The following is a 144,179-nucleotide window of genomic DNA, read 5'->3' on the forward strand; positions in this document are numbered from 1 at the left end:
GTTATCAGTTTAGGATTGTGAACATTAAATGAGATTATTCAATTAAGTTGTTGAGCATGTTATCATTTTCCTATCTTCACCGCCATTCGTATTGCTTTTTATAGTATACAAAGTGATGTCACGGCTCTTATCGCAGGGATTAACACTATTTTTGTCAAGTAAACATTCCTGCCCTGACTAGGCAAGTCACCACTGTATGTTAGGTAGAAGAATTTACCCAGACAGCCGTTCTTGACTGTAGTTTCACCATAAAGGTGTGCTCCTTGCTTACTTGTTCGGGTCTGATTGCCACATTTACCCCTAAAATCATTTTTCAGTTTATAAATCTGATAGGGTCCGCAGTGATACAAAACATTAAAATTGTGTAAGAAAGAAGGCTAAATGTGAAAACGTAAAATGACTCATGCATTTGCATTGCATTGCTCCATTGTTGTTAATGATCTGAATATCGAAGGAATGAGGTTCAGTAACTTTGAAAAACAGTTTTAAGGACTTTATGCGGTAAAATTTTTTATGGTGTATGTTTTGTTGTGCTTGGTCCTTTAGAGCAATTGTCAACTTGGAGATCCCACTTGTGGCATGGGTGATGACGTTTGTATACTGCTTTACTAGGCACATAGAGCCCACGCCATCTAGCACATTTTTCTTTTAAGACTGAGATAATTGAAGAGCCGAGAGCACTGGCTCCCAAACGTCAGCATGCCTGAGAGATGGGGCGGGGCAGGGGGGAGACAGAGATTGTTAAAACCCAAATTGCTAGGTCTCTTCTCTCCAGACCCAGTTACATTCCCAACAAGTTACCAAGCGGAGTCAGTGCTGTGGTCTGGGGACCACACTTTGAGAACACTGGTCTAGAGGTGCAGTGACTTGTCCACGCTTACCTAGAGTTCAGGTGATCTCACTTCACATGTCCTGCTCTGCCCAACACAATATGCTGTATTAGTGCTATTTGCATTCCTAGCTCTTGTAAATTTTCAGTTTTATTTCCACTTCTCACAGAAAAATAATATTTAAATGATATTTCAGTTTGACTCAGAAGGGCCATTTGGCTTTTTATTGAGGATTGTAACGTTTGTTAGAGCAAGTTCTCTCCAAATAGAATACATTGCCCTAAAGTAACACACCTTCTTTAAAGTTTTAGTAGAGCAGGTTGTAAACATAGAATAAGTGTAAGTGAATATACGGTGCTCTTTTCTAATGGGCATGTTGAAGACACCTTAAATTTCCAAATTACGCTTGCATGTTAAGATTTATAATTTGCCTTCTTTCTTGCAGTTGGTTGTAATACTGGAAGAGTGAAGTCAAATGTTGTATTAAATATATGACAGCATTTGGAAATACCACTACTTTGAGATTAGAAAATCTAGTTCTCTGACCTGTTGGGGGAACAAATATATGAAAACTGGTGGAAAGCTTTATGGGGGGAGGAGACCTACATGCTATTGTTGATGAGTGGCAGCTGCTATATAACCTTTGTGTACTTATATCTGTGCCTGTAGGTTTTGTATTTACTGATCTTTGGTGCCTTAACTCCTGTAGATGCAATTCAAGAGAGACAGTTCTGTAAGGGAAGAAACATGAGATTTAGTCAGAAGACTTGTTCTGTTATCAGCTATGTGCCCATGAGCAGATTACATAACCTCTCTGAACTCCTATTTCCTTATTGTAAAAGAGGGACAGTTCTTATCAAACAACCTTGTTAAAGGAGATTGAGTAAAAACTGTCCAGTGTATTAAATATGAAACAAATAATGGCCATTTACTATTTAGCACAGTGCCTGGAAGACTTCAGTTCTAGTTTTTAAAACAGTTTATGTAACCAGTACTTACTTGTTTAGAGCTTACTATGTGCCAGGTAGTATGTGACTTACAAAAATTAATTTATTCCTCTTAAGAACCCCGAGAAGTAGGAGCATTAGCATCCCTGTTTTACAGATGAGGAAACCTAGGCACTAAGCATCAGTTAGCTTTCCAAGGTTAAATAGCTAATAAGTGGGAGAGCTGACCTCTGAACCCATGTAATCTGTCTCTAGAGTTTATGCTCTTAACAACTCACTGTCCTACCTTGCAAATGGTAAATGAACATGGACGGTCCATCATGGAGGAACTTGCCAGTAGCATAAACCTGATCAGAGAGGGAGGAATAGTTAGTTCATTTATTGCAGCTTTCCACTTGAACGGGGAGAATCTGATAGAATATTAGGAAGTTGTAACTTTAAGCCAAAAATTGAGAGGGTGGGAGAATTTTAACTTTGACTCCTGATAACTTTTGGCATTCTGATAACATTTCTGTAAGTAGAAAATCCTGTTTCTCTACCATCAAGTTGTAAAACAAGACTCAAGTGACACAGTTTATAAAACTTAAAGTGACAAGTTTACATACCTCTTTGATATATCTATTTTAACTTGTATATGCCTTTCTTTCTAGGTATCTTTTTCTGAACAAAAGCTGCGTCATCGTATGTTTCAAGGATGGCTCTTCCTATCATTGTAAAATGGGGTGGACAGGAATATTCAGTGACCACACTTTCAGAAGATGATACTGTGCTAGATCTCAAACAGTTTCTCAAGACCCTTACGGGAGTGCTACCAGAACGCCAGAAGTTACTTGGACTCAAAGTTAAAGGTAATTTTCTCCCTTCTTCAAATTTATTGCATTGATATATTTATGAATCTTTATATTAGCTATTATCTGTTCACTTTAATAAGTCTTTCCCCTTGGAGATTTCTTTGATAGGGATATCCCTAAAATTTTTTTTATGGTACAAGTAAGAATATTTAAGGATACCTGAAAATACCACCACTATTAAGATTACTTTTGATTTCCTCTGACAGTTGATGTTTGCTTGTTAAACCTGTGACACGGAAGTCCCAGGTAAACAGTGTAATTTCTTTCTTTTTTTCTTAAGATTTATGTATCTATCTATTTATTTATTTAATTTTTTTTTTGGCTGTGCCGGGGTCGGGTCTTAGTTGCGGCACTCGGGATCTTCGTTGAGGCATGCGGGATCTTTCTTTGTGGTGTGTGGGCTTCTTTCTAGTTTTGGTGTGCGGGTTCTCTTTAGTTGTGGTGCGCAGGCTCCAGAGTGCATGGGCTCTGTAGTTTGTAGCATGCGGGCTCTAGTTGAGACGCACGAGCTCAGTCGTTGTGGCGCGTGGGCTTAGTTGCCCCGCGGCATGTGGTATCTTAGTTCCCTGACCAGGGATCGAACCCGCGTCCCCTGCATGGTAAGGCGGATTCTTTACCACTGGACCACCAGGGAAGTCCCCAGTGTAATTTCTTGTATCTGTCTTCTAGCACAGCCTTTTCATTACAGTTTGGGCCTTTTACTCTCCCCAAATTATCTTTTCTGTTTCGAAAGTAATAATGATTTGTAAATTATAGGCAGTGTTCACATTCAGTTAAAAGGCACTTTCAAGGTGTTTGTCTTATCATTGAACGGTGAGTTCTGAGTCGCAGTGAATGTACGGTTATCTCAGGCACTCAATTTTCAGGACTTTCTGGAAAACAGTCATCTTCATCTTGAACAACAGAATAAAACATGAATTTATTTTGTTTAGTTAGTTGAATTAAAGGTGTTCCTGTAAGAGTTGGGGAAAAATTCCAACCTTGTGTTAATTACTACTTCTTAGTGTGTTAGAAATTGCTAATTCAGCAGTAACAGTTTGTTAATTTAAGGAAAAAAAACTTGCTGTGGAATCTGTACCAAACCTTTTAATGTTAGGGTTTTGTGTAATGGGATAGTGAAACCAGCACCTGAACTATAGTGAGAAAACAGTCATTTGCTTGTATTGTAGGCAAACCTGCAGAAAATGATGTTAAGCTTGGAGCTCTCAAACTGAAACCAAATACTAAAATCATGATGATGGGAACTCGTGAGGAGAGCTTGGTAAATGTTTACTTTTGTTACCATTTGTCCCTTTGAAGATATTGTGGTTTATATCACACGGTTGTATCATAGTTTTAATTGTGGTAAAATTGTCAGTTTAGCAGTCAAGGAAACGTAAAAGCTGCACGATGAATGTGTTATTGACTCAGCAGGCAGCAAATACTGGGAAATTGGTTAGTGTACAGCTAGCTGTAAGTGTAGTAGCAGTGCAAAGTTAACACGGTAAATCTGCCCAGTGAACATATGTAACAAAGTATAAAATGTGGAAGTTGTCCTGGAGTGTGTGCTCGCAAGACTCTTGGACTCAAGTCGTACCTCTTATTCGTGTTTTATGCTATGAATGTTTTTGTTATGTTAATGGCAGTGTGGTCAAACAAGACTATTTTTCATCTTAATAGGAAGATGTCTTAGGTCCACCTCCTGACAATGATGATGTTATAAACGACTTTGATATTGAAGATGAAGTAGTTGAAGTAGAAAATAGGTGAGTACTTTGCATCATCAAAGGAAATTGGTTGTGATTTGAGAAAAGGTGACTATTTCATCTGATTTTATTTTTTGTTAGGGAGGAAAACCTACTGAAAATTTCCCGCAGAGTAAAAGAGTACAAAGTGGAAGTTTTGAATCCTCCCAGGGAAGGGAAAAAACTTTTGGTACTAGATGTTGATTATACGTTATTTGGTAAGTCAGCTAAAACTGTGCTCCATCTTCTGTTACCCACAGTGGCATTTTCCCCTTTCATTTGTTTGTTTTTCCCTTGCAATATGAAGTATTTGAAAGCTTTTCTTGTTATTTAAAAAGTAAATCATTTTATTGTAAGGGAAAAAAGAAGTCATCTGTAATTCCAAGATCCAAAGACGACCACTCATATTTTTATGTGCATCTTCCAGGGTGTTTGTATGTATGTCCTTTTTATGTTTACTTAATGATATATTGAACATCACAGTCATTTAACATTCATTGTGAGTTGAATATATGTATTTTTTGGTCAGGCGCTTTTCTAGTTTATGAATGTGTGATAATTTAATCAAGTGATTCCCTATTGATTAACACTTAACATTTTATGATTATTTAAAAATAATTTTTGATATTTTATTCCTGGTTTTCTGTTTAATTATGTTCAAGGCAGATTTTTTTTTTTTTTTTGAGGTACGCGAGCCTCTCACTGTTCTGGCCTCTCCCGTTGTGGAGCACAGGCTCAGTGTCCATGGCTCATGGGCCTAGCCGCTCCGCAGCATGTGGGATCCTCCCGGACCGGGGCACGAACCCGTGTCCCCTGCATTGGCAGGCGGACTCTCAACCACTGCACCACCAGGGAAGCCCCAAGGCAGATTCTTGAATTTAAAATTTCATGTCAACAAAAAAAGAAATTTGTTCTTTCATCCTCTAATATTGCCAGAAATGATTAGTTAACTCCTGATGTTAGAATGAATTTATTTACCTCTAATTCTTAACTTTAAGTACATGTCGTAAGTTGGTGTAAATTTTTTTAAATTTGATTATTAAGTTAAACCTGTTATTTTGGTGAAATATGATTATATTTGGTAGGTAAACGGCTAAAAAGTGAGTATATGTGGCCCTAGTTTGTTTTTCATATCCTAAAATAACATCTACATTTTAGAGATTAGATGAGAAAAAAATTTACTGTTTCTTATATAAGCCTGAATTCTGGATATTGGTCTTTGCAAATTGAACAGAATAGATCAATTAAAATTGGATTGCAAGAATATTGAATTGTGTGCTTTGAAGACATCCCTTTGTCAGCTGATGTAAGTTAGTCTGAAGTAGTTTGTATTTGAGTGTTTATATTACATTTCAGAAGTTTAATTGATATTAGGTACTTGTCCATGATAATAAACTAATCATCATCTCTAACTGATTTTCTTTTAGACCATAGGTCTTGTGCAGAGACTGGGGTAGAATTAATGCGGCCATATCTTCATGAATTCCTAACATCTGCATATGAGGATTATGACATTGTTATTTGGTGTAAGCTATATTTCTTGTTTAGATTTCCATGAAAATAAGGTGGTTCCTTATATTACTCTGCTTTATAAAATGTGACTTAAATTTTATATTTTGCAAATTCCTGATGAAGCATGTTTGACTTTCTTGCATCACAATATAAACTTATGTGTATTTGCCAAATACCACTGAAATAATTAAATATAGGAAGAGAGTAGATTATGGTGTGAAAAAAAAATGGCCTTATTTTCACAAGACCCCACCTTGATTAGGATCTTTTCTTTCTGATCTTTGCTATAGAATCTTTGATGCTTTAGTATATTGTTGTTTTCTCCTTTCTTCATCACTCTAGTCTCAAAACACTTGGAGAAAGATATGTATTTAAAAAAATTTTACAGTGATGTAGTTCAGAAATAAAGGCAATATGAATTTACTCAAGGAAAATTAATAAATGGGCTAAAGCAGTGTTGTGGTCAACTTGTGGTCTGCCATTCCAGGAACTTACAGGTCTGTGGTAACAGTGAGTTTGCTCCAAAAAGTAAATTTACTACATTACTGAGCACACTGTTCAGGTGACAATCTTTTTGTGGTACGACCTTCTGAAAAGGGAAGGGGAGTGTATTGATTTACATCTCACCTTCCCACAGACATTTAAAGTTACGTCTTGGCAATGTCATAAGCAGAAAAGAGCTATCCTAATTGTGAATTAAGTAAAATCCGTTAAGATGGTAATCGTACTAGGTTTTTGATGAGAGGCCACATAGTTGTTCCGCAGTTTGTAAATTTCCTTTGTATTTCCTTTTATAATCAGAGTATCTCAATAGTTTAGTGTTACTATGAGTATATAGCCATTACAATTCAATACGTAGTTAAATACATAATTTTCTGGTTTTTAAGATACAGAGAAGAAAGCTTTCTGGGAAGCAGTTTTTTGTTTAGCAACTCTGACATCTGAGATGACATTTGAGAAAAAAGTTTATCCTCTAAATGTTATTAGAGTAGACTTAGGGACTTAGAGAACTTTTTACAATCATATGTTTAAAATAAATTTAAAAAAAAATAAATTTCATGGTAGTACGTTGAAAAGGGCACCTCATTTTGGAGCTAAATAGACTAGGGTTTTAATCCTGGCTCTGACCTTACTTTGTGACACTAGGCAGGTCAGTTAATTGCTCTGAGCCTTAGCTTCCTCATCTGAGAAATGAAGATAAATAAATCTATATTACAGGGTAGTTGTAAGAATAAAATATTGGTATAGCAACTAGTAACATGTCTGACATGTAATAGTTTCTTAATAATTAGAAACTCTTTTTATTAGCTGTAAATCTTTCTGTTTTTCATCTGGGGATTATAGTCCCAAAATATATACTGAATGAAAAAAATTGTTTTTCCCTATCGCCTGATTGTTGTCATTGTAGATACATCACTCTCTAAAATTTTAGTTCAACTGACCAGTTTTGCATGTAAGGTGATTTTGGTTCTTGTATGTGTGCTAAAGATTTTTATTTTGAGGACTCAGCTACCTCTTTGCCCTTAAAATAATATAGACACACTCATATACACACTTTAAATAATTGAACTCCTTTTTCCATTTTTAAACATTTTACTTTGTAACACCTATATAGTTTAGTCCAATAACTTGAGCTGAGTAGGGCACATAAAACTGATGTTTGAATTTTTATCACTGATCTCAGAAATGGTTGGTGTCTGACAATGAGCAGGCACGTGACATAGATAGGGTTTGTGAATTTAGTTGCCTCAGACTTCTTGTTAAAAGCTGCTGGACTCAATGAGCACTAAGTTTGCTGAGCCTGGCAAAATGCTAACTTTCATTAGCATTTTTCGACAGTCTTCAGCCTAGCAGTCTTCAACATAACTTTTGCCACATAACATTAATCTGCTTATATTGACATATATACCTGTGTGTTGCCTGGCAGTAGGAACGCAGAAGAAAATGGAGATCCAGGCACCCTAAGTTCAAGTTTAGAACTGATAGAGAACAGTATTAGGGCTGTTTTTAAAAGGGTGGTTAGGTCTTGATTTATGAATTTCCTAGGTTCAGAGTTCTTTTGAGCATTGGTTACCTTATCTTTTAGATAAAAGTTGTTTAAATGTTATTGTCTTGAAGACACACTAAAATAAATTATTTTTATAAATAGTTAAAAGGAAGTTACCATAAATATGCTAGGGATTATTTGTGATGTATTTGAACTTTTAGTCTTGCTTAGAAAACTTAACTAATTTGTACAGAAGAAAGATTTTTTAAATGAAATTCAAGCTTTTCATACATATTGTGTTATCATTCCTCATGTTTTAGCTGCAACAAATATGAAGTGGATTGAAGCTAAAATGAAAGTAAGTGTTAGAAAACAATCCATTTAAGAACGTTTTGAAACTGCATTTGTCTTTTTAGAAAGTTCCGAATTGAATTAATTTCATTGTCATTGGAGGGCATTTAGTAGCAAAACAAATGCCAGTATCAGGAGTTAGAGGTGTGTTTAAAGTCTGCTTAATGGTGGTTTGCATTGATTACTTATGTCTTTTTCAAGAAAAAGTACAGCAAAGCTTCCTCTCCTCTTCCATTTTACGCTAATACTTTCTTTTCCTTCTTTTCTCTGGTGTGTGATACTTAAAGGAGTGATGCTCTTCTAAAACATTAAATTGGGAAGTAACCTGTTTCTGGTAGTACATTGAAAAGGGCCCCTCATTTTAGAGCTAAATAGACTAGGGTTCTTTGGACTACCATTTATCGATTTCGCTTCGTGAAACTAAAATGCTTGCTAGTTGTTGAGGAAGGTGTGGTAGCCAGGGGAGTAGAAAGTTGGCATTATGGGAAATTATAGCTGGACTTTACATAAAGCCTGGGATTTTCCACATTATTATATTTTAACCACATGAATATTTGTATTTATAGGAGCTGGGAGTGAGCACAAATGCAAATTACAAGATTACCTTCATGTTGGACAGTGCTGCTATGATAACAGTGCATACTCCAAGGAGAGGATTAATAGATGTAAGAAGTCATTTTACTTTTTATTTAAAGACTTGTTTGTTTTCTGGTGTACTTTTATATTTATATTGGTGGAATAAACTACACAGAGTTTAGAAATACATCTGAGTGGATAGTAAAGTATCGGTTGAGTTTTGACATAAGAAGATGTATTTCAGGTTAACAGATTTGAATTTTAGTGACAAAGTTAAGGATCTTGAGGAAGGACTGTCAAGAAAGGTCATGGTTAATTGTCCCGTGATGATAACAGCACAGTGTTGCTAAAGACAGCGTAGGTGTGAAAAAATAATGTTGTCAAGGAAGATACTAGAAACAGACCAGGACACACTTGCCCTGCCCTCTATGAAACTGATAAATAAAAGCAGATGTATTATGATGCATGTACTTTGGGGTGATGTACGTGAAGCCCTAGAGAAAGCAATAAGAACCATCAGGAAAGAGTTGGGCTAAAAAGATTAAGGTTCTTCACTTTGTTTACTTGTCAAGTAACTAGTCATATTATGAACTTCTGCGATCTGCAAGGCCCTGTAATGGGCACTGTTGGGAATAAAGAGATGAGGAGACATGGTCCATACCTTTTGGAAACCCAGACTAATAGGAATTGGGGAGAACTTAGCAAACTAGGAAAGCTTAGGGGAGACAGTATTAAAATTGTCAAAGTCATAAAAGTCATAAATAGAATTGTTTATGTGTGTGTGGAGTTTTCAATAAAGGAAATACTGCGTACATCAAGGAAAAATATAATTTATTACCTACTAAAGTGGTACATGTACAAAGTCTAATCAGTAAAAAGTTTAGGAAGTGTTAAACAGGAGTGTTTATAATAATGAAAAATTAAAGGAACAAAAAGAAATCCTCAATAACAAATCCCTACAACAGTAGGGAGTTGGTTGTACACATTTTTGTTCGTCCATTTAATGGAATGCAGCTAATTATTATTTTTTTTTATTTTTAAATTTATTTATTTATTTATTTATTTATTTATTTATAGCTGTGTTGGGTCTTCGTTTCTGTGCTGGGGCTTCCTCTAGTTGCAGCGAGCGGCGGCCACTCTTCATTGCGGTGCGCGGGCCTCTCACTATCGCGGCCTCTCTTGTTGCAGAGCAACAGACGCGCAGGCTCAGTAGTTGTGGCTCATGGGCCCAGTTGCTCCGCGGCATGTGGGATCTTCCCAGACCAGGGCTTGAACCCGTGTCCCCTGCATTGGCAGGCAGATTCTCAACCACTGCGCCACCAGGGAAGCCCCCCAGCTAATTATTTGATGCAGTATTTAGTGCTTCAGAAATTTTTCATGATACATTATTAAAGTGAAAGAAATATTTTAGCAGTATTTGCAAACTGTTAGAAAATAGTTTTTAACCGTTGTTTGGTTCAGCGGTTCCCTTAGCTTTACAAAAGATCTGTGAACTCTTTGAGGTTGCTTCTGTTTATCAGAAAGACTGGAGAAATATATCAGAATATCTAGTTGCATTCTTTGGTACTAACTGGATTATAGGTAATTAAATATTTTCCTTTGTGCTTTTTTGTGTTTTCAGATTTTTTTCTACAGTCAGCAATATTACTTCTCTAATTGAAAACAAGGTAGCTCATGTTTTGGAGAACATATGGTGCTTGACCTAATTGCAAAATGACAGCACTATTTAAGAAGATGTAGGATTTCTAACCCTGGGTGTCATAAAGCTCTTATATTTTTTGAGTCTTTATGTTGGCTAAGAAAACCAAGAATCTGGTTTATTGTGTCAGTTTCTGTATATTTGGCTTCAAGTATTTGGGGGGTTTGTTTCAGTAGTAAACAAATAGTGCAAACAAATACAGCAAATAAAATTTTAGTGAAATTAAAATATTTGAATAACATTTTTTGCAATAATGAGTTCACTAAGAAAAAAAAAGCCTTTCTCCATATTAAAAGAAATTATAGAGGAGAAAAAACATTTTAAAATTAATGACAACGCTTGTCACCATTTATTTACTACCATTTAATCTCATATAATTATTATTATCATCATATAATCTCACATTACCATCAATGAGACTACTGCCTTCAGCAAAAAGTACTTTTTCTTCTAAAAGTTAATGTATTTAAAATATTTTTGTGAGTGTGTAAAATATATTCACATGATTCACAAATAAAGTGTATAGTGAAAAGTATTCCTCCTGGACCCTCCAGCCACTTAACTTTCCTTTCTTCAAGCAATCACTATTATTTCTTGTGTGATCTTACAGAGAATTTATGCAAGTATCAATAGATATGAATAACTGAGGAATTACCTTTTTGAAGGCTCATTTTAAGAATTCAGAAATAAAAGCAAGAATTTACAAATTACGGTGTTTTGAAGTTAAATAATCAGATGCCCTAGAAATTGTGCACCTATACCACTGAACTAAGGAGAAAGTCCATTTTTCCTTTACAAAATATTTAAATATTATAATAAAAGAACCAGGTACATTGTCATTAAGGTTTTCTAGTTTTGAAAACAGACCCCATGTGAAACCTCAAGCCCTGAGGGGACATGTGAATGCTCAGCAGACATCTAAACAAATACTAGATTTTTAAAAAATTAAATACTTTTTTTGATCCCGAATCTTCGTATTAAAATTATAGGAAGTCTTATAATGGGCTTAGTTCCATCAGACATGAACAGACCTTTCAGAAGTTGACACAGAGATATATTGTGCCTTACAGTGTGTTGCATCTTGGTTCTGTTCTGTTCACACAGCCAGCCATCACTGCCTCATGGTAAAGGAACGCTCTGGCATAGTTCTGCAGGGCATTTTGCAGTATTTTTGCTTTTAAGAAAGGATGAACTATTCATGAAATTTGAGTTAAATCTAAACTTTTATTCTAAGGTAAAGCCTCTTGGTGTTATATGGGGAAAGTTTTCGGAGTTTTACAGCAAAAAAAACACCATCATGTTTGATGACATAGGAAGAAATTTTCTAATGAACCCACAGAATGGACTAAAGGTAAGACAATTTTACTTGCTATTCTCACATATGCTGGATTATGTAGTAGAACGTTAGCACTATTGAATTTCATAAATTTTTGGAAGTAGTGTATTATCCTGTCAAGAAAAGCTTAAGTGTTTAGAAAAATTCATATAAAATTGAGCATTCTCTCTTTTTGCTTGGTATCTCCTTAGTTAACCAACTCATCCAGATGGTTTGTTTTGTTTTGTTTTTCTAATGTTTTTTTTTACATAAATTTATTTTTTTAATTTATTTTTGGCTGCGTTGGGTGTTTGTTGCTGCGTGTGGGCTTTCTCTAGTTGTGGCAAGCGGGGGCTTCTCTTGTTGTGGAGCACCGGCTCTAGGTGCACAGGCTTCAGTAGTTGTGGCGTGTGGGCTCCATAGTTGTGGCTCGTGGGCTCTAGAGCTCAGGCTTAGTAGTTGTGGCACACGGGCTTTGTTGCTCCGTGGCATGCGGGATCTTCCCAGACCAGGGCTCGAACCCGTGTACCCTGCATTGGCAGGCAGATTCTTAACCACTGCGCTACCAGGGAAGCCCCCATCCAGATGTTTTATTTTCAGTTAGCTCTGTGGAGCAACATGAACTTACTGACATTGACTTTTAGCATCAAAAGTGAAAGCATCAGACATTCTATTAGGGATACGAATCTTGAATTTCTGATGTTCTGGTTAGCTGGAAAGCTGGCAATAAGGGTATTTTTCCTTTTTAAACTGAAACTAATAAAAGGTGTTTGAAAATTCATATAGTGTAAGTGGAGAGCTTAGAATTATGAAATGCTGGAGCTAGAAGGAACCTCAGTCATCTTTTATAGAAACAGTCTGAGGATCATCAGAAAGTTCATGACTTGCCCAAGGTCATGTATGTAACTGGTTAATGATAGAATTTGAGTTAGCACCCAAGTAACTTGGTTTCTAGGCCAGTGATGATCTTAGCATTAAGTCACATGCAATCTTATATAGGCATCATAGTGATATTTAACCCTGGTAGCAGCATGAAGTTGGTAAGAGAGAAATTTGAAACTTAAAATTTCTGGTACCTGTGGCTGCCTATGTGTAAATACAATATGAAAATGGAAAAGAGAGCTCTATATTGTGGTACAGTGCAAATGGAGTCTCCACTTGAAGTGTAAATCCTGATACTAAGACACTTTTAATCTCAGTCCTGAACTTTTCCACCAGCTGAATTCTTTTTTTTAATGTTTTTTTTAAAAATTAATTAATTTATTTATTTTGGCTGCGTTGGGTCTTCGTTGCTGAGCGCGGGCTTTCTCTAGTTGCAGTGAGCAGGGGCTACTCTTTGTTGCGGTGCGCGGGCTTCTCATTGCAGAACACGGGCTCTAGGTGCGTGGGCGTCAGTAGTTGTGGCACGTGGGCTCAGTAGCTGTGACTCACAGGCCTAGTTGCTCTGCAGCATGTGGGATCTTCCCGGACCAGGGCACGAACCCGTGTCCCCTGCATTGGCAGGCGGATTCTTAACCACTCTGCCACGGGGAAGTCCCCACCAGCTGAATTCTTGATGACTTTAAAAGACAAGAGAAAAACTTGAAGGTAGATTTTTGAAGCTCTCTGTACAGACTGTTGATGTCGTCTTTAGTGTACAATGAGGATAGTTTAGGGACTGAATATTAATCTAGGTAGTGAATTGCCACAAATATAAAAGCTGTTGACTTGGAAGAAAAGTACTTGGGGTAGACTGGTGGTTACGCTGTCCTTTAAAAATGATTTCTGTTTGAGGCTTTAGGAGAAGTGCTCTTCCTGTGTGTAGTTTACGAGGTATAAGGTACAAAAGTATGTTCTTCAGTCTTGAGGAAAGATTCAATTGATCTAAGCCAAATTTAGTCTGAAACTAATGGTGTCTGTACTGGAAAGGAGGTAAAGTCATGGTATTTAAGGAATGATTAAATTTTTTTAACTGAGGTATAATATTTAGTTTCAGGTATACAACATAATTTATGATTTGATATTTGTTTATATTGTGAAGTGATCACCACAGTAAGTCTAGTTAACTAACATCTGTCACCATACATACGTACAGAATTTTTTCTTCTGATGAGAACGTTTAAGATCTGCTCTCTTAGCCACTTTCAAATATGCAATATGGTATTGTTGACTGTAGTTGCTGTGCTATACCTTACATCCCCATGATTTATTTATTTTATAACTGGAGGTATGTACCTTTTGACTCCCTTTACCCATTTCTCCCACCCACCCATCTCTGGCAACCACCAGTATGTTCTTTCTGTTCTCTGTATGTATGAGCTTGGCTTTAGGTATGTGTTTTGTTCTTGTTTTTGTTTTCTTTTTTTAGATTCTACAAATAAGTGAGACAGGGAATGATTTTTGAGAAGAGCTTTAACTTAAAAAAAAATTATTAGTTTCATATGTATTTTTAGAAGAAACATTATTTTCCCAGCCAACATTTGGGCCCTCCTCATCTCTGGATGCAGAGAGATGATGATATAAACTTCTAGTTCTTCATGTTACTTTAGAGCAAGTTGTTTGTTTGTTTGTTTGTTTTTTAGCAGAGTACTCAGTAGAATCATTGAAGGAATTCCTAAAAATGTGTAAGTTTCTGCCTCCAAAAATTCTAATTCAGGAGAAGTATTTTTAAGCATTCTACAGGTAATCTCTCGCATGTCTCCTTTTGAAAGCCTCTTTTAAGAAGGTAGTAATTAATGATCTGCCCACATTGACATAGAAATGGTTTTGAAATTGTGAAATATTCTATATTCTGTTTTGTTATCACAGTTCCACGATGTTTCTGGTAGAAATCTCAGAGATTTCACAGAGATCTTAAAGACTGCTTATTTTTAAAGTAGTTAACTTCTAATATAAGCTTGCTAATCATAAGGTTTGAAATATATAGCATAGGAGGCTTTGTCAATTATGAATATAGTACTGAACTAAAGGAACTTGAATTTTGGTCATGGATGAATCAGTAGTTAGTCTGAACTTCACTTTTATTATCTATATAAGGAAATGGTGATTTAAGAGAATGCAGATAATCTAAACATTCTTAATTTCCTAAAAATGTTTTTTGATGTGAGACAGCGGTGGTAGTATATGTTGCCTGCCCTTCTAGTGATCACTTAGATCATTCTTGAAGAATGGAACCGTGATTATACTGACACAATTGAAGTCAGTTAGGTGAATTTTTTCCACTTAACTAGTTTAACTTTTAGATCCAGAATCTTTGGGGTATTTTAGTTTTGTTATTATTATTAGCGCTTAAGACCAAATGTTTAGAAAGTAAAAGTGACTTAGCAGGGCCTTGGATTGAAAATCTTATTTACCAGCCACTGACTCTGTACTTTCTCTTTCAGTCTAACCCCTTCCTGCTTCTATAGTTGGAATCGCTTTGGTACATTGTATATTAATAGTTTAGAAGTCAGTGTGTTGCCTTTACAATCTTTTTAAATGAGGGAGTACTTCAGAACATTACAGTACTGCCCAGGATTATGCTGAAGCTCATTTCACTACATTCTGATATCATGCCTGTTTACACCTAGCTGTAGGGCTTAAGCAGGTCCCTGCAGAGAACTTTCTTGATCCGCAGTCACTGCCGCTGCTGTGAAGCAGCACTGCCCGCACTGCCTGTTTGGAACCAGGATCTCCTACGAGGGTTTGCTTCTGTGCAGACTCTTGACAGCTCTTATTGGTGCCCTTCAGCCAGAGCCCAGCTGACCAACAGCTGTGGAGGTCATTGGCCCTAAACTGTTCTGATGTGAATAGAACCTGGAACGTATGGGAAAACGTTCTTCTGTCCGTTTCCAGCTGGTGGTGTGTTTTTCCAATGACAGAGAAGTAAATAAAAAAATATTTAAAACCTCTACTCTTGATAGATATGGTAACGACTCCTATGGGCTCATTGTTCTCAACAGGTGACAATGATTAAATGTCAACTGTTTTTAAATGTCACTATGTAAAATTGACCGGCTTGCATTTTCTCCCAGTCACAGTAAGGATATATTAATGCTTTACTAAAATGATTTATTCAGTCCTTGCAGGCGTATGTGTGATTTTTAAAAGATATTTTTTTTATACTGGAGAAGTTCAAACATAAAAAGAACTACATTGAATTGTATAAACTAACCCCCATGTTTGCATTATCCTGTTTAAACAACTTGTTAATTCATGGATGTTTGCTCTATACCTTACCTACTTCCCTCTCTTTGATATTTTGAAGCAAATCCCAGATACATTATTTCATCTAAAATTAGTTTAAAGGTTTTGAAATGCTGTCTTGAGTGCTATATAGATGATCTGGTGTCTTTAAAAAAGTAGAACTCTTTATTGGAAGTGTAACATAAAGAAAAGTGCGTAAAATGTGCAGTTTAACAAATTGTTTTACAGAGAACATATGTAACTACCATTCAAGTCAAGATGTAAAATCCCTTACTAATTATAGTCTTCAACCCTGTCCACCATCTTGACTTTTACGCTCTTTTTTTTAAATTTTATTTTTATTTATTTATTTTTGCTGTGTTGGGTCTTCGTTTCTGTGCGAGGGCTTTCTCTAGTTGTGGCAAGCGGGGACCACTCTTCATCCCGGTGCGCGGGCCTCTCACTATCGCGGCCTCTCTTGTTGCGGAGCACAGGCTCCAGACGCGCAGGCTCAGTAGTTGTGGCTCACGGGCCTAGTTGCTCTGCGGCATGTGGGATCTTCCCAGACCAGGGCTCGAACCCGTGTCCCCTGCATTGGCAGGCAGATTCTCAACCACTGCGCCACCAGGGAAGCACCCTTTTATGCTTTTGAAATGAATACTTTTTATCATAACATATATTGAACTTAAAAGTTTAGAAAATATGGCTGATTTTTATGGGAAAACTCATATAATTAAAAATATTGTAATGGAGACTTTACTGATAAAAATTCTTATGATAAAATGTAAGTGAAAATAGGTTATACAAATGTGTAATATTTTAGCTATATAAAATTTTCATAGAAAATGCTGATGTGAAAATCATCTGTTAAAATTTATCTCACTCCCCTGTAGATCAAGCATGTATTGGGTACCTTTTTATGAATGAAGTGACGTGAATGAGATTATTTAATTAGTAAGAAGCAACTGGATTGATAGAAGGGGGAAAAGTCTAAGCAGTTTTGCAAAGTAGAGGAGCCACATAAGGTTCAAGTGCTATAAGACAGCTGGTGGTGTGAGGTTCAGACTGAAAAGATAACAGAAGGTAAATTAAGTAGAAGAACTTCTACTATAAACATACCATGACTGTCAGTGAGGTAGTGTACAAGTAATTCTTAGTATTGACAGCCTTGGTGATATTTTAATCTCATTAACTGTAATTTAAGTGATAGAATAGTGTAGATTTGTACTAGTTTTCTTACTACAATGTGAAGTGTTGGATAATGTTTGTTTTCTAATAGATAAGACCTTTTATGAAAGCACACCTAAATCGAGATAAAGACAAAGAACTTTTAAAATTAACCCAGTACCTCAAGGAAATAGCAAAGTTAGATGACTTTTTGGACCTAAATCACAAATATTGGGAAAGGTAAGTGCTAATTGCTTATTCATTTCTTCTTTACATTAATGAATGAAAAAATTTTCTGGCAGCTCTGGTATACACGTAACTCTTATTTTTTGTTTAAAATGGGTGAATTCTAAAGCTCTTTTCTAATCCAGTGACATCTCCCCTGGAAGTATTTTTCCCTTTCTCTTAACCTCTAACTTGTTCATAAACCCACATCTCTTAAGATCTTTAATACTTCTCTAGTAGAGAGGATTTGAGAGACTAGTACATGTTTGTGATGCTACCTGTTAATTATTTTGTGACATTAAATGGGTCACTCTTTTATGAATCTGTTCTCATACTGTAAAATAGTGTCAGGATAAAATAAAATATACTAAAAAGTTTTCTGTTAAAAATTACAAGTAACCTCTGTGTAGCAGAAAAATTAGAAAATTTATTCCTTTAGGGAAACAGTTACTTGTGATTATGAAAGATAACTACTGTTACCAGCTTGGTGTCTAGTCTTCTAGTCTTTTTTTCTGAGCACAAACATAAGTACAAATCTACATATGGACCGCATATAAACGTCAAGATTTTGAGGCAGGAAAAACCTCTGGAGAAGTGAACAGGATTATCATGTACTGCAAGTACTTTTTTGGAAGTAGATCTTTGAAGAGCTGATTTCACCAATACAGCAACAAAAGAAACTTCATGTAATATAACACTTCGGCTTTTCAAATTATACTTTCGGCTTTTCAGATCACTCATATACTTATGTACTTACATACCTACATAATACTTATTTATATACTTCTTATTAGAGTCTCATAATCCTATTAGGGGGGTAAGGCTGGCATTTTTATCCACATTTCCTGTAGATGGTGTAACTAAGTCATAGAGATAGTAAATGCCACAGTTTGAGCAAGTTTTACCATCAGAACTTGTCCAGGTCTCCTGATTTTAAGAACTCTTTCCCTACCCCCATAGCTCTGAGTATAGTAATTCATAAATGTGAGAAATAGAGATGTAAAAATTTTAATTTGTTGGTAGACTCCTATAAAATAATATGAAGAAAAATTTGCTTGGTGAATTAACATCTTTGCATCTTTACAATCTTGATCAGAGTTCTTTAGCAGCTTTGCCTCACTACCTTTATGCAAGAAGATCTTCAAATGGACTTTGAGTTTTGGGGGGAAATTATAATACTGATTAATATATTTCTTTCACATTTGGAAGTAAGGCAGTGTGGAGTGATGGTGTGTAGCCTCCAGAGCCTTGTTTTCAATCTGAACTCTGCCACTTTCTTGCTGTATGAACTTGGGCAAATTGCTTAACCTCTTTGTGACTGTAAAATAGAAATAAGTTCTCACTGAACACTCATAGAACTGTTGTGAGGACTAAATGAATTAATGCATGTACTTAGAACAGTGCTTGGCACATAAACAACACGTGTTAGCATTATTAACAGTTATTACTTATCTTGAAAAGTTTTGTTATTAAAATAAACAACTTTCTTTGGGGAGGAGAGTTAGATTGTTAACTTAAATTTAATGTGATACAGCTTAGACATCTTATTTTATTTCTTGCAGGTATCTCTCAAAGAAGCAAGGACAGTAGTTACAAGCTATACTGGCAGTTATTGAAGATACTTGAGATCCATGAACTTCTTTTTGCTTTTATGCTAAAGATCATTATGATAGTGCTGGACACTGCAGCAAATATAAGACTGCTTATACTTGGTCTTCCAGTTTTTTGTAAATTTAATTTTATATTTTTTGAAGATCATAGCAATACGCCAAAAAAAAAAAAAAAAAAAAAAAAAAACCCACCTTTTTCCCCCTGTACGAATTTACTGTAACTCTTGAAAACTATTTTCTCCAACATAGAGTACTGAGTTTTATTCCCCACACACACACAAAAAGTGGACAAAAATGTATGCTTAACAGTGTCCTTTTGTGACTTTGGAAATAAGTATGTCTTGTGTGTTTGTCTCACTGTGTTGTTGTCTAAGCCCAAACCCACCTTGAAACTACTGTTTTTAAAACCAAAAAAAGAAAAGTTTTTAGTAAGGAACCTAGTTTAGTATGCTTAAAACCACCGAGAGTTTTTCTTATTCCTTTGTCATAAACACAATTTCTCTTTTATTACTCCACTACTTACATCTCTAAATTCTGAGCTGTCTCAGTTTGGTGTGTATGTGTGTCAGTGTTCTTTGAGTAAAACTGGAAAATGTCTGCTCTGATACAGATATGTCATAGTGTGACAAATAGAAAACATGAGACTGAGGAATGAAACTAAGGAACAAGAGTGTGTTTCTTTGTGGTGGCCAAGTAGAAGCACTCCTGCCTAAAACCGTTGTCCTAAAAGCAGTTAAAGGCAGTACATTTTAAAATGGGACGTGTCACTGGTTCAGTCCTAAAAAGCATGAACAAAAAGTTTTTGTTCTGTTCCAGCTCTGTCTTCTCTAAGTGCAAACACTGTGTTGCAGTGAAAATATCTAGCCATAAGATTAAAGAAATTTATTTGCAATGCTTATGCCTGCAGATGTGTAATGTGACCACTGTTTTGTGTTGACAGTATTGCTTTATACAGTTCTTCTATTTGAAAGGAATCTGGTTCTTTCAAATAAACATGGTATGTATTGTTCTTATGGGGGACTATTTCAGTGGTGTAAATAATAAATTCCTTTTCTTAAAACATCGGTTATCTGCTCTGTATTATCCCAAATATTTTGCCTCTTTGTTGAATCATGAAACAAACACTAGGTTCAGGCAGGCATCTCTTGAAAAAAATGTGTATGGTTTTAAAAGTTTGGGAACCCCTAATTAAGATGATTCAATGAAAACGTCTTAATTATGAGGCTCAATTTAAATATTTAAGGATCGAATAGAATTTTTTAAAGCATTTCATTGGCACATTTTCCCAGTGTGAAAAGTAGTTTATTATTCCAAGGTAAGGCTTTATCCTTTTTAAAAAACTGAACACTTAAAACTATTTATATAGGTTGATAAAGAGTAAACATTTTCTAAATCAGTATAAACTGAACTGCAAAAATTAGCAAGCCTCGGGAAGCAAAGCAAAGTAGGTTCTAAAAAAAGATATTTTCTGCCATTAGGTGGTGCCCAAACCAAAGTTTATTAGCAGGTATGCTAAATTAAGCAGTCCTAGGAGAACATTATCAGCTTACTGAAATCACATGTCCTTGTGTGGTTAATACATTCATGGAGTGTGAGAGTTTTAGTGTGTCTTGTGCGTCTCATAATTTATTGAACAGATCTATCTCTGTATTTCTATGTATGTGGTGTACACAGCAGAACCAGGAGATGACTTAATTCAGATGCATGTTCTAGTGAAATAGCATATTAGTTTTATGATATGTATGTTCCAGACTTTCAAACACTTAGTGCCTAATAAAGTATATTTAATCTAAAAACTGCAGAACATCATTAAAACTTTGATTTAGAAGGCAGTTTGAGATCTGGTAGCCCCTCAGGTCCTTTATGAAAATCAAGTTACTGGATTAATGATACCTGTAGGACTTACTGAGTTTTAAAGTTAAAGAATAGATAAGCAGGTCATTACAGTAAGGAATTGCAACATGATCTTCATTCATAGAAAAGAAAACGGTTGTCTTCTGGGGGGAGGAGGTGGAGCTGTGTGGGAATAGGGGTTGGTAAAGAAGGATATGCAAAACAATAACAACACATGGGAAAATGCAAATTATATAGGGTATTTCTTGGTTTTTAAATGACAGTTGCCAAGAATAGTAATAAAATATGTGAATAGTGAATAAACTGGTTGAGGATTTTTCTTATCCAAGGAGTCAACAGAACTCTCCCAAGGAACAGATTGTTAGTTTTCCCTAAAGTATTGATACATCACAATTTATTAATCTGGGTTTCCCTGGTGGCACAGTGGTTAAGAATCTGCCTGCCAATGCAGGGGACACGGGTTTGAGCCCTGGTCCAGGAAGATCCCACATGCCGCGGAGCAAATAAGCCCGTGCGCCACAGCTACTGAGCCCGTGTTCCACAACTACTGAAGCCCATGCACCTAGAGCCCATGCTCTGCAACAAGAGAAGCCACCACAGTTAGAAGCCCGTGCACAGCAACTAGAGAAAGCCCGCGTGCAGCAACAAAGACCCAATGCAGCCCCAAATAAAACTTTAAAAAAAAGTTATTAATCTTATTAGCTGGAATAGCAGCCCAAGTGGTGTCTCTAGAGATTAAGTGCTTAGATATTTATGTAAGGATATGCTGGTTTTAATTTTATTTTTGGCTGCGTTGGGTCTTCGTTGCTACGCTCAGGCTTTCTCTAGTTGCAGAGAGCAGAGGCTACTCTTGTGGTGCGCGGGCTTCTCATTGCGGTGGCTTCTCTTGCTGAGGAACATGGGCTCTAGGCGCACGGGCTTCTGTAGTTGTGGCACACGGGCTCAGTAGTTGTGGTGCATGGGCTTAGTTGCTCCGTGGCATGTGGGATCTTGCCGGACCAGGGCTCAAACTCGTGTCCCCTGCATTGGCAGGTGGATTCTTAACCACTGCGCCACCAGGGAAGCCCGATATACTGGTTTTTAGAATTGCCTTGGAAAAGCTGTGTGGGTCTGTGTGGGAATGCTAAGTATATAGAGCTTAAGGAGAAATCCTTGAAGATTAGTTGGATAGATTTATCAAAGACTTCTGAGAAACTAATCCATCTTAACAATTGAAACAGAAATCAGTATCAGGCATCCCGTATGTTTAGAAAAGGGTGTCAATCATTTAATGTCAGCGAGGTTCCATGTAGAACGTAAAATCTTAAAAACCTCCCACGCCAATGATTTTTTAAAACTCTGGATGTAAGCAAGCACTTCTTAAATGCTAGTATAAGGATATTTCCTGATACACAGTGTTACTTATTAAAACACTGATTTCCTTCTGAAAAGCTTTAAAAGTTGAACCTGTAGTTTGTATTGATAAAAACTATGGGAAACCAGTCTTTAAAAATACCAAAAACAAAGATATTTCCATAAGTCAATATTGCCACAACAAGCACAGATTAGACTGTGTATAATTTATGATGCTAAAGGCCAAATTGATGACTTTTAAGGAATATATAGATTATCAAAATGAAGTAATTTTTGATTGAATGCCAATCACTTAATTCTATTTACAGTTCTTTTTTTCTTTCACTCATTATAATTAATGCCTTTGAGATTTTTTTTTTGAAGTAGAGTTGCTGAATAATATTTTATGAGTTACAGGTATACAATATAGTGATTCACAGTTTTTAAAGGTTATACCCCATTTATAGTTATGAAATATTGGCTATATTCCCTGTGTTGTATCATATATCCTTGTAGCTTATTTTATACCTAATTGTTTGTAACTCTTACTCCCCTACCCTTATATTGCCCTCCCCCCTTCCCTCTCCCTACTGGTAACCACTAGTTTGTTCTCTGTATCTCTGAGTCTGCTTTTTTTGTTGTTATATTTACTAGTTTGTTGTATTTCTTAGATTACACATATAAGTGATATAAACTATTTGTCTTTTTCTGTCTGACTTGTTTCACTTAGCATAATGCCCTCCAAGCCCATCCATGTCGATGCAAATGGCAAAATTTCCTTCTTTTTAATGACTGAGTAGTATTGCATTGTATATCCATTCATCATTCATTGTATATTCCATCTTTATCCATTCATCTGTCGATGGACACTTAGGTTGCTTCGAAAAGATATGCACACCCCAGTGTTCATAGTTGCATTATTTACTATTCCCAGTTCTTAATTCCCTGGAGTACTTTAGGTTGCTATCACTTCTTGTTGTATAATTTGTAAGGAGAACAGTGATGATTTCCCAGATGAGGCCTTAAGAAGAAAGGGCAAGTGATTTGTCAGAAAAACACTTGGGGAGAATCCCTCCTTACGAGTGGTGGTACCTTGGGCAAGTGTCTCTAACTCTTTGAACTTTTCCTTCTTCACAAAAGTGCTAATGATATAACCCGTAGGCTGTTGCAAAGGTCAAATGAGACAATGTTTAAGCACTTTGAAGCAGCAAAGGCTTGTGTGAGTTAGATGTTATTAAAAGTAGTTCAGAGCACGTGGCTATGATTGAACTATATCATTGAAATTCTAATTAACAGGAGTGTAGTATTAAAAGGAAAACTTTTCTTAAGTATATTTTTTACAAATATTACCTTGGCTTTCTAAGAGTTCTAAACAATCAAGGAAAGTAGAATGAGGAAACTCTTCTTATGATCTAGGTGTTTTTGTAAATATCCAAATGCTTTTAAGTCTGCAAATGCCACTTAATAATGGTCTGGATGGAAGATCTGCTACCACCACCCCCCCATAGGGGTGTATATGCTTGAAAATTCCACAGTGTTATAATACGTCTTGTATAGTGGAATATTAACATTATTTTAATCTGTTCACTGAAATTAGAAGCTTGCTAATTTTGCCATGCCATGTAAAAAATAACAAATCATTCCAAAGCAATGAATTTTTTAAAACATCTTTTTTTCTTAGAAAGATACACTAAGGTAGATACTAGTTTTTTCCCCCAACAGCCTTGGCAGAATAAACTGTCTATGCAGGAACCAGGCAATCAACATTTAACTTGTATTTGTTAGTACCTACTGTGTGTTTCAGGCATGTTCTTCAGAGGTAAGCAACAAGATTCTCTACTCTCAAAGAGTGTATATTCCAGTAAGGAAAACAATTAAAAATTTTTTTTTCAAAGAGTGAGAAGTGCTATAAATAGTAATATGATAGGAAGTGTGTGGGGTGGTGGAATTGTAGAGTGGTGATTGACAGTAGCGTGGGCTAACGTGGGACAACCTGAACGGTAAGAGGCATCACTCAGAATATGATGAAGAAGAGTATTGGACAAAGCTAAGAGCAAGTGCGAGACCTTAAGGCAGGAACAAGATGGGCAGATTCAGGGACTAGTGGGAGGCAAGCGGTGATGAGAGCTGAGAATGGAGAGGGAGGCAGAGCCCATGGGATAGGTAGGGTTCTGTAGGTCATTGTAAGTAACCTGGTGAATTCTGAGTGACGAAGTGAAACGGGAACAAGTGAAAGGTTTTAAGGGAATGACAATTTTTAAACAATCTTACAGATGTAATTTACATACTCTTAAGATTCACCCGTTTGAATTCAATGTGCAATTCAGTGGTTTCTAACATTTATGGAGTTGTGCAACAATCACCACGGTCTAATTTTAGAACCTGATTTGTTGTTTAAAAGATCATCCTGGCTCTTGTGTGGAGAATGGATTATAGAGGAGTGAAAGTATAAAGGCCAAGATCAGGAGGCTACTGATGTTACCCAGGTGAGAGATTTTCAAAGCGACCGAAGGAAAGTTGGCATTTTTTCACTCCTTCATTGCCTCACTTCCCAACTACCTATTGAGCCCCTGTTTTGTGCTGAGCCCTATGCAAGGAACCACGTCTCCAGTGATGAAGATGATGTTAGCTGTGATCCCTCCCACCCTGTGGAGCACGCAGCAGTGCATGGACTGTGTGTCTCCTCGCAGGTTTGATGAGGCTGCTTATCTTACCACACTTGCAGGGAGAGTCTCTGAGTGCAGCCTGCTAAAACAGACTTGTCTTACGTGACATGAGGTAATCACGGCAGTGACACGCCACCACGTTTGCCATGTTCTTGTTAGAGTCAAGTAACAGGTCCCTCCCACACTCGGGAGGATATTACACAAATGTGTGAACACCAGGAGGAGGAATCATTGAGTTATTTTATGGTCTCTCTGCCACAGTCCCTGAGCCTAATCTGTAAAGTTGGTATAAAAATAACCTTATTTCACAGGGTGGTTATGTGGATTCAAAATGAGGTGTATAGCAAACTCAGCCCTTTGGGCTTCACCACTTGCTAAGAGATTTCATTTGAAGAATAGAGAACTCACATATCAAAGTCAACATATAAGGAGCCTTTCTCACTTCACCCGCCACCCACAGTGAAAAAGCCCTCTGTGCTGTCCAGAAGTGGACCCAGGATGGAGTGTCCAGCGTGAGTGTGAGTGCCCTGTGACAGTGTCGGGAGAGTGCTCAGGAAGATAGAGGCCCCGCCCCTTCTGTTTCTCTGGGGAGTCGCAGTGAGAATATCCCCTTCTAGCCATTTCATACACAGGCAGCCAAGAAAATCACAGAGTATTTTGCTTTCATGCTCAATATACTGCCACTTCTTCCCAGTATCTAATGGGGTTACAGTGTGTGCCCTAAATCTGTGGCTGACTTCTGCCAGATATTTCCTTAACTCCCAATCCCTTGAACCCCTTTCTCCAGCCGTCTGGGGGCTCATCTCCTACAAACTGATCCAAAGGTGCTGCGTTACAATCAAATCTTTCAGAACATGCACTTCTATAAAGTTTTTGAAGTTTTAGTCAAAGCAAAAACAAAAAATAAGCCTGAACTTATTCCCCTCTACTGAGGGGATTAATGAAGGAACACTTAAGCACTATTGTATATATCACTCAACTTTAAAAGACATTTTTTTTGGTCTGCTTTTTTGTTTTATTTTTTTGTTTTTTTTCCCCTTGGCAGTGAGAGTGCTAAGTCCTAACCACTGGACCTCCAGGGAATTCCCAAGACATTTTTTTTTTTAAAAAGGATATGAGACTGTTAATATTCTTTCTTTTCCCCTAAATGGTTCTTTGCTCAGAGAGGAATAGATATGCATCATTGTTTTGGAGGATTTGTTTAGTTAACGTTAGACCTAGTGGTTAATTTTTTTGTTTTTGTTTTTGGCCTCGAGGCTTGTCGGATCTTAGTTCCCGGACCAGGGATTGAACCACGGCAGTGAAAGCACTGAGTCCTAACCACTGGACCACCAGGGAATTCCCTAGACCTAGTGGTTTAAAAGATCTTTAATAGCTATGCATGATTATTTTTATTTTTAAGGGCTATTTTATTTAGGAAATGTAATTTTTAAAGATTACATAAAATCTCACCACCTAAAGATAGCCACGATTAACATTGTGATGTACTTCCAAGCTTTTCTCTATGTTCATGTGTACTGGTGAAATACATGTAAAAGAATGGCAAGATATGCCTCGGTGGCTCTCTGTGCTTGAATTAGCCCATGTGGTTGTTTTCAGATCCATATAGTTAGAAAGCCTCTGGAAGCAGAGACCATATTTCTTTTTCTTTTGAATTCTTTCCAGGTACCATAGTAGGCCTCTGAACTTGGTGGATATATGACAAATGTGAGTTAAACTAATGAATGTGTAAACAAACAAGCCATAAACTATGCACTTACATAATATCATTATTTTAAACATTTGCTTCTTTAAATGCTTCCAACTGTAACAAGACTCATGACAATACAAGATATGTATTATTTCCCTTTTCTTTTTGCATCCCTGCGTATTGATTTTTTCCATCTACCTTTATAAGAGGATATATTGAAATAAGGAAAATATTTTCATGAAAACTTATTGTAAAGAAGAAATTTGTAAGTTCTAGTTACTGATGTGATGCTGGATGGTTGAACTATAGTTTTATGGCTCATGATATACGAGAGAGTTTCATTTGTTTCTTAGGTACATTGTTTAGTGTAGTAGTAAACTGATTCATGTAGTTTACAAATGCTTTCACCAGACAATAATAGAAGTGCACAGTACCACATCTAAATGCCATAAGCCTTTCTCATAAAGTGATATTCTTAGGGAATTCTGGGAGCTCAAGACTAGGTGATTGTTCTGATTAACAGGACACTGATAGGTGTCATACTAATGCCACTGAGCAGCAAATCATCAAAAGCAAAGTGCTGCAATATGCCTGCTGCCGTCCAGTTCACAGAGTAACTAACTAAGCATCCCCACAACCAGCCCCACTGTGGGGCCAAGGGAATATGTGTGGGAGCCCATGTCTCTAGGAAGTCCTTCCAGGGCCACTAATCACTGACACTTACCAAACAGGGCCCAAGATGGGCCCATATTATCATTGCTCCATCACGCAGCTGTAGCCTGCATGAGAAGGTAGTGAGGTCTGCTAGGTGATCCAAGACAGGGAAGGTCCTTTGGTCTGAGTGATTAGAGGAACTCAGCTGAGTCATGTTTTGGAGTGCAGGCTTGGATCTGAAACAATCTTTTTTTTCCCCCTTGTTGGTTATCTATTTTATTTATTTATTTTTAAAAAATATTACATTTTTTTTTCTCATGGAAGACAAAGGTGACCTTTATTCAAATGGTGAAGAAGAATGACTTCTAGATGATGTCCAAAGGTGATACAACTTTTTTTTTTTAACATCTTTATTGGAGTGTAATTGCTTTACAATGTTGTGTTAGTTTCTGCTGTATAACAAAGTGAATCAGCTATACGTATACATATATCTCCATATCCCCTCCCTCTGGCATCTCCCTCCCACCCTCCCTATCCCACCCCTCTAGGTGGTCAGAAAGCACTGAGCTGATCTCCCTGTGCTATGTGTCTGCTTCCCACTAGCTAGCTATTTTACATTTGGTAGTGTATATATGTCCATGCCACTCTCTCACTTCATCCCAGCTTACCCTTCCCCCTCCCCGTGTCTTCAAGTCCATTCTCTTCGTCTGCATCTTTATTCCTGTCCTGCCCCTAGGTTCTTCAGAACCTTTTTTTTTTTAATTCCATATATATGTGTTAGCATACGGTATTTATTTTTCTCTTTCTGATTTCACTCTGTATGACAGACTCTAGGTCCATCCACCTTACTACAAATAACTCAATTTCGTTTCTTTTTATGGCTGAGTAATATTCCATTGTATATATGTGCCACATCTTCTTTATCCATTCATCTGTCGTTGGACACTTAGGTTGCTTCCATGTCCGGGCTATTGTAAATAGAGCTGCAATGAACATTATGGTATGTATGACTCTTTTTGATTATGGTTTTCTCAGGGTATATGCCCAGTTGTGGGGTTGCTGGGTCATATGTATGGTAGTTCTATTTGTAGTTTTTTAAGGAACCTCCATACTGTTCTCCATAGTGGCTGTATCAATTTACATTCCCACCAACAGTGCAAGAGGGTTCCCTTTTCTCCACACCCTCTCTAGCATTTGTTGTTTGTAGATTTTCTGATGATCCCCATTCTTGGATCTGAAACAATCTTGAAAGCACCACATAGATGCAGTGGGGCAGGGCTTGGCCCTGACAAACATGGGAGTCGACAGACCCAGGTAGGATATCCAGTCCCACAACTTATGTGGGGTCTAAGGTAAGAAACTTAACCTCTCTGTATTTATTTCCTATTGCTGCATAACAAATTACCGCAAACTTAGTGGCTTAAAACCACATACGTTTAGTCCCTCATGATGTTAGGAGTCTGAGCATGGCTTATTTGGATCCTCTCTGTTCAGGGTCTCACGAAGCTGCCACAAGGTATCTGCCAGGCTGGATTTTATTTGGAAGCTGTACTGGGGAAGAATCTGCTTCCAAATTCATTCGGGTTGTTGTCAGAATTCATTTCCTTGAGGCTCTATGACTGAATATATGACCGAAGTCCCCCACTTCTTGGTGCTTGTCAGCTGCTCTCAGGTTCTAGAGGCTTTCCGAAATTCTTTGCCACGTGAGCTTCTCCCATATGGCTGCTTAACTCATCAAACCTGCAGGGAGAGTCTCTTGAGTCCAGCCTGCTAAAACAGACTTGTCTTATGTGACATGAGGTAATCACGGCAGTGACACCCCACCACATTTGCCATGTTCTGTTAGAGCCAAGTGACAGGTCCCTCCCACACTCAGGGGAGGAGATTACACAAATGTGTGAACACCAAGAGGTAGAATCATTGAGTTATTTTATGGTCTCTCTGTCACAGTCCCTGAGCCTAATCTGTAAAGTTGGTATAAAAATAAGGGTGGTTATGTGGATTCAAATTGAGATAACATATAGCAAGTGTTTGCATGGGTGCCTGACACATAGTAAACATTCAGTAAATGTCAGCGATGATGATGGTGACAATCATTGGTGATAACCAATGGCTATCCTGATAAATGCTTATAATCTTCCTAAATCATGGGGACCCTTGTAAGAACTCATGAGAGTATACAGAATTTCAACTTATGAACTTGTGTTTTTCAAAGGAGAGCATCAAGTCAGTTGTCTATGTGATATGGGGAGGAAGGTGATGGCATTGATTATCTAAGGCAGTACAAAATTCAGGAATAATATCTAACTTGACTTTGAAATAAATTTTAAGTTTTTTTTTCTTTCTGATTATTTTTGCTTAGGCAGATTATTCCATATTACAGAGGAACTCTAATTACTCTAATTTACTTAACTCCTTCCCTATTGATGGACATTTAGTTTGAATCTATATTATTACCAACAGTGCTGCAATCAACAGCCTTCTATGTATATTCTGTACATTTGTGTGTTCCTTAGGAAAAAGTTATTCAACCATTAATTGACAGCTTATTATGTATCATATCAGACATTGTGCTAAGTGCTGAGTAAATAAGACAGATATGCTACCTTCCCTCATGGTCCTTAGAGTCAATTAAAGATTAAAGGCATTAAACAAATAATGTTCCCCTCCTGGGCTCATTTTTCCTCATACACTCCCTCTTCCTCAATTCCAAAGAACCTAACCTTCTTGGAAGGAAGCTTTGATCTAATTCATCACCTATGTTCCCAAATTTGTTGCATGGCTTTTGAGATTCAAAAGCCCAAAGCCAATTACTTTGTTCTCTGCTCTTCTCTGAGGTATCCATTCCCCAAGGCAATGAATGCCTGAATGAGGGAGAAGAGCAAGAAGTGCAAAGAAATACAGGGGAAAAACTGTTTAATATTTCAAATTTATCAATCCATCATAAACGGTATGTTGCATCTGGTAGCCATGCGATAAGTATCTGGGTGTTTGAATCTGTTAAAGGATCAAACAGTTTTCGGAGGGACTTTCTTGATGCCTTTAAATCAGGCTGTTAGGGAATGTTTTCCTTGGGAAAAGATGATTTATGAGTGGCAATCACGGATAAAGCAAATATTGTTTTATACTCACTTTCCTTGGATGCATCCAAGCCCTAAAGCAAGAATTACTTAAGTTTAAAATTAGGGACATGAATATTCATAGCAGCATTACTCATAAATAGCCAAAAAGTGGAAACAACCCAAATGTCCATCAGCTGATGAATAGATAAATATAGTGTGGCATATGAATGCAATGCAATAAAAAGAATCCATACTGATACATGCTATAACATGTTTGAACCTTGAAAACATTATGCTAAGGAAAAGAAGGAAGTCGCAAAAACTGCTTATCATAGAATTCCATTTATATGAAATGGAATAAGCAAACCCACAGAGGCAGAAAGTAGGTTAGTAGTAGCCTAGGGCTGCTAGGGGAGGAGAGAAATGTTGGGATTGGGGCTGATGGCTAAGCGGTGCTGGGTTTCTTTTTGGAGTATTGGAAATATTCTAAAATTGATTATGGTGATGGATGCATAACTCTGAATATACTAAAAGCCATTGAATTTGTATGCTTTAAGTGGTCAGTTACATAGTGTGTAAATTATACTCAGTATAGCTTTTAACAGTGTACCCAAAAAACCATCTTACTGGGGTCTGGATGCCCGTTTCTTTTATAGAACAGAGAGGGGGAGGAGGTGAGGAAGTAAAGTAAAAAGGCCATTTATCTTGCAAAATATCTCTTCACTTGGCCCTCATTGGGGAGGGGATGTATTAATTTCTTCCTTTCTGCAGCCATTCACAGGTGGGCAGGGTCAGAATGTCTCTCTGTGAGCTGAACAAAGACCTTTTAGTTTAACAGTCAGGCAGAGGGGCAGGGTTCCCTGTGGCAGGCCATTATGTATGCTTATGGCTATAGACAGTGGTTATAATAACAAAAGCAATGAAAAGCAAAGGTTAAAGTAAACGAAGCAGAACCAACACGGAGTCAGAATTTGCTCTTCCCTGTTACAAAAGGTTTATCGCAGGGCCAAGCAAGGGGAACCAGTGGTTCACACTCAAAAAACCCGAACTCCCCAGTGCTTTTCAGGGAGATTTTATAGGCAAACGTTGGGGCGAGGGCTGGAGGGTGTGTAACTGTTTTCTGATTGGTTGGTGGTGAGGCAATAGTGGGTGTTCCAGGACTGTCAATCATCAGCTTTCTGGTTTCAACCAGTCTGGAGTCTCAGCATGTATAGTTACCATCTTGCACCTGGGTGGAGGCCTTAGTTCCTGCAGAAGAATTCAAAGATACTGTTATGTATATCCCTTGAGGAGGAAGCAGGACCCTGCTTTATTTTATTTATTTATTTTTTTTGCGGTGCGCGGGCCTCCCACTGCTGTGGCCTCTCCCGCTGCGGAGCTGTGGCCTCTCCCGCTGCGGAGCAGAGGCTCCGGACGCGCAGGCTCAGCGGCCATGGCTCACGGGCCCAGCCGCTCCGCGGCACGCGGGATCCCCCCAGACCGGGGCACGAACCCGCGTCCCCCGCATCGGCAGGCGGACCCCCAACCACTGCGCCACCAGGGAAGCCCCCAGGACCCTGCTTTAATAACTGCACTACTGTTTCTTGATTGCTCCTCCTTTGTTTCTGCATTCCCTCACTTTCCAGATTAGCAACTGTTTGAATCTGCTCTTTGGAACTAAGGGAAAGTCTAGGAGGCTGAATGAAGCCTATTTCCTACAAAGGAGAAATGGAGGACACACAAAGGATTTGTACCTGGGAGGGTTCCACAGGGTCCTGCTCGGTTTCAGTTTCAAAATTTACAAAATTGGGGCTTCCCTGGTAGCGCTGTGGTGAAGAATCCACCTGCCAATGCAGGGAACACAGGTTCAAGCCCTGGTCCGGGAAGATCCCACATACTGCGGAGCAACTAAGCCCGTGTGCTACAACTACTGAGGCTGCACTTTAGAGTTGCGAACCACAACTACTGAAGCCCGCGCGCCTAGAGGCCATGCTCCACAACAAGAGAAGCCACCGCAACGAAGAGTAGCCCCCGCTCACCGCAACTAGAGAAAGCCCGCGTGCAGCGATGAAGACCCAACACAGCCAAAAATAATAAACAAATAAAACAAATAAATTTATTTTTAAAAAATTTACAAAATTGAAATTACTCAGATTTAATGTTCAGAATTTATTTATGTACAGAAAATATACAAACCAAAAGCATTTGAAGGCAATAGTGAATTTTTCTGACAAGTGATACAACATTTGTAGTTTTCATGTCATGATCCAGTTAAATCCATCTTGTTTTATTACTGAACCAAATCTAGGTCTGCTTGCCTGCTCAGTAAAGCCAATCTACTGACACCAGGTTGTGTGAAGGAAATGCTGTGTTTATTGCAGGGTGCCAAGCAAGGAGTCCAAGGCAGCTAGTGATCTAAACTCCTCGATGGGTTTCAGCAAAGCATGTTTAAAGGTAGGGTGAAGGAGGGGTGTCCTAGGGTATGTGATCAGCTTGTACACAATTCTCTGACTAGTTGATGGTGAGGTAACAGGGTGGTGTCACAGGGGTTAACATTATCAATCCTTAGGCTCCAGTAGGTCTGGGGGCTACATGGTCATCAAGTAGTTAATTTCTTTCATTTGGTGGGGTTTTAACATCTATAAAACAACTCAGTGAATATGATAGGGACAGAGTAAAGGGACAAAGTAGGTGATTAAATAGTTAATCCCACTAAGGGATTGTAATTAAAGAAAAAAGTATGGGAGACCCCTGTAAATTAATGATTACTGAAGAAAGCTTAACCACAAAACCAAGCAGTCTTGCTTAGCAACAAAACCATGCAACAGAAGCATGAGACATGCCCCCAAAGAATACAACAATGGTGGCATGAGACCCACATCCTGCCCAGTGAGCTAGTAGGTTAACGATTCCTAGGACATGCTCCTGTGCGCACACCAAAAAAAATAGAAGGAAAAGGTAACAGTATACTAAAACCTGAGATGACTTGCCATTCTTAACGTATGTTGTTGCCTTTTTGCTTATTTCAATTGTGCCATGACAGTCCCAGCTTGACCATGTAAGGACAAGAAAACTCCCCTGCCTGACGTGGAGGAGGAGCTGATGATGGAAGTGTGACATCTACTCAAGAATGAGGAAGAAGGTGGCCTTCTCCCTACTTTTCCTTTGATTATAAAACTGTAGCCCACTAAGTTCTCAGGGCATGGCACCCTCTCACCCTCCCACTTGTAAAAGGCGTCCTATTCTATTTATTTATTTTTTTGGCTGAGTTGGGTTTTCGTTGCTGCGCGCGGGCTTTCTCTAGTTGTGGCAAGCAGAGGCTACTCTTTGTTGCGGTGCGTGGGCTTCTCATTGCAGTGGCTTCTCTTGTTGCAGACCATGGGCTCTAAGTGTGCGGGCTTCAGTAGTTGTGGCACACGGGCTTAGTTCTGCGGCATGTGGGATCTCTCCGGACCAAGGCTCGAACCTGTGTCCCCTGCATTGGCAGGCGGATTCTTAACCACTGCATCACCAGGGGAGCCCAAAAGCGTCCTATTCTAATAAATCACTTCTTATCTATCACTTTGCCTCTCACTGAATTCTTTCTGCACTGAGACATAAAGGACCGGAGCTTCTTTGAGCCCCCTAAATGCTACCTAGCGATTTCAAATGTGCATTAGATACTGTTATCTAAGTACTTCAGAGAGGAGCTAAAGCAGAGGTTATGGGGGAAGGCCCCATAGGGTCCTGCTTGGTTACACTTTTTTCCCCTGCTCCATTTTCTCTTATTATCCATTCTTCTGGTAGAAAGAGCAGGCTGTCTAAGTACAAGTGGCTGAGGTGAGAGTTGGTAGCAATATAATTCAGTTGCTGGGCCAGGCAAGCATGTTTTGAAGTCTGACCTCTTCAATACAATAACATTTTTGCATGATTAAGTCTGCACTGTTTGTTCCAAAACATTACCTTGCAAAGCAGGATGGTCTGTGCCTAGACAGCATCCCAAGCTTGGTCCTCGTGGTTTGTGAACAAGGATCTGAATACTGAAGGCTTGTATGGAGTTGACCATGGACTGGATCAAGCACAAATGGCCACACCAGGGATGCGCACAGGGAAGTGGGACAGCCATGCCTCACATTTCCTATGATAGCAGCGCATTAGCGCTAGCAGGTTCTGCCTCTAAGGACCCAGGGCTTATAGGCCAGGGCACATCAATGCATTTGCAGACTCTAGAATCACCATTAGAAAGTCATGTCCTCCAAGGCTTACGGAGAGGCTGCCTTTCCCTCACAGAGATTGTGTGGACAGAGGATGGACTTCAGTTTTAGATTATGGCTGATTGGAAAATATTTTTACTTTCTGGGCTTTTTGAGCAGGGCAATCACTCCTTCTCCAAGCCCCTAAGTGGCCCCCTCTAACTCCACTGATAACAACTGCATGGAAGTGTCTTTTAATTTTTAAATACATGTTCGAAAAATACAGAGAAGTCGAAAGAAGGATATTTAAAAAAAAAACAAACTAAGATATACCCACTGTTATCATTTTAGTATATATTAGTGCTGTCCAACAAAAAGAGAAGATGAACTACAAATATGAGCTGTGCTTGTAATTTTAAAATCTCTAGTACCACATTAAAAAAGGTTAAAAGAAACAGGTGAAATGAATTTAAATAGTACTTTAACTTAATATATACAAAATATCATATCAACAGATGATCAACATTAAAATTATTAATGGGATATTTTACATTCTTTAATACCATATTTGAAGCCTAGTGCGTATTTTGCATGTATAGTACGTCTCACCACATTCCAAGTGCTCAGTAGCCACGTGTGGTCAGTGCCTGTAATATTGAACAGTTCAAGATTCTGTGTGTGTGTGTGTGTGTGTGTGCGCGTGCGCGCACTCACACGTGCACACTGTGAACCTTGACTCAAATTTGGTTCCAATGTTGTACCAAAGGAGGGAGCACTCAGGCTCTCTTACCAGCTTGCCCAGGTGTGCATGTGGGGCAGAGGTAAGAGGGAGAGGCGAGGCTTAAAAGCTGTTAGTTGTCAATCAACAAAAAAAGGACCTCTGTGTGTGTGTGTGTGTATATATATATATATATATATATATATATATAAATATATATATATATATATATATATATAAATATCTATCTGCCTATCTATCTATCTAGTTATATAAAGTATTCTTCCAGATGAGGAAAGATATTCAAAACTACATGTTAAAAAAATTAAGTGGGGGGTAAATTGGATGGCACAAAAAGCTTAAGACTTAGCAGAAGAAGACTGTTTTGTATATAACAAAAATGGACCAGTTTGGGGATGGACACACAACAACCACTCCCACTAGCAAATGTGGCCCAATCATGGCTCCTAAGACAGAACTGAGACCTGGGGCACTTGCTGCTCCTTTTCCTGGAATGTTCTCCATCCCCCCAGCCCCCCACCCCAGGCCTCTCCCTCACTTCTTTCAGTCTCTGTCAAGTCTTACCTCCTCTACCTCATCTGAGAGGTCATCCTGTTCGTTGACACCATCTGAATAGAGGTTCCCTTGCCCCTGTTATTCTCTCTTCCCGCTTGGCTTCATGTTTCTTTGAAGCAGCTACCACTTACAGGATTTGTTATTTTGTTTGTAGTTGATCTCCCCCATGAAACTGGAAGCTCTGTAGGGCAGGGGTTCAGGTCTTTTTATTCACCACTTTGGTCCCAGCACTTAGAGAAGAGGCTGGCACATAGTAGGTTCTCAGTGTATGGTTGTTGAATGAATGCCTGATTGCTTAGGAGAAGGAAAGGAGGTGGGTACTTGGAAAGAGGAGCCAGCAGGCCCCACCATTGGTGCTAATAAATGTTTTCATAAAAGACAAAGTCATGATTTTTCTTTTTTTAAGAAAAGCAATTTTGTTTTCAAGTACCTAGAATGATATTAGGCTAACTAAGGATTTCCGGAATGCTTTGGGATTTCTTTTAATGAATAGATGAAAATTATATCTAAATAGCATTCATTTTTATGTGTAAATGGGTACATCCAAATTGTATGAAAGCAGTTCTCTTGAATAATTTAAACATCCTCTTCACCCTACAAAGCATTTAGCACACTCTTCCCTCAAAGATTTTATTAATGGGAACTGAAATCATGAGGTTGAAATGCAAAATAAAAGAGATTTTTTTCTTTATGCAGGCACGCAAGTGAATACCTCAGAAATGGGTAGACCCAAGAATCAGATTCTAAGGATCCTGGGAAGTTAACTCAATGGCCTCTGATAACCTCAGATTTATTAAAAAATATATATATAGGAAGAAGGGAAAGCCTTCTTTGTGGTAGAATTCAAATGAATGTATAAGGAATGGTGGAAATAGAAAATCACCATTAGGCAAAACTGTTGCTGCAGGCAGATGTCATCACTGTATGCTCAAATTAGTGGGCGAAAGTATGATGAGAAAGAGGATATTAACACAGCCTCAGAGTATCTCTCCACAAGATAGCTATATTAATTCTCAAGGGAAAAACAGAACCTTCACAGTGGAGAAGCATGGGAGACACCACCTACACCAGGTGATCGAAGTTAACATCACCAGCCCTGAGGATCCGTACGTCAACTCTGAGGACCGCCTGATGTGATTCACTGAGAAGGCCCAACCAATATCACTGTGTGGGGTCCTTGGCAAAAATGCAGAATCCACATTTTTTTTTTTTTTTTTTGGCCATGCCCCACAACATGTGGGAGCTTAGTTCCCCAAGCAGGAATTGTACCCATGACTTCTGCATTGGAAGCGTGGAGTCTTAACCACTGGACTTCCAGGGAAGTCCAAGAATCCACATTTAATCATGAGGAAATATCAGGCAAACCCAAACTGAGAGACATTTTACAAAATAACTGGTAGCTGCTCTTCAAAAATGTACTGATAACGAATGATGAAGGAAGACCAAGGAATTCGGATTTGAGGTGATGATGGGGACATGAAATTACATGCCATGTTGGATCCTGGTTTAGATCCTGGGCCAAAAAAAGGACATCGGTGGGACAATTAGCAAAATTTGCATAACATCGATGGATTAGTTAATAGTCTTGTATCAACAGTAATCTCCTGGTTTAAATACTTGTACTAAGATTATGGATGATGCTAACGTTAGGAGAAGCTGGGTCATAGTTATAAGGCAATTCATACTATTTTTGCAATTTTTTTCTATGTCTGAAATGAATTCAAAATAAAAACTCAAAGAAAGATAGGTGTATTTTACTTGGTAACCTGAACTGAGCATAGTAATAATGTTAACAGTAGTAATATTAGCTGTTATGGGCTGCAGTTTGTCCCTCACTCCAATTCACAGGTTGAAGTTCTAGTACTCTCAGGAATGTCACCTTATTTAGAAATAGGGTCACTGCAGATGTAATTAAGTTAAGGTGAGGTCATACTGGAGTCTGGTGTCCCCCTAATCCAAGATGTCCTTACAAAAAAGGGGAAATTTGGACACAGGCGGGAACACAGGGAGAACACCATGTGGAGATTAAGGCAGAGATTGGGGTGATGTAGCAGAAGTCAAGGAACGCCAAACATTGCCAGCAAACCACCAAAAGCTAGGAGAGAGGCATGGAGCAGATTCTCCCTTGCAGCCCCTAGAAGAAATCCATCTTGCCGACAGCTTCATCTTGGACTTCGAGCCTCTAGAACTGGGAGCCAGTAAATTTCTGTTGTTTAAGCCACCTGGTTTGTGGTACTTTGTTACATCAGCCCTAACAAACTAATACACTAGTTAGCATTTATTGAGAACTTAGAACGTTGAGCTCTTCACATGCATTATCTCATTTTATCTTCACCCCATCCCTTTGCAGAAGGCGTTATTATTGCTTCCAATTTATAGCTGAGAGGATTGATGCATAGAGTGGGTAAGTAACTTGCCCTGGGTCACACAGCTAGCAAATGGCGGGGTGGGTTAAAACCTCTGTAGTCTGACACCAGCATATTCCTATCCACTGCACACACTTCTGGATTCCAATGACAAACATTTCTTATGGGATGTGAAATGGTTACCTTTGATTAATTTCTCTCTATACATCATATATAAATTCCAGAGATGAAAAATAGTCAAGTGCACACGTGGGTACACTATCCTGTTTCCTTACCACCCATTCCTCCACAACCACCCCAGCCTGGTGGAATCAAATGTCTGCCTCCTTGGAAACACTGATCTTCCTATGTCTTAGTTCTCCCAAGAAAGGAGTGTTAGTCATTAAGGAGAGATTCCATTTTGAAAGTGAGCAACTAATTTAAGCGAATATTTGGGATTAAACTCAGTCATTCAGATACATGGGAGACTGCACTCTGGGGCAGTGAAGCTACTTTAAAAAAAGGGGAGAGCAAACATTTCCTCTATTTTAAAGCAAAGAATCTGAGGGAGAATTGCCCACTGGGTTTCATTTGTTTGCCTTTTTGAGTCATTCCTTCATTCAATTAACCTTTATTGAGCACCCCTGGGCTTCTTGGCGCCAGGCTCAGCCGGCATAAATTGACGAAGAAGACAGTCCTAGCTTTCAGTTAGTCTCTCATTCAGGGTTGGTCCCAAGGCAAAAAACCTGGAGGTGAAAGCTTTTGAAAGCAAATCTCCGTTTCTCAATTCGTAACCCATCTCCTCATAGGTATTGTTTTCTGAACGACTGAAGCTAATTTTCTTCTATTATATGCTGGTGATCCCCAGCACCCTACCTCCAGTCCAAATTTCACTTACAGGCTCCAGATCCATATATCCAAAGTTCATTGGATGCTCCAATTTGTTGTCCCATATATATGTCCACAGATGGAACGTGGAACTCATTTTTATTCCCTCATCTTTGTTCCTTCCCCACTCAATCCTCCTCCTTTCCTCTCAGTGAATGGTACCACCAGTGACCAAATTGATCAAGTCAGAAACCTCTCAGTTCCATGTAAGTAAGGACTGTTTGTTTATGCTGAGGCAACATTCTGTGTCTAGCTCAGTCTTGGACCATGTACTGTGGAAGGTACTAATAATGACCTGATGAGCGAATGAATGAGTGGGCTTCATTCTTGCATCCTTGATTCTTCTCTCTCTTAGCACTCATGTCCAGCCCATAGGCCCTGTCAGTTCTCTCCATCATTTCTTTCAAAGTAGTCCTCTCATCTCCATCCCTTACCAGCATTTTCCCAGTCCAAACTGTCACAATCTCTCACCCCGACCACTGCTCTGACCTTTACCTAGTCCTCTTGGCTTCTCTCTTGCCACCTCCCAATCTGTTCTCCATGTAGCAACTTGAGTGAACTGGTAGAAACAGAAATCTGACCCCATCACTTCTCTGCCTAAAACCCTTCAATGACTTTCTGTTGTCATCGTGATGAAGCCCAGGCTTGATATTTGAGGACCCACTTAATTTAGTTCCTACTTATCTCCCTATCCTTATTTTTCATCTTTCTCCTTTCCTTCTCCTCCTCCCCTACTTTGCTTCAGCTAAAATGAGTTTTCTCCTGGTTTCCAAACATGTCTTTCCCTCTTCCAGACTTGTGCTCATGTTAGTTGCTTCACCTGGCAATTCCTCTTAATTCTTTTTTTTTTTTTTTTTTTTTTTGCGGTACGCGGGCCTCTCACTGTTGTGGCCTCTCCCATTGTGGAGCACAGGCTCCGGATGTGCAGGCTCAGTAGCCATGGCTCACGGGCCCAGCCGCTCTGCAGCATGTGGGATCCTCCCGGACCAGGGCACGAACCCATGTCCCCTTGCATCGGCAGGCGGACTCTCAACCACTGCGCCACCAGGGAGGCCCCCCTCTAATTTTTAAAGCCACAGCCTGGGTACTTTGGGATCTTGTTTTAGTTTCTATTGCTGCTGCAACAAATGGCCTATATTTAGCTGCTTGCAGTAATACCCATTTATTATCTTGCAGATCTGAAGGTCACAGGTCTAGGTAGCTTTGGTTGGGTTCTCTGCTTAGTGTCTCACAAGGCAGGGCTGCATTCCTTTGTGGAAGCTCTGGGGAGCAATCTGCTTCCAAACTCATTCAGGTTTTTGGCAGAATTTAGTTCCTTGTGGTTGTAGGAGTGAGGTTCCCATTTCCTGGAAATGTGGCCCCTCCATATTTAAGCCAGCAATGGCAGGTCAAACCCTTCTCATTCTTCAAAAGTCTGTGACTTCTCCCTCTAGTGCCATCTTTTTGACTTTTAAGGGCTCATGTGATTACACTTGTTCCACCTGGATAATTTGGGATAATCTCATCATAGCCACAGGTGCTAAGGACTAGGGCATGGACATCTTTGGGGGGGCATTATATCGCCTATCACAGATGCCCACCTTCAAATCTAGGTTCTGTGTCCCTCCCTTTTGCTCCAGTGGCAGGCACTGCTGGTTGCCTCACGAATAACTATTTCCCACTCTCAGCTACTTTCCTGCTATCAGAGCCTGCCTCTCACTTTAGAGGGTGAAAATGCCAGGTTTTTGCTTTCCCAGCCTCTCTTTTAGGTAGGGCATGGGCACATCTGCCAGAGAACTCTGGGAAAGATGTCTTCTCTGATTAAAAAAGAAACTTAGAGGAAAACAGCCTTTCTGATCTTCATGCGTGGTGCTATGAGGACATGATGTTGGCGGCTGCAGAAGCCATTTCGAGGGGCACACGTGAGGACAAAAGCCAGCACACTGGAGCTAGTGGAGAAGAGAGTTGAGAGGAGTCTGAGTTCTTGATGACCTCATTGAATTACTGAGTTACATCCCACCACAACTTACCTCCAGGCTTTTTCTTAGGTTGCCCTAATTGCTTGTTATTGCTCAAGCCACTTTTTAGTGGCTCAAGCCACTTTTTAGTCGACCTGCCCACTTTGCTCATGTACTCTCTCCTGCACCTGTGTACCTGGCACAGTAAACACCTAGCAATTACTGGCTGAATGAATGAATGAGTGAAAGCTCTCCCTCTCCTTCAATTTCCTCTACTCCAAGTACTCTCACTATGACAAGGGCTGCCATGTATGGTTGGGCAGGCTGTGTCCTGCACAAGGGTCCCTGGTCTAGGGAGCAAATAAGGGCTGAAATCCAGCCTGTTCTCCACTTGGTAAGCCAGCATCCTGGCATGGGGCCGTGCCTGCCCAGGGGAAAGGACACGTTTTTTTCTTATTAGCAGTAAGGTACTCGAGGCTAGTAGCAGTCCTGTGGCAGCCTAAATTCTGACTTTTCTTTTCTGATAGGGTGCATGCCCTTGCCGTTTGTTTTCCAGTCTCCCAAGCAGAGGATCCTCTTTGGGTCCTGGACACCATGCTTCAAGGAGCACAGTGACTATTTTGAGAAACTGATTAGTACTAAAGTGCTTGTGGAGCTCATAGGTTTTAATGTGCAGCCCTTCGCTGGCAATAGGCTGGTCATTTTAATACCAGTCTTCTGGAAATTATAACTTAATATAACAGGAACTGCCAAAATGGGAGTCAGGAGACCCAAATTCAAGCGTGAGCTCTGGCATTAATCAGGCTCTGTGTGCTTGGGTAAGGCAGCAACATTCTCTGGCCTTCAGTTTCCTTACCTATAAAACTAGAGGTTCTCAAACTGTGTCCTGCAGAGTTTAGGGATGTTGAGGTGGCACCCCAGGGCTCTCAATGGTGAATAGGGAGGTGGGACTGAGTGGGTGGGAAGCTTCAGTCAGGGCAGTTCTGCTTTTGTTTGCTTTACATGTAGGACTTTATAAAAAATTCATTTTTAATTATGCAGGACATCTACTAATATATCCTTCTGGTAAGGAATTAGAACATTGTAGACACAATTAAAGCCCCTTTGGTACCCATCCTCCCCAGCCCCCTTGTATGTTGGAAATTCATTTAAGATTTCCATTTGAACAAGGGGATCCTGGCTCAAACAAGTTAGAGAACCCCTGGTCTGGTTAGCCTCTAAGGACCCCAAAAGTGCAAAGAAGAGGGATTTCAGAGAACAGGGCACGCCACTGCTGGAGAATGTTCCACAGGGTTGCGTGGAAGCCCATGCAGTGGTTCGCTGAAACGCAGTGTTGCTCTGGGTGCTGTAATTTGGAGGCAGTGTCACCGCTGTGTACTGGCAGTGTACCCAGGAGAGGGCTGGTGGGTGGGAGGACATGGATTTATGAGTTAGAATGGAAAGGCTTGTGTACATGTCCCAAACCCGCCCTCATTTCCATGGGGAGGGAAGATGAGGTGGCATTAGGACTGCTTCTTTTTGGCCTGACTTTAGAAAAACAGCAAAAGCAACTAACGTCTGTTGTATACTTGCTGGGTGCTGGGTGCTCCGAGCCTGGTCTTGGGTAGCCCTCCCAGCATCCCTGGGAGGTGATGGCACTGCCAGCAAACTTGTTTTAGAGGTGGGGAAACTGAGGCAGAAGGAGATTAAGGAATCGCCTAGGGGCACATCACTGGTTAGTAGGGTGTGGGGATTTGAGCCCAGGGCCAGATGCACCCCCCCCCCCACTCTGCGCTACGTCCAGGCACTGCCTGCTGCCATCTTAACTCCATCCCACCTGTTTGAGTGCTGGGTGTGGGAAGCACAGAGCTGACTGGACACTGTGGTTTGTCTAAGATTTGTCCCCCTGACTTTCCCTCTCCCTCAAACTCCAGGGCCATGGGCAGAATGCTCAGTTCCCTGGAGCCCCCCTTGCTCAGGTTAGCAAGCAGCCAGGGAAGACGCCAGGTGGCCTGGAGTAAAGGGCAGGGAAAAGCCGGTTTGTGCTCCTTATGAAAGGAGATGGGAGATGAGCGAGCAGCTGCAGAGCCCTGCGGCCCATCCTGCACGGGCATCCACCAGGTGAGAGGATGAGCACGACCGCAGGCCCCGGGACCCAGCCCTGCGTGGAGGAAAGTGCAAATCAATTCTGCTTCCTGCAGAAGGAGGCTTTTCAGTATGCGCACCTGGTCTCCTCCCCCTTTGGCCCAAATGCTGATTTTATTTTTGCATTTTATGAGCTTGAGAGAGGTAATTCATTTTCTTGGTATAATATGAGCCTCTGGAGTAATCTTGTCCAAATACATTTTGCTCACAGATTCTGTCCTGGAAGAGGGGCCGTACTGAAATGAAATGGAAAGAGATGATTAAGACCTGATTTATAGGTAAGGTGAATTGGTAGGTTTACGCCAAATTATTGCATCCAGGAAGGTGAAAGGGAATGACAGCCTCTTCCTAGGAGCTGGAAACCTTTATAAAAAGAAGTATTTAGGGTGCACGTGCTCTTATGCCAGCGAGGCTATATTTTAATATATTCCACCATGTTTGTCCCCTTTTTCTCTCTAGACTGTACAATCCCCGAAGGCAAGACCTGGGTTCATTGCATCTTGGGCAATTATATTTATAAGAAAGGGATTCTACACTGCAGAGGCTTTTTAATCTCAAGGGACTGAGCCGTCTCTTTCTTCCCCCTTGGCTGATTAATACTGCCTCGGTCCCAACCTACTTCTTAGAGACATCGGGGCCTCCTAACAATGATTCCTCCATCTCCCCACCCCCCAAAAGTACAGGGTCTAGAGTTATGCTTCTTTCAGGTGATAAGTAGTATGGTAAGAATATTAACACCAAGCTTTTATTGAGTACTTCTATGGATCAAGTTTTTTTTTTTTTTTTTTTTTTTTTTTTTTTTGAGGTACGCGGGCCTCTCACTGCTGCAGCCTCTCCCGTTGCGGAGCACAGGCTCCGGACGCGCAGGCTCAGCGGCCATGGCTCACGGGCCCAGCCGCTCCACGGCATGTGGGATCCTCCCGGACTGGGCACGAACCCGCGTCCCCTGCATCGGCAGGTGGACTCTCAACCACTGCGTCACCAGGGAAGACCTGGATCAGGTATTTTTAAAAAACTAATTAATTTATTTGTTTTTATTTTTGGCTCTGTAGGGTCTTTGTTGCTGTGCTCAGGCTCTCTCTAGTTGCGGCGAGCAGGGGCTACTCTTCCTTGCGGTGTGCAAGCTTCTCATTGCGGTGGCTTCTCTTGTCGTGGAGCACGGGCTCTAGGCGCGCGGGCTTCAGTAGCTGTGGCACACAGGCTCTAGAGCGCAGGCTCAGTAGTTGTGGCACACAGGCTTAGTTGCTCCACGGCATGTGGGATCTTCCAGGACCAGGGCTGGAACCTGTGTCCCCTGCATTGGTAGGTGGATTCTTAACCACTGTGCCACCAGGGAAGCCCTGGATCAGGTATTTTTCTAAGCATTTTCTAAGTGTTATTTCATTTAATCCTCACAACTGCCCTGTGAGATAGGGACTGTTATTATCCCATTTTACACATGAGGAAACTGGGGCTTGGGTTGCTCAAAATCACAGAGCTAGTCAGTGGAAATAGCTACCATTTTCTGGGTACTTACTGTGGACCAGGAATTGTGCCAATCACATTAAACCGGTGATCTCATTTCATGGTGCTCTTAACCCTCAGGAAGTGACCTCCAGTGCTTAGAATTTAAAGCTTAAGCCTTTGGAAACCATGTGAGGCCAACGTCTTTTTCACCCCTGTATCCAGAAAGTAGAGGATGGTGCCAGGGGCAGAGTGATAAACAAAGTTTGTGGAGTGAATGAAGGAACAGCAAAGGTGTCTGTCCTATGAGAGCTACTTGCCCAGACCACCCCCCAACACACACATACCAACACATGTGAATCCTCCTGACACTCACGCTGCCCTTGCAGCAGGCTTCCTGACCATGGCTACCTCTCTGCAGGCAGGTAGGGTATCACCAGGATCCAACCTGGCATCGTTGGAAATCAAGTACTCCAGGCCTTCCCCAGGGTCGTGCCAGCTGTAAGGGGCAGAACCAGATTTTCTGATGTCAGTTCCTTCCTGTACTGGCCTGGCTCCTTTTTCTGACTTGGCCAACAGCCTCTCATAGATGAGGATCTGAATGTTTAGGAGAATGTCTTTATTCAATTTTCAGTTTATTCATTTTGTATTTTAAAAACAGAGAGTTGGGCTTCCCTGGTGGTGCAGTGGTTGAGAGTCTGCCTGCCGATGCAGGGGACACGGGTTTGTGCCCCGGTCCAGGAAGATCCCACATGCTGCAGAGCGGCTAGGCCCGTGAGCCATGGCCGCTGAGCCTGCGCGTCCGGAGCCTGTGCTCCGCAACGGGAGAGACCACAACAGTGAGAGACCCGCGTACCGCAAAAAAAACAAACAGAGAGTTGTTGTTTAATGGGTACAGAGTCTGGGAAGAAGAGTAAGTTCTGGAGATGGATGGTGGTGATGGTTGTACAACAATGTACTTAATATCACTGAGCTCTACACCTAAAAATGGTTAAAATGGTAAATTTTATGTTGTGTGTATTTTACCACAATTAAAAAAACACAAATATGGGTCTGCTTTTCTAACACAACAAGACATCTGGGGTAGGTACTTACAGGAGTTGGTTCAGTTCCTTGATGATATCACGAGGGTCCCAGAGTCTTTTTGTCTTTCCTGTCTTAGCATGATGGCTTCTATCCTGGGTGCAAGGCATCCTCTGAGACTTCTTAAATTTTATCTGCTGAAGAGAGGAAGAAGGAGGGGAAGGGAGATGTAAGCCATAGCTCTGTCTCTTAACAGAGAAACCCCCAGAAGAATTTTCTTACATCTCATGAGCCAGAACTGGGTCTCATGACCTTGCTGGGCAGCAAGAGCAACTGGAAAAGTGATTACTTAGCTTCCCAACCTTTGAGCTGAGGAGGGACATCAGGGGAGAAGGCAGTTGGGAGTGAGAACTGATTGTGTCCAGTGCCCTGCCGAAGGTTAGATGGTCACATAGCAGGGCTGGGTAGGCCCAGGGCCCAGGCTCCTGGTGCCCCATCCTGAGCTCTTTTTTTTCTTTTTCTTTTTTTTTTTTTTGCGGTATGCGGGCCTCTCACTGTTGTGGCCCCTCCCGTTGCGGAGCACAGGCTCCGGACGTGCAGGCTCAGCGGCCATGGCTCACGGGCCCAGCCACTCCGCGGCATGTGGGATCTTCCCAGACCGGGGCACGAACTCGCGTCCCCTGCATCGGCAGGCGGACTCTCAACCACTGCGCCACCAGGGAAGCCCCCTGAGCTCTTTTGCTAAGACATTTGATGCATTTGTAGTGGCTAGTTTCCCAATAGAAAGGACTTTCCTGGAGAATATTTTTCAAAAACAAAAACTCTCCATTGCTTACATGTAACTGAAATTAACCAACTGCTAAGAGGCTCTGTTAGGAAAGCACTGGGCATTGGTGGAGCCAGGGCACCTGAGCGGTGCCCCAGGCTTGCCGGAAGTTTTGGGAAATGTCCCCAGGTCTCTGTGCTTATGAAATGTGATTATGTTTTTCTTGGTTAGTGTTGTTCATTAAGTGGCCAGTAAGCGTTTTGGTATCTCTAGATGAAAGGCCCTTAGAAGAATGCATAGTTGTTATTAACCAGCCATGTGCTATCAGGTGTGGGTTTATTAACACAAGATGGTATGTTTCAAATGTTGGATTAGGATGATAGAAATTTTACACTATCCCTCCAGGCCAGGAGTAGAGTGCAGTAAGGGGTCCAGGTGACACTTAAAATAAGGAATGTAAACAAACATCCCTATTATAATTACCTTGCTGTTGCAAGGAAGCCAGATGTGTGCACTTGGCTTTTGACGATAGCAGAGAATGGACACCATTCTCTCTGATCCCACCACTTGTTCTTTCCATGGCCAGGGCCTGCCAGTTCCGAGGAACTGGCAGGCCCTGGCCATCCTCTGAGCCCAGAGTGGGCACCTCCCCTTCTCTATCGAGTCTTCCTGTGTGACTCCAGGTTATACTGATCCTTCTTCATTCTTACCCCAGGGCACCATATACACCATGTACACTGAATATTTTCACATTTAGTGGTACTGAAGTTAACTTTTCATCCCAGTCTTATAGGCTTTGCCAGGAGTGGGCACTGTTTTGGGGTGGCAAACCCAAGGTGTTTTGGAACTCCTCAACCCCAGGGCCTAGCAGTTGGCCAGACAGATGGCAAACCCTCCATAAACACTGGAGCTGGACCTATGGGATGGGCTGCCCATGGCTCTACCAGGTGGGAAATTTGTTTCATGATGCTTTGGAAACCAGTAGAGTTGTTTCCAGGTTAGAAGGTGACAGAAGCAAGAGTATCCAACCCCTGAAGGGGCATAATGCAGTTTAGTGCCCTTGCAGAGTCCCCCATGGTCAGATCACAGGGACATTTCCTGAGCTTGGCAAGACACTGACTTTCCTGTAAAGGGAAAGGGCCCATTGTGCAAAACCAGAAATGAAATTGCTTCACGGTGGGGCAATCCTTCGATGGTAAGGGAAAAATAACACAGCCCTGGTAAGTGTGGGAACAGGATACCCAGTCAACTGAGAAAGCCCAAAATATTATTGCAAAGAAGAGTTATATTTTTATTACTTCACCATCAGAATATAAAAATAAATAAGTAAACAGAAAATAAATGGAATCATTTTACAAAAAGCACATTCATTACTTAAAAGTAGCATTTTAATGGCTCGGCACTTTCTAGTCATATCCACTTGTCATGTTCCCTCATGCTGACAATTAAGAGATTCATGGCTGTTTTCTCCGCATCTGTCTGCTTCTTTGTGTGGCTATTAAGGAACAACTGGCAATTCTGACAATTTTGTCCTTAGCCATAACTACACTTGTCTTCTCTCTTGAATCATAAGATCTTTTTACTTTCCAGACACTTAAGATATCTCCGTGTCATTCTCCTTCGTCTTACAGATAGAAGGGGGCAGGGGCTGCCAGGAAGGGTGAAGATGAATTTCAATTCCAATCATCATTTTTAGCTCTTTCTAATTTCAGGCATCCAAAGACTAAACTTGCTTACAGGTGCAAGCAGCTCTGAATTATCACCACTAATTCAAGGAAGTCTTCATGGACACGGGAACTAATATCTGCTCTCCAGGGCCTCCTCAAAGAGTTTGTGTCTCCATGTCTATTTAACTATCTCTTGTGTTCTTATCCATCACAAATATATTATGGCACTGGCATCAGAACACTGTGTTCTTACTGGTTGCCATAAAACTGATGCACTGGCAGCCTCGACTGAAAAGTTGTCAGTATAAATAACACATAAATTCACATTTTGCATAATAGGGCCCATTCCTTATAAATCAGGTCATGAGTATATGAAACATATATCTTGGCACACAAATGTTAAATAACAGTAATAAATTAATAAATACATAAATTACTTAAATAGGTAAATAACATAAAAGTCAGCTGTGACCTGCTAGCTGGAAACTGTATAAATAAATTTGCTGATTGTTTCGGTGGGCATTTAGCATTTAAATATAAAAATACAGCAAAGACATCTTTATAATCCTAAAAAAAAAAAAAAGCAAATTGGTAGAAAATATCTTTAGGGGGAGGGTCCTGTTCCATTGCATCTTTTAAAAATTTAGCATAATGTCTTCCACTTTTCTTCCAAAGTTCCATCCTGAGATTAGAACCTGAAAAAGAATGGCGAGTGTCTATGTGGATTTGAAATTCAGTAGCAAACCCTTATTTCACACAACACATTATCTGGGGCAGTTGGATTTTGGGGGTTCCTTGTCAGAAGGGTCCAGCCCTTTCTTATGTGGCCTAGGATTTTGCTGATACCATGCTTACCAGAGGCTATCTTGAGAGTTTTCTTTTCTTTCTTTTTTTTTTGGCCGTGCCTTGAGACATGTGGGATCTTAGTTCCCCAACCAGGGATTGAACCCGTACCCCCTGCATTGGGAGCATGGGGTCTTAACCGTTGTACCACCAGGGAAGTCTCGAGAGTTTTCTTAAAAGAATATCTGATCATGTCATTTCCTTGCTTAAAGCCCTTCAGTGGCCCCCAGTGGTCTCCAGATAAGATTCTAATTCCTGGAAACAGCTTGCAGGACACCTGTGCTCTGACTCTTGGCTACTTCTCTTTCCCACTGCCTACCCTTCTGGAAGGGCAGGACCTGCGCCTGCTTTCTTTACTGCAGTGTCCCTGTGCCCAGCATACTGCTTGGAATACTATGGGCATCAGTAAGTATCTGTTAATGAACAAATGTATGTTTCTGCCTCTGGTGACTGCGTGTTGGGCATCCCACCCCCTCTTTCCTGTCCCACACAGCCCCCACCATTGTCCTGCACCTGGGTACAACTGAGTGTGCAGGTCTGGGCTGGGCTTCGCAGGCTTGCTCACCTAACTGCAGGATACAGATGCCCATTCGCTCCAGGATGAGCTGTAGTAGCGGTCCCGGGCTTGCACGCGGACGTTGGCATCTTTGTGGCACATAACCTTGGCTGAGGTTTTGTCCGTGAAGAGTTTATCTTTCTGCAAAGGAGAGGGAAATTTTTGGCAACGCAATCACAAGGTGGGCTGGGCATATTTTGGCAAAGTACAATCTCCCCAAACAGCCACATCTTGGTCTCAGGGCACCACACTCGCAATTCATAGGGGTGTGTGTAGAACTTGTGCCACCTACTGACAGAAGCTCTCAACACAGACTCAGCTTTTCTCCTTTATAAGTCCAAAGCCCTGAGGGAGAAATTCTTTGGTCCAGTTTTCATCTTTCTAGCACAGTTGCCTTGCATGAAGGCCCCATGTGCACTCACCACAGTACTAGGTCAGTGGTGGGACTGAGACAGATTTGCTCTAGCTGTCCCCTGGATATTCTGAAATTCCATATCCTGATCCTTTTATCAGAATAAAATCTGTGTTCAAGCCCAGGCATTGCTATTTATTAGCTATGTGGACACAGGAGAATATCTTAGACTCTCTGTTTCTCAATTCCTCATTTGTAAGAGAGGGATAATAATACTTACTCCCTCATGGAGTTGTAAAAGTTAAAGTAGCAAGTATTTAACTACGTAGAAAGTGCTCTATAAATACTACCTATTAATAATATAGATTTTATATTGGGAAGTACATATCAAGATTTTAAATAATTTTTACGTAAAATCTACTCCAGAATAGCCCTTCCCTTCCACAAAAAAATTCTCAGGGAGTACCTGAATCACTGAATTTCTACCACGTGCTAAACACTATGCCGAATAAGGCCTTTGTTTAGTGATTTCTAAAACTGGCGTCCAAGGAGTCTCAGGCTCTATAAGAGGACCTCTAGAACCTTGGGATTATGATGCTCAGGCAAGAAAGTTTGAAAGCCATTGTCTTAGCCAACATTCTGTTCAATAAGATAATTTCACAATATATGGAACAGCCGGGAATTATCTATTTTGGGTGAGACACAGCATGAATGTTCTATCACCCATTATATTTGTCAATTTGAAACATTTTTAGGCTCCTAGAGCCCAGATTTCCTATATCAGGACCAATTCTGAGAGCAAGATAATGTTCAACCATACTGGTGGCAGTAGGGTGTTAGGTGCATGGCCTTTGTGTCCTGGTTCTGACACTTTCTAGCTGGGTGACCTTGGGCAAGTCACTTAACTTCTCTGAGCTTCAAAATCTTTACTAGTGAAGCGGTACGAGTAACACTGCCTGCCTTTCTAGGGTTACTGTGAGAATTAAGTGAGATACGCAGGGAAAACCCTTGGCACAGTTTCAGGCCCATAGAAAGTGCCAAATGAACATTCGCTGTTATTATCATCATTAATCTCCTTGATGTGGGCCTACATAAACCTGACTACAGAATAGACGGCACCTGAATCACATCTTACCCTTTCTCTCTTGTTCTTGCCCTGGACCTGAACACAAAATGTCAGGGAGAAGTAGGAATGTGGGGTGCTCCAGGTGTCAGGGTACTCCCAGCTGACCTCCACATGCCGGGAATTCTTTAATGGCTTCAGCTGCAGGTTCTTGGGTGGGTCTGGTTTGACTGTGGAAGAGAAACACCCTTTATTTTGCTAATGGGGCTTTGGGGTAAGGTAGTTCTGGCTTCTGGTCCCACTTTCACCTTTGACCAGCTCTGAGTCCATACCATAGTTACTTAACTTCTCTGAGCGCCTGGTTGGCAGACGTGAGGCACCCCTGCAGCTGGCGCTCACGCTGGTGCCTGTACGAGGCAGCCCTCTCCCACGGCGCTGCCTCCTCTACGGCTGAACCCGAGAGAGGCTCAGAATCCTTCTCATCCCTGCGCAGTCACAGGGGCCCTGGTGGTAGAACCACCTCTGCGTGGTGCTCAGAGGAAAGTTCTTAGAGACAACAAGACGCTCACGTCTGGGCTTGCAGTGAAGGACCACCCTCTCTGTAATCAATCCCCCTCTGCACCAAACTCGGAACTGGGCTGAGCCTCTTGCTGGGGACCAGATGAGAGATTTTCCACTTAGTGCTCTTTCTTTAGCCCTTTCGTGGAATCTGACACTGACTTGTCCTGTGGCAGTTACAGCCAAATTGTCTCTATGCTCGGTCACTCATTCATTCAATAAAAAGCCCCCATTATGTGCCAGCCACTGGACTGTGCGTGGGAAGCACTACAGTGAGTGTCAGAAAGACTCTGTCCTCAAGTAGTGTGCCTTTTTCTAGGAAGGGAGGGGGAGGGGAGAGAGTCCATGGAATGGGCTTGAGCTCTCTGGATCTAGCACCTCTCCACACAAAGACCAAGGCTCCTAGCAGATGCTCCACAAATACCCTTTCCTCTTCTCAACACAATGGCATTTTCTTTCCTTTAGGACTCAGCTAAATGCCACCTCCTCATAGAGGCCTTCCCTGGTACCCTATGTGAACAAGACCCCACCCTCTCCTTTCCACCAAAGGCAATCTCCCCACAAATGCTAGAGCAGGTTCTGTGATTCTATCACTTTTTATTTCATGATGCATGTTCACTGGATAAATGGTAAAGGAAATGACAAATGGCAAAAATCTCCATCTTCCAACTGAAAAAAACAGACATCCATTTTGGAGGGGTTTATATTCCAATAAAGAAATTTGAAAATTTCTTTTTCAAATGCTAGAGAAAGATTGGTTGGGAATAATTGCAGTTAGTAGGGGAAGCTCTGGTTCTGCATATGAATGTTATGCTTGAGGGGCTGCTCTTGAATTCATCATGGAAGGTGCCTGAGCAGCAGAATAGAAGTGTAGCCAAGAGCCTGCTTTTTCTAGTGGGGCAGATCCAGGTCTGAATTGCTAAGTGTGAGATCTGGGGCAAGTTGTTTAACCTAGCTAGGACTCAATTTTCCTCTTCCTTAAAATGCAGACAATTGTATCTACATTATAATTATTTTTCGGGGTGGGGTGCAGAATAAAAGAGATAATGCATATAAACCCCTAACCCCAGTGCATGGGGCATTGTAACATGTGATGAATGGCATCTATCCTTATTAAGCACATATAATCAAGCAAACTCACTGATGTCCCTGATGAAGAAGCTGCTGGTGTAGTTTTCATACTTGAGCTTATGAACAGCTTCCACCACGACCTCAATGGGCAGGCTCTCCTCGGCAGCTGGGCAGGCGCTGCCCTCCTGACACCCCACTGTGTACTTCTTATACTCCCTGTGGTCCACTCTGACCCTCTCTGCTGATAGTGTCGCTGCTCCACACGTCACCCCTCGGGGGTCAGAGGAGCTGAAATCAAAGACAGATATTATCCTGTGTCGCATGATTGCAGGCACGTCCCTAGCTGTTGTAACCAGACAGCTGTCTGAGGACACAATTTCCCCAACTGGTTTGATTTCTCTCAAGGGGGTAAGAAGCTGCCCTCCCCATGAGGACAAGCTTTGCTTTGAGAGGTAATAATTGGTTTGGCCAAAAAGTTCGTTCAGGTTTTTCCATAAGATCTTACGGAAAAACCCTAATGAACTTTTTGGCCAACCCAATACAAATGTTTGCCTCTGGCCCAAATGAATCTGAAAACTTTTAGATCCAAAGCTCCTGGTTAAATCTCCTTATTAAAATCTTTAACTCATTTTCTGGATTTTAATGACAAAATCAATACATACCAATTTTAAAAAATTAAAAAGATAAAGATGCTGTATAAATGAAATGTGTATGTCTCTTTTAACCCTAATCCCCTTTTTAACCCTAATGTCACTCCCTAGATATAAATACTATTCCTGGCTTGTTGTATCCCTCCAGACATTATTCTGTGAATATTCAAAGCAATCATATAGCCACATGTATCAATATATATGCATACACACATATTTATCTATATATACACACAGAGATTTTATTTTTATGAAATAATATCAAATTATATATATATATAAAATTTGGTATACATAATTCTGCAACCATCTTTCCCCCTTCTGAACATATTATGGGGAGTGCTCCATGACAGACCACATGGAGTGGGTTATTCATTTTGAGGACTGCACATTAAGCTGGGGTATAACGTAGCACACTTTACTTAACATTCGCCCTGCTGATCACCAAGAACACCACAATGAACTCTTGCATCTATGTCTCTGTGCACTTGTATAAGCATTTCTTTAGTAAGCATTTTCATGTTAAAGATGGAATAGTAAGACCCGAAAGGTTAATTTACTCAGTTAAATAGTGGCCAGGTCAGGATGATCACCTAGGCTTTACTCTGTTATCCTACACTGTTTGGGAACTTTGATGAGAGGGAAGGAAGTCACACAGAGGGTTAATGTAGGTTCTGTACCAAGGGAATTGGTTTCTCTGGGTAAGCCCAGCTGCATAGGACAAACGGTGAACTTCAGATTGGTGGTGTCAGCAGAAGAAAAAGGAATTGAAGTGGCCCTGGGAAAATTTCTAGAGGCCTCACAGAGTTTTGGAGTCAGCCTCAGCGCTTGCAAGATCTATGCCCTAGAGCTCTTGTTTCTATTTTCGACTGGAGGTGCAATTTCGGCAAGTCCTTCACAGCTTCAATTTCCCCTTTTATCACCACCCCACCCCCACTGCGGTGGTGCTATGAACCTTAATGAGACATTGCCAGGCAATTTGGATGAGTGGGTTCAAACATAGCAGAGGCTCTTCTCAGGCCCCAGTAATATCCTGTTCTAATGCATACATTTGTTCAAGCAATTAGCTTAAATCTCCTTGTTCTTTCCCTGATTTAGGCAAGGGTGTGTGTGTGTGGATGGGGGGTTAAAAATATAGGATTGGCTTTATTTTCTCCCTTAGCATTAACTGATAGGCCATTGCTAGGTTGCCTTTCTTTTTTTTTTTTTTTTTTCCGGTACGCGGGTCTCTCACCGTTGTGGCCCCTCCCGTTGCGTAGCACAGGCTCCGGACGCGCAGGCTCAGCGGCCATGGCTCACGGGCCCAGCCGCTCCGCAGCACGTGGGATCTTCCCGGACCGGGGCAGGAACCCGTGTCCCCTGCATCGGCAGGCGGACTCTCAACCACTGCACCACCAGGGAAGCCCTGCCCTTATCTTCTTAATGAGAAAGTTCTAGCAAAATGCTGAGAAACCCGAGTGGTTTCACTTACCCTGTGCTGCTTTGGACACTGAATTTCAAATCAGTACTGATTGCTGTCAGCCACGAGCAGGTGAAATGTCCGGAATAATTCTTTGCCTCACATTTTAGAAAGCTCTTATTTTTGGGCTCTGGATTTGAAAAGAACAAGAATTCAATATTTAGGGGTTTTCTTTCTTTTAAAATTGCAAAGATTTTTTATTGCGATGAATCACAGGCCACCAAATGGTACAAGAGTGAAGATCTTCCATTTATTTCCTTGGAAAATCTGCTTTTCCCCAGGCAGACAGTCAGCAAGGACTGGGAATGTCCCAAAAGGATGCTGATTCTGTATGTCACACACCCAACATATCGGAGGGAGGTATTAATATTTTTCAAGGCTATCAGCCCAGTGCTGAGTTACGCACTATGCACATTAACTAACCCCCATTAGCCATCCAATAATATCACTGTTATTTAAAAAGAACCTCAGGACTAGACTTCCCATGAAACTCTCTCAACAGGAGATTTTGATGGTTGATAACCCAAAGTGTACGGCAAAGGAAAAACAAAGGAAAATGTAGGTTTCGGGTGGTTTCAGTAAGGGACTTGGTATTACTTCATTAACTATACTAACCATGTCTTGCCTTTTAAATTTTTAATTTTTTTATCTCATATGGAGCAAAAGAGAAAATTGATGCTACCCAAGGGAATGGAATTACCTTTCTGGTCCTTTAAGATATCAGTGGACCAGATTCCGTCTTCCTTTTTGTGAAGCAGCAGGAGCGAATGGCTCAGAACCTCATCCCCTTTGTGACAGGTGTACTGCCCAGCATCTCCAAACTCTTTGACTTGGATGGTCAAGGTTTTGCCAGAACCCAAGACCTCATTGCTCTGGTCTGAGGTCCAGGTGATGCCGTCTTCTTCAGGGGTATCGCAGGTGAGGACCACCATTTCTCCAGGGGCGTCAGGATACCAATCCAATTCTACAACATAAACTGGAGAGCACAGGGGTTGGAGAACCAGACTGTGTTTTTTGTATCACCCGGTATCTGGATGGCTAAAGCAGCACAACCTTGCTCATAACAGCAAATGCTTGCTAAGATGATCTCAGGTTTTTGGACACCACTTGAGTTCAAGGTTGTGGAAGAGAGAAGCAAAGAGTTTAATAGCTGCCGTAGACTCATTAACTGCCAGGCTGCCGTGAACAATGAATCTCTGATTAGCTGGCAGATGAGGAAAACCTTGATATACTGAAAAATGCAAACAGCACAGTATTCTTTCCCAAAGGCCTGGTGGATGTAAGAAACCTCCAGCACAGTTTACATTCATAGAGAATAAGTGTTGAGAAAGACTGACCAGGACTGAGATCCTGTCCCCAATAGCTGGCTGGGGAATTTGGAGAAAGATACTTAATTACGATGAGCCTCAGTTTCCTTGTCTGTAAAATGACAATAATAATAGTATCTGCCTTGTAGGTTTGGCTGTGAGAATTAAATGAAAAAAGCGTGTAAAACACTTAGCACAGAACCTATCACTCAGCATTGGTTGTTATTGTTATGCACACACCAAAGGTCAGACAACTGCATGAGAAACTGCCTTCCAATTTCCCACGGGGATTGAAGGATTTATTTCCGACTGCGTGAAACTCACCAATGGAGATGTTCATTTCTCTCTCTGTTTTTAAAAGCTATTTTACCTTCTTAGGAGGCAGTTCAGTAGATCTTAATCTTTCCATTTCATAGAGAAGGGTACTGAGACCAAGAGGTTATGCAAGGTTACATCAAGTGAGAAGCACAAGAGTTCTATCTCAGAACATCTGTCTCTGCAGCTTTGCATTGGATCTTTTTTTTTGGCTGCACCGCGCAGCATGCAGGATCTTAGTTCCCTCTCCAGCGATCGAACCCGGGCCCTTGCTAGTGAGCGTGCAGAGTCCTAACCACTGGACCACCAGGGAATTCCCTGCATTGAACCTTTAATACCAGTATCTAAACTGGCACTTGAGGAATGGCCTAATACAGTATTTCAAAGAGTATTTCACGTCAAATCTCCATTCATTCATGCATGCATCAATTATTAATTCAATAGAATTGTTTACTGCAGTACTTCTCGAAGCATGGCCATCCAGCTACTACCAGCAGCACGTGAGACTCCGCTAGCATTGCAGATTCTCCGTCGCTGGATCAAGAACTTTGAGACGGGCCCAGTCACCTCTTTTTAACCTCTCCAGATGATTCTGAAACCCACTCTAGTTTGAGAGCCACAGCGGGGAAAAGCCTGGATGTTGGAATCACACAGGTCTGACTTAGGATTCAACTCTGTCTCTTACGCTGGCCTGTGGCCTTGGGCAAGGCATTCAATTACTCTAAGCTTCAGGGTCATCGTCTTTAAAATAAGCAACATATTAGTACTTGATCCAGAAGGTGGAGATGTGGATCACATAAGCTAATTCATATAAGAGCTTGACACTGCCTTTAAATGAGCTGTAAGTGCTGGCTCTTGTGATTGGCATCCAAATGTAAAGCTGTTGTGGAATATAAAGTTCCCACTTGACATCAAAGGGATTTAAAACTACTGAATGGGTAACAGAGACAAGAGGTAAAAAGCATCTGGGCCCCAACTCTTGGAAAATGGTCATCTGTGCTGACATAAAACCATGTGGCACCTTTGGCTTTCTCTGGTTTCTCTCTGTCCCACGGGTGACTGACTAGCAAGGCTATTTTCCTGTCACAACTAAGATTCGGAAGCCGAAGACCCTTGCTCGAGGGCAGGGGAAACAGCTGCAGGCGGCAGCCTGATGAGGCACATTTAGAACCTAATGCTTAGCTGCATCTCATCTTGTCTCCAAAGCTGCATGCCCTCTCAGTGTTTCTCACATTGACTTTCTGGAATTTCTGTGGTTTACTAAATCAGAAGTAACTAAGGGTGTACTATGAAAGGGCCAAAGCTCCTGAGCTCACTAAAAATCCCAGGGTTGGAAGGAATCTGGCATAATCATCTGGCTCAGGGCTTTGTCTTTATTCAAAGGAGGGTCTAAAACACTCAGAACCTCGTGGGGCAGAGCAGGGATGGCTGGACTGTCATCTTCCAGAAATTCTTAAGAATGGAGGAAGAGCCCCAGATTTCTTTCAGGGACCCATTTTAGCGTTGTATTCTCCTCACTATTGAAAGATCATTTCTCATCATCAGCTGCAATGTCTTCATGTTAAATGTATGCCTATTTCCTCTTGCTCAGCTGTCCAAGGACAGAGGAAACAATTGCTCATGTCATTCTGGTAAAACCTTCAAATACTTAAGTTCATAAGCGCTGAAGGGAGACAGCATTGGGATCCAGTTCCTGTTCCACCCTTACCAGGTATGTGAAATTGGGTAAGTTAGTTAATCTCTGTACCCTCTATTTTTAATATCTGTAAAATGGGGTACACACAGTCCCTGTCTCTTATGGTTGTGGTGAGAATTATATGAGATGCTGGCCTCAATAAATATCAACTATTATTATTTTATTATTAAAGACAGTAATTGCCAACATTATTATGTTGGCTTCAATGAGAAATATCTGAGCGTCTTTCAGGAACAACTAACAATCTGTTAATACATACTTACCGTGTGTGAGATGCTAGAAGGATAGAGGGAACCCCTTATTATAATAATACCTATCTATTATTGTACTAATAATTTTTATTGATCACTGGGAAAATAAACAGGTTCTCTTGAATCACCAGAGACATTATTTTAAATAACCAAAACAATAATACTAGCTAACATTTACCGTCACTTCATCAGCTGTTGAGTTGTCTTCTGCATTCACTAGTACATTTAATAATCTATGTAGTAGATATCACTTTGTAATCCTCAGTTTACAGTCGAGGGAACTCAGGCTCAGAGGTGACCCAGCTCAAGGTCACATAACCAATAAGTGGCAGAATCAGCCTTGAACCCAAGTCAGTGTGGGTCTAAATTCCATGCTTTCCCCCAAGTGCTTGGTCAGAGGTAAGTCATCTCGGTGCCAACTGAGGGGGTAATATTGCATGGTGGAGTGGAAGATGTTAGAACATAGTTCTTATACTTTTCTAATCTTTCACTTTGGAATCTTAATCATATGATACAGCTGGTTTTTAGTAATACTGGCAAAATCCATATCTCTTTTCCCACCATAGTCCATAAAAAGCTTCTTCTCTGGCATCTAACGTGAAAGCCAAACAGTATAGATACCCTCAAGCCATACAATAATAGATACCCTCAAAGGTGGAACAAGGACACAGGGCCCGTGTTATCCCAGAGTGATGGCTTTCACTAGGAAGACCCAAGGCCAGCCCATTTCAGTCTGATTTCCCAGCAGGGGCTGCCTGACAGGCCTGTCTTAGATCCTGGGGCCTTCATAGAGAATCAGGAAAGGCTGGTTACCATTTTTCTCCAGTTCCCATATAGCCATGATGGGAGATGCCAGCAAAACCAGGGAAAACCAGGAGACAACCAACGGCTGAGGGTGCATCTGCAGGAGGGGGAGAAACAGAGGAGGAGACGGAGGAAAAGAGAAAGAAGAGGAGGGATAAGAGAAGAGAGAATGTCAGTAGTTATGCGATCACCTTTGGAAACCATATTCACATTCTATGTACATTGTCTTTAATCTTTATCTTCCTCTTTCTTCTCTACTGTCAGGTTAATACTCAGTGAATTCCAGGAGCCCTCTGCCAGTCTCTGGGTAAGAACATCTCCAAACAGAGAACCGCAGACGATCTGCAGCTGAAAGATCCTCATGGCCAGCTATCTGATATGATCCTCTTATTTTTAAGATGAGAAACCTGAGGCTCAGAGAAGGAATGTGACTTGTCTAGATCAACATTCAGTCATTATTTACTTGGTACTTCCTGTGTAAAGGGCACTGAGCTAGAGCAGCTGAGAGTGAAAAATGATTTTTACCTGGACCCCGACTTCTAGGAGCAAATACTTTCATTCAACAAATATTTCTTAAGTCAGTGTGTTAAATGCCTACCCTCCAGTTGGGGAGATAAGCTACATACCCGTATTACAGCAGCACAAGGCAGTATGTGCGGTGACACCCAGGGCTAAAGGTCTTGGGTTGGGGGGCAGAGGGAGTAATACTGAAGTGATCTTTCAAGTTCTGGCAATGAGTCCAGCCCTTGTTGGTGAGGTTTCCTTTCTCTCCCTGCTTAAGACTGTAACTGTTCCAAACACAAAGATTACTTCCTCCCACATAAGGTAACCAGTAGTTCTCAAACTTGAGCATATGTCAGAATAACCTGGAAGCCTTGCTAAAGCACAGATTGCTGGCCCCCATTCCCACCCTGATCCTAGAATGTCTGATTCAGCAGGTCTGGCGGGGCCCGAGAGTCTGCATTCCTGTACGTTTCCAGGGGAAGCTGATACTGCTGGTCTGAGGACTACTCTTTGAGATCCATTGGTTTAATCCATGTTCAGGGTTCAGAGCCCCTGCAAATCAAGATGTCCTTTGGGAGAAGACCATAGAATATTGATATATTCAACATGAAAATGAAATGCATACTTTTGTGCTAAATCAGTTTCACTTATAATGAAACTCAGTCTAGATTAGTATCCAGGGTTTATGAAAATCTTCAGACTGACAATTACACCCCACCTGTGAATTAGGTGGAGATGATTATTATTTATTTTCAGTCTGATACACCTCCATCCATCTTGGAGAGCACCAATGTTCTGTAGGAACATGGTTTCAGAAACCACTGGGCTATATGAAGAACAAGAATCAAAGTTTTCTGTGAAATACCTTAAAAATAAGCACTCCTTGGTTGGGGTAACAGAATATTGACAAATCACGGCTTTGTCAGAACTGCTGCTAACCCTAGGGGAACTTTGCCATGTATTTTATTCCCTCATATCATAAAGGTTGCGAGTGGCAGCGTCAGGAGCAGAAGTCAGGCCTTCCCGTACACTGTCAGCACTCTTGTCACTGCAGCAGGCAACTTTCAAGGGCACATCTATCAATTTAGTCCAAGTTATGACTGTAGCAAAGTTCTAGTTGCCATGGAGCACCAGTTAGTACATTTATACGCTTGGAGTCCAGCAGCATGGACTTGAATTCTGGTTGCACCACTCATTAGTTGTGTGAGATCGGCCAAATTACTCTCTGAGCCTCAGTCTCCTCATCTACAAAATGGGTATAATACCCATCTCAAAGGGTTGTTGGGAGAATGCAATGAGATGACATATTATAGAAGCCAACCAAATGTGTTAGCTTGTACCCAGAAGAAGAGATAAAGGAACAATTTGATTTCTCTCTGGGTTGTCTGTGATGGATAAACAAAAAAGCCATGCCTGGCTGTAGGGAAATGCCCACAGAGGTACTGCAATTACACAGGCCTATAAAACTCAGATGTCAGCACTCTGGGAATGGAAATGGTAGAGATTCCTGGCACCTCCTGGTGAATCCTTTATGCTCTCTGAACACTGGGATTTTCCCTTTGGCTAAGTGCCCAGCACTTCCCTTCTGGGTCTCAGATGCATCTGAGAATTTCAGGTGAACAACACTTCAGGGTCAAGGGAGCCCTGGTGATGGTTCTAAGAAACAGCTCCCATTTTTGTATCACCTACATTTTAAACCACAGGACACTGGCAGAAGGTAGAGATGGTGGTGGGTCACTTTCTTAATCAAACCCAGGGAAAACCAAAAAGGGGCAGCATGCAGTTACCCTGTTGTTCTCTAGATCATCTGATACCAAGGGCTTGGATTCTGGTTTGACCACTCACTAATCATATGATAATGGCCAAATTACTTTCTAAGCCTCAGTCTCCTCAGCTGTAAAATGGACATAATACCCATCCCAAAGGGTTGTTTGGTTGTTTGGTTGTATCCCACAGATCACATTTTCTCGGCCTGCTAAATTTGAGAGTTTTAAGGTTAAACATTTTAAAATGTAATTTCATAGGTTTTCTAAACTCTTGAAACCCTTGTATGAGGGACACAGGGACCCCAGGTCCTGTGGTATGTTAAGGCTCCCTAACTGTGGTGCCAACATGGGCATGCCAGTGACACTTGACTAGGCATCTCTTTTTCAAGTTTTATTTTGTTCATTTCTTTTTAATTAGAAAAGAGAATTATTATTTAAAAATAAAAAGACATAGTCACAGAAGGCTTGTGTAACACATGCAAAGGGTCCCAGTTCTAGAGACAGGCAGCGCTGTGTTGGCATCCCTGCCACTTGTTAGATGTGTGACTCTGGACGAGTCACTTGATGTCTCTGAGCCTCATACTCTTAATCTGTAAAATGGGAACCCTGCTGTGATGAAGAGGTAATGAAATAATTCACATAAAGTATCCAGCATGGTGCCCTGATGAGGTCAGGACTCCTGGCTGTTTCCTCGCAAAGCCCCATTCCTCCTTTGACAGCGCTTATATAACACAATTGCAATCATATAGTTACTTCTTTCATGTTTGTCTTCCCCACCACACTGAGCCCTCTGATGGCAGTGATCATGTCTGTCTTATTCCACACTATGTCCCTGGAGTCTAGCAGGGAGAGTCTAGCTCAGAGGGATTTCATTAATTATTAGAAGAATGAATGAATGGACAGAAATAGTAAAATTTCAGACCCCAGTAAAATGAACTCTAAGAGGCTGCCCAAATTCTTTCTAATACCTTGAAATTTCTTATTTGAAAAAAGTGGGCCATCAGCTCAGGTTTAGTAATCTCTTTGTTAAAATGATATTTTAAACTGATCATTATTTTTTTAACCTGAAAATTATTGCACACGATTTACCTAGGCAACTATAAGACACAGTAAAGATTATCTTTTTTTTTTCCTTCTCACAGATTTTAAACTTCAGAAAGTAGTTTTAAACATTGGTGTTGCTTTCCATTTTTTAAGTGATTAGTTAATCCAAAAGATCTGGATAAGTTAACTGTCAATCTAGTTGACTGTCACAAGCCCACAACAAATATGGGACCAACTATGCTTATAACATTCAATTATGAGGTATAAGAATGAATTCAATTACTTATTGGATTCATTATTACTTACTGAATAAAAGGCTTTTAAAAAGTTTACAATAATAAGGGAAGCACCACTCACTTTATACAATCCTTTAACTAATGAGCATTAATATTGAGGAACACACTTTTATATACATACCACTTTAAAACAAGACAAACCTTTCTATAAAATGTGCATTTGTTCACAGACTTTAATATACAATTATTATTAGTTGACTTTTAAAATGAATACTTTGTATATTAATCCCCAAAGCACTGACTTTTCACTAGTGTCCCAGTAGGTAAGTCACCAGGAATGCTTCCAGGAATTCACCCCCTCCACGATGCCTGGCACAGGGGTAGCACATGAATGGTGTCTACCCTTGGACAGCCTGTCGGCCTGTGGAAGGGGTGGCAGGGCCTAGGCACGTACTTACCTTGCTTCTGGTCAGGCTGCAGTGTTCCTGGGTCTGAAACCCTTTGTTTCTTCTGCTGCTGCTGCTACCATTGGAGCTTATATACCCTACTCCTACCAAGCTTTCTGATGGAAACGTAAACTAGAAACTGACTTGTTCCAAGTTGCAACACTGAAAACAACTCTCACAACCTTCTGGGGAATTTCAAGAAGTTCCTTTTTTTTTCCTCTGTGTGTATCAATAAGGCAAACGTAACACAGGCATCAAAATCCCAGGTAATGAACTAAGAGGAAATGACTTTTGGGTGGAGAAAAAGGAAGGAGATGGGATGGTCACTTCTTTGGGTTGACATCATGGCCAAGGTGCTTAGAGAGAGTAACAGGCAGCCTCCCTGGGCTCCACAGACTAGAGGAGAAGGAAGGCCAAGGAGAGGTCACGCAGGAGGATGAGTTCAGGTCAGGATCCAGCAGTTGTATTCTAGAGGGTCCAAAAGCAAAATCTATGGTTCTCCTGAGAGTAAAGAGGATGAGAAGAAGCGCAAACGATTTAGTATGTCCGGAGCATCCTCCCCCAGCATTACTCCTTTAACATCTGGATTTCAGAAACACACTTTTACCACCCCTTGTGCTTCATGCGCCACTCACACGCACACGCACACTCACACAGACACAGCCCTTGGAAGATGATAAATGTGTGTATTACTAATAACATTCAAATCTGTACGAATACTGCCTATGCTCATAGGTACTCACTCATAGATGGATGGAAGCAGAAAGTGAAATATCCACAGGCATATATACAACTGATGCCACACTCAAGGCACACCACTTTGGGCACCCAGACTATATCTTCACACTCATTTTCACACAAATCTATGTCCCTAGGAGCTCTACACAGATGCACAGAGTTAGCAGAACTATCTAGAAATTTCCAGCGGAATTTCACATTGCTAAGAGGAGTGCAAAGGCGTACACCGGCGTTAGACAACCCGACACCAATCTGCACACGAACAGGAACACTTAACACGATCACCTACACCAAGTACTACAGGCAGAAAGATGCGGGCCGTACTCAAATACGTACGCTGCCGACAGAGGGCGCTGCAGCGACGCGGTCCCCGCGCGGCGACGCGGGCCCGGGAGCGCACCCTCTGGTGACTTCTCCATCCCGGCCTCTGGTCCCAGAGGCGGGGGAAGTTCCTGGGACCGGCCGGGTTTAAGGTGGGTGCAGATTTCCGCGCTAACTTTCCTCTCAGTCTCAGTCGGGGAAAACGGGGAACCCGGGCGAGAGCGGCGGAGCTTCCCAGCTGCACACTTCCTCCCTCCCGCCATTTGTCCGGGCCGTGGGAGGGCGGGGGCCCGCTTAGCTGGCAGTCCCACTGGTTATCCGGCCTTGAGCTCTGGCTTGGGCGGAGACGTTACCTCCAGGTCAGAGGGCCTCCTCCTGTCTCCTCTGCCCTCTAGGCTTGAAGGGGGAACGGAAGTTCTTCTCAAGTTAAACAACAAAGCAAATGTCATATATCTAAGATATATGGTTATGTGAACAAAGTAGGTTGCATTGCATCTTGGTGGTATGATCCTGTGTGTGTGTGTGTGGGGGGGGGGGAGAGAGAGAGAGAGAGAGCGAGAGCGCGAGAGCGCATGCGCTTTTTACAGTGGGCGTCCTTGAGGAGTATAGCTAGGAGGTGATGGGACCTTTTCACAGTTTGACTTTTTGTTGTTGCTGTTGTTCTTATATGATACACAGACGTATTAAATATGTATTAAAATATGTACCAAGTTGGGGGGGCTTCTTCCTGTAAAAAGGCCTTCATTTCCCCCTGCAAATCATCAACGGTTAATGAACAGAACATTTAAAATGAATTTGACATGAAATAGTCCACTAATTCATTTACAATGGCAGTACCAGTACAGATGAGGCCTTTTGTGACCCTCCGTACATATATACATATGTAAAATAAGACAAAGCATTAAAAAGTGTGCTCATAAAAGCATCTTCAAAATGTTAAAAAATTGATCTGAAACATAAAATCTAAGTAAAAGTAGCGTCCTAGTTATGCAAAAAAAACTTCAAGGTCAGCCTTGGCCCCCCTTTTCTGCTGAGATTGCAGCCCCGGGGTGAGTCTTATATGAAAAGTGTGGGACCACCATTGTTCACCAATGCCAAGGGCAAGTAGTAGGTGTTTAAGAACATAGGCTTTGGAATTAGGGACCTGGATTCCAGCACCTGCTCTAAAAATTACCTAACTTCTCTAAGCCTCAGTTCCCACACCTGTAAAGTGTGATTAATAATAGTACCTGGTCTTAGGTTTGTTGTGAAGATTAAATGGGGTACGATGCAATGCACTTAGCACAGCATTCGGCTGAGCGCTTCATAAACCACTGCTCTTACTCATTTATTCATTTATTCACTGGCGGGAGGACAGTGATCTGATTCCAGTGGTTTCTGAGAATGATGCGTCCAGATCTGAGGGTTGGGTGGGGAGAGACTGGGGCAGAAGGCTCGGGAAAGAGAGTGCCCAGCAATCCAGTGTGAATGGATGAGGACGGCCTCATGCTTCCTCCCCCTGCCAGGAGGGGAGCCACGTGACGTATCTGCTCTGTGATGGTGGCAAGAGGAATGAAAGAAGTCAGGGAATTAATGTGAGGAACCAGGATTAGGGCTCCTAATCGTCCTCATGCCGTGAAACCACATGACTACAGTTGGGCCATTACTTTGGCCCTGAGCATCCAGGTAGCCAGGATGAGAAAGAAGAACCTGTACTTGGGCCACCTCTGCCCCAGAGGACTGACTACCTATTCTGATGAGGCCACTTCACCCACTGAGGAAAGTAGTTCTCATACTTTATCTACAGATAAGAAAAAAGTTCAGGTTTGGGGGACCCACCCTCGGAGATGGTGACTCAGTAGATCGGGAGTGGGGTGCAGGAATTTGCATTTTAACAAGTTTGCAGGTGATTCTGACATGGGGACTGTGGTCCACACTTTGAGACATGTTACACAACCCTTGTGCTGTGGTGCCTGGAGATACATCCCATGCCTTACTCATCTCTGGATACCCTACAAGGCCAGCCAGCACTCTGGTGATGTTAGCCAAATGCCCATGTCCTGATTTCACAGAAGAGGTTTATCACCCTGTCCCACTTCACCATTCAGACACTGACCCCAGGCAAACTGAACCAAAAGCTCATGATCTCCCTGTGGCTTTTCCTGTGGGAAAGGAAGCTCTGCTAACAAACAGCAGGAGTGCTGAGCTGTAAGATAGAGAGGATCCCCCTAGAAACTGAAAATAACTTGAAGAATTTTTTTACCACAAACCTTTTTTTTTCCTAGAAGAATGCTCCGAACTTCTAAAGTTTTAAATAAAGGGGAAGCCACATATGCTCTTTAAAATTGAAATATTTTTAGAAAATTACACAAGCAATACATGTATGTATGCTATTGTAAAACCTTCAAACCATGCAAATAAAGATAGAATAAAAAGTTGAGGCCCTGATTCACATGGCTCCCAGAGGTCACCAGTGCCAACACTTTGATGTATATTACTCCAGAGTCTACTCTTGGCTCTTTTCAATGCCTTTCTTTCCTCTTCCTCCCTCCCTCCCTCCCTTCCTTCCTTCCTTCCTTATCTAAATGGGATCATACTGTACATATTCTTCTGCAAATTGCTCTTTCCTTATGATAGTCTGTTTTGTGTCCGGCAGCCTCCTATGTCTTCCTACAGGTCATCTAGAATATTCTATCACTTCAGGCTTTGTTCCCCAGCCAGCTTCTCTCAGGCTCCTAAAATGGCTCTTCAATTCCAGGCATTAATCCACACAGGACATCATCTGGGATAATAAAAGACTGTCTTTTCTGGTGTGTCTCTCTTAGGAGCAAAGAATTTGTCCCAGAAGCTCCCATGGCCTTCTCCTTGTCTGCTTGGTCCCCTTGAGTCAATCATTGAGAAAGAGGATGGGCATACAATGAAAGTGTTAGACAAGTCAGGTTTGCCCCTGAGCTGTTAGAGGATCAAGATCCCACAGGAGTGGATACTCCAATGAGGTGGAAATGGCAGTGCAGCAAAGAGTCAAATGTGTCTCATAGGTGAGCCCCACTGGTTAGTGTTGCCAATGAAGTGAAGAAATATGGCCATTTTGTGGCTCATGAGGACCAAGTCTTCTTCCCCCAAATGGTCAGCTGCTTTTGAAGGGACACTTGGAGTTTAAAGGCATTGGCAGTAATTCCCACCTGCCATCTCAGAAATGTGTGCTCTCGCAGAAAAACGACTGGAAGATTTTATAGACAAAAATTTAACCGTATATTGATATATCTGAGTGGTAACCAGTGTACGTGATTTTTGTCTTCTTTGTGATTTCCTAAATATGCCAATATGTCCACAATGAACTTGTATTACTTTTCTAATTGGAAAAATGTCATTGAGAAAAGAGATGAATGAAATATACAAAAAAGGCAGAATGTTTAGTGGTTAGGAAGTTGCCTTCTACAGCCAGACAGACCTGGGTTAGAACATGATCCGTATGTCAAATATAATTGAATGTGCTCCTGGATTATAACCTTCTCCTGGGATGAAAGTTGCCAAGTCACTGTGAAGTGCTATGCTTTATGGGTAGTGATGGAGAGGCGTTTGTCCTAGGTATGATGTTTCCTAGAGGCAGAAGACTGCCTGAAGTAATCTCATTCAATTATTTCAAGTGTCCTTCAAATGCCTGTTTTTTGTTTTAGTGCTTTGTAAAAGATCGCTAAAGTCAGCTTCATTTTTACAGAGACTAAGATGTCTTCACCAGCCACCTCCCCTTCAGCAATGACTCTGATCACGTTTCTATAGTGTCATCCTTCTCTCCCTGGCCTGTGCTTTGAAGGCAGCAGGTGTCAGATGTAGTCACTTCTGAAGTTCATCATCCAAGTGGGCATCTTTGACCTGCTCTACTGGACTGACTGCAAAGTAAGTCAAATATTCCACTCTGAAATTGATTTTTCAATTTGAATATGGAAATCTTTTTCTCTTCCTCTCTAAGTGCAATTTTATGTCAATCCCAGTGAAAGGAATGGGTGTGTGGACAACTGGAAGGAAGTGGGTGTGTCCTGGGCTGTAGAATTGCTGAGGTGTTTAAATGCTTATGCTAAAAAGGTGTGGGAACAGTTGGTCTGGTCTTGCAGTTATCAGAGACAGGTAGAACAAGGCAAAGTGGGACAAAGGTGGAGAGGGCAGGCATCTGGGACAAAGCCCTACCATCTACTGTCTGATGGTCCCTTTCTACATCAACTCAAACCAAAAGACAATTATTGCATATCAGCTGGCCACCCCTGCATTTGTAGGATGAATTGTTAAACCACCATTTAATAAAGCACATTCCTGTTGCTACTCATCCTGGTGCACATAGAATCCTCTAACCAAGAAGTAACATGACCAAAAATCAGGGCCTGTGATTTGGTGTATCTTCCATTGTGACTGTTAATTTGGAACTCCCATTCGAGGCTACATTCATTTCTCTATTCGTAGGAATTTATATTCTTCTAGGCTGTTATTATATCTTGCTCTGGAAGCCTGCTCAGGAAGATAACTATTGACCCTAGTCTCTTGCCCTGTCATTTTCTCGCCAATGTTTGGGTTTAAAAATCCTGTCTATTTATCTATCTTTATTTTTGATGGTGCTTTAAAAAAATAACTCATGCTTCTGGTTTAAAAAAATCAAATAGTACGAAGGTTATTAAATGTGTTTACTTTCTTGAGGTGCCTCCTGGACTCCCCAGTGTGAAATCGTTTATACCACAGCCAAGTGAGGCTGTGCTAAACTTACCCTTCACATTTGGGGATAATCTCTTAGTCATTGTACCTGAATATGTAACAAACAAATAGACAGAAACTTTACTTTATTTATGTTTTTTTACCAGGTGAAACACGTTCTTTTAGGCCTTGGGAGATAGAATTGTAAGACTTGGGCACTGCCACCAACAGGTTATGCTCATGTTGGGTAGACTTGATAAAGCATGAAGGTTATATGATGCCAAGACACAAATGTGGCAAGGCACTGAGTGGGTGACTAGTAACCAAATGAGTTTATGCAGAAGGCATTAGCATGTTTGTGGTGTAAAAGCACCAGTGGTGATGAAACACCACTCTGTGGGCATTGAGAGGCCAGAGAAATTTAGCAAAAAGGAAAAACGGCATCCTCAAGTATAGCAAGAAGCAGCACAGCGAACAGACCCTGGAGTTGAACAGTCTTGGGTTTTGGCCTCAGCTCTGTTCTACTAGCTGGATGATCTTGGGCAAATTCCTTCGACTCTCTGAGCCTCCGTGTCCTCATCTGAGGAAGATGGCACTGCTCATAGTACCTACCTCAGAGGAGCTATCAGGATCGAATTACGTTTTGCATACAAGATGGACCAATAGATGGTAACTCTTATTAAAATTAAATAATATAGGGAATTCGCTGGTGGTCCAGTGGTTAGGATTCTGTGGTTCCACTGCAGGGTACATGGGTTCGATCCCTGGTCGGGGAACTAAGATCCTACATGCCACAGGGCGAGGCCAAAAAACAAAACAAAGCAAAGCAAAACAAAACAAAACAAAATTAAAGAATATAAAAAAGGAATGTGGTTGGTTGTCAGACAAGCCTCTGGTCTTACAATGGAGTGATCATTAGGTCAGATGACACAGCAAAGTTTTAACAATTATTTTCTCTTTATTTGGTTGTTTATTTAATTCATTACTTTTTATTTGGCCACACTTTTACTGGGTACCTACTTTGTGCCAGGTGCTATGTCAGTGCAGGAGGAACACTATCCCCGCTAGTGATGTGTCATAGGACCTTAGCGGGCAGCCAAAAAGCCAAGAGGCAAGGACACTGCAGTGTAACACATCTTACTATGGTGATCGGGGCAGGGTGATTTAGAAGCACACGCGTTTTGGGGATGGTGGTTGGGGAAGGCTTCCCAGGAGACGTGATATCTAAGCTGAGGACTGAAGAATGAGGAGTTTGTAAGAGAAACAATAACAGCTAACTTTTTGAGTGCACTCCTGTCTACTAAGTATGGGGCTGGGTGTCTCACTTGTGTTTTCTTATCTAGTACTCAGAACAAAACTATGAGGTAGGTACTATCCTGCCCACTTTACAGATGAGGAAGCAGAAGCTCATAGATGTAATAGTTCGCTTGCCATAGAAAGTGTAGGTAGTGGGACTTCCCTGGTGGCGCACTGGTTAAGAATCTGCCTGCCAATGCAGGGGACACAGGTTCGATCCCTGGTCCGGGAAGATCCCACATGCCGTGGAGCAACTAAGCCCGTGCGCCACAACTACTGAGCCTGTGTTCTAGAGCCCGCGAGCCACAGCTACTGAAGCCCGCACGCCTAGAGCCCGTGCTCTGCAACAAGAGAAGCCACTGCAGTGAGAAGCCTGCGCACTGCAAGGAAGAGTAGCCCCCACTCGCCACAACTAGAGAAAGCCCGTGTGCAGCAACAATGACCCACCGCAGCCAAAAATAAATAAATAAATTTATATTAAAAAAATGTAGCTAGTAAGTGGAGAAACTGGGATCAAAACACATCATGTGTTTGAGTTCATTGGTCTCACCTGTCACGAAAGGCCACCCTATGTTATGTTTGTACAGTGAGGGCAATTCAGGTTAGCAGGAAAGGCATCATCCTCACCTAAACCATACATATATGGTAGGCCAAAGGGGTAAGTGGTCTTCTGAGAGGTGGATACATGTGAAATAGGAGGTGCAGAGAGCCTTGAGGAGGACAGTGATCTGATTCCACTGGTTTCTGAGAATGATGCGTCCAGATCTGAGGGTTGGGTGGGGAGAGACTGGGGCAGGAGGCTCAGGAAAGAGAGTGCCCAGCAATCCAGTGTGAATGGATGAAGATGGCCTCATGCTTCCTCCCCCTGCCAGGAGGGGGGCCACGTGACATATCTGCTCTGTGATGGTGGGCTCCACAGGTACCGCTGGGCAGACACTGCGGTACACTGGGCTTACTTTTAAGCCTAGAACATGAAGAGGGCTGCTTAAGAGGGAGGAAGCAAAGGGTTGGGAGGATCAAGCAAACACACTCAGTGCTTGGGGCCACAGCTCAGGCCACGTCTAGACAAATGAGCAATAACCCAGCTGCTACTTTCCATTTCTGTCATCCAAGTGGATAATCAAAGTTTCATACGAGTTCTTTTTGGTTCCAATCATGAGCAGAGCCAGGAGCACGGATGGGTCTAGGAATTAACTGCTTGCTTGCTTATGTATCACTTTTTGCACTGATCTATATATTCTAAAACGAGCAAGAGTCACTTGGACCCATCAGTTTCTGAGGCAGAAACATACTCTCAGAATGATACGTGGGGCTCCATGGGGAGTCCTTGAATGCTGTCCTCGTAATGGCAGCAAACTTTTATTGAGAGCACTTGCTTCTTGCCAGACATCAATTCAGAGCTTTGCAGTTAGTCCTCATAACAGCCCTTTTACAAGGAAAGTCACTGCGGGTAGCGAGAGAGAATGAGTAACTTGCCCAGTGTCTGCCAGCAAGGGGGCGGTGGAGCTGGGATTCATGATCTCAAACACTGCCCTGGACCGCCTCTGCCCAGGGATGGTGATACCGTTGGCCCTCATTTTTATTTGAAGGACTGTTTGCCAGAAAAGCCTCCTGAACGCTTTGGGCTTGACAGGGCCATAGTCAAAATCCTGGCATTTGTTTACTTCACAGCGATTTCTTGAATGACAGTTAACGTGCTAAGTCACTGTGCTAAGTTCAGTGGACACAGCCGTGAGCAGATAGACTCTGTCCCCACAGAGGTAAACATGTATGTGCAGAGGATAAAATCATATGAGGGAAATGAATGGTGGGTGAGACAGGATAACAGGGAGACCTCACTGTAATAGGTCAGGGGAGGCTTGTGGTCCAGTGTTTAAGACTCCGCACTTCACATCTTGGGGGCACGAGTTCAATCCCGTATTAGGGACCTAGGATCCCACTTGCCACACAGTGTGGCCAAAAAAAAAAAAAAAAAAAAGGTCAGGGGAAGCCTTTCTAATGAGGTGGAATTTAAGATGGGACCTGAGAGTAAACCAGGATAAGAGACAGCAAGATGTGCCAGCAAGACATCTCCATCATGGGAAAGGGCTTGCTGTGTGTGAGGAACTGAAAGGAGGTCAGTGTGAGCAGAGCATGGAGAACAGAGAGGAGGGACGCCCAGCAAGGCTGAGACAGGCCTGGGCTAGATGCTGTATCACAAAGACCTTGTGTACTGGCACCTTGAGCACCAAAAGGTAGAAAAGCCACTGAGCTGAAGCAGCCCCAACATCCAAACCAAGATCAGGTACAAATGAGGTCCCTGAGAGCTGCAAAGCATTATTGACTGGACCAGAGGTTTCCAAACCGTCTCAGTTTATGGAGCCCTTAGTACCCCAGTGATTTTTTTCATGGTGCCCTTAGGCCAAAAGAAATACATAATGGTTCCATTTATTAAGTAGATAGGTCCAAACAATGTAATGTCTTTATGTCCTAACAACTTTTTAGCAGTCATTTGAAAGAATGATACTCATAAATTGAAAGAAAATAATCCTATTTTTATTGCATTGTTAAATCACCTGGTTACTAATGGGATGCACATGCCTGTTGGGCACTGGACAACAACTCAAACTTTGGAATCAGATTGGACGCTGCCACCTTCATTTCCTGTTCCACAGATTTCCTTATGGGACTTTTTTTTTTTTATCACAGTTACTGCAGAAAACATGATTTTGCAAAGATATGCCATCATTGAAAGGAATGCAGCATGATCTAATGTTGACATTGAACAACCCTAAATTGGTGCAGTGTTCAACAGATGCTGAGTATTTCACGTTTCCCTTAGGGATTTCAAGTATCTCCCAGCACTTCCGTGAATCTATATGGTGCCTTGGGGTGACTTGGTATACAGTTGGGGGACCACAGAAATAGACATATTACTTTCAGAGTATGGAACGAAGATATTCCTTTGCCGCTAAATCCTTTCTCAAATCCGTATTTGAGCACATAGTAACATTGTGTGTGAGAATTCCAGGAAGGAAAATCGCCGCCTTTCTGGAAATTGTGTCCTATTTGCGCATAAATCAATAGGGGTCGCCCCAGAGTGCTAAGCCAGCCTGGCTGCTTTGGATAGAGGAGAGGAGGGAAAAGGTGAGAAGTGAGTACAGATCTTCAGCAACAGCATGAAAGCATGTGCTGTTGAACAGAGGAAATGAGTATGCAATGTGCAATAGAGATGAAGCAATGAATGCCAGGATTCTGAAGGGTTGGTTGTTGTCAGAACCCGCAGTTAGGCTGGCTAAGCCTCGGGGCGTTGCCCCTCGTAATCAGGAACATCCGGCCAGAAGACCATTCTAGAACATGCAGAAAAGGAATTCAACACCCAGCTCTACCAACACATTCCTTTGGTTGCTCTCATCTGTTTCTTTAGCTGGATGCCATTCTTGATGACTGAGAGAAAGTGTGAGGATTAGTGAGCAGGTGAGCAGACCTGTCTTTGGAATGCCCCAGAACCTTGATGCAGTATAAGCGCCGTGTTGTTTCAATGAATGAACAGTAGCCAGTAGAACCAGTTGACTTTAAGGCAGTTTAACTTTCTCTTTCTGCATGACATCATATATGCAAATTTTCCAGGCTGGTTGAGACACTGATGAAACCAGTTTGCATGGAGATAACCTTATGTCATCCTTGTGATGGCTGGACCCAGGAAGTCAGCTGGAGAATCCACTGTGTCACTCAGAGGTGCAATGTGTCCTCACTGGTCAACACTTTAGGCATGAGAAAATCCACTCTGAATGAGGAAGCGCTCTTAGGTTGGCTTAGGCCATCTCCTTCTATCTGGTAGATGATCAGAGAGAGAGAGAGAGAGAGAGAGAGAGAGAGAGAGAGAGAGAGAGAGAGAGACTTCCCTGGGGGAAATCCCTAGCCTTGGAAATTTTGCACTTGTTGGCATATTGAAGGGTCCAAATTCTCTTTGCAAGGTGTAGTCATCTGAGTTCTCTCCTGGATCCACTGACTTGTCACGGTTTGCCACATGGAGAGTGGTTCCAGTGGTCAATTAACAAAATTAAAAAAGCATGTGTTTATTGGGGACTGGGAGTGGGGATGGAAAATAGCGATGTATCCCTTTGAACATGGATGACCTGGACTGGAGCCACCTTTCCTCACTACATATTACATTTAAAGTAAACTCGTGCTACCTTTTGAGGTGGAATATAGGGCATAGTTAAACGTAATGGTCTCTAAGAGCCCGGATGCTTAAACACCGACTACCATTTATTGTTTATATGGCGTTGGGAAGGGTACTCGATCTTCCTGTGCTGTACTTTCCTCGTGTTACAATGGGGATGGTTTTTCTAGTACCTACCACAGAGGGCTGCTGTGAAGATTGAAGGAGATACTGCACAAAGAGGATTCATGTGCTCTATGAACAGGACCTGGCTTACAACAGACATTCAGCACTTGTTTTTTTTTCTTTTTGTTTTTGAGACTCCTGTCATCCAGGACTAGATAAATAGATTATAAGGTTCTTTGAGCCAAGATGCCTATTTTCTCTTTCTCTTGTAAGTCTTTCAATCTTTAGAACAATGTTGAGCACAAAATTGGTGCTGTTGATTAATAACTTATAAAAATATTTCCCAGTGAATACTCAGGCACTCCTGAAAGTTGCAAGAGGTCTCAGGGTACTTGGTCATAAAACTAACAAACACACCAAGATAGTCCTTGATTACAGTTCCAGATGCTTATATCTCATTTTCTTCAATATCCACTTGAATATTGTATTTATTTATTTTAAAATATTTATTTATTTTTTGGCTGAGTCAGGTCTTAGTTGCCCCACGTGAGATCTTTCGTTGCGGTGCGTGGGCTCTTCATTGTGGTGTGTGGGCTTCTCTCTAGTTGTGGCACATGGGCTCCAGAGTGCGCGGGCTCAGTAGTTGTAGTGCGCAGGCTTAGTTGCTCTGTGGCATGTGGGATCTTATTTCCCAGACCAGGGATCGAACCGGCATCCCCTGAATTGCAAGACCGATTCTTAACCATTGGACCACCAGGGAAGTCCTGAATATTGTATTCTCTCTTTGTTGAGATGATCTCATTGTTCTATTGGAACTTTTTGGAGCTAACGCTTGAAGTAAAGACCCCTTATTAGCCTAAACTTGCAGGATGACAAAATCTAGGGCTTTTAGGAGCCAGGTAGAAAAGGTAAACAGGGTTTCCCTGGTGGCGCAGTGGTTGAGAGTCTGCCTGCCCATGCAGGGGACGCGGGTTCGTGCCCCGGTCTGGGAAGATCCCACATGCCGCAGAGCGGCTAGGCCCGTGAGCCATGGCCACTGAGCCTGCACGTCCGGATCCTGTGCTCCGCAACGGGAGAGGCCACAGCAGTGAGAGGCCCGCGTACCGCAAAAAAAAAAAAAAAAAAAAAGTAAACAAGCGAAGGGTGCCGTGATGGTTCTGGATAGTCCTGGAGACATCAGAATACTAAGACAGTCATGTCCCATCTAAATGCATTCAAATTCAATTTTTCAAAATTTAGACTTTATTTTTAATATCAGTTTAAGGTTTACAGCAAAATTGAGGGGAAAGTACAGAGATTTCTCATAAACCCCCTGCCCCCCACACATGCACAGCCTCCCCCATTATCAACATCCCCATCAGAGTGGTACCTTTGTTAAAACTGATGAACCTACGTTGATATGTCATTATCATTCAGAGCCCATAATTTACATTAGAGTTCACTCTTGGCATTGTACATTCTGTGGGTTTAGACAAATCCGTAAAGACATGTATCCATCATTGTGGTATCGTGTGGAGTATTTTCACTGTCCTAAAAATCCTCTGCACTCTAACTATTCATCCCTCCCCTCCTCAGCTCCTGGCAGCCACTGATCTCTTTTTTTTTTCACGGTATGCGGACCTCTCACTGTTGTGGCCTCTCCCATTGCGGAGCACAGGCTCCGGACGTGCAGGCTCAGCGGCCATGGCTCACGGGCCCAGCCGCTCTGCGGCATGTGGGATCTTCCCGGACCGGGGCACGAACCCACGTCCCCTGCATAGGCAGGCGGACTCTCAACCACTGCGCCACCAGGGAAGCCCACAGCCACTGATCTTTTTACTGTCTTCATAATTTTGCTTTTACCAGAATGTTATGTAGTTGAAATCATATAGTACGTAGCCTTTACAGGCTGGCTTCTTTCACTCTTTAAATATGCATTTAAGGTTCCTTTGTGTCTTTTCATGATTTGATAGTTCATTGCTTTTTAGTGCTGAATAGTATTCCATTGTCTGGATATACCATAGTTTATCTATTAATCTACTGAAAGACATCTTTGGCAACTATGAATAAAGCTGCTATAAACTTTATAAAAACCATGTGCAGGTTTTTGTGTGGACATAAGTTTTCAACTCCTTTGGGTAGATACCAAGGAGCATGATTGCTGGCTTGTATAGTAAGAGTATGTTTAGTTTTATGAGAATCTGTCAAACTGTCTTCCAAAGTGGTTATACCTCAATTCAGTTTTAAAAACAATATTGTGATCACTACAACAAACATGTCTATGGGTGGATTTTGACTGTACTGACTGATTGTAACCTCTGGAAAGAGTGCATAAAACTTGCTGAGGTGTAGTACAGCTCAGAATTCTACACTAGGAATCATAGTGAATATAACTTCTCTTGATATCTCCTTGGTCAACATGAAAAAATACGATGAATGAACAGTTATCTCCTCTTCAAAATGCTCAGGACAAAAGTGTTTTCTATGCAATGCAGGTACCAAACACATCCAGGAAGCTAGGGATCCTCTCCAAGAAAACATGAAAACAAGTGCATTTATTTATGTATTTATTTATTCAGCCATTCCTTCATCTATCACACTTTTATTGAATTCCTAGTGTATTGTTTGGTTGAGAGTGAATCCCTTTTCTTTTTCTTTAAAAAAATATTTATTTATTTATTTGGTTGTGCTGGGTCTTAGTTACGGCAGGTGGGCTCCTTAGTTGCGGCTAACTGGTTCCTTAGTTGTGGCATGTGAACTCTTAGTTGTGGCATGCATGTGAGATCTAGTTCCCTGACCAGGGATCGAACCCTGGCCGGCCCCCTGCATTGGGATCACGGAGTCTTAACCACTGCACCACCAGGGAAGTCCCTAATCCTTTTTCATAAGGAGTTTACAGTTTAGCGGTGGAAATAAGCCAAGGGCTCAGATGTCTATTAAACAGGACAGGATGAGAGAAGGCTCAAAGTCCAAATGAACCGCTAGGGGAACAGAAGGGGTGGAGAGACCACTCCCACTTGGGAGGTTGAAGGCAAGATTACATGAAAGAGGAGGAGTCACAGTAGATTTGAAGGAGAGGCTGTCCTGTTACGAGGAGAAGAAAGAGGGTCAGTCGGGGAGGGCTAGGAAAATGCAGGGGTCCAGTGTCCAGGAGACACCCGTTTGTTCTACCCTGGAGTTTAGTGTCCACAGGAGGAAAAGTGAAACAGTGAAGCTGGAAAGATGACAGCAGACAGATGTGCAAATAATTGACAAGAACAGTTGAGCACTATGAGCAAAGCCCAATTTAGGACGAGGGAGAGAAGTAAAATTCTTGCTCTTCCCTGAACGTGGGCTGTTTACCCTAAACTCTCTGTGCCTTGCTTTCCTCACCTGTAAAATGAGGATAATACTAACGCATTATTATTTACTTCTTGTAATGTTCTTACAAGAGCTAATGCTACTTACTGAGTAAAAACCATGTGTCATGCTTTATGTGCATTAATTTATTTTATTGTTACAACAACCTTATGAGGAAGATACATTATAATCCCCACTGATGTCTGAGGAAAATGAGGCATAGAGAGACAAAGTAACTTGACAGATGTCATAGAGATAGAAAATGGCAGGACAGGGATAATGAGATACTGTCTAGTGTATGATTTGGTCAAGATCAAACATGTGAGCTCTTAGCTTAGTGCCTGCCAATAGCAAGCGCTTGATAAATGCTAGCTATTAATATTAATTTTATTATTATTAATTCTATTATTATTATTATTTGGCTGGAGAAGTCATCTCAGGCTTCATGGAGGAGGTGACATTTGCAATCAGCCTTGAGGGTGGGTGGGCTTTGGACAGGTGGGGATGGAGCAGAAGGATATTTTAGACTTACGGACATAGCAGGAGCTTTGCAGCTTTCAGGTAGAGAATCAGGGAGGAGACCTGGAGGCTGGATCATAGGCTCTAAGGGAAACAGGAGAGAACGGTTCAGCTGGTGGTAGTGTGTCAGCATTTGAGTTTTAAATATAGGGAGTGAGGAGATCAGAGCTTTGTTCAATTTTCTGTTTGTGAACCAAGCTGCCTGCTCTTGAGGCCATGCTGTCCTCTGGGGGCAGCTCTGCAAACTTGAGTCTGTGCAGCCCGGTACCCAGTTCTAGGGGTGCTGCCCAGGCCAGAAGAGGAAGTGTCTTGGAGATCAGGAGTCTCCACTCAAAAGTCCAGCTTTCATTCTAGACTCATCCCTTGATCAGGACAGGCTGTCACTGAGTGCTTGTGTGTGCTCAGAGATGAAGGGAGAAAAAGAAACTGAATAGCAGAAGCCCCTCTGCGAGTCTTGTGGCTTTCTGCACCATCTCTCCTGCTGAAACTTCCGTTTAAGATCCAAAAGGGCACAGCTGACTTAAATCATCTCCAGGGCCAGACATTCCTGGGTGAAAATGAGGGGCTTCTTGGGAGGAAATGAAAGAAGACAGAGATGTGGTTTTGCCTTAAGATTTTCTAATGTGAACCGCTAGACAGATTCATTTTGAAATAGAAAGATGGGCCTGAAAGTGTGATGTAAGTGCAGTCATTTGGAGTCCCTCCTGGAGAACACACAGAGGTGAGTAGGGGTTCTCCAGAATTACCTTGATGGAGTCTTTGGCTGGCAAGTGGGAGTGGAGTGTGCACAGAAATAGAAACCAGACCACCTGGGGTCTTGTGGTCCCGTGTTTTCCAAAGGGCAAGTGCTATGTGAGGTGATTTTAGACTGTAAGGGAACAACCCATTAAACAGTTACAAATCACAAATGAGAACTTTTTTCCATTTCAAAGTTTTTCTGAAGGCATCGAGGAGGAGGTTTCAGTTTGGGGCTAGATGTGTCTTTAATGCCTCTCCACCACTTGTGGATCTCTTTAACAGAGAGTGGGCCTCAGGTGCAGAGGTTTTAGAAGGCAGAAGTATCAATTCTAGAGGGTCTCATCCTTGGCTCACACTGCTATTTCTTGAAAAGAGCTTTAAAAGTTACGTTTGCCTGGTCTTCTCCTCCCTCCGCCGGAATTCTGTTTTAGTATGTCCCGGGGTACGGCCTGGGCATTGGGACTTTTAAAAGCTCTCCAGGCAACAGTTTCTAATTAGAATTTTACATTGTATTTATTAATCTACTTTTGGCAAGTGATGCTGGTTTTCTATTTCAGGTAATGAAGTAAAATTTCTTCTCAGTATCAATTGACTTAAGAAAATTAGTAAGTGCCCATTTTTAAAAAAAAAAAACCCACAAAATGGTATAGTGCAGGTGGCATTTGGATATGGTAAAAACAAAATATGCATGGAGTGAACTTTGGGAAATCTTTGGGTCCTTGCTTCGTGCTACAATATCTGACCTCTTGTTGGTCCAGTCTCCTCAAAAATAAAATGGAAATAATTATTCCAGGTCACCTTTTTCTCAGTGGGTTTACTCTGGGAATCAAATGATTGAGCTTTGTTAAGTTTGATTTGCTAAACAAATGTGAGGAAGGAAATAATGCTGCAGGGAGGGCTAGTTGGCAGATTTACTGAGGGCTGGATTTGGGGCATCTTAGACCAGGCTATTTGGAAGTACTGATTTCCAGGTACCATCTTCTCTCTCTCCCCACCAGGATGACCCACTGGTCTCCAGTAAAGTTATCATAACCTACAATGATTGATTTGCTCCAGTGGTAAACTAAAGAGCAACTCACAGTCCCACCAAGGCCTCCAAGGGTTGCATGTTCTAACAACAGCTGGACATCTTGTGTTCCTGCCCCCTCAGTCAGGATCTTCCACACATGGGAGTGTATGGAGGAGGTGCTGGCCTGGCTCTCTGCAGACTGAATTATAGTCCTGGTTCTGCACCTACCAGCTGAGTGTCCTCCTCCATGGGCTGCCGTTTCTTCAGCAGATAAGTGAGGGGCTTGGACCAGTTGAAGACGAAGTCCAAACTCAAATGCCTTCAGCACCAAAGAGGTGACCCAAATGTAAGGCTCTGCCAAGGGAATTGGGAGTGGTTGGGCCTGTGGCCAAGTGGAGAGCACAGTCTCACAATAAAGATATTCAGATCCAATTTCTAAAAACCATGGTGTCGTCTAAACAATAAATCTGCAAGATGACAATGGGCGATCCTTGGATGCGGTAGTTTCTAAGATCCATTTTAGTTCTAAAAATAAGTTTATGATAGTAAAATAAATTCAAAGTTTCTGCTAGAGGTTTTTGATATGATGGCTGTATTCGGTAATACCCAGGGGCTTCCTTGATAAAAAGACCCAGCATTTATAATAAGAGCTAAGGTTCACATGCTAAATTCTCTAAAACCATTATCTCATTTAATCCCTGCCACAGCCCTCTGAGGTCAGTACTATTATAACTGCTTCATAAAGAATGAGGAAATTGAGGCTCAGAGAGTTTGTCTTTTAAGTAAGATCTCTAAAACAGCACCATCCAATAGAAATATAATGTGGGTCACATATGTCATTTTGAATTTTCATGTAGTCATGTTTAAAAAAAGTGAAAAGAAACAAATGAAATTAATTTTAATAATATATTTTATCAACTTGGAACATTATCGTCTCAAAATATAATCAGTGTTAAAATTAATTAATGAGGGACTTCCCTGGTGGCACAGTGGTTAAGAATCCACCTGCCAATGCAGGAGACACAGGGTTGAGCTCTGGTCTGGGAAGGTCCCACATGCTGCAGAGTAACTAAGCCCATGTGCCACAACTACTGAGCCTGTGCTCTAGAGCCCGTGAGCCACAACTACTGAGCCTGTGTGTCACAGCTACTGAAACCCACACGCCTAGAGCCTGTGCTCTACAGCAAGAGAAACCCACAATGAGAAGCCCGCGCACTGCAACGAAGAGTAGCCCCCTCTTGCCACAACTAGAGAAAGCCCGTGCATAGCAACGAAGACCTGATGCAGCCAAAAAATTTAATTAATTAATGAGATACCTTACATTCCTTTTTGTACTCAGTCCTTGAAATCTAATGTTTTTTCCTTTTTTAAGACATAGCTCTATTGAACTGTAATTCGCATACCATACAATTCTCCCATTTAAAGTGTACAATTAAATGATTTTTAGTACATTCACATATGGGCAATCATCTCCATAGTCAACTTGAGAACCTTTTCATCAACTTGAGATGAACCCCATATTCTTTAGCTGTTATGCTTCTAATAACCTGGTTGCTTCCCTATGCAACCACTCATCTACTTTCTGTTTCTGTAGGTTTCAATTCTGGACATTTCATACAAATGGAAACATATAATATGTGGTCTTTTGTGACTAGCTTCTTTTCTTCTTTTGTTTACAAGCTTCATCCATATATAGCATATGTCAGTGCTTCATTCCTTCTTATGCACAAATAATATTCCATTGTATGATTGTATCACATTTGGTTTATCCTTTTGTCTATTGATGGATATTTGGGTTGTTTCCACCTTTTTGCTGCTATGAATAATTCTGCTATGACATTTGTATGCAAGTTTCTGTGTGGACATATGTTTTAATATCTCTTGGGGTTGTTACCTAGGGTTGGAATTGCTGGGTCATATGGTAACTCGATGCTTGATCATTTGAAGAACTGCCAGACTGTTTTCCAAAGTGGCTATACCATTTTACATCCCCATCAGCCGTGTATGAGGGTTCCAATTTCTCTACAGTCTTACCGACACTTGTTGTTTACCCGACTTTTTGATTCTGGCCATCTTTAGTGGGTGTGATGTGGTATCTCATTGTGGTTTTGATTTGCATTTCCCCAATGACTAATGATATGGAGTGTCTTTTCATGTGTTTGGTGGCCATTTAATACCTTTCTTGTAGAAATGTCTATTCAGATCCTTTGCCCATTTGTTAATTGGGTTATTTGTCTTTCTATTATGTAGATATATGTGTTCTTTACGTATTCTAGATACTAATTCCTTATCAGGTATGTGATCTATGAATATTTTTCTCATTCTGTGGGTTCTCTTTTTACTTTCTTATTTATTTATATTTTATTTTTGGCTGCTTTGGGTCTTTGTTGCTGCACACGGGCTTTCTCTAGTTGTGGCGAGCGGGGGCTTCTCTTGTTGCAGAGCACGGGCTCTAGGCGCACGGACTTCAGTAGTTGTGGCTTGCGGGCTCTAGAGCACAGGCTCAGTAGTTGTGGCATACGGGCTTAGTTGCTCCGCGGCATGTGGGATCTTCCCGGACCAGGGCTCGAACCCGTGTCCCCTGCATTGGCAGGCGGATTCTTAACCACTGCGCCACCAGGGAATGCCTTTTTACTTTCTTGATGGTGTCCTTCAAGGCACAAAAGTTTTAAATTTTGATAAAGTTCAATTTATCTATTTTTTCTTTTGTTGCTTTTGCTAAAGCTCTAAGATGGAGGTATATAGTGATAGACACCTACATTAAGTAAAAAGAAAGATCTCAAAGAAATAATCTTACTTTACACCTTAAGAAACTAGAAAAAGAAGAGCAAACTAAGCCCAAAGTTTGCAGAAGGAATGAAATAACAAAGATCTGAGTGGAAATAAGTGAGAGACTAAAAAGACAATAGAAAAGATAAATGAAACTAAGAGCTGTTTTTTTGAAAAGATAAAATAGATAAAACCAGTAGCTAGATTTACAAAGAAAAACAATGAGGACTCAAATAAATAAAATTAGAAATGAAATAGGCGACATTACCCATATGAAAAATATGATGAATGAACATTTTTCTCCTCTTTGAAGTACTCAACATTTTTCCCTTCTTTCTTGAGATAATCATGATTTTTCTGCTTACTCTTTTTTTTTTTTTTTTTTTTTGTGGTACGCGGGCCTCTCACTGTTGTGGCCTCTCCCATTGCAGAGCACAGGCTCCAGACGTGCAGGCTCAGCAGCCATGGCTCACGGGCCTAGCTGCTCCGCGGCATGTGGGATCTTCCCAGACTGGGGCACGAACCTATATCCCTTGCATCGGCAGGCGGATTCTCAACCACTGAGCCACCAGGGAAGCCCTGCTTACTCTTTTAATATGGTAAATTACATGTATAGGTTTATAAATGTCAACTCAACTTTACATTCCTGGAATAAACTCTACTTGATTGTGATACATTGTTCTTTACATATTGCTGGCTTTGATGTATCAGTGTTCATGGGTAAGATTAGTCTGTAATTTTCCTTCCTCAGAATACCCTCCTCAGTTTTTGGTGTCAAGGCTATGGTGGCCTCCAAACCAGTTGATGAGGGTTCCATTTTATTTATTGTAAAGTCTGACATGATTTCTTCTTTATATGTTTGGTAAAACTCATCAGTTATGCTATCTGGGCTTACAGTTTTCTTTTGGGAAGATTTTAAATTATGTAATTAATTTATTTTATGGTTATAGTATTATTTTAATTTTCTCTTTCTTCTTGTGTCAGTTCTGATAACTTATATTTTTTTAGGAATTTGATTATTTCTTCAAAAATTTGGAATTTAGAAATATGTTTCAATATATTGTCCCTTATGATCTTTTTAATGTCTAAAATATCTAGAGTGATGCCCTTTTCATTTCTGATATTCGTTATTTGTGTCTTCTCTTTGATCTCAATTTGTCTCACTAGGGATAAGTTTTGTATTCAATTACTTTCTACTCTTACCATTTTTTTTCCCTCCCACTTTCTTTGGGTTTAATTTGTTATTTCATGTCTAACTTCTTGAAATGGAAGCATAGATCATTGACTTTTTTCAGTCTTTCTTCTTTCTTAATATAAGGGTCTTAAGATTATAAGTTTCCCTATAAGCTTGATCTTAATTGGTGCCCCCAAATTAATTAATTATTATTGGTTATCTGTTGTTACATCACCAGTTCCTATCAGAGTGCCCAGTCTCCCGTATGTTCAAAGTATTCCAAAGGCTTCTTATTTCATTCAGGAGAAAGCCAGAATCCTTGCATTGGCCCACTTGTCCCTCCATGATCTGCCTTCTACTTCCTCACTGGTTTCATCTCCTATTGTTTACTCACTCCTGTATCCATCCCAGATTGGCCCTCCTACTGTTCCTTGGAAACATCAGATACACTCTTGTCTCAGGGCCTTTGCACTTGCTGCCCCCCATATCTGGAAAGCCTATACTTCAAATAGATGCCTGGCTTGCTGCTTTCCTTCATTCGGGTCTCTGTTGAAATGTACCTTTTCATAAAGACCTTCTGTGACTACCTGTATAAGATAGCACCCTCTAGCATACTCTGTCCTCTTACCATTGTTTATTTTTCTTCATTATGCCTTTTGCCAACTGACACCAAATAAATTTATGTGTTTTTTTTTTGTTTGTTTTGTTTGGCTCTCCTCATCTCCCCTCTCTAGAATGTAAGCTCTGTGAGATCGGAGATTTTTTTTTCTGTTTTATTTACTGCTGTATCTCCAAAGTCTAGAACAGTGTCTGGGATATAGTAGATAATATACAGTTATTCATTGAATGAATGGACTCTGTGCTTGGAGTAGATCTGGATTAAAAGATCTGGATTAAATATTTCTGAATCTATCATTTATCAGCCATGTGAACTTGAGCAATCAAATGAAACTTTCTTAGCCCCAGTTCCTTTATTTGTATAATGGGGATAATAATGTTGCCCTGAGATACTGAATATACAAGTTCCTTATGAAGTATAAAATTATAATGAGACATTTTTAATATGATAGTCAGAAATGTCTTAACATGTTTAAATTTCTTTCTCTTTAGACTTCCATGCTATTAAAAATTCACTTCTTTGGGATAAGACATTTTGTTGCATTTGGCTCTAGCTAAATTATAAGTATGTTTCTTGGAAAGGATAACATTTTTATGCTTCTGTAGCTTTAACAAGTCAGCAGGAATTCACATAGAATTCATTGTCCCTGAAGGCATGGGATATAGGAGAGGTGTGTTTCAATGGAGAAAGCAGCAAGTAAAGATCTGAAGCATGGGGAGAGGAAGTTCTGGAAGGGCAGTTTTAAGTGCACACTGGGGAAAAAATTAAGAAGTCTTTAATTAGTCAGGTAAAGATAGGTTATGCTACAATAAAAAAAACCACCTCAAAATTTCAGTAGCGTGACCAAGAAAAGGTTAGTTTCTTGTCCATATAAAGTATGCTGTGAGTCCATGCTACCCTCCAGGGGATGGGGGCAGGAATAGTTGTGTTATATATGTCTGTGTGTGGGACTTAGTAGGAAGTCTGAATTAAACAACTTTAATAAATTTAATAAAGTTTTATAAGATAATTGCAGTCCTATGTCCTGGCAGAAGATTTTAGAGTTTATGTAGGAATATACTTGAATATACTATTGTGATTCTGTAACCCCTTCCACATAGAGTTTAGATGCAATTATTGCATTCTCCAACTAAAAGTTGTGTCATATATCTTTTGTGTGTGTGTATGTGTGTGTGTATGTTGTATCTTGATGAATATATATGTTTATGCGGGAATGGAACACATCATTTGAATTAGAACTTTAATGAAATACTACCATTTATTGAGCACTTTCTATGTACCAGGTACACTCCCAGGTACCAGGGGCTTTAGACTTCTTATCTCATTTATTAATTCTGAAAACAACTCCTTGAGGTAGGTACTATTGTTGTACACACTTTATAGTGAGGAACCGATGTTCAGCAGTGTGACATAATTTGACTTCAGTCACACAACTAAGTGGCAGAACTTAGACCAAATTCAGGTCTGCTTGGCTCCAGAGGCCATGATCTTAACCATAATGCAGTGCTGCCCGCCCCTCCCCATCTCCAGATAGTACGTCCTGGATGTATAACTGCCGTTAAGTTTATCAACAAACCAAAATTGATGATGACAGCATGATGATGATAAATGTAGTAATATGGTGGTGGTTATATATGATTTGACAGCATTTGGGCTCTAGGTTAGACTGCCAGAGATGTCCTGTTGTACGTGTAACATTCCCAACATTAAAACTACTCCTTTGGGTTCAGACTTTGCATGTGGCAGACCCCAGTTAAAATGCAAATATCTTTCCTGGGAGCAATAATAAGTTAACACCAATCATTATGACTGCATCAGCAAGAAACAGCCAATTTCTATCATCAGGGAATAATCAAGCAGAGAAGACAAAATTTAAAATAGTCAATGTGCTAGAAGGCAATTTAATGTAGTATATACTCAAATGAGAAATTAAATATAATTAGTGGAAGTTGTATTTCACATAAACATAATGGGTAGGCCAGTGAGGGAAGGGTTTCATAATTGGCAGTAATTATCAGGAGAGGTTTCTTAGAGCAGGTGGCACTTGATATGAGTCTTGAAGTCCTGGGTGACTTGAAAACCATATGTTTGTCTCATAATCCTGATTTCCTAAACACTCTTTAGTAATTCTCTCTTTTTTTTTTTTCTGCCCATAACAGTCTATCTTTCTCCATATCTCTTCTCTTCTTTCTCTACACTAATTTAAAAAATGTGACTTGAGTGGGAGCTTCATCTTTTTAAAGATCTTTGTCCTAGATAGTGTTTAATGGCTCACAGATAGGCACTTGATCTGATATGAGCCAGTCCTAATACCCAAACTTACAGCCATAGTTGATGAGTTCAGTGGTGGGTAGCTGACCCAAGATTAGCCAGTTAGATCTGTTTGTAGGGTTTTTGAGTTTGGGACTAGAGAAAGTAAGTCTCAGTTCCTCTGTGGGTTTGTGCATTGTGAGATTTGAGATATGGAAGCTATGAGTATAGTTCAAGAAAGAATAAAGTTGACCTACAGAATGAAACACATGAGACATACAGAGAGGGTCTTGGTGGCATTTAAGTTTCTGATTCCAGAGGTCTCTGAGATCCACTATTAAGCACTGATTTGGTTATTCAATCTTCATATGAATATGAATTTCTAAATAATCTCCTCCCCCACTCTACCCCCCGACCCCCCATCTATCTTTTGCCCTTAGCTAGTCTGAATTGAATTTTTGTCACATGCAACTAAGAGAGTCCTGGCGAATATTGTAGTGTATTTTGTTTTATTGTAACTTCATGTTGAAATAGGTAGAATAGAGATTATCTTTATTTCATAGAGAAGAAAATGAGGCTCAGAAAATATAATGTAGTGAAGACACTGAAAAATATGAGAAGTTGATCCAAAATTTCTCACACTGGAGAAAACACTGGTAGGTACAGGGAGATGCAGGCAGGAAAAGTCTGCTAGTTTAGGAAACTCAGTGTATAAACTATGAATAAAGTAACTTTCCATTGCTGTGGGTATTCTGAGTGCTCTGATGCCAAATTTGGTATCATTTTAGCTTGCGTTTTTCGTTTTTTGTTTTTTTGTCAGCAAAAGCTTGGCTTTTGAGGGAAAAGGAGGAAACCCAATTCCACCACAGCACCTATTTCCCATTTTACTTAAGGTCCGTGGGGTTACCCAGGTGTGAAGTCAGTCATAACTGTACCTCAGGGATGTAACACTGACAAGGATGACTTTTGACAAGGGCTGATTTCAAAATGAAACTGAGTGCTGATTGTCTCACTCTTATCAAAGCACGCTTGAATCTATATTAACCTAGGGACACCAAGAGATTCAGAAAGAACAATCCCTGGAGTTTAAGGACAAACTTTGCTTATGCCGTCTTTAAGAAAAGAAAAAGAACTTAGGACATTTAACAATTTATCTCCTCTTTTATTTCAAATAAGATTTAAGGTGGTTTAAAGGATATGAAAATATAGGAAGACAATAAGTTAAACGTAGAAGAGAACTGAAAAAATAAATGACAATAAGAGTTAGGAGTGAGGCTCATAAACAGTGAATATGATACAGTCCTATACGTTATGTGATAACTGGTCCCCAATTTAGGCTTTAAGCTTTCTTGTCAGTGCAAACACGTAAACCTAATTGATTACACAGTTTGCAGTGTTCATGAGATAAACCAAAGCAAATCCTTGGGAGAAGTACAACTGCATCTGACCCAATGTGTCCCTGGGTTCTTACAAAGAGAGTTCTGTGTTATATAATGTAAAAGCCCTCGAGTGCTCCTTCCAGGAGACCCAAGGATGAGATTCAGAGCCCTGGCAGTATTATTTCTCAACCTTTAATCATCTTTATAATTTCTGCTATATCTACTTACTACATTTAAAAAATTATTAACCTAATATATTTCTAACATAGGTTTCACTTGGATTCCATTGTATTTTATTTTATTTTTAAAATAAATTTATTTATTTATTTTTGCCTGCGTTGGGTCTTCGTTGCTGTGTGTGGGCTTTCTCTAGTTGTGGTGAGCGGGGGCTACTCTTGGTTGCGGTGTGTGGGCTTCTCATTGCAGTGGCTTCTCTTGTTGTGGAGCATGGGCTCTAGGTGCACGGGCTCAGTAGTTGCAGCACGTGGGCTCAGTAGTTATGGCTTGCGGGCTCTAGAGCGCAGGATCAGTGGTTGTGGCACACGGGCTTAGTTGCTCCACGGCATGTGGGATCTTCCCGGGCCAGGGCCGGAACCTGTGTCCCCTGCGGTGGCAGGTGGATTCTTAACCACTGTGCCACCAGGGAAGTCCCTTGGATTCCATTTTAAACTTAATTTCATCTTAGCAAGGTAGATGGGCTAGTTCTAGTTTTATAATACCCTTTAAATTAAGTTTATAAGTATTAAAATTAAAAAGTCTATTATAACCCCAAATTTTCTGATGTACCCCTTTGGTGCAACACCTTGGGAAACACTGGCTTAGGGAAAAAGAGAAATCCAACATTTGAATAACCATGACCTCATTACATCTTAATATCTCTCTTATGAATTATTATGACCATCAGTGTTGAGAATTCTGAGGTTAAAGAATTTGCACAAGGTCCCACAATAACCAAGCCAGGATGAACCTCAAGTCCTCTGATGAAAGTCAAGTTCCAGCTTCTAGAGGAATGCATGGAGGGCCTTGTCCCCAAACCAAAGTTCAGACCCTCCTTGACCGTTTGCCCCTTTGCTTCCTCCCAGAATGCCTCATCCCCTGCTTGGTCCATAGTGATGCCAGCCTGTGGTTATTGGAACCTGGTCTGCCAGACCAAATGGAGGAAGTCTGCCAGGCAGATGTGGAACCCAAAAGAGGAACTTCACCAACTGCTGTGGACAGCTCTAGCACTTCATGCCCCCGTGGACTTTTGGGGAAGTATTTTTGTGGCTCACCAGTGTCTCATTAGGCAAAGGTCACTTGTCCTGTCTTGGCCTTCTCTACTGGTGGAAAGTACAGCTGGGAGATTTGGAATGGTTGCTGTTTGACTTTGATTCTTGGCACGAGTGTCACCATGAGCTTTTTTGGTAAGATCGCAAGCTGAAGTTTGTTGTTGAGGATTGCAGGATTCCTTCTAATCTTTGGGAACATTTTGAATCATAACTGGCAGTGGCTTTCTGATGGCAACTTGAGCAAGCTCAGTGGGGGATGCCATCACCCTCTCTCTCATGAATATGACTTTGGGTAAATTACCTTGAACTCTTTACCTAGGGGTGTAATCTACATTCTTTCTGAGCCCTGATTTATAGTGTAAACCGTTTTCTTCTTATTTTAACGCATAGAAGTAACGTTTTCTGCTGCATCCTTCTCTTAAAGAGATTTTAAAGTCTCTTATAATTAAAAAACTTTTATTATTTAAAATTTTTTATTTTGTTATAGTTGTAGATTCACATGCATCTGTACAAAATGCTACAGAAAAATCCTGTGTACTTTTTACCCAGTCTCCCCTAATGGTAACATTCTTAAAGAGATTTAAAATTTGCTGAGGTATAATTTAGATAGGATAAAAATCACTCTTTTAAAGTGTACAATTTGATGAGCTTTGACAAATATATACAGCTGAGTAACTGCTATCACAATCAAAAGACAGAACATTTCTATCATCCCAAGAAGGTTCTTCCTGCCTCTTGGCAGTTAACCCCCTCTCCCCATTCCCAGCCCCTAGAAACCACTCATATGTTTTCTGTCCCTATACTTTTGCCTTTTCTAGACTGTCTTTTAAATGGAATCATACAGTATGTAGTCTTTTGTGTCTTTTTGTTCACTTAGAATATTGCCTTTGAGATTCATCCATGTTTCTGAATGAATCACTGGTTTGTTCCTTTTTATTGCTGAGTAGTATTCCACTATATGCCACAATTTCTTTATCCGCTCACCAACTGATGGACGTTTGTGTTTTTTTCAGTTTGGGGCTCTTAGGAATAAAGATACAATAAACATTCCTGTATAAATCTTTGGGAGGATGTATGTTTTCATTTCCCTTGGGTAAATTCCTCAGAATAGAATTGCTGGGTTGTGTGGTTAACGTCAGGGTAATGCCAACCTGGTAAAGCAAGTTGGAAAGTGTTTTTTCCTCTTTTATTTTTTGAAAGAGTTCATGTAGAATTGATACTGTATCTTCTTTAAATGTTAGGTAGAATTCCCTAGTAAAACTGGAGTTTTTCTTTGTGGGAAGGACTTTAACTATGAATACAATCTCTTTAATAGATATAAGGCCACTCAAGTTTTCCCTTTCTTCTTGAATGAGTCTTAGTAAGGAATTTGTTTATTTCATCTGTGTTATCAAATTTATTGTCAGGAAGTTGTTCATATTATCCTTCCTAACATCTGATAGATCTGCTGTGACGGTCCTTCCTTCATTCATAACATTGGTAATTGGGGTCTCTGTCCTTTTTTCTCGATCTGTATATATAGAGGTTTACCAATTTTATTGATCTTTCCAAAGCACCAACTTTTTGGTTTCATTGTTTTGCTTACTAATTTCTGTTTTCTATTTCAATGTTTTCTGCTCTTATCTTCATTATCTCCTTCCTTTTATTTACTTTGGGTTTAATTTGCTCTTAATTTTTTAGTTTCATAACGTGGAAACTTAGATAATTGATTTTAGACCTTTCTTCTTTCTAATATGAGCATTTAATACCATCAATTCCTCTTTAAACACTGCTTTAGCTGGATCCTACAAATTTTTAAGATTTCTTATCATTTCAATTTAAACATATGTTTAATTTCCCTTGTTATTTCTTCTTTGACCTGTAGATTATTTAGAAGTGTTCTGTTTATTACCCACATACTTAAGAATTTTCTTGGTGTCATTCTGTTGCTGATTTATAGTTGACCACCATTGTCATCAGAAAATATACCTTTCTGTATTTTTAATCCTTTTAAATTTATTGAGATTAGTTTTATGCCCCAGAATATGATCTACTTTTGAATATTTCATGAACATTTGAAAAGAAAGTAAATTCTCTGAGATGAAGTATTCTATACATTAGGTCAAGTTGCTTGATAGTATTGTTCAAGTTATCTATATATATTATATTTAATACTTTTTGTCTAATTTTTCTATCAATTATTGGCAAGAAAAAAGTTGAAATCTCCAACTATAATTGTTGATTTGTCTATTTCTCTTATTGGCCATGATCTGTTCACATACTTCATCTGCCCCATTCTCTCTCTTCTTCTGGCACTCAGTTTCATTTATGTCGGGCAATTTGATATGGTCTCACAGCTCCTGGGTGTTTTTCTACTGACTGTTCTTCTCTTTTCATATTTGTAAAAATAACCTCTATCTTCAAATTCACTTATCCTTTCTTCTGCTGTGTCCCATTTGTTGACAAGCCTGCCTGGGCAGTTCTTCGTCTCTGATGTTGTGTTTTCATGTGTAGCATTTCCATCTGACCCTTTTTTAATAGCTTCCATCTCTTTGCTGAAATTCCCCATGATCCATACATTTCGTCCACCATTTTATTTTTTATATTTTTATTTTTTTATTTTTTTGCGGTACGCGGGCCTCTCACTGTTGTGGCCTCTCCCTTTGCGGAGCACAGGCTCCGGACGTGCAGGCTCAGTGGCCATGGCTCACGGGCCCAGCCGCTCCGCGGCATGTGGGATCTTCCCGGACCGGGGCACGAACCCGTGTCCCCTGCATCGGCAGGTGGACGCTCAACCACTGCACCACCAGGGAAGCCCTCGTCCACCTTTTTAATACTAAGTCCTTTAATGTATTCATTAGAGTAGTTATAATGTCCTTGTCTGATGCTTCTAACATCTAGGTTATTTCTGGGTCTGGTTCTGTTGCATATTTTATCTCTTGACAGGAGGGTATTTTTTTTTCTTGCTTCTTTGTTTCTCTTATTATTTTCAATAAAGTGCTGAACATTCTGGGTAAAAGAACAATAGAGACAGAGATAAATAAGATATGATGCGGGCTTCCCTGGTGGTGCAGTGGTTGAGAGTCCGCCTGCCGATGCAGGGGACATGGGTTCATGCCCCGGTCTGGGAAGATCCCACAAGCCACGGAGCGGCTGGGCCCGTGAGCCATGGCCGCTGAGGCTGTGCGTCCGGAGCCTGCGCTCCGCAACGGGAGAGGCCACAATAGTGAGAGGCCCGTGTACCGCAAAAAAAATAAAAAATAAAAAATAATATATGATGCCCAGAATAGCATATGTGCCATGGAATTTGTTAGTATTTAAAACGCTTTTTGGCCATCCAAGGTGGGTGTTATTATTCTCCCATTTTAAAGGTGAGGAAAGTGTGGGGAGGGGAGGACAACAACACAGTGCCAGGGATGAACTTGGTTTTGAATTATGGCTATGTGGCTGATCCCTTCCCTAACCGCTATGTGGGACCTGGTGGCACTGGGAAGCATGTCTGTGGAGAGGTAAAGACTGGAGGCTGGGAGGCCAGTCAGAGCTGTCCCAGCAGTGCACGGTGTGGTGTTAAATGCCCACCAGGGATCATTAACTCAAACACTTAGAGTATACACGGCTCATGTAAGTGAGTACACGTAGGCAGAAATATATGACTCAGTATTAAAGACAAACGAGGGAGTGATGGGGACTGTGGTGAACTGGATGCACACGCTCCTTTCCAGAAGGACAGCTGTGACTCAGTTCTGGCTGACCGTGCCAGGTGCAAAACCAAGATTAGTGTTACCAGTTCCTGTGATGTTTTGATGGAAGCCAGAAATCTGAACTTAAATGTGAAGTATCCTGAGTTTAAAGGTTGGCCACATGTATAATTTTTAAAAATGTTTATTTAGGCCATACCATGAGGATTAAGCAAAACATGTCTGTAGGCTGTCAGCCTATAGGCCACACAAGCCTGGGTGGTGGCAGAGAGACTGCCCAGGTACTGCTACAGCTGTGGATATGCAGTTTTACCAGGCATGTTTTTGGTCAAAGGGCTAAATGCAGACTCCAGAGCATTTTCTATCAACATGAGACCATTCATTAGGTTTACTCATGGCTTTAGACTTTGCCAGCCCGGAGGTACATCTGTGTTTACTTTGATATCAATACCTGCCTTACTCCATATTTCATTTTTCTTTCTTTTTCATTGGCAAATTCTTTTTTTTAAAATTGAAGTATAGTTGATTTAGAGTGTTGTGTTAGTTTCAGGTGTACAGCAAGTGATTCATTTATATATATATATATATATATATACACACACACACACACACACACACACACATATATGTGTACATTCTCTTTCAGATTCTCTTCCATTATAGATTATTACAAGATATTCAATATAGTTCCCTGTGCTATATGGTAGGACCTTATTGTTTATCTGTTTTTAATATAATGGTGTGTATCTGTTAATCCCAAGCTCCTAATTTATTCCTCCCCTGCCTTTCCCCTTTGGTAACCATAAGTTTGTTCTCCATGTCTGTGAGTCTGTTTCTGTTTTATAAATAAGTTCATTTGTATCATTTTTTTTAGATTCCACATATAAGTGATAGCACATGATATTTGTCTTTCTCTGTCTGACTTACTTCCCTTAGTATGATAATCTCTAGGTGCATCCATGTTGCTGCAAATGGCATTATTTCATTCTTTTTTATGGCTAAGTAGTATTCCATTGTGTATATATACCACATCTTCTTTATCCATTCATCTGTTGATGGACACATAGGTTGCTTCCATATCTTGGCTATTTGTAAATAATGCTGCTATGAACATTAGGGTGCATGTATCTTTTAGAATTATAGGTTTCATCTTTTCTGGATATATGCCCAGGAAAGGGATTGCTGGATCATATGGTGACTCTATTTTTAGCTTTCTGAGGAATCTCCATACTGTTTTCCATAGTGGCTGCACCACTTTACATTCCCAACAGTGTAGGAGGGTTCCCTTTTCTCCACACCCTCTACAACATAATCACATTTGTAGATATATTGATGATGGCCATTCTGACCAGTGTGAAGTGATACCTCGTTGTGGTTTTGATTTGCATTTCTCTAATGATTAGTGATGTTATGACTTGCTCCATATTTCTACTTGTCTCCTACAGTCTCTCCCCAAGGGTGGCTGTTAGCCCATGTGTGCTCTGAGTAAGACAGTTTGAGAAAAGCATTGTAGCATAGTGGTTCATAGTTTGGTTTGCTTCTTTGATCTTCCATTTTCCACCTTTGTCAGAGGATATGTTGTTTACTCTCTTTGTACCAGTTACTTATCTATAAAATAGGAATACTCTGACCTACCTCCAAGGATGGTTGTGAATATTATAAAAGATAAATATTGAGGGCTTGGAAAAATATCTGACATATAGTAAGTGCTCTATAAATGTTAGCTATTATCATTTATATTTCTTCCTTCTTGGCTCTTCTATTTGAGGCATCTATCTTCTGTTTCTGATGCATTGGCCCCCTGGGAGAATTCACTTGGTGTTGCCCAGAACCCTCAGGATGCCAAGGCTGCATTTATTAATTCATTCAAAATATCCATCAGGACCTGCAGGTGCAATTCTGTTCCAGGCATTGGAGAGTTATCAGTGGTGCACACAATGGAAGGAGCTTGCATTTTAGAGCACAAGACTGACAATAATTGTGAAAACAAAGAAATGAGTGAAACTATTTCCAAGTGCTTATTGCTATGAAGAAAAAGAAAATGGTGATGTGATAGAGAATGAACAGGTGGCTACTTTATTTTTTATTTTTTAATTTTAAAATTTAAAAAATATTTATTTATTTATTTTTGGCTGCGTTGGGTCTTTGTTGCTGCATGCAGGCTTTCTCTAGTTGTGGTGAGCGGGGGCTACTCTTAGTTGCGGAGCATGGGCTCTAGGCGAGTGGGCTTCAGTAGCTGTGGCACACGGGCTCAGTAGTTGTGGCTTGTGGGCTCCAGAGTGCAGGCTCAGTAGTTGTGGCACATGGACTTAGTTGCTCTGTGGCACATGGGATCTTCCTGGACCAGGGATCAAACCCATGTCCCCTGAATTGGCAGGCAGATTCTTAACCACTGCGCCACCAGGGAAGTCCCAACAGGTGGCTACTTTAGATTGAGTGCTCAAGAAAGGCCACTCTGAGGAGTATCATTTGACATGAGGTTTGAATGACAAGAAAATATCTTTTCATTTAAAAATCTAGAGGAAGAGTGTTTCAGGCTAGTGAAATAGCAAGTACAAAGGCCCTGAGGCAGGATTGAGCTTGGTTTGTCCAGGCAACAGGCAATAGGTCAGAGTGGCTCAGAGATTAAGGGGATAGGAGGAAAGGAGATGAGGTCACTGAGCTAGCCAGGAACCATACCACACAGGCTTGGTAGACCAAGGCAAAGATTTTGGTTAAAATATATTTTAAGTCCTAGGTGGAGGGTTTGAAGCACAGGAGTGACAAGACTTTATTTATATTTCAGATGACTCACTCTTGCTGCAACATGGAAGGATGGATTGGAGGGGAAGCAGAAAGGCCATCAGCCCCACTGTGAACTACTGTGGAATAGGCAGGGGAGGTAAGGGAGAATGGCTCTTTCCTAAGCTGTTTTTTCTTGTTCATTCATTCATTCATTCATCATTCAGTGGCTCTTTCTTGAGTGTCTGTTATGTGTCAGCAATGTGTTAGGCCCTGGGACTACACTGATATATGATATTGTCATGAACTTTGCTACCATTGAACTTTCAATCAAATGTGCCTCTTGGTTTCCTGGGTCCTCACACAGTGCTGTCTGTACACATGATGTTTAGTGAACATTAATCCTAGAGTGGTTCATATCAACCACATGCATCTTCATGTGGGGTCACCACTGGGGCGAGTAACCACGTTGGATTCTTTCCTCTGTAGGCACCCGCAACATCCTACCTCTCTTGGCAAAACACAAGGGATGCAAATGGGGGCATGCAAAACAGATAAGGCGGGAGAAGGAGGCCTCTGAGCTTATGTGCCAGAAGCCTAGAACCTCCTGGAAGCCTGAATGTGTTTGTGAGCATCAGGTTACTCGGACCTCTACCTCCAGGGAACATGGAGGGAATTACAGATCATAAAGGTGACTTTTCTTTCTGGTCTGTTTTCAGTAAGGTCATTTTTTTTTTTTTTAGAGTTTTTTTTTAAGGTAGTGAAACAACATTGCCTAGTATGGAGAGCGCTTTTTCAGATTTAATTCACAACCACAGGCTCTCGTGTGAAATTCAGGGTGTAACCACATTTCTCAAATGGTAAAGAAAATGGGCAATCAGCTTTTTTCAAATGAAACCAAGCACCTAATAACTGTCTTTCACTATCTGATAGGCCTGTGAAACAAACTCCCAAGAAAGTCTGCTGGGTGGGCTAAACTCCTCGATATCTTCTTTACAGAATAGAAATGTCAGTTACAATTTTTCATGGACAGAGGGAGGTTCAAGTTCAAGGAAGCAACAGGGAGTGGAACAATGATTTAGTAGGTTCTAAGTGTCTTTGGAATGAACACAAAGAGGAAAATACTAGGAAAAGGACAGGTGAAAAATCAGTTTAAGCCAGTCCTAGAATTTTTTTCACGGCAATGGAATCCTTTTTTCAGAATATTCTTCAGAGACCCAACATGAAAAAGAGAAAAAATAGGATCTGTTTTGAAAGTGGGAGAGTAAGTAGGGCTCAACCTGTTGCCATCCACCACACACCTCTCCATCCCTGGCAAGTCTTAGAGCCTCAGACCTTCAAGGAACCCAGCTGGAACCTTATTGATTTAAACCACGATATAGAACAAAGACTGTGTTAACTTAAATTTTATTTAGAGTATACCGTATGCTAGGCAAGTTGCTTACAAAACAGTTTACATAACACAGTGTTACCCTTGACCCCATGAAATGAGTATTGTTACACCTGTTGTCAAGATGAGGAAACTGAGGTTCAGGGTGGCTAGATCATATGGCCAAACTTACACAGTTGCCAAGTGGCAAATCTTGGCTTCAAACTCAAAGCTGATACCAAAGAATCTGCTTTTTTTTTTTTTTGGCCACGCAGCATGGCATGTGGGATCCCAGTTCCCTGAACAGGGATCTAACCCATGTCCTCTGTGGTGGGACCGTGGAGTCTTAACCACTGGACTTCCAGGGAAGTCCCCAGAGCCTCTGCTTTTAACTAGTAAGTTCTCCTAGCTCTCTCTCTTCGACAGATTTCTTCAGTTCTCATCAGGAGCACAAGCATTTCCAGGAATGTTTACAGAAAGGAGACAGGGAGGAGGAGGAGGAGGAAGAAAGAGTAATGTGGAGGGAGGCAGAGGCGGAGGGAGAGCAGGACTTAGACAAAGAGGAAATTAGTGTAAAATGATAAAACCCAGGGAGCCATCTGCTAAGCATTGAAACTCCATGGAAAATCCAAAGAAAGATAATACCACGAGGAGAGAGAGAAAGAGGAGGTGGGGTTCAGCTGTAAGGTCACTGCTTACTAGTGACCAAAATGCCAAGATTTCAGCCAGGGCTGGACCCCCCTGGTTTCTATTGTGATCTGATTGACTTAGTCATTGAAAGTCAAGTTAAGGGTGTCATTGAAAGTCGGGTTAAGGGTCATGAACAAACAGATCAGGAGACTGGCCCAGGGCACAGGAGTCCCACCAGTAGACCAGCTAATTGGAGCTGGGCAGTCCTTTTGGGCACCCAGCTCATGAGGCCAGGCAGTACCCAGCCCCTTGGTGGTGGCTTTCCATGATGTCAAAGGATCATTTTGCCCCTGTTGACTGAAGTTTTAGCTAGGTTGCTGAGATGACTGGCTGGGGCTCCGTGGGCTGACAGTGAGCTGACCCAGGGGACAACCCAAAAGACAAGAATCTGACTGGGGGAGGCATTGTTCTTCAAAAGAATAAAGCAGGGAAAAGAAACTAGTGAGAAACCTCTTAGCTTGTTTGTTGTTCCTGGTCTCTGCCATTGGCTGGTTCACTTGTGGGGAATCAGTGGCCAAAAGCAGTAGTATTGACACCATGCAGCACCCAGGTCATGGGTAGCATTGGCGGCATAGCTCCTACTGCTGTTAGGAGTTGGCTGGGTAACTGGGTGACCATTGTAGTGGAAGTGCCTGCCTTGAGTGATGAAGGGCAGATCACTTCCTGATTCTCCGCCTCCGTTCACCATTCTGAAGCACCATGATCACATGTGCTCCTTACCTACTTCTTTAGGTAAGGGGTATAGAGTCACAAGGCAAGAGTGTTGGAAAGCATCTTGAGTCTTCTGGGAAGAAAAGGAAAGAAATATTCAGTGAGGACATACTGTATCCCAGGCAATTCACATGCCTTCTCTGATCAGATTTTTTTAAGGATGGGCAGTATTAACTCCATTTTATAAGAGATATTCAGAGGTTTCTAAGATTTGGAGAGATTGTATTGTCTGTCCAATTCTTCCACTCCTTTTTCCATCCCCTTCTCCTTTAGGTGCCTGTATATTTATAGATGCTTAGCCCTACCCAAAGGGCACCAGGATAGGTACCAAAAGGCTGGACACTAGCCCTGGCAGGGCCACTCCATGGGCCAAGCAGATAACATGGCTATGGGTGGCAGTCAGGAAAAGGATAACAGGGAGAGGAGAGTGATAAATGAAAAGTGCATATAAAGGCATTCAGGTGTGAGGAAAACACACCATTACACCGGTGAACAGGATAAATAAAGCCAGAGTTTTTCAGTTTACAGCATCCTGATTAGATCATCTCGTAGGTCCTTTTGAGTTCCAATGTTTAATTTTTTTTGCCCCCCATCAAAACTAGCATATCCTTTTTCTATTCTCTTCAGGCTCTGCTTTCTGTTGGTAGAAGTGGGTGGTGGTAATGAGCTAATCAGATAAGCTAATCACTATTGTGGGCAAATTAGCTAATGGGCAACTCTTCCCATGACTTAATGCCATAATTGGATTAAAGCACTTCCCTTCTGATCTTGACCTGGGGGACTGACAAATGGTGGGAATTCACACCTCTATACCCAGAATCCCTGCAACTACACCCTGGGAACAGCACCCAGCACAGGGCTGGACAGGAACTGACATGTGACCCAGCTTTGTTTCCCTGCAATTATGGCAACAATAAAATGGCCAGAGCCTAATGATTGGACAAAAAACTCTGGTTTCCATATTATGTGGTGGCCTCATAGGGGGTGGGAGGTGGCAGGGGTGGGGGAACCATGACAATTTTAAAGTCATTTTTCCCCAGTTTTATTGAGAAATAATTGGCATACATCACTGTGTAAGTTTAAGGTGCACAGCATGATAGTTCGATTTACATAGATTGTGAAATGATTACCACAATAGGTTCAGCTAACATCTATCTTCTCATACAGATACAATAAAAAGAAAAGAGTAAAGGAAAAAAATTTCTCCTTGTGATGAGAACTCTTAGGATTTACTCACTCAACAAGTTTTTTATGCTGTATACACTTGAGTGTAGAAAACATTGTAATAAATATAGAATGAGGGGGCTTCCCTGGTGGCTCAGTGGTTGAGAATCCGCCTGCCAATGCAGGGGACACGGGTTCGATCCCTGGTCTGGGAAGATCCCACATACCGCGGAGCAACTGGGCCCGTGAGCCACAATCACTGAGCCTGCGCATCTGGACCCCGTGCTCCGCAACAAGAGAGGCCGCAATAGTGAGAGGCCCGCGCACCGCAATAAAGAGTGGCCCCCGCTTGCCACAACTAAAGAAAGCCCTCGCACAGAAACGAAGACCCAGCACAGCCATAAACAAACAAACAAATAAATAATTATAAATATATATATATATAGAATGAAGGATCTGGAAGGAATTTTCCATAATTGTGGAAGCTGAGGCCCCAGAAAACTGAATACACGCACTATCTTGGGTTTGTATAATGTTTTACTGTTTACAAAAGGGCTTTCCTGTTCATCATGATATTTGATCCTGTTACCAACTCCCCATATGGAAACAGAGGTAGGCAGTATTATTTCCACTGTACAGATGAGGAAACTGAGATTCCCAGAGGTTGACTTCCCCAACAGCCAGTGCACTCATTGTCTTAGGGACATTGGCATGGCAAGCCTTATACCTCATTGGCACCAACAGTCTTGTGGTTGGATTTCAGGTGTGGTGAGGAGAGGGTGGCGATGTATGATAATTCCTCAAATTGCAGTACTTGGAGAGGCTGGCTATTTTGCACAAGCTGCCAGCCAGCTCTGGTTCAGGTACTCTGCTGACTTCACTTACCAGGTTTAAATTGGCTCCTGGCCCTGGGTTTCCCAGGCATGGAAATGGCACCATCACTGCTTGCAGCAGAGGAGCAAGTGGAGCGCCTGGCACTCAGACGGCATTGCCCTCCCACACCTGAGCAGGTTGGAGGCTGGGTTGGTTCTCCCCAGTGTCTGCGCTTCACGTGCTGGAGCCAACTTCTCTTCACGCTTTCCTTCGCCCTTCCCTTAATTCTGTGCCATGGAATCAGCAATGTCTGTTTCCTAACTTCATCTCTTTTGCCTCCAAGGAGGCTGAGTAAAATGGCAAGAAAGTCAGAGTTGGTCGAGGTCAATACGGTGACCCAGGTGCTGTGCTCCTGACATCGGTACAGAGGCAAGCGGTACTTTGAGTTCACTGTTGAGGACCACACAGCTCAGTGGGATGGTTGGTCAGCCACATAGCAAAGTAAGTGAGTTAGGAATTGCATTTGGCTTCAAGTCACAGAGAATCAAAGCAACGGGGTTTAAACAAGTCTTTTTTTTCTTCCACATTCCATGAAGTTTGGAGCTGGATGGCCCAAGGCTGGTCTGGTTGCTCTGTCAACATGGTGTCACCATGATCCCAGGTTCCTTCTTTTCTTCTGATCCTTTTTTTTTTTTTTCCATAGGATTGCTTCATGGTCAAAAGATGGCTGTTGGAGATCCAGTCTTCGTGTCTCAAACAGGAAGAAGGAGAAAGGGCCAAATGCAAATGGTACATAATAGCAGAGTATACCCTCTTTGAATGATTTCCTGGAAGCCCCGCACCAAGGTGTTGACTTACGTTTTCTCAGCTGCCCTATCTGCAGAGGTGTCTGGGAGAGGTTTTGTTTATCTTATTTTTTTTTCTTAAATTGGACACATTGTTATCTCTGACAATGCAGTCTTTGATATTACAAAAGAGGAGGAGAAGGGGTGTTGGGTAGATCACTAGCAGCCTCAGCTAATCTGGGCAATTTCAGTGCATGGTGGTGTATTCCATGCATTCTGCTCAATGTGTGGTTTAGCTAAATAATGAAAACACTCTAGGCCTCAGTTTTCTCACCTTTGAAATGGACATAATAACACCTACCTTGTAGTGACTAAATTTTATAGGACTTATGAAAGTTCAATGAGAAGGTGTACGTCAATGTCTTAGAGCTATGGAGGTATACTGTCAGTGCCCAATAAGTGTTAGTTGTGATGGTGAACACAGGAGATGGTGATGATGCAGATCCTGAACGCAGTCTGCCTGGGTTGTATCCCACCTGCAGCACTTTGCTCAGCTGTGGGTGCGTTCCTATGATTCAGTTTCTTCAGTGGTAAAATAGTAGGATGAGAGAATCTGCCTCTTTAAAATGCTCTCATATTGCGATGATCCGTGTAACAAGCTTAACAGAGTGTGTGGTGTATTACAGGTACTCAAAGAATGCTGCTCATTAAGATTGGAAGCACGGAGAAGGGGAGTGTAAGGCTCAGTGAGGTGCAGTCGGAGGAGGCTTCCCGGGCGAGCGGTATCTGGGTTGTATTCAGGCCAAGGGGGGAGCCGGTAAAGACGGTGGGGAGGGTGTCACAAGCAGAGCGAGCAGCACGCAGGTGTGAGAGCTCGTGGTGTGTGCTCCGAGTTCATGGTGAGAAACGTCTGGGGAGTCTGGGCCCCAAGGTCAAGGCAGGAAGCAGGACAGGCTGAGGTGGAGAGGAAGGCAGTGTTTGGGACTTGGACGGCTTGTGTGCCATGATGAGGAGCCCACAGCCCTTCTGCCCCGTCTCCTGGGGATGGTTTCTGAGGGTGCATACGATCACATTCACAGACAGGGAATTAGCTGATCTGAACAGTGCATGGATTATTGGCATCTGTCAGCTGCTACCTGTTAACCAAAGGCCCAAGGCTCAAACTCTGCTAGGCTTCTCTGGGAACAGGCCCCTCTGGCAGAAAGGGAATGCTAATAGCTGGAGGCTGATCTTATGACTGGAAGAAAGGAAGGCTGTCGTAGGTTTTCATAGGGATAGAAAAACAAGTTCACTCTAGGTTTCTACAGGGCTTTATTCCCCATTAGCAGATAAGAACAGATGTGTTTATCAGACTCCCCTAGACATTAAGGTGTTAAGGCAGCTGAAGAGGTAAATTCTGCGGTGAGAGGAGGAGGAGGTGCTGGGGAGACAGGGGTACATTATAGTTAAGGGACAATAGGGGCAGCAAAGGGCCACCTGGGGCCTCAGCAGGGAGGTTGTGTAGAAAGAGCACTTGACACAAGTTCAAAGTCTTGGGGCTACCTCTGACCCCAAGTTCCGAGACACGACGTACAGGGTTCTGTAAAACATGGATGATAGCACTTGCTCGACTGGCCTGACCAGGCTGTTTGATCAAATGAGAAAATATACGTCTGCAAAGACACTTTGTGAGGGGCATCTAGAATAAAATCCAACCTCCGCCTCAATCTCCCAGGCCTTCTGACGGATTACAGAACATACCAGCCTCTTTCCCACCTTTGTCCACATGTTCCTTTTTCCGCCTAGAACATTCTTCTGCCAGTTCTTTCTACAGTTCATCTCAGCTTATATGCCACTTCCTCTGAAAGGCCCTCCCTGCCCTATTGAAAGCACGCACTCCCCTCTGACCCTCTCCTGCCCAAGATAGCTTGTGGTTAAGGACTCAAGCTCTGAAGCAAGTCTCTGGGGTTCAAGTTCAGCTCTGACACATACCAGCTGTGTGACCTTGGCAGTCACCCAAACTCCTTGTGCTTCTATTTCCACATGTATGAGATGAAGATCATAATAATATTTCTCTCACAAAGTGGTAGAGACAAAGATGACTTCAATAGGTGTCAGCTATTCTTACTGTTCACCAGACTGCTCTATTTCCTTTCTAGAACTAACCATGTCTGTAATTAATTTTTCTGTATATGTTTATTATCCAACACTCACCCTTTTCCATAATGGGCTCCCCATGAGAGCAGCGATCATGTCTTGCTGATCCATTCTTATATACCATGTGTATAGCACAGTATAGCCTGGAACCTAGAAGATGCTCAAGAAATAGTTGTTGGATGAGGAATGTACTGAATGAGCATTTCCCAGAACCAAGCCCTGGCGTGATCCAGGCAGTCCCGGGACCAGCCAAGGAAGTGGTCAGATGACCCTGCTTTGCATTTCATTCTCCCCTTGGTAGGGCTTTCACTTATGTAATGGAACAGCAGTGAAATCCCACGATACCTAAGTGCTTCCCCTCCAGCCAGCCCAGTATACGACCACAAAAAGGGGGAAGAAAAAGTAAGAGAAAGAGAAGAGCTCCAAACCGCATGCTTCTTGGGACCGAAAAAGGAGCTCTGTTTTCTCCCGGAGTCATGTGAGGGCACAGTAGCAGGCGGGGGGCATGTTTTGCTGAGCTTCAGAGCAACCAAGCAGTGAAGCATCAAGGGCCCCAGCCTGAGTGTCAGCAGTTGAGGCTTTTTCCACCTCTGCACCTAACTTGCTGTGCAACCTTCATCAAGTCAGTTTCCCTCTCTGGGTCTCCTAAGTGTCCTCATCTGCAAATTGAGGGGATTGGAATAAATGATTAAGGTAGATCCGTCATGCAGTCCTGGTTTTGCCTATAGATCTGGTATAATTATTAACAATAACCTCTTTCATTCTCTAAGTGACCTGTACTAGGTGATAAATTATAAAATCAGTTTGATTCAAATCACAGTTTCCATTTTTTGGATATGATAAACAATACTGCAATGAAGTTCCTTATACATTCCTTTATTCAACAAATATTTGATAAGCATCTGTTATATACCAGGTATGGTTCTATGCTCTGGGGATACTGGAGGAATAAGATAGATAAGATCTCTGTGTGGAAAATACATTCTTGTGAGGGAGATATATAATAAACAAGAAAACAACAACAACAAAATACATTTTAGATAGTTATGAAGAAAATAAAGGAGAACAGTGTGCTAGATAGTGATAGGAGGTGCTACTTTATAAAGTGTGGTGGGGTAAGGTCTCTTTGAAGAGGTCACGTTTGAGCTGAGACCTGAATGATAAGAAGGAGCCAGTTATGCAAAGTACCAGGGAGAATGTACAGCAAATGCAAAGACCCTGAGGTAGGAACAGCTCTTTGTGTTTGAAGAGTAGAGACAGACAGTGCGAGTAAAGTATAGCAAGTGGTTGGAAATGAGGTTGGACATACAAGCAGGGGCCAGATCATACAGGGTCCAGGAGTTTGAGTTTTGTTCTTAGTGCAGAATATCTGGTTGTATTTTTTTTTTTTTTGCGGTACACGGGCCTCTCACTGCTGTGGCCTCTCCCATTGTGGAGCACAGGCTCCAGACGCGCAGGCTCAGCGGCCATGGCTCATGGGCCCAGCCACTCCATGGCATGTGAGATCTTCCCAGACCGGGGCACGAACCCATGTCCCCTGCATCGGCAGGCGGACTCTCAACCACTGTGCTAACAGGGAAGCCCCAATCTGCTTGTATTTTAATCACTGGAAAATCATAGAATAAAACTAGCTCTATGTAGAATGGACTGTGAGCAAAAAATTTCACGTATCTGGTTAGCTACAGCACAGAAAGCCATAGCTTCACCCTAGGGTGTGTTGCACCCTGGGAGAGAATGAACAGCAGAGTCAGAGAGATCTATGTTCAAATTCCAGCTCCATTGGTATATATCCAAAAGAAGTGAAAGTGGGGTCTCAAAGAGATATTTGTATGTCCATGTTCATAGCAACATTATTCACAATAACTATGAAATGGAAGCAACCCAAGTGTCCATTCGTGGACGAGTGGATAAACAAAATGTAGTATATAAATACAATGGAATATTATTCAGACTTGAAAAAGGAAGGAAATTCTGATGCATGTTAAGGAAGGAAATTCTGACACATGTTACAATATGGATGACCCTTGTGGGTATTATGCTGAGTGCAATAAGCCAGATACAAAAAAACAAATACTTTAAAGTTCCACTTACATGAGGTACCTAAAATAGTCAGATTCAGAGAGACGGAAAGTAGAACGGTGGTTGCCAAGGGCTAGGAAGAAGTGGGAATGGGGAGTTGTTTAATGGGCATGGAGTTTCAGTTTTGCAAGATGAAAAGAATTCTGGAGATTGGCTGCACAGTAATGTGCATGTACTTAATGCTACTGAACTGTATACTTAAAAATGGTAAAAGATAGTAAATTTTATGTTATTTGTGTTTAACTATAATTAAAAAATTTTTTTAATTCCAGCTCCATCACGTACGGGCAGTGTGATTTGGCCGTTAATCTCTCTGAGCCTCAGTTTTTGCATATGTAAAAGGGTGACAGTAATACCTCCTAGCTCTTGTGTAGAGAGGCTCATATGCTGTCTATTCCAATATTCCACTGCACAATTTGGAATCTCAGGCTTCCCAGCCTTCCCAGGCAGCTAAAAGACCCTTTCAGTGAATCTTTTTTTTTTTTTAACATCTTTATTGGAGTATAATTGCTTTACAATGGTGTGTTAGTTTCTGCTTTATAACAAAGTGAATCAGTTATACATATACATATGTTCCCTTATCTCTTCCCTCTTGCATCTCCCTCCCTCCCACCCTCCCTATCCCACCCCTCTAGGTGGTCACAAAGCACCGAGCTGATCTCCCTGTGCTATGCGGCTGCTTCCCACTAGCTATCTATTTTACGTTTGGTAGTGTATATATGTCCATGCCACTCTCTCACTTTGTCACAGCTTACCCCTCCCCCTCCCCATATCCTCAAGTCCATTCTCTAGTAGGTCTGTGTCTTTATTCCCGTCTTGCCCCTAAGTTCTTCATGACCTTTTTTTTTTTCCCCTTAGATTCCATATATATGTGTTAGCATACGGTATTTGTTTTTCTCTTTCTGACTTCCTTCACTCTGTATGACAGACTCTAGGTCCATCCACCATCTTGATTGAGTTGCCCTTGTACCTAATACACAGTAGATGCTCAATGAACATTTGTTGATTGACTTGCTGACTGGATCCGCTTATGTAGTAGACATGATCTAGAAGGAGCCATATGTGTAGGGAAATATGTACCTGGTACCTAGTTGGCATTCCATAAATATTTATGGAACAGGTGAATGAACAAAGTGGATGACACATCTGGCCACGAATTGTAAAATAATCTGCCTGTTCCAAAATATATGAGAGATTTTATTTCCTTATCTGGTACCATAATAGTTGCTTCAGAAAGCAAACTAACTGAAAGCTCTGCTGACTGAGTCTCATATTAACATCTGTATTAGTTTTCTATTGCTAGAAAATAACTTCCACAAATATAGTGGTTTAAACAACACCAATTTACTACCTTGCAGTTCTGTAGGTCAGACTTTTGACATGGGTCTCAGCAGGGTAAAATCAAGGTGTCAGTAGAGTTGTGTTCATTACTGGAGGTTCTAGGGGAAGGATCTGTTTCCTTGCACATTTGGATTGTTTGCACAATTCAGTTCCTTGTGGTTGTAGGACTGAGATGCTGTTTCCTTGCTGGCTGTCATTGAGGACTATTCCCAGCTTCTAGAGCCACTCACATTCCTTGACTTGTGTCCACTTCCTCCATCTTGAAAGTCAGCAACTCTTCTTCTTCCCTCTCATCTTTCTGACCCAGCACAGAAATGTTCTCCATCTTTAAGGAGCCAAGTAATTAATTAGGTTCACCTGGATAATCCAGGATACTCCTCCCATCTCAAGGTCCTTAACCTTAATCCCACTCATGAAATCCCCTGGAAAAATTGAAAGATTCTGGGGTTAAGTCATGAATATCTTTGGAGGGTTATTACTCTGTCTACCACTGCATCCAGTATCACTTTGGAAGGACTGGCTTCTCAGAGTAGGTAATTTTCTCTCAGCAAAGAGCTATGGGAAATGAGGCCAGTGAAAGGGAATTTTGGATAAAGGGAAGAGAGATGAGGCATTGGCCATAAATGTGTTAGCAGGCCTGCGAGGGATGCGACAGAAAGAGGTTCTTGGCTTCGTGGAATCCAGGTTGCTCAAAGAAGAAAGAAATACTTAACAAATGTCAGAAAGTTAAACTTTGTGTGTTTTAGTTTCCCTTCTGATTCTGATCTGTTCTGCCAAGGAGGAAGTAATCTTCACCTGCCATGAATAACCATTAATACCTTGCCCCATGATTTTAATTTATTGATTGATGGGTTGTTATTGGTTCATTGCTACCAATAATTGAAGGATGTTTTCTTTGCTGGCTTGGTGAAGCTTCCAGGTGTTATCAGATCAGGCATGACTTTGGCTCACCCAGCTCATGGCATTGGCTCTGAATGCCGTCATTGGCTCCTATAGTGGTTTCAGCCACTAATCAAGGACCTGGTGGTGTGTGACACAGACCTTTACGTCATTTCTGGATCTTCCTCTCCACAGAGTGCAGTAAGTTATTTTGCTAAGATGCTGTTTCAAGTCGTTTTCTTTTTCTTTCTTTCTCTCTCTTTGCCATCCTCCTTTCTCCCTCCTTCCTCTACTCTTTTCTTTCTAGTTTTCTGTTGTTTTAGGATCAAAATAATGGAAAAGAACAGAAACCAATTCAACTCAGGAAATAATCCAAAGGTGTAAGAAGGACTGTGCTGGGGCTTCCCTGGTGGCACAGTGGTTAAGAATCCGCCTGCCAATGCAAAGGACACGGGTTCGAGCCCTGGTCCAGGAAGATCCCACATGCCACGGAGTAACTAAGCCCGTGTGCCACAACTACTGAGCCTGAGCTCTAGAGCCTGCAAGCCAAACCTACTGAGCCCACGTGCCACAACTACTGAAGCCTGCGTGCCTAGAGCCCGTGCTCCGCAGCAACAGAAGCCACGACAGTGAGAAGCCTGTGCACCGCAACGAAGAGTAGCCCCGCTCACCGCAACTAGAGAAAGCCCGTGCACAGCAACGAAGACCCAACACAGCCAAAAATAAATAAATAAACAAATTTATAAAAAAAAAGGAGTGTGCAAAGTTGTTGTGCGGTGGTTTGATATATCAAATCCACTTGCTTATGACAAAAATGAAATTGTTTTTAAGAGGGAAGTTGTTTTGATATAAGAATGAAGTTGTCTTTATAAGTAAAGTTGTTTTTTTTTGTTTTTTTGTTTTTTTTTGCGGTACATGGGCCTCTCACTGTTGCGGCCTCTCCTGTTGCGAAGCACAGGCTCCGGACGCGCAGGCTCAGCGGCCATGGCTCACGGGCCCAGCCACTCTGCGGCATGTGGGATCTTCCCAGACCGGGGCACGAACCTGTGTCCCCTGCATTGGCAGGCGGACTCTCAACCACTGCGCCACCAGGGAAGCCCAGTAAAGTTGTTTTGATATGAAGAAGCTGCATCAGGATGACATCTCTCGACATCTGTGGCTGCCGATAAGCCCTCAGTAGCTCAGCTGCCCAGGGGCGCTGCTGGGGGCTTAGCAATAATATGAAGAAGCATCTATGGCCAGGGGACCTTTAGACTATAAATACCCAGAGTTCGTGAGGACAATCTGAGAGTTTAGGTCTGGGCAGGGTGACCCTTTGCTGACCTAAGCAGCTCTCTGAAGACCTTGGGGCATTAGTTACTGTGTGGGTAATGGGGTAAGGGCAGTGGGGAAAGCGGTGCAGCTCCTCTCTCAGGAGATCATCTTGCTTGTCAACACCGGCGTCTTGGTTCCCTAGCAACGTGCTCCAGCAACAAGGAACTTGTGTTTTTTTTTGTTTTTTGTTTTTTGTTTTTTTTTCGGTACGCGGGCCTCTCACTGTTGTGGCCTCTCCCGTTGCGGAGCACAGGCTACGGACGCGCAGTCTCAGCGGCCATGGCTCACGGGCCCAGCCGCTCTGCGGCATGTGGGATCTTCCCGGACCGGGGCACGAACCCGTGTCCCCTGCATCGGCAGGCGGACTCTCAACCACTGCGCCACCAGGGAAGCCCGGAACTTGTGTTTTGCTGGTAGCTGAATGTCAGGCTCTCAGTTGGTTAAGCTGACTCTCCCAGGAACCAACTCATGTAGAAAGGCACACCTCAATTAAATTGGGACTTCATTCCTTTCATCTCCTCTTGTCTGGAGCAATAGTGTAATTAATCTATTATTGGTTTGAAGTATGTTATTTCTTTTTTTTCTTTTTTTTTTTTTTTTTTTTTTTTGCGGTACACCGGCCTCTCACTGTTGTGGCCTCTCCCGTTGCGGAGCACGGGCTCCGGACGCGCAGGCTCAGCGGCCATGGCCCACGGGCCCAGCCGCTCCGCGGCATGTGGGATCTTCCCGGACCGGGGCACGAACCCGTGTCCCCTGCATCGGCAGGTGGACTCTCAACCACTGCGCCACCAGGGAAGCCCTATGTTATTTCATTATTGGCTTATTAAGAGATATTATCCTGTATGCTATTAGCTTGTGAAATTATTATAATTCCTGCAGTGAACCTGTGTTAAATATTGACAAGACAGTCTCAGACTCTGAGTATAATTCCCCCCCAAAAAAACAAAGTTTACTGCTGTAATCTTCCCTGTTCTGATAAAAGGAGTTTACAGCAAAGGAATCTATTTCCTGGTTCTCTCTGGGGGATGAGGCAATAAGAGACTGAAGTACCACTGCCTTGGGGAGTGGGTGGCAGTTTGCTGCCTGTTGATGTAATGCAAACTAAGGCCAGAGGGAGGAAATGGCCACTTCTGAGGCCACAGGTGGTTATAGATTTTCAAGTAAAGGGTGGTTGTAATTCTCCCACATGTCCTCCTGGAGAGGGATGGTGGGGAGATTCTTGCTCACAGTTTGTTCCCAGAAAAGTTATGGGTTGGGCTTGGACCTTCTAGATGCTGCACAGTGGGAAGCCAGAGTCTCATCGAGTGCTAACAGAGGTCACAGCTCTTGGGAACAGAGGTTGTGACACAGAGGAAACTCCCCCCTCCTTCCCTGACCACACCCTGGCTTCTCTCACCCAGTCACACAAATCATTCCAACAGAGGCAGCTCTGGGCAGGACATTTGGAAAAGGCATTAGAGGGGTTGAAACCATTGCTGTGGTGTCTTCAAGAATACTCCTTGGGAAACCCAAAGGAAAAAGAGATAGTGGAGCCAAGAAAAGCTACTAGAACTTTCTTCGGCTTGAGGTATTTTATATATTTGAGTCATAATAACCAAATTAATATTAAGAATTATAATATGACTGTTAAGGCACAGTTATGTGCTAATCATGGTTTTACATGGATTATCTTTAGTCATTACACTAACTCTGCAAGGTAGGCATTATCTGTATCCTACAGCTATCGAAGTTGGGAAAGAGAGAGATTAGGAGAAATGTCAAAGACCACAGAGCATGTGTGGTGGGGCTGAGATTCAAGTTCAGGTTCATTGATTTTAAAGTTTATTTTCCCCTTCCTTCCTTCCTTCCTTCCTCCCTCCCTCCCTCTTCCCTCCCTCCTTCTCTCCCTCCCTTCCTTCCTTCCTTCCTCCCTCCCTCCCTCTTCCCTCCCTCCTTCTCTCCCTCCCTTCCTTCCTTTCCTTTTTCCTCTTCTATTTTCTTTTTGCCATGCTTGCTTAATATCTTCTTTTAAAAGAAAAAAATGTCATGCACTTAGTGGAGTTCCCTTTGTGTCCCTCCCTTGTCTCATCCCCCTGCCTTCCTGTCTAGAGGCAAGCTGTCAACTGACCTTAGTGAATGTCACTTCAGTCCTTCATTATGTATGTCCATGGCCATAAATATTATATAGTATGGTGTGTTTTAAAATTTTACGTGTATGAAAAAGGGCTAAAAGTATTTATTTACACAGAAAGAAATACAAATGGCTATTAACTATAAGAAGAGATTCACTGTCTCATCAAAAGAGCAATACAAAAAAAAAAGAGCAATACAAATTAAATCACATTGAGATATTTTTTAAACCTGTCAAGTTGGTCAGTACAGGCACTCAAGATTTGGTAAAACAGTGCATAGAAGAGGTCGTGGGGAAAGGGGCACTCAGACTGATCGTGCGTGAGTGAATTGGTATAATCTCTATAAATGGTAATTTGACAATCTCTATCATAAAAGCAAATGCAGAAAATTACAAAGGAAATTCCATTTCTGGGAATTTGCCTTTAGATACATTTGTGCTTGTTCGAAAGCACATGTGTTTAAGGTTATTCATTGAAGTATTGCTTGTAATAAAAAAGACTAGAAAAAAATCCACATATCTATCAATAGGGGACTGGTTGAATAAATTATGGGGCATCCCCTGAATGGAATCCTCTGCAGTTCTAAAAAAGAATGAAGACACTCTCTATGCTAATATGGAAATTTCTCCAATACATATTAAGTGAAGACAAAAAAAGTGCAGAAGAATGTGTATAGTATGCTACCTCTTGTGCAGCAAAGGGGAAAATGAGCCTGCTTATCCACTGGTTTTTGTATGTGCATAAAGAAAGTCTGAAAGTTTACATACAAAAAACTAAAAACAATTTTGCATGTGGGAGGAAAGAGGGGTGAGAGGAGGGAAGGAACATATTTAAATGAATTCCTTAAAGATTTTTTTGAACAGTGTGGATGTACTATGTTACCTATTCCAAAAATTAAATTAAAAAGTTAGAGTGGTATCATACAGTACATGTCATTCTGCCACTAACCTTTTCCAGTTTGCTTTATGTTTTCGAGGCCTATCCATGTGGTCATGACCTTAATCTTTCCATTAATTATGCTGCCTTGAGCTGTAGGATCTTACAACTGAAAACGCTCCTTGGGATTACCCAGCTCTCAACTTTCACATTACAAGAAAGAAAACTGAAGGTGCAAAATTGGCAAGTAGTTGGCCCAACAGGTCAATGGCAGAAATGGGGTTGACCTCAGATCTTTCCACCCTGATTGGGAGTCTGGCTGCCTTTCTACCCCCTCGCCCAGTGCCAAAAACACCTCCCGATTCTAAAAGGTTAGTAACTTTATGTGTTATCCTTTCCTAGGGACATCTGCCTTTAAAAAACAAAACAAAGATAAGCAACAACATTCAACAACAAACTGAGTGGTCACCATTTTATGCAATAGGGATTATTCTGACCTTAGAAGTCAGAGAGAGATGCTCTGGGGTGAGGGGGGTGGTTGGCGGGAACGCTAACAGTGGTGGTGTTGGCAGCCAGGGCTGGAGTAAACTTTCTGGTATCTCCTCTCCCTTCTCCTCCAAAATAAAGAAATAGGAAAAGAAAAGGCAGATATAAACAAAAAGCAACTAGGTCATCATAAGATAGGTTCTGCCTTCAGCCCAGGAAGGAACTAATTAGTGGTTTGGATTGGTGACCGTATTGTTGCAAATATTGTTAAGGTAACAGAATGTTATTAGATTTTTTGTTGCCATAGAGACAGTCAAAGCACTAATAAGCCCTTTGCCCTGCCCCCATAGCGAAGGAGACCTCTGCTGGTCAAGTCCTCTGGTCCATTCCTCTGCCATTAGGCAGGACCCCATTAACCATCCTGACAGGTGAGGACCTTTTAGGATTTATCTAGATAAATGACTTCAGACCTTCTAGAGTTGTTATAGTCAAGCACTGTGTTAGAAGTGGTGAGGATACAAAACCATATAAGATACGTACTTTCACCTCAAATTAAATGGCATGGATGGGTACCTCCCAAAATTTTATACCAAAATATTTGTAACAGTGGAGGAGCAGCAGCAATGTGAAGCAGCCCTTCCCAAGCTTGGAATTTTGGTCACATTTGGGATTTTCACATACTATTTCATGCAAATGCTGGAATTCACTTCTTAATATAAATATGTTTGCTTTAATGTCCACATTTACATTCTATTAACCATTTTTTCTCCCCAGTCTTTAGTAAAATCGACGCTCCAAGAAGATACCCTGTGTTGACCAGTGACTTTGGATGTCTTATATGTGGATCCCAGCCTGGATCTTTGTGTACTCAAGTTTGAGAAGCATGGATTAGCCAGGAGTTGGCAAACATTTTTTTTTTTTTTTTGTAAAGAGCCAGAGAGTAAACGTTTAGGCTTTGTGAGCCATACTGTTTCTGTTACAAATACTCAACCCCGTCTTGTAGTGTATCAAGAGCAGCCATAGACAATATACAAATGAATTAGATGGCTGTGTTCCAGTAAAACTTTATTTACAAAACAAACATATTTGGCCCATGGCCTGGATTTGGCCTGCAGGCTGTAGTTATCAACTCCTGGGTTTGACAATAAATGCCCAAGAGAAATAAGAAAGAAGAGTGGGAGTAGAAATTCCATTGATCATTGAAGGCTACACAGTATTTCAAAGAGCAGAGAGGACATGGCAGCATTATTAATAGAGGGCCAGTATAGACAAAAGCGAATATTTTTAGGTTTACATATAGGTAGGGGACAGGAAGGACAGTAAGTAAATCAGTTTGGCTTGAGGAAGGAACTCATGTCCAAGAGAAGCATTCTAAAATATCAAGGCTGGAAGGGACTTTGCTGATTATTTGCTTCTCATTGTATTTCCCATTGATGGGGAAATCGAGGTCAAAAGAGACCCCAGATCTGGAAAGAAGCTGAAGAGTGGTGTGCCTTGAATACTAAGGTAAGGGATCTCTGTTGTGCCATGTACCAGCTAGTGACGTTTCAGCATTTCTTCATTTGAATGTTTATTCATTAATCAACTTCCTACATATCTTGTGACCAGATGTCCGAAGAGAATTTCCTTTGGGATGGAGTTAATTCTCACCCATTGTATACCATTGTGAACTACCCCGTAGAGATAGTGACAAGACACACCTGGAGCAATCAACTGGACAATTGCCAAGGATCCAGAAACTTTAGCTTCTCCTCCTGCTGTCAACTTGCTCTGTAACCTGGACCAAATCCTGAGCCCTCCTCTGGTTTTCCCCTTCGTTAAACAAGAAGCACTCATCCTTGTCCTTCCATCAGAACTGGTGACCTGTTATTCTGTCACTTCTCTGCCCCTTTCTCCCACCACCAACATCAAAGTCATAAATGACCGTAGAACCCTGGAGTGTGAGGTGCCACAACTTTGCGTGACCCCGATATTCATTCACTGATTTGTTTTCCCACTAATTATTGACCACCTCCCATGCACTGGATGCTGAGGATAAACAATGAACGAGGTAAGCAGGCTTCTGCCCTCACAGAGCTCACATTCTAGTGGTATGAGATGGTGGGGAACATAATGTACAAGTCAACAAATAAAAGAATTTCAGCTGGAGATAAGTCCTGTGAAGGAAATTGAACAAGGTATTGTGATAATGACTAGAGGGGCTCTTTTGGCTGGTCTAGCAAGGGAAGACCTCTTTGAGGAGAGACCTGAAGGATGGGAAGAGCCATCGATGGAGCCTCCTGGGCCAAAGGAAGAGCAAGGGGCAAAGGCCATGAGTGTGCACTGTTCGAGGTACAGAGGGAAGGCGTGTGTGTCTGCAGGGTGGTGGGTGAGGGGAAGATGGATGGTAGACAAAGATGAAGAGGTTGGCAACCTGAAACTGATGAGTTTTCACCTGGGCAATCCAGTGACTCAGTCTGGTTTATATTTTTAAAAGAGCATCCAGGGGCTTCCCTGGTGGCGTAGTGGTTGAGAGTCCGCCTGCCGATGCAGGGGACACAGGTTCGTGCCCCGGTCCGGGAAGATCCCACATGCCGCGGAGCGGCTGGGCCCGTGAGCCATGGCCGCTGAGAGGCCACAGCGGTGAGAGGCCCGCGTACCGCAAAAAAAAAAAAAAAAAAGAGCATTCAGGCTGTTACCTGGAGAATGACTTGGAGAGATTAAGAGTGGAAGTAAGATAATCAACAAGGCTTGTCCAGTTGGGACATAATGGTGGTCTAGATCAGACAGCAGCCATGGAGACTGAGAGAAGGCACTGGATCCAGGCTATATTTTGGAGGCAGGAGAAACAGGACCTGTTGAGCGATTAGACGTAGGCATTTGGGGTGTTGCTGGTGGTGGTACCAGGTGAGGGGAAAGCGGAAATCGAGGATGAGCGCTCAGGTTGGGGCTTGAACAACCGGTAAGTTGTGGTATCTTTTACGCTGTTTGTTGAGATTGGGATGCTAGTCTTGGGTGGGGAGTGTGGGGAGTGTGGGCAGTCAGTTGGTCCAACATGGGTGTGCTGAGGCGAAGATGCCTGTGACACCTCCAGGTGGGGATGTGCACTTGGCAGCTGGAGATATATTCTTTGTGTGTCTCCAGTCTTAAAGGGTTAGCGTTCTCTCTAACACCCAAACAACGATCTTGTGAGACTTGATTTGCTTGACCACACATTTTATATCTCTTCCCTGGAATGTCTGGGACTCTAAAGAAGATCTGTGAATTCCATGGATCCATCCTAGATTCTACATTTCGCCTCCGCCAGACATCCTGCTCCCATCTCTGCTCAGCCCTTTGCTACCACATGACTTCTCTCCTCATCCTGCTTGGTCCCAGCGTGGACACATTTAAGGGACCTGATACATGGTGGCAAAAAGCTCTTCCCCTCAACAGCAAAGGCCTATTTCCCCACATTCTCACCAACATCGGGCAGTATTATTTGCCAATTTGATAGGTGATAGATGGTGACACGTTTCAATTTGTATTGCAAAGATGTGCTTTCAAACAATAAAACACTCTCTCTGTGTAAATTGCAATACACAGAATCATTCAAGTGCTCACAAGCACGATTAATTACTCAGAAATTTCAGGGTGCAGATAATAACAGAGGCTACCATTTGTTGAAACCCCTCAGTGTACCAGGCACTGCAGTCGTGATACCTCTTTTAATCCCCATAGCATCCCAAATGTGGTACATGTTATTATCATCTCTCTTATAATGGATGAGGAAACTGAGGCCAAGGAAAATTAAGTAACTTGTCCAAATGGCATAGCTGGGCATCACACCCCAGGTCAGGGAGAGTGTTCCTAACCATTGCCTGCCTGCCTTCTGCTGTCCTGAGAAGGAGGCCAGCCCAGGACTGTTCCTCACCCAGGATGACAACATTAATTGAACTCCTTCTGGAAATTCTTGTCACTTCTTAGCCTCCCCTTCTAACCTTTCTGTTTTCTCTTCCCAGGTTTCTAGATCCTTTGGGGGGTTTACTTCTCATTGACGTCTGATCATTATAACTCTCTGATCCTCCCTCAGCAAAAACACCCAATTCTACAGAGTTCTATAGAAATAAAATGGGACTGAATAACCTATAATACAATTGGACCAAGATGATTTTAAGCATTGTTAAACAGGGTTTGAGAGCACACAATTGGTGATGTTTGTGTTTGAAACCCTGGCAATCTGAGGCTCCTTAATAAATTGGGTATAATTGGAGTTATTGGGTATCAGCCTTTTAAAGACTCAATTCTGATGGCCAAATGCCCTTCCAGGTAGACTGGACTCCCACCAGCTGCTTGAATATGCCCACTTTACATGATGATGTTTTTTCAGGCCTGAAGAGGTGCAATCTTGATCCATTGGCCATCAAAGGCAATGCTACAAGGGAAAGAAGTGGGGCTGTCAACAGAAGAAATTGCAGCCTCAGTAATTTGTGTGGAAGTGAGTGACAGAGCATGACTACCCCACTTACCTCTTGGGGGTGATGAAAAGTTATGAAGTGAGTGTGTATGAATGTCAGACCTTTCAAACCCATGTTTATTGCCAAATCCTTCCCTTCTGACTCTGAGTCACTGTTCCAGCCACCTGCTTCTCACAGCAACCTGCAGTCCTAAAATCATGGGGTCTAGGATGTTACCCTAATTCCTCTCAAGGCATAGCTGTCCCTTTAGAGTAGAATGAAAGTAATATCATGGCTGACAAATCAGGAACAGAGAATTAGAAAGATGGGCTATTTGAAAACCAAAACTGCCTATTATAGGCTCTGTCTTGGAAACAGGAAGAGGAAGATAGACTGAGAGGGGAGGTTAGTTTTTAGTAACTGTTTTTTAAAACTAACAACAGAGGAAAAAAGACCAGAACCACAGACAAAGTTAACATTTCGTACTTCAGAATCATTTGATCGTTAAAAAACTCCCTAGTCTTAGGAGGGGTTGTCCCTAGATAAGTGGTTCTGTTCTGAACTGGGTGAACATGGATGAAATATAGGGTCTCTTCCCCAAATCACTCCTCCTCAGTATCCCATGATGATGGAAATCCCCGGGGTTAACTTTTCTTTCCTTTTGGCTAGAGTTAGGAATCTCATTTAATGCATTCCACTACTGTGTCTCAGTTTACAGATGAGCTAACTGAGGCAGGGAGAAATAAAACAATTAGAGCAAGTTCATATAGCTGGTAAACCACACAGCCCAGGATTAGAACCTGGATTTGTTTGATTCCAAACTCTATCACACCAGTGGGCCCAGTATATATTCACTCTTTTAGGATTGGGTACCTTCTCTGTCAACTCCGTTACATGGTTCACTAAGCAAGTAGCCAAGAGCTCAGACTGTGATGGACTTTGGGGTCAGGAGGGAGTGGGTTTGAGTCTTGACTCCATCACTGATTGATCAGTGGTGTGACTTTGGAAACCTAACCTCAGTCTACTCAAAAGGAGTCTAGGCTATGAGGATGAAGTCCAACAAAGCATGTGGTAAATATTTCACAAGACTATTTTAATTTTTTAAAGCTATATATTCTCTAGTCGTGAACAAGCAATGACAGAACCAAAGAATAGACAACAGTGATCAGAACAGTAACTAACACTGAGCACCCAGGATGGATTAGACGCTGTGTTAAGTCCTCTCCATGTACTATCTTCATTCGTTCTCCTAACAATTTAATGACGTCTGAACAGTTAACAACCTCAGTGCACAAAGAAAAAGCACATCCAGCTACAAGTAGAGGAGCCAGGAATTGAACCTCGGTGGATGGACCTGGGAGCTTGTGCTCACCACCAGGAGGTAAGCTTGCATGGGCCTTCTTGGGAAATTGGAAGGAGGTGGTGATACTTAGGGAGGGTACATAGGGGGCTTTGGTCCTGGGGGCAGCACGTGGGCTTTGGGCATTGCAGGGCGGGGAAGAAGGTGACAAGAACAAGGGGAAGACAAGAAACCCATGGAATGGGGAGTTGGGTGTTTGAAGCAGCTGTCACCTGTAAGATGATGTTGAGGTAGAGTGACTGAAGCTGAATTCCCAAAGTGAATCTATTGGATCTACTCTTTCCTTAGAGATGGTCTAGTCTGGTGGTCCCTTAGAGTCCCCCAAGGGGTGGGTGGATGGAGGTTGTGGGGTGAAGGCTTAACAAATGGATCTTCAAAACCCTCTTGTTTACATCAGCCACAGGAATTCCACTTTTTTCTTTTCTTCTTTTGAGGTACAACTTACATGACATAAAGCACGGGAATCTCAAAGATAAAGCTTGATGAGTTTTTATACATGTATACATCTGTGTAGCCACTACCCAGATCAAGATAAAGAACACTTTCTGCACCCCTGGGCAGGCTCTGTGCTGTCCCCTCCCAGTCAGTATCCTCCCCAGAGGTAACCACCTACTTGATCTTGCCTGTTTTGCGACGTCATGTCAATGGAATTACACAGTTTATCCTCTTTTGTGTCTGGCTTCTTTTGCTCAAAATTATATCTGAGAGATTCATCCACGTTTTTGTGGGTAACAGTAGCCTGTCCTTTTCTGTTGCTGTGTGGAATTGTATTGTATGACTGCACCGCGATTTATTGATCTTTTCCACTGTTGATGAACATTGGTGTTGTTTCCAGGTTTTGGTATTATGAACATAGCTGCCATGAACATGCACGCACAAGTCTTGTGGTGGACAAATGAACGCATTTCTGTCGAGTGTATACTCATGGATGTATCGTGGGGTGGCTGCATGTTTAGCTCTGGTGGGTAGAGCAGCTTTGCTTTTGAATAGATGTTGCATAGAATGGGGAATCCTCATAAGGTTTCACTTGGGGAAAGGGTGTGGTTGCTTAATTTTTTTTTTTTAAAGAAAAAGTTTAAACTCCTCCAGTGTAATCCTCTGCATTTACAGATGCAGAGACTGAGTCTCAGAGAGGAAAGTGATTTGCTCAGGCTCAAACTGCAGCAAAGCCACGTCTAGAACCCGATTACTAGACTGAAAATGTCTTATGGGTTTTTGAGCTCTCTAAAATAGGGGCTACATACCACTCAAACTGGATGCTGGTCAGATGTGGAAAGGACACCACAATTTAAGTCAAGCCCTGGGTTCAAGCCCTAATATTGTCACTACACAGTGTGTGACCCAGGGCAAGGCACCTACTGCTGGCAACCTCAGTCTCCTTCGCTTGGAAGTGGATGTCCCTGCTTGACAGCATTGCTGGATTAAAGAAGATCATGATATGGAGACACTGTACAGGCTGAGAAGCATCATAAGTATCATTATTGTCAAACTATATTCTAAGGGGATGCTCTGGTAAGCATGCTGTTTTCTTGCAATATTAACGCCTAGAATAGTTCACTGCTTTACATTTTATTTTTCATTCTGATTTATTAATTTTTAATGAAAGCTTTTCCTCTTCCATTAAAAAGCTAGTGTGGCAGACAAAGTTTTCCAAAGCTAGCCACAGTAACGTATATCCCATCCTACATGCTGCTCTTTTTTTTTTTTTTTTTTTTTTTTGCGGTATGCGGGCCTCTCACTGCTGTGGCCTCTCCCGTTGCGGAGCGCAGGCTCCGGACACACAGCCTCAGCGGCCATGGCTCACGGGCCCAGCTGCTCCGTGGCCTGTGAGATCTTCCCTGACCGGGGCACGAACCCGTGTCCCCTGCATCGGCAGGCGGACCCTCAACCACTGTGCCTCTAGGGAAGCCCCATGCTGCTTTTTGATGGGACATTTTTATAATGTGACACATCTCCATTGAAGCTGGGGCAGGGGAGTGTCAGCTTTCTCTCCCCTCACACCTGGACAGACCTTTGTAACTATCTCGACTAACCAAACTTGGCAGCAATGATGATGTGTGAGCATGAATCCAGAGTTAGAGAGGAAAAGTCTACATTTTGGGATATTTCCTAGAGAGAACAGAAACATCCCTGGGAGGAGACATGCAGTGTTGGGTTTTTCTTGTTTTTTTTTTTTTTTTTCTGATTTCACTTTGTAGTCCTTTTCATTTCTCAAGGTTCTTCATTTAAAGTTTCCACCAAAAGGAAAAAACATATCTAGCTAATGCCCCCTCGGGTTAAACCTGAGATTAGACCTGTGTGCTTCATACATTCCAACTCAGGTGGAGTTTTAGTCCTTAGTGAAGAGCCCAGTGACTCCCGGAGAAAGGCCTGGAGGCCAGATCCTCCTCTGGGAGCTCAGAGGGGATGGGAGTGTGGGTGAGGATGCGCCTGGGATGATGGTAGCTCCCCTGAGCCTAAGAGGCCAGTGGACTCCTGGTACCCTGAGCCCTAAAGGCCAGAGAACACCAACAGGTGTGTGGCTGAGAGTCACACAGAGAACTGAATTTTTCCCTCTTGACTTTCCCCTGAGAGCTCTAAGTTTCTGCGAAAGAAGGTCCTTCTGTCAAGAAGGTCTTTATTACAAATTTAAAAATAGTAAGTTCCTCACATACGTAAATTGCTTCACATATTGGGAAGCAGGTTCCCATATGTTACTTATTTGATTTTCCCAATAGCCCTGTAGAAAACCAGAGGCTGAACCATCATCTTCATTATCGTGAGCATCTTAATTTTCTGTTTAAAGGAATTGACAGGGTAAGGGCTTTGTCCAAGATCCCACAGCTAGCAGGCAGAAACGCCAGTGAAAGAACCATGTCTTCTGGCTTCTGGGCTAGTTTCCTTTACTTCCTCACAGACTCTGTCCATGGGGGAGTAGGAGTTTGGGGCACCATAGCAGATTGGCAGAGCTAACTTGAGGGAGTTAAATTACCCCCTCACCCTTTCACCCCTCAGACTACCCCAAAACTCTTTGCTTTATGCATGGTGTTGTCTCTGTGGAGTAAAATGCCTTAGGCTGGTCATCTCTGTTGCCTCTATCAGAAAAGAAACACCCTATCAGTCATTTACATTTTAGTGAGAATTTAAGGACTTAAGTTTTCTCTCTCAGAGATACTTGCATTTTACATCTTAGCTCTCATTGTGATTTTTGACACCTGGAAAAGTCATTTTTAGCATCAGTGAGCAGATAGAAGAGGCATTTTCTCAGGGGCAGGGTGGAAGTGCATGGAGAAACTTTATAGACACCCCCATCCCCAATGACATCATGTCAGTAGATGCTAACTACTTGAATCAGAAAAATTCAGTTATCAAATATCTGGATGCTGAGTGCTGGGGACACAGTGATGACTAGACTGTGGTCCATGGAGGGAGTCACAGTTTGGGTGGGGAGACAGGCAAGGAAGCAAGTAATGGTAATACGATCTGGTCAGTGCTATATAGATGTGAGTGTTCAGAGCACTTTGGGTGCGTGGGGGAACTGGGGTAGGAGTGGGGGGCACATCAGAGCTTCCTTAGAGGAGGTGACATCATTTGGGTTGAATCTATAAAAGGCAGTGGAACTGCCATCTGTTGAGTATCATAGTCCAGGTTCTCTGCAAGAGCAAGTCTGAGGGATTATGTGCTGATACTATGGAGGAGTGCAGCCCCAGGGAAGCAGGTGTGAGGAAGAGGTGAGTGTGTGGAGAGAAAGAGAAACGAGCTGGCTGATTGCTCCATCGGGCTGGGCATCCTCCGAGAGGCCTTATGGAGCTCTGTCCCTGCAGTATCCTGTGTGGGGGATGGAGAGGAACTATTTCTTATGGTTCTTTCCCATTTCTGGTCCCCCAGTGGCTAAAGTTCACCCTGGGGGGAGTTCACTCTCATGCATTTTTAGTTCAAGTCACAGACCCCGCAGCTGGCAATTTCTCTGAGTCTGAGTCTCACTGGTGAACACTGGTAGCCATGGTGCTGGCAGAGGAGGTCCACGTAACCTAGAGGGGGTGCATCGGTGAGGTGCCAGGGTGTTTACATGCACTGGAGTGTCTCATCCTCACAGTAACCCTGGGTTGTGGGTTGCATTGTGTCTCCCCCACCCAAAGATATGTTGAAGTCCTAACCCCTGGTATCTGTGAATGTGACCCTATTTGGAAATAGGGTCTGTGCAGATGTCATCAAGATGTAAATGAAGACAAAGTCGTACTGGTGTAGGGCTGCCCTTAATCCAACATGACTCTTGTCCTTATGAGAAGAGAAGAGACACAGAGACAGTGATACATGGAGAGAAGAAAGCCATGTGCTGATGGGGCAGAGATTAGAGGGATGCGTCTGCAAGCCAAGGAGTGCCGAGGGGTGCTGACAGCACCAGAAGCTGAGAAAAAGGCATAGGGCAGATTCCCCCCTAGAGCCTCGAGAGAGAGCATGGCCCTGAAGATAATCTTGGACTTGCAGCCTCCAGAAGAGTAAAGCGAGAGAACAAATTTCTGTTGTTTTAAGCCACCCGCTTTGTGGCACTTTGTTACGGCAGCCCTAGGGGGAGGGATGAGCCTGAGCAGAGGCACAAGATGCAAATGAAACCTGTAAAATGAGACCGACGTGCGATGGTGATGTTGATGATGGTGAGAGCTAACAGTGACCGAGGACATTCTACTGGGTGACGCTCTTCTGAGTGCTGTATGTTTTCCTCCCCAAACCTTGTAATGGGCAACTTTTATAATTCCCATTTTCCAAATAAGATCAAGAGGCAGAGAGGTTAAATAACTTGCTTAATGTCACAGGCAGTGGGGTTGAAACCTTGTCCGCTGAGCCTGTGGTCTTTGTGTCTACCCTGCATTCATTCACCTAAGGTGGATAAAATGTCCCCTCTGTGCTAGATGCTAGATACGAGGGTGCAGAGATGGACGCAATTTGGTCCCCTCCCCCCAAAGCCCTCACAGTCTTTCTGATCCAATCTAGTTGACTCCACGCACACACTTGGGAGCTGTGCTGTCCAGTATGGTAGCCACTATGCCACATGGCTACTGAGCACCTGAAATGTCACCAGTCTGAACTCACATGGCTGTAGGTGTAAGATGCACACCGGGTTTAGAAGACCTAGTACAATAAGGATGTAAAATATCTCATCAATAATTTTTAATACTGACTTTACTGAAATGATTATGTTTTGCGTATAATGGGCTAAATAAAATATATCATTAAAATTCATTACACCTTTAAAAAAAGTGGCTATAAGAAAATTAAAGTCACATATGTGCTCACATGACATTTCTATTGGACAGCACTGCTCTAGAATGTGAGTTCCTTGAAGGCAGGGGCTATCTCTGTCCTGTTCACTTCGGGTCCCAGGAGCCAGAACAGGACCTGACACACAATGGTCCCTCAATACATAGTTGTTGGATAATTGAATGAATGAATAAATACACAAATAACCAAATCCAGTCCTCCTCTGCAGCTGCTTATCTGTGCCCTGTAAACATAGGTTGAACCTCACTTTTACCTTGCTTTGTCTCTCTGGGCAGTCCCTCAATTTCTCTGAGGCTTATAGAGAGATTGGATGCTACTTTGTGCCAGGGAATTGAGAGGCTGGATGTGTGGTAGAATTTGGAGAATAAAAACGGTCAGAGTATTTCCAACCACAATGGCAGTAACCACTTACTGGAAGCAAACTACTGAATACAAAAAAACATGCCTGCTGTTGTTCTCAGCAGGTATCTGGAGTGAGTCATTTAATTCTAACAACCCTATGACATCAGTCCCACCATCAACTCCATTTGACAGATGGGGGAAATTAAACCTCAGACAGAATAAGTCTTGCCCCCAGGACTACTTAGCTAGTTTCGTACCCAGGTCTGTCAGATAAGACACCGATATGACATAGAGGATGGGGAGAAGGACCCCAACAAGAGTGATCCTGCCCCAGGTCCCTTCTGTCCTGAGGCCCCAGAGCAGCCCCAGACAGCCGATGTCCCAGTTCTCAGGGTTCTGGGGAGCCTGTCGTCTGTGTGGAGTACCACAAAGCATCTGGCCACGTATTGTCTCTGCATCCAGCCATGTCCTCTGTGCATCTAATTCACCAGATGACTGGGCCACCCATAGGCTGGCTCACCTTCTGTGCCTGTGATGTGGCAATGAGCAAGCAAGCGAGTGACCATCCGGGGCAGGGAACAGCCTTCACCATGCCCTCCGATGAGACATCCCTTCCTGCCCTGCTGGACCTCGGTTTCTACGTAGTCCTAGAGAGCAGGACCTCACAGAGAGGCCCCAAACCACATATCCTGGCACCACTGCAGAAGACATGTCAATCTTCTACATGTCTGTGTTACTCCATTGTCTCTTTAGAGATTGTGCCTGCCTCTGTGTCTTCCCTGACAGATCCACGGGAAGGCTTGTCCCAGGCAGGTCCCAGCTGCCTCTTTTTCAGGAGTCAGTTCACAACCAGTTGCAAAGCATTCTGGGAAACAAGGAAGCTTACAATGAATCCTCCTTGTAGTGGAGAGAGTGACGGGTTTACACCTGATCTTGGGACCTCGCTTCCACCCAAGCTCCTCACACAGTCAGTCCTCTGAGGGCTATAGGAATTGGGTGGAAATAACAGCAAGGGTGGGCACTTTTTTTTTTTTTTTTTTTGCGGTACGCGGCCTCTGTTGTGGCCTCTCCCATTGCAGAGCACAGGCTCCGGGCACGCAGGCTCAGCGGCCATGGCTCACGGGCCCAGCTGCTCCGCAGCATGTGGGATCCTCCCGGACCGGGGCACGAACCCGTGAGGGTGGGCACTTTCTAAGTGTCAGCCTCTGTTCAAGGCTCTTTACCTGTGTTAACACCTTTAGTTCCCACCGTGTGTCATTGAGGGAAGAACAGTTGTTATTCCCATTTTACAGGTGAGACAATCAGAGAGATTAAGTAACTTGTTCAAGGGTCAGCCAGTGAGTGGAAGAGGGGAATTCAAACTCCAGAGCCCATCCTCTTAACTGCTGTCCTCTGCTGCTTCTCCATTTTCAGATATGATGTTTATTATTTTTGCAATGATCATAGCTCCTATTATTATTTCCCATTTCATAGATGAAGAAACCAAGGTTCAAAGAGCATTCACAGCTGCCCCAGGTCACACAGCCAGCGAGCGGCAGAGCTGGGACTTGAACTCACGTCCGTCAGACTCTGCAGCCTGAACCCTGCCTCCCAGAAAGGGGAAGAAGTGAGAAAAGATAAGAAAAGGTAAGTATAGGGGCCCGGCTTGGAATCCCTCACCACAGGGCAGGTGTTCCCCAGCCTGTGATGTTTGGGTCTAGTGTCTTCAAAAGGATGAGTTTTGTTTTCATGGTTTGGAAATCCCACAGTAGGACACAAACATCATGAGCAATGGCTCTGCCCCAGCTACACCCACCTCTGCTCTTGGCCAAGACTGCTTTCAGGATGTGACAGCAAAATCTTGCCTCAGAGTTGAAGCCTGCAAAAGTCAGGGCTCCCCTCTGGGTCTGGGGAATAGGTGTTTCAGGAAGTGGTTTCATTCTGAGTGGAGAAAACTGCTGTCCAAACCCCATCGCATGTCACGTTTCAAAATTCTGCTTCAAGGCGATGGTATCGGTGTGCATCCCTGATGAGTAACAGACACCAAGTGATGGAGCTGGAATCGTTGTTCGGTGGCCACCAAAGGCTGGGGAAGAGCTGAGAGGCTGGCATATAATGAATTAGGCATTGCCTGGTTTCCTGACTGGCATCACCATCAACTGATGCTCAACATGCAGAGCTGGCCTTGGGGGAATCCAGGATCAGTGTGACAATAACTCACATTTATGGAGCACTTGTTATGAACCAGGAGTCAGGCTGAGTGTGATACACACACCATCCACCGAATGCTCAGACAATACTGTGACATCGGTTTTATCACTCCTGGTTGAGAGATGGGGAAGCTGAGAGTTTAAGTGGCTTGCCCCAGGGTTGAGCCTGGATCTGAACCCAGGTCAGACTCTATGTGCACAAACTGAACACTTGCACCTTGACTGCTGTGTGGAGCATAGACTGTATGGAGGCAAGGGTGGAGCTGAAAGACCAGTTAGGAGGTGACTACAGTAGTCCAGGTGAGACAGATGGATGCTCAGACTAACATAGTGTTGGAGGAGTATAGTTGATTTACAGTATTATATTAGTTTCAGGTGTATAACTTAGTGATTGAATATTTTTATAGATTATACTCCATTTAAAATTATTGTAAAATATTGGTTATATTCCCTGTGCTGTACAATACATTCTTATATCTTATTTATTTTATACCTAGTAGGTTGTACCTCTGAATCCCCTTCCACTATCTTGCCTCTCCCCACAACCCTTTCCCACTGGTAACCACTAGTTTGTTCTCTAGCTATGTCTGCTTGTTTTATTATAGTCATTTGTTTTATTTTTTAGATTCCACATGTAAGTGATAACATACAGTATTTGTCTTTCTCTGTTAGACTTACTTCACTAAGCATTTAACCCTCCAAGTCCATCCATGTTGTTGCTAATGGCAAAATTTCATTCTTTTTTATGGCTGAGTAATATTCCATCGTATATATGTACCACATCTTCTTTATCCATTCATCTGTTGATGGACATTTAGGTTGCCTCCATATCTTGGCTATTGTAAATAGTGCTGCTATGAACATCGGGGTGCACATATCTTTTTGAATTAGTGTTTTCATTTTCTTCAAATATATACCCAGGAGTAGAATTGCTAGATCATATGGTGGTTCTATCTGATCATACACTCTTGGTGTGAATCTTGGTTTAACACCTGACTTCACCACTGGACTCTAAGTGCATGAGGACAGGGCTGGGTCTGTTTTGCTCACCAGTGCATGCTTCGTGTCAAGCCCAGGGCGTGGCACACAGTAGGAGTGCGACACAAAATTGTTGACTGAGTGAATGAGCAGGTGTTTAATGGAGTGAATTAATGAGCAGACGGCTTTCCTTTTGCAGAGCAATGCAGGAGCCTCTGAAAGGTTGTTTGAAAGGCAAATATAATACCAAATCTTATTCCATTTACTTTAATTACAGTACTAAGGAGGGGGAATAAATCTTGCCCTTGAAATATAATAAAGTCATATTTTAAAATCTGGACTGTCTCTTCCACTCACTTATTTTTTAAAATGATAATTTCCTGATAAGACATAAATAAGTTCCTGACTTGGCTCCACCACTAACCAGCTGCTGATTGTAGACAAGTCAGTTAAACTCTGCCTGTCAGTATCTACCTTGTATGGGTCATGGGAGACTGTGGGTTGGTGGTGTGAAAGCACTTTGAAAGCAAGGTCTTATTTATTATCCATTCTTCTCAGCCTTGTTAATAACAAGAAGGAACAGGCTGTGTGCCAGAGAGAATTGAGTCGATTTGCAGGGCTGGAGGATTGAGGCCACAGAAAGAAATGAAAAGGAATGAGATTGGTTGAGAAATACTTAAGGTGGGGGGATAAAGGGGAGAGGGGGCCAGAGATCATGAAGGCTAGGGGTTTATGTCTACCAGGCTAAGCAGAAAGGGGGAGGGGACTGATGGCTTCTGAGCTGGGGAAGGTGACCTGAATAAATCACCCTGGTGGCCAAATTCCCACATGAGGGAAGGAAAAAGAATAATCCCCCTTGGCTGGCTCTGTGGTTACATAGGAGCGATGCTGGGCGTCCCCCAGGTGACCTTGGCTGCTCAGGGCTGCAGCTCTGCAGGCAGGTCTAGGAGGCTGTGCCCTGCCTGGCAGCCATGGGAGGGCAGAGCACCGGGTGCAGTCCACTGCCCAGCACAGTCTGGGTTCAGTCACTGGGAGCAGGCAAGGAAGCCCCCAGGCCCAGATCAGGAGCAAAGCCAGAAGGGCAGACGCAGGAGAGGCCCGCGATACAGGGCCCTGGAGCCAGGCAGGGAATGTGAGGAGTAGGCAGCTCAGAGGGGGCATCCTGGAGAGCCCTGCCTGGGTAAAGGGGCAGTGGCTCCACAGCAGCAGGCTTCTGGTCCCCTGCAGGAATGGGGCTCCGTCGTTGCCAGCAGGCTTTTCCAGGGAGGCTGGGTTTTTAATGTGGAACCATGCTTTTGGAGGAAAAACAAAAACCAACCAAACAAAAAAACCCCGCAGGTCCAACAGGACTTCTGATGGCTGTACTTGGGATTCCCATATGTGATCCCATCTGATCCCTTCCCTTCCCCCTCCTCCTCCTAGGGAAAAAGCCCTGCAAACTCAACGAACGAATCCTCTCTCTTTATGAGGGAAAGATAATCTCCTGTCCTGCTTACACAGAACTGCTGTTGTCAGTTAGGTCTCCCCCAGCCCCGTTCTCCTCGCTGTAGCATTTAGTAGCAGCAACGTTGGTATTAACTGGAGTCAACTGAAAAAGAGTCATTCATTCATTCAACAAACCTCCCTCTAGGTGTCATACCCCTTGGTGCCGTGGACACTGCGGTGATGAACACAGAATTTACATTCCAGGGGGTGAGGCCGACTACTAGAAGTAAACAAACATAAAGTGTCAGCTTGTGATAGGTACTATGAATATACACAGGGAGGGGCTTCCCTGGTGGCGCAGTGGTTGAGTCTGCCTGCCGATGCAGGGGACACGGGTTGGTGCCCCGGTCCGGGAGGATCCCACATGCCGCGGAGCGGCTGGGCCCGTGAGCCATGGCCGCTGAGCCTGCATGTCCAAAAAGATACGCAGGGAGAGGAGAGTGAGTGACTGAGTCAGTTATTTTAGTTGGAAGACCTGGAGAGGCCTCTCCACCCTCCCTCCCTGGCTCGCTTTCAGTGATTTAACAAGATTTCACGGGGCTTCCCTGGCCTCACTCATGGATGCTAACGAGCAGCTGGGGGTTAGCTGAGTAGCTGCAGGGATTAAAAAAGGGTTTCCCCTCCACCCTCTGGCCTCTGAAATAGGCTCAGCCAAGGGGAGCAGGTGCAAAGCTCAAATCCTGATTACGAGTATTTCCATTTGCCTGTACAGCTGGAAACATCTTACCGGTTGTGTCTGCTGGGAGGAAGGAGGCTGCGGGCTTCAGGACAGCGAACAGCAGAGGCAGGGGAAGCTCCAGGCTATGGTCGTCCATCTCCTGCTCAGACTGCCTTACTCGAAGGGAAACAGACAGACACACAGGACAGGGTAAGTCAGAGTAGGCCTCACTGCACCAATGTGTCTCCCCCCGACCAGGTCCCCCACCGACGGAAATTTTGCTATTGGATGGTCTCATTTTTTGAAGGTGAAATGGCATCTTGAAATCTCTTCTTTACCAAAGCAGATAATTGTGGGAGGTGTGACTACTTCCCATCTCAAAGAGAAAAAGTTCTTACCGTGACCCACAAGGCTCTGTGTGAAATGCAGTCCCCACTCCCTGGGTGGGCTACATAATCTTGGGGGCCCAGTACAAGATGACACACTGGCCCCTGCATTATCGTGACCCCCCTGAGGGCAGAGTTTTGTCTGTTTCGGTTGGATGGCTGCTCTATTGCCAGTGCCTGGCCCCTGACAGAGGCTCACTATGTGTTGTTGTTGAATAAAGGCACAGTGTTTGAGGCATGATGTGGATGTGTTGGTAGGGTTTCTTTTAACATGTGTTAAGGACTTTCTCTGTGTCAGGCACGGGACTAAGGCAGTGGTTTTGAACGTTGGCTACAAATGAGAATCACTCCAGGAATTCTTAAAAATCCCAGTGCCAGGCTCCACCCCGCACCCATTCTATCAGAATCTAGAGAGGGAGGTATTTTTAAAGATTCCAACCTGAGGCCAAGCAGGGACGACCTGGGGGCCAGCTGTATTCCATTTGTTGTCAAAGACTGCTGTATATCGGAATCACCTGGGCAGCTTGGCTCAGATGCCTGGGGCCATCTTCAGAGATTCTGGACCAGTAAGTTTGAGAAGGGGCTGTCCTGTTAGCAAAATCCCCAGGGGCTTTTGCTTACACTAAAATGTGAGAACGTGAATTATCTTGTTGAACCCTATGTTTATGCCCATTTTACAGACAAGAAAAAAAAAAGAGACTAAGAGCGGTTAAGTAGTTTGTCCAAAGTAACAAGGCAGGTAACTGGCAGAACTGGGATTTGAACCCAGGGCTTCTGAAGCCATGGTCTGGGCTTACCCATTGGCTCTCCTGACTTTCCTCTGTGATGAAAACCTAAGTGTGCTCCAGGAATAGAGGGGCAGGTTGGTTGTGAAAATTAAATAAAGATTAAGGGGGAGCATGTAATACTATTTTGAAGATGGGTAAGTTAGTATTACTACCCCCCATGGGGAGGAAACAAGTCCAGCAGGGACCTGACCTTCGTCCCTGGGGTCACTCAGGCTTTAAGGGGCAGAGCTGGGATTCCAACCCTGGTTTCTGGACTCCAGATCTGGCCTATTTCCCCCAGACCCTCAAGTTCCTCATTAGCAAATGAATCACTAAGTACCTAGGGCATCCAGAATCTTTGTTGCTTGCATTTGGCGCATAGTAGGTTCTCAAGCAATGATGCCTAAATGAGTAGCCATAGGGATGGCTGGCTGGCTGGGTGGGTGAGGGAGTAAGGGAGTGAAGGGGCTCTGGGTGGCACACTTGTCTCTCTGGTGGAGTTACTTTCTCTATTTTTCAATTAGGTTGGGACCACTAGAGGGCGGGATCGGACCAGAGAAAACAGTGGCTTCACCACTGTTTCTAGGACTGGAGAAAATAATACGTTTGTGGTGTGGATTTAAACCAAAAGGGGAGGCTCTAATTCACAGAGCAATTAAAGTCAGCATTGCTTTCCCCTGGGCTTGCAGGCCTCTGAGAACCTTTTTCAAAACCACAGGAACACGTGTGGCCACCCCTGACCTTTCTAGATTTAAAATCAACAGATCAAGGGGAAGGGGGGCCGACATCTTGGTTGGCCTGAAAAGTGGATGTTTATAGATAATAGGGAGTTTTTTTTTTAAAGATGTTTTGTAGCTTCCCAGGCTTTTACAACATTGATGGGAGTTAATGTTTCAAGAAATGGTATTATGATGAAGTTGTATGCTGAATTCATTTTCTGTAACTAAAACCATATATTTTCACAGATTGCTTTTTCTGCCCTATCATGGGGGGTGTGTGCTCTCGGTGGATGAACATTCTTTCCCCTTACTCCACCCACCCCCTCTCCTGTCCAATAAGCCCTGGAGTCAGATAGACCTGGCTTTGAATCTGGGCTATGTTGCCACTGGTTGTGTGCCCCTTACATTCTTGGAGGTCAGGGTCATCAACTGGTAAAGAGGGAGAGGAATGATATTGCAAGTTTGTCATGGGGGTTCAAAGAGAACACGTGGAAAGGTCCCAGCTTGGTGCCTCAGGCAGAGCCCTTAGCGCATGGGAGCCATCTTTCATGTTACACCCCTTTTGCTTGGGACCAAGGTCAAGACCAAGAAGTAGGCACAAGTCTCCTTGGGAACTCCTTCTAGCTTCTGCTCCTTCCCCTTCTCTCTTCTCCTTTTGCATGAGGCACAAAAAGTTCTGTTGTCAAAAGAACAGCTGAGTCTTCAGTGAGACTTAACTAGTCGCTCCTCCCTGGGGCTACCACTAACTCACTCCAGGATTTGTGTTTTAGGAGATACCTGAATTGGGAGAGGGACCCAGAGGAAAGAATTTCAAATGGTGACCTTTACAACTTAGTGCTAATAATCATTATAACTATAATAACATTTCCTGGCACATATGATACGGTCTGCACTGTGCTAAATGTCCGATATGCATTATCTTCTTTAATTCTCATTACAAACCCCGTGAAGTAGGTGTTTTATTCTGTTCTTTTTACAGACGGGGAAATGGAGGATCAGAGAATTTAAGAAACTTGGGCTGAGATCACACAGCTATTAGGTGGCAAAGCTGGAGTCAAACTCAGGTCTGACTCCAAAGCTTGCCATTGAGAAGGGGGCTGGGAATAAAATACGTGCACCATTCATGCCACTCCACGTCGAGGTCACAGAGAGGTGTAGCGTGTCAGGGAAGTTGAAGGGAAGGAGAGGGCGCATGTGACAGAGACCCAGAAAAACTTGATGGAGGTGGTGCCATTTGAGCAGTGCCCTGCGGATTAGGTAGGGTTCCAGCAGGCAGAGATGAGGAGGGAAGAGGGCTTTACAGGTGAAGGAATCAACAAGACCAAAGGCAGAGAGGCTGGCAAGCATGGGGTTTGTTTGGGGGACATGGATGTGTTCAGTAATGCATCACCGTATGAGGCTGGTGCTACCTATCATGATTTGCATTTTATGGAGGAGGAAAGTGAGGCACAGAGAGGGTAATTAACTTGGCTAAGGTCACACAGCTAAGTAGTAGACCTGGCATTTGACTGACTCTAGAACCTCTTTCAGGTAGAGATCACATATGATCTCAACTCAGTCACTAGGAGACTGCAGCTTCTGGGAGGATTCCAGGCCCAGAAGCACAGCCACACCCAAGGCAGCCCACCAGTGTGTGCCCCACCTAGAAGTGGGTGAGGGCCAGGAGAGGGGAGAATACTGGAGAATGCTGGGGAACAGGACAACTATAGTAAGACTGTACCTTTGCACCACACCTGCCTTTCTTTTCCTCTGCCTTGGCATCCGGTTACTCTCTTGCATCCTTGTACACTGAATAATAATAATAGCTCATTAACCACATGCTGAACCTGATATAATAATGAGGTAAGAGGTGGAAGTTGGTTTAGAAACCTGTGGGTCACGTAGAAGATTCAAGTGCAGCCACCACTCTCCTGCTTCCCTCCCTGGTGGTTCTCTTCCTGGTCTCACAACAGCTCCAGAAAGGTCCTTGAGGCTCAGGGAGTCTGGCTTGCCGGGCTTGAGACTGCTGAGCAGCCTGGGAGGCCGGATCCTGACCCCTGGCCCAGTGCTCTCTCTGTTGCCCCTGCCCTCCAGCCCTCAGAGCCGTTAGGCACTACCGCTCCCTCCTGTCTGTCCTCAGGCGGCAGTTGCCCACGGACCCTGAATGTCCCCAACACCACCACAGATCCTGGCCTCAGGCTCTTGTCACCTGAGAACTCTGCCTAAGGGGGCAGGAACTCCAGGCCACTGGCAGATCTGTTTATGTGGGTTTTAGGATCCATGGAACCCTGACTCATTTCACATCTGTGACCAGAAACCGCCTTGGCCCTGGAGGGACACTTGTAGGGCAGGGGCATAGCCACAGAGGGACCAGGTGCAAATGGAAATCTCATTTATTTATTTATTTTTAAATTTTTAATTAATTAATTAATTTTTGCTGTGTCGGGTCTTCGTTTCTGTGCGAGGGCTTTCTCTAGTTGTGGCAAGCGGGGACCACTCTTCATCCCGGTGCGCGGGCCTCTCACTATCGCAGCCTCTCTCGTTGCGGAGCACAGGCTCCAGACGCGCAGGCTCAGTAGTTGTGGCTCACGGGCCTAGTTGCTCCGTGGCATGTGGGATCTTCCCAGACCAGGGCTCGAACCCGTGTCCCCTGCATTAGCAGGCAGATTCTCAACCACTGCGCCACCAGGGAAGCCCCTGGAAATCTCTTTTAGAGGGAGGTGAGGGGTGAGGGGCGCCAGATGGGATTCCCAAGGTAGTGGGGAGGGTGGAGACCCACCTCCGTGTCAGTTATTCATTCATTCACTCAACATACACACATCGAACACCTATTCTGTGTCAGGCAGTGTTGAAGGTGCTACAGAAACAGCAGGGAATAAAACAGATAAAATCCTTGCCCTCATGGTCCCCCCTCCCCCATTCTGCTGGAAATGAGGGGGGCAGGGGTGAGCAACTAAAGCAAATACGTAGTAAATTAGATGATGGTGACGAGTGACATGGATGAAAACAAACCGGGGAAGGCGGGCAGGAAGGGCTGGTGGGTTGGATTCTGTCTGCATACGCACCCTCATTCTAGTTCCAGATGCAGCTAGAATCAGGTTCTCTTTCTTCTAATCAAGCAGGTCATTATTCAGAGAACCCAGATTCACTCCATTTAGGTAAAATGCGGACAAGTCCAATATTTGGCAGGAGACACTCAGAGCCCGAGAGGGACTTGAGGGTGAAGCTGTTCCCTGCTCTATATGGGGCCAGTGCACAGAGCTGAGCTGACAGGGTGCAGGGGGTGTGCCCAGGAACCCGGCCCCCCCTCAAATGGTGCGGGTGGGAACAGTACTTCCGTTAGTGGATCTCAGTGCTAAAGCGCAGAATGGACACGTGTCCTGGTGCCCCAGAGAAACAGAGGGCTTCTTGCTGGATGTTGTGGAGGTGGCCAGGCAGCTAACGCGGTGGGGAATTCTGGGGCTATAAACCCAGAATGTGGCTATAAGCCCATCAGGTTGTTACATGTTAAATGGGGCTCTGGTGCCTGAGCCAGATCAGCATCAGTCACCTTCTATTTAGGGCCCACAAGCATCTCCTACTTTCACAGTCCATATGGAGGCCCAAGAAACACAGATTTATGAGACAATGGCTTTCTTTTGGCGATATAGTCCCATTCTGAGTTACTGGGGGCTGGGCTTCAACATATAAATTTGGCAGGGGACACAATTCAGCCTACAGCAGATGGGCAGTGGCTAGATCACAAAAGGCCCGGGAGCTGTGTGAAGGAGTGTGGACTTCATCTGAAGGCCAGAGGGAGTCTCGCATAAAGTGATGACGCTCGTGTTTGCAGTTTACAGAGTTCTTATAGAAGCAGCGAGGGGAAAGACTTGGAGAAAGACAGGGATGGGTTCAGAAGTGCTGGGGATGCTCTCTAAGAGAACCTGGCAGAGGGGAGGTGCAGGGGGTAGAAACAACAACTTGTGGTGGGTCACCTGGGGGAGAGGCTGGCAAGGTGAGTTAGACTTCTGGTTTGGACTCCTGGTTGCACCATGGAAATTGTCACTGAGAGTCCTGGAGGAGAGCTTGGTCCAGGTGAAGGGGTCGGAGATGGGTCCAAGGTGGTGGTGGGGACATGCTGACTTTGAGCAGCCGGTGGGACATCTGACTGAGTGGAGGCTGGTCTCCAGCTCTGCAAAGAAATCTGGATTGAGACATGGATTTGGGACTCATTAGCTCTGGGGGGTAATTGAAGCCATGGGAATGGAGGAAGGAGGGGTACTGGCCATAAGTTTGAATATTCGGAAGTGAGCTGAAAACTCTTCTTGTTAAAGCTGGAGATGTGTGTGCCCAGAATAACTAATGCTCTGCTGATATGGAAACCCTGCTAATTTTCATGCCCATGTTCTCCTGTCTGAGGGGTCACTGGGGGCCTGGGGTGAGGAGAGATCCTTGGGTCTCCTGGGTGTTAGCTCCCTTCCTGAGGCCCGAGAGGAATCAGCTCTTGAGACTTAATGAGTCACAGGACGCCCTCCTGGCTGAGTCAGCCCAGGTCCCCCTGCTAGGAAGGGCTCCAAGTGGCTCTTGGAGAACCACCTGCCTTGTTTATCAGAGGGGCGGGAGGGCAGGGGTGTGACTCCCAGGCCAGTGAGATGCAGTGTCTGGTCTACACGGGGTCAATAATGATGCCAGTGAACAAAAAGCATTTGCTGGGCTTTCAGGGTACATGACATAATTTTGATAGTCATAGCACATTCGTCTTTTTAAGATGTCTTTCTTGGGCTGCTCTTAAAATAATAATAGCTGACATGTATAGAGTCCTCATTGGATGCCAGCCGATGTGCAAAGCATTTTACCTGCGCCGTGTCAATTCATCCTCACAGCTGGACACTGTAATTGTGCCCATTTTGCTAATGAACACATGGAAGCTCGGAGAGGGAAGGAGCTTGTGCGAGGTTGTGTGGTTTGAAGCAGAGGGGTCTGGATGATCAGCCCAGCAGGCTGATATCAAGCCTCCCACCTTGTCACATGGCTGTTGCCCAGTGTGTTCATTCGTGGAAGGCAGATCTTTGCCTCCCCTGTTTCCCTGGCCTCACAAACACACCCGGGGCTCATTCCTAGCTCCCTCCCACGGGCTGGCATATGACTTGGGCAAGTTGCTTACCTCTCTGTATCTCAGTCTTCCTTCTTTTGTAACATGAGAAAATAGCTCCCACTGGAACAGGACTTTGGAGTGAGTTTGAAGATAATGAGGCATAATTAGCTCCATGCTTGGAACGTCGTTAAGTGTCCGTGGCAGATGGTACTGCCCAGAGATGACCATGACAATATCTGTTCCATCCCACAGGCTCCTTTTCTCATGTGATGGTGACACTTTTGCATTGACCATTGGGTTTACATTCCCTCTGCTTGAACCAGGATGTACCTTGGTAATCACCTTGGCCAACAGGATGTGATGGAAGTGATGCTAGGTGACTTCTGAGGCTAGGTCATAAAAGTGTCTGCCTAGCGCTCTCACTCTGTCTTGAGACACATGCCCAGGGAGCCATGGGCCAACATGTAAGTTGTGTGGTTACCCTGTGGCCGCCATGCTGGAGAGAGCATGTGGGGAGACCCCTCAGAGGTAGAGCCCCAGCTCTTCCAGGCCCCAGACCTCTGAGTGTGTCCCAAAAGTGTATCAACTCCTATTGGCTGTTTGGGAGTTAATGAGTGGCAATAAACGCTAATTGGATCATCTGAAACCAGAAGGTTTGGACTGTGCCAATGAGGGACAACCAGGATGAAAGCCCTGTATGTGGCAGCCTAAGCAGGGGCGTTCATCCCTCATCTCTTCCCTGCGAGCCCTCTGTAGGCTAAGGTAATGAGACGTCCTTTGTTACGTCATTTTAAACTTTCCCCAACACTTCCATGTCAGTAATCTCATTTCAGCCGCATCATGTGCCTCCAGGATGCAGTAGGACAGGGATTATTTACTCCATACTCCAGCTGGGCAAACTGAGGCACAAGAAGGGGAGGTGACGGGATTCAAGAACATACAGTGGGTTAGGGGCAGAGCAAAGAAAGTATATTCTCCTTGCCTTCAAAGCCTAGTTCTTCAACTTGCTAGCTGTGTGACCTTAGGCAAGCTACTTAATGTCTCTGTGCCTCAGTTTTTTCATCTGTAAAACAGGGATAAAGATGGCACTCCTTTAGAGGGTTGCGGTGAGCATTAATTTAGATATTTCATGTGAAGTGTTTAGGACATTACTAGCAGGTAGGGGAAAGCTAGGAAGTGGCTGAATTGGGGTTTCAATCAGGTAGTCTAACTCCAGACTCCACACTGGTGAGCCCAAGTCCTGGAAATTCCCACCAATCCCCCAAAAGGAGGCCAGATAGAAATATCCCAGGTACTCCCACCATTTCCCAGAGAGCCTAGTTCTTGAGTCCATCTTGGCCACCCTTCTCTGTTCACTGTGCCTTGAATACACGATTCCTGAACTGAAGACAGCACCATCACCTCCTCTTTTGTTAGTGCAGCCCAAGATTTCATTGGTTTTTTTGGCAGTCACATCACACCGTTGACTCATCCTGAGTCAAATCCTAAGTGTTCTTACCACAGGTGCTAGCATCAAGCTGCTTTCCTACCCATCTAGGATTGGTGCAGTTGAAGATTTAACAAATCTGATGACAGCATTGTGTAGTTTGTTAGGTTTTGCTTGTTGGCGTCTCCTGCTTGAGAAAGAACCCAGATGAGCTCCTCCTTCCTGGGTACCTGGAGATACCCTCTATGCTTCTAATATACCCTCCCTTTTCTCTTAAGTTAGTTTGAGTGGCTTGCTGTTACTTGCAGCCAAAAAAGTAAGCCATGGACTGACTTCTGGGCAGTCCACAGGTAGGAAGGAAGGAGGTGTGGCATGGATGTCATGTGTGGTAGAGGGTGGAGAAGGCAAACACTGGGAGCTTGTGCCACGTCCCACGTCCAAGCCTGTGGCTGGCATTGCAGTTGATCACGAGTCTTTTTCCTGATGAGTCTGGATATGGCCTCAACTTTGATCAACTGTCTCTTGAATAGGACAGAGACGGTGTTCTAAGAGGACACTGGCATAATTAATCAGGCGTCTAGAATTTTGGTTGTTTAGATGACTCCCTAGCTCTCTAAATGTACTGCCAGCTAACCCACATTTTGCCAGCTTGCCCACAAGGATGAAATGATATTTTTGTCATGTCTAATTTCTTGCTGAACTACAAATTCTCTAAGTGGCCACATTGCTTGATCCTACTAGTCTAGCAACACTGTGTATGGTGCTTGCTTAGATGGTCACTGGGTGGTTGTCTCTGGACCCCACAGTGGGTGGGTGGGTCAGAGTGGATGGAACCCAGTCCCAGAGCCCAGTGGGCACCACTTTTGCAGTTGGTGGTGAGATGCCAAGTCCTGTGAGGGGATATCCACCAGCTGCCTTTGCTCAGGTGACATATGGCACATGGCAGATGGACTCTGGTATGTTTACAGCTCTCTGCGTAACTCCTGCTCAGTGTCAAAAGACAGTGCTGGGCTTCCCTGGTGACGCAGTGGTTGAGAGTCCGCCTGCCGATGCAGGGGACACGGGCTCGTACCCTGGTCCGGGAAGATGCCACATGCCGCGGAGCGGCTGGGCCCGTGAGCCGTGGCCACTGAGCCTGCGCGTCCGGAGCCTGTGCTCCGCATCGGGAGAGACCACAACAGTGAGAGGCCCGCGTACCGCAAAAAGAAAAAAAAAAAGACAGTGCTGACTCAAGTGGAGGCTGAGCCACCCCCAGATGCTTTTCCACCTTGTCCTTGGATCCTGCAAGTTATGTCCTAATTGGTCCCCATTCTTCCCCCACCTCAGTCCCTAGTCTAGGGACACCTTTCTGTTCTGGGAAGAGGTAGCTTCACCCTTACTTATATTCTCTCAAATATATTGCCTCTGCGCAAGCCCTTCTTATTCGCCTGTGCCTAGGCTTTTGAAGCTTGAAGTTAGTCATTAACTTTTCTCTTTTCCTCTGCTTTCTTTTATGCCATCGCTTCCTTGAGGGAAGGAATGCAGACTGCCGGGCTGAACAAAAAAGGAGAGAGGCACAGGGGCGTGAGGAAATGCCAGAATGAAAAAGCACATCGGTGCATGTTTTAGAAATGTAATCCCACTACATAAGTTATAGAAACTTGGTCAAGCCAGTCTGAGCAAATTAGGGGAGTTTATGGTAAGAGTGAAGTTTAGGGAGGGCAGGGGACGAAATTTGTCACAAAGGACGGGGCTCAGGAGCCGGGCAGCATCGGAAGCTTGGAGGAAGGCACTCTCACCATTGTCACTGTTTTGGGTGCCGTGGTCTCTCATCTCTGCCCCTCTCGGAATGTCTACTTTTTTTTTTTTAACATCTTTATTGAAGTGTAATTGCTTTACAATGGTGTGTTAGTTTCTGCTTTATAACAAAGTGAATCAGCTGTACATATACATATGTTCCCATATCTCTTCCCTCTTACGTCTCCCTCCCACCCTCCCTATCCCACCCCTCTAGGTGGTCACAAAGCACCGAGCTGATCTCCCTGTCCTATGCAACTGCTTCCCACTAGCTAGCTATTTTACATTTGGTAGTGTATATATGTCCATGCCACTCTCTCACTGTGTCACGGCTTACCCTTACCCCTCCCCGTGTCCTCAAGGCCATTGTCTACGTCTGTGTCTTTATTCCTGTCCTACCCCTAGGTTCTTCTGAACCTTTTTTTTTTTTTTAGATTCTATATATATGTGTTAGCATATGGTATTTATTTTTCTCTTTCTGACTTACTTCACTCTGTGTGACAGTCTCTAGGTCCATCCACCTCACTACAAATAACTCAATTTCATTTCTTTTTATGGCTGAGTAATATTCCATTGTATATATGTGCCACATCTTCTTTATTCGTTCATCTGTCAATGGACACTTAGGTTGCTTCCATGTCCTAGTTATTGTAAATAGAGCTGAAGTGAACGTTGTGGTACATGACTCTTTGAATTATAGTTTTCTCAGGGTATATGCCCAATAGTGAGATTGCTGGGTCGTATGGTAGTTCTATTTTTAGTTTTTAAGGAACCTCCATACTGTTCTCCATAGTGGCTGTATCAATTTACATTCCCACCAACAGTGCAAGAGGGTTCCCTTTTCTCCACAGCCTCTCCAGCATTTATTGTTTGTAGATTTTTTGATGATGGCCATTCTGACAGGTGTGAGGTGATACCTCATTGTAGTTTTGATTCGCATTTCTCTAATGATTAGTGATTTTGAGCATCCTTTCATGTGTTTGTTGGCAATCTGTGTTTCTTCTTTGGAGAAATGTCTCTTTAGGTCTTCTGCCCATTTTTGGATTGGGTTGTTTGTTTTTTTGATATTGACCTGCATGAGCTGCTTGTAAATTTTGGAGATTAATCCTTTGTCAGTTGCTTCATTTGCAAATATTTTCTCCTGTTCTGAGGGTTGCCTTTTCGTTTTGTTTATGGTTTCCTTTGCTGTGCAAAAGCTTTGAAATTTCATTAGGTCCCATTTGTTTATTTTTGTCTTTATTTCCATTTCTCTAGGAGGTGGGTCAAAAGGATCTTGCTGTGATTTATGTCATAGAGTGTTCTGCCTATATTTTCCTCTAAGAGTTTTATAGTGTCTGACCTTACATTTAGGTCTTTAATCCATTTTGAGTTTATTTTTGTGTATGGTGTTAGGGAGTGTTCTAATTTCATTCTTTTCCATGTAGCTATCCCCTTTTCCCAGCACCACTTAGGAATGCAAGGGATTTCTGTACATTAATTTTGTATCCTGCTACTTTACCAAATTCATTGATTAGCTCTAGTAGTTTTCTGGTAGCATCTAGGATTCTTTATGTATAGTATCATGTCATCTGCAAACAGTGACAGCTTTACTTCTTCTTTTCTGATTTGGATCCCTTTTATTTCTTTTTCTTCTCTGATTGTTGTGGCTAAAACTTCCAAAACTATGTTGAGTAATAGTGTTGAGAGTGGGGAATGTCTACTTGACTCTTGTCTCTCAGGACTGGCTTTCATGGCTGTGGTGGGCATATGACATGTGGATCCCCAGCGCTGCCTCTAGCTTAAATGGTGCTTTTGTACCAATTAGAAAAGCTGCCATTTCACAGAAACCATCTACTGAGGACTGTCTTAAAAACACACAAATAAGGGAGGACCACAAATGTAGACGTCCCCTCTAGAGTTGTTTAGTGAACCACTTGTAGAGTTGTGTGCTGTGACTGCAAGGATGCCTCCAGTTATCCTCAGAAGCAGTCACAGAGAAAAATCAACATTCTTGAGTCCTAGCCCCTAGAGAGAAAGAAACTTATCGGCCCAGTCTGGGCCAGGTGTCTGCCTGTCTGTGCTTCAGTCAGCTGTTGCAGGAGGCAGGCTCACATGTACATGCATGTCTTCAGACAGTTGGCTATGAAGGTTGGGCAGATCACCCCAAAATGCACATTATAGAGGTTCATCACATTCATGTTAGGGTATTTCTTTGGCAAATCCCCCAAATTTAACACATCACTTAAAATACTGAATTAATAAATCTCAGGATAAAAGTTCTTCAGCAGGATCAACATGGTAGTTCCTTTTGGGGCCAGTCACTCTACAGGTCACCTAAAGCATCATTGTCTGGTGTTGTTGCTTAAAATGGGATATATCAGCTTAAATGTTTTTTTTCAGTAAACCTTACTTGATCCCCTATAGGAAACGATGTTCTCTTCACTCAAACAAGGTAAATGAAGGGTGCTTTTCCAAAGGTGAGGGCAGAGTTAAGGGACTCCACCAAGGGAAGATGATGCCTCCTTGGAGCTAGCAAGAGCTGGCAGCCTTACCTCTGCTGGACTTGAATAGGCAGGGGTGGGAGCAGGTTTTGGGGCCAGGAGAAAGTGGTGGGAGTTGTAGGGATTGTGTAGAGGTTGCCTGGCAGGACCTATGACCTCAGGTAGAGGGAGGCAGCTAGCCCACCAGGGAAGGAGCTGGGAAAGTCAATATCTCGCCCTCATTCTCTCCTCCTCTCCAATTTCCTGCCAGTGCCTTGATCGGCTGAATCTAACTGGTAGCCAGAGAACCAGAGATCCTGTTGAAACAATCCATACATGTTAGCCTCCCGAGGGCACAAAAGATGGAGAGAGATGGAAAATGGATCTGGGAGTGGCCAATGGAAAATATCCAGCACGTCCCAAACTAGGTACCTCCGCTGTTTGCCACTCCAGATGACTGCGTTTCCCCATCATAATGCTCATTCTAATTTATTGTATCTATTGGGAGATTAAGCATGTGGTAAGGATTGTGTCCAACTTGTTTGTTGCCCTCTTCCCAGTGCCTACCACTGTGCCTGCTTTGCAATGGTGTGCAATAGAGCTTGGGAACTGAGTGGGTGGATATGTCTGATGTCCTCTCATGGGCCATAAATGTTTTTGGGAATAGTGAATCTCCCAGCACAATGATTGCACATAAATGGAACTATCTGGTGAATGAATATCTGTGCAACTGTGTGAACGGATGAATTCTAAGGATGGGGCACCTAGAAAATCCCATGGTGCCAAGTTTATGTTAGGATTCAACCCCAAATTCATTAAATTTAGCAAGACCCGTTCCTTCCTGAGAGGCACGAGAGCTGATACCTGAGCCATCTTCTCCCACCCTGTAACCATACCACCTTGATCTGGTAGCATCCCCTCCATTTCCTTGGAAGCAGACTAGGGATGCTTGCCTCAACCCTAGTTGAGGAATGAGCTGTGACCCAGGCTGAGATGATCAGACTCTCTGTGGGAATCAGCCTCTCAAATCCACCAACGATGGGAAATGTACCCCTCTCCTTGACTTCTACCTTTTTTTTTCTTAAGTTGATCAGAGGTAGTGTTTGTTGCATGCATTCAAAAACTGATACACTTGAACATCAGGAGGAGGATTCCAGACTTATCAGACCATATGGTGATGTGGTTAAGGTCTTGAGCTTTGTAGCTGTACTGCTTGATTTGAATCCCAGCTCTGCCACTTCTTAGCTGTGTGACTTTAGGCAAGTTACTTGTCTTCTCTGTGCCTCAGTTTCTTAATCTTTAAAATGGGAGGATTCAATGAGTTAAAGCATGCAAAAGCATGTGCCTGGCACATGGTGAACACTCAGTAAATATCATCAGGGTCTTGACCATCCAAGCAACTTAAGAAAAAATAATTGATGGAGTTATACTTCTTTAAACAACGGAGAAAAGAAAATCACAATCATGGAATAAATTGGAATGAATTAGACATTTCTCAAGGGTTACTTGTATCTTCCCACCCACTCTGCTGTAGGGTAGGTATAGAGAAAAAAGGATCTAGAGCTATTTCTAAAGGAGGCATTAAAAAATGAGCTGGTGCCTTTTTAATTTTTCAAGAAAATCTAGAGGCCAATGGCTGTATCTGGTATTTACTCTTCTTTTTCTGCGAAGTTCATGGGTTCTTGGCTCTAAATAAGCTTAGTTCTCTATAGCTTTCCACAAGGAAATTAAATTTTCAGGTCGTGCAAAAAGTTTAGTCATCACTAATATAATCATCGGTGCTGCCGCTGCGGGGCTGTAGGATTCAAGACGGGGGAGGGTGGGTTTTGACGGCAATAAAAATATGCCTCCTCTGGCCCTCCCTCTCAGACACGCAGACACGGGTCCCTCAAGTACACACCAGCACAACCATACACGTCTGTGCACAAAGGTATGGGCTTTCTCAGGAGCAGTTATTATCCTGAGTGATTGTTTTAAAGTCAACCCACCCAGCCTTTTGGGGGTGCCTAGTTAGCCTGAGCCAAGCATTGAGGGAACAGGAGAGACGGGGTGCTCTCAGCATGATTACGTCCTGGTCCTGCCTTCCAGGAGATTCCACAGTGATGTGCTAGGGGAGAGAGAGACACGTACCAGGATCTAATAAAAGGTAGATGGTGATAAGGGCTACTTGAGAGGTTAAAAAGTTGCTTAAGTTTGCTTTCTTTTCTAAACTTATTTTTTATGTGATTCTGGAGTATTTTCATACACTCTCAGTGTAGTTTTTGGAGTCAGCCAGCCTTGTTCTGTATCCGTCTGGATTTGACTGTGGGATTTACTACTTAAGAGTAGTGACACTCTCTGAGGCTGGTTTCCTCGTCTGTAACAGGATATTAATATCACCTCTCTGTATGCGCTAAGATTACATTCTGCTGCAAATAACAAAGGTCAGATGGCAGTGGCTTAACCAAATAAAAACTTACATTTCTCGAGCTTCCCTGGTGGCGTGGTGGTTGGAAGTTTGCCGGCCGATGCAGGGGACGCGGGTTCGTGCCTGGGTCCGGGAGGATCCCACGTGCCACAGAGCGGCTGGGCACGTGAGCCATGGCTGCTGAGCCTGCGTGTCTGGAGCCTGTGCTCCGCAAGGGGAGAGGCCACAACAGTGAGAGGCCCGCGTACTGCAAAAAACAAAACAGAA

At 42.7% G+C, this 144,179-nt stretch overlaps 2 protein-coding genes and 2 long non-coding RNA genes across 5 annotated transcripts in view; 3 read left to right on the top strand and 1 right to left on the bottom strand.

The window, feature by feature from the left end:
* The window catches only part of UBLCP1 (ubiquitin like domain containing CTD phosphatase 1), a 20,817-nt gene extending 818 nt beyond the window's left edge, over positions 1 to 19,999 (top strand). Inside the window, exons 2-11 of the mRNA XM_082621484.1 lie at positions 2,428 to 2,625; positions 3,798 to 3,889; positions 4,288 to 4,373; positions 4,455 to 4,570; positions 5,780 to 5,878; positions 8,172 to 8,209; positions 8,769 to 8,867; positions 11,712 to 11,828; positions 17,215 to 17,342; positions 18,890 to 19,999. Of these exons, the coding sequence (XP_082477610.1) occupies positions 2,472 to 2,625; positions 3,798 to 3,889; positions 4,288 to 4,373; positions 4,455 to 4,570; positions 5,780 to 5,878; positions 8,172 to 8,209; positions 8,769 to 8,867; positions 11,712 to 11,828; positions 17,215 to 17,342; positions 18,890 to 18,917 (957 nt within the window). The 5' untranslated portion in view covers positions 2,428 to 2,471 and the 3' untranslated portion in view covers positions 18,918 to 19,999. The remainder of the gene's footprint in view (positions 1 to 2,427; positions 2,626 to 3,797; positions 3,890 to 4,287; positions 4,374 to 4,454; positions 4,571 to 5,779; positions 5,879 to 8,171; positions 8,210 to 8,768; positions 8,868 to 11,711; positions 11,829 to 17,214; positions 17,343 to 18,889) is intronic.
* Positions 20,000 to 49,241: 29,242 nt separating this feature from the next.
* IL12B (interleukin 12B) lies at positions 49,242 to 58,855 on the bottom strand (the record flags this gene model as incomplete). The annotated part of the gene is made up of 6 exons (XM_082621984.1): positions 49,242 to 49,373; positions 50,720 to 50,877; positions 52,347 to 52,564; positions 54,398 to 54,515; positions 55,086 to 55,361; positions 58,768 to 58,855. 6 exons carry the CDS (start codon positions 58,853 to 58,855, stop codon positions 49,242 to 49,244), a joined length of 990 nt encoding a protein of 329 aa, XP_082478110.1.
* Positions 58,856 to 63,880: 5,025 nt separating this feature from the next.
* On the top strand, positions 63,881 to 108,030 carry LOC309804618. 2 transcript variants are annotated; one of them, XR_014294143.1, is made up of 5 exons: positions 63,881 to 63,965; positions 67,511 to 67,689; positions 95,544 to 95,639; positions 100,930 to 101,015; positions 107,754 to 108,030. It is a non-coding gene; the product is annotated as an uncharacterized lncRNA (long non-coding RNA). The 2 variants fall into 2 exon arrangements; XR_014294144.1 differs by lacking the exon at positions 95,544 to 95,639.
* Positions 108,031 to 112,913: 4,883 nt separating this feature from the next.
* Positions 112,914 to 116,504, top strand: LOC309804934. The gene is made up of 3 exons (XR_014294195.1): positions 112,914 to 113,739; positions 113,842 to 114,283; positions 116,214 to 116,504. It is a non-coding gene; the product is annotated as an uncharacterized lncRNA (long non-coding RNA).
* Positions 116,505 to 144,179: the final 27,675 nt, after the last annotated feature.

The sequence above is a fragment of the Mesoplodon mirus genome (genome assembly GCF_964341445.2).
Source record: "Mesoplodon mirus genome assembly, chromosome: 5".
Taxonomy (NCBI): Eukaryota; Metazoa; Chordata; class Mammalia; order Artiodactyla; family Ziphiidae; genus Mesoplodon; species Mesoplodon mirus.